This window comes from Tiliqua scincoides, chromosome 4 (assembly GCF_035046505.1).
Source record: "Tiliqua scincoides isolate rTilSci1 chromosome 4, rTilSci1.hap2, whole genome shotgun sequence".
Lineage (NCBI taxonomy): Eukaryota > Metazoa > Chordata > Lepidosauria > Squamata > Scincidae > Tiliqua > Tiliqua scincoides.
This window is the reverse complement of record NC_089824.1, coordinates 139,774,439-139,910,667: the sequence shown is the minus strand read 5'-3', so window position 1 is coordinate 139,910,667 and position 136,229 is coordinate 139,774,439. Positions and strand designations below refer to the sequence as shown.

The window sequence follows — 136,229 nt, the reverse complement described above, 5'->3', positions numbered from 1 at the left end:
TGATTCACAATCTCTTTAATGCTAGGGGAAATCCTTTCTGTGTGTCATTGTCCTTATCCATAACAACATATTTTGAGATATCAGATGTGCAGATACCTTCATGTCTTGTCCACGAGGATGAGTGAAGTGGTTGCCTCAGGCAGCAGATATATCGCTGGCAGGTTCCTTCCCTGCCTCTTGCCACTGAGATGCCAGCCTACTGGCTTGCCCAACAGTGCTGCTGCCTCCCATGACCCATATTCCCTTCCCTGGGACACACTACTTCTCCCTGTCTTTCCTCTAAGAGTGCTCCATAAGAGTGCTACCCACTCATCATCACTGTCCCTGCAGCAGTTCCTTCTCCAAATTGTGGCAGAGGCAAAAACAAGTAGGAAGAAGCCAGGCAGGTTCAAGAGGAGGAAAAAAGAGGCAAGAGTGAACAAGGAAGGAAGAGAAGGCATTTTCCAAAGGGAGAATGGGTAAGAAGGAAGGAAAGGAAAGAGGGAGGGAGGGGAACTGGGCTCTGGAAGGGTGGAGCAGCATTTGGTACTCTGCCTCAGGCACAGAGGTAATGTCAGAGATCAGACAGGACTCAAGTCAATTCACCAGGCCAGGTCAGCCTCTGAGCCCATAGCATCAGTGGCAATTATACCATCAGGGAGACCAGCACCCCAAGGGCCCCAGCCACTGGCACAATCACTGCTCAAGCACCCCAAGACCTTGGATTGTCTCTCTAAATGCCTTTCAGATTCCCATTTATGACCCACAGATGACATGACTTTGTTTAAAACCTAGCATCTGACTTGTAAATCATGAAACACAGCAGGAAGAGGAGGAAAGTCTATGCAGAATGATATAAAAATCAATAGTGGGGAAAAAAACACTCAGCTCTAAACTGAAAATTAGACTGTTATTATAGTAGACTTACATATGAGCCTGCCTGCTGGATCACACTAAAAATTCTTTTAGTGAAGCATCCTGTCTCTTTCAACATCGGTCAGTCAATTGCTTCCACAAAGTTCACAAGCAGAGACCTTAAAACAACTACCTAACCCCTGCTAATTGGGTAAGAGGCACTTTTTCAAGTGGGTGCTCCTTTTTTAGCAGGGGGAGAGTAACTGGCCCACCTCACCCCAGCACTGTCTGTTCTAGTGGCTGTCTGCTGGTATTCCTTTGCATCTTTTTAGATTGTGAGTCCTTTTGGGACAGGGAGCCATTTAGTTATTTGATTTTTCTCTGTAAACCGCTTTGTGAACTTTTAGTTGAAAAGCGGTATATAAATACTGTTAATAATGTTAATAATAATTGTCCATTCCCAACATCTCAGGTTACACTATATCTCAGTGGTTCTCCCACATTTAGCACCAGGACCCACTTTTTAGAATGACAATCTGTCAGAACCCACCAGATGTGATGCCATGACCAGAAGTGACATCATGAAGCAGGAAAATTTTTAACAATCCTAGGCTGCAATCCTACCCACACTTACCCAGGAGTTAATCCCATTGACTATCAATGTTAAAAGAATACAGGTTGAGCCTCATTATTCGCGTGGGTTCCGTTCCAAGCACTCACATGGATGGCAAAAAATGCACTATAGCAAATCAATTTAAAAAACAAAGTTTCTTTGCTCCAGTGATTTAAAAACAGCCTTGATGACCTTTGTGATGTAAGATAAGAGTCATTAAGAAGACAATCCATCAATCACTCCAAGTGCTTCACTTAGCCCCTCCCTTCACCAATGCAAAGTGATCACCTTTCTTTCGCATGCTCAGGGGGAATGGAGGCGTCGCTTGGAGAGAGAAGGATTGATGGATTGTCAGCCAGCTGCCCTCTCTCTCTCTCTCTCTCATTAAGGAGGCTATTGTTAAAGGACTGTTCAGTTTTTTAAACTGATTTTAAAGGAATTCATTTTTCCCCTTATCCAGGGATCAGCACATTCCTTCTTATTTGCAGGGGCAATCTGTGTTGAGTCAAATCCGTGTATAAAAAAATCTGTGAATAAATAGGCTGGACCTGTATACAGAGTAGCTTGTATAGTACAGGTCTGTAACATTTCCCCAAATGCAATCACATAACAAGGTAGTATCAAGTCTAATATATTAAAAATAAAATATTGAAATGAATGGGGACCCACCTGAAATTGACTCATGACCCATCTAGGGGGTCCTGACCCACAGTTTGAGAAACACTGCTATATCAGAATATGGAATTTCCGTTGATGTCTATAATGTCCATTGATGCTCCATGAATTTCTAACACATGTTTAAAATAATCTAAGCTAGAAGCCATCACCTCTACTGTATCAATTAGTTGTATAATTTAAGTATGTGTTGCATGAAATATCATTTCCATTTGTCCTGTCAGAATGCTTATGAACTATGTTGGGTGGCTCCAAGCTCTTGTATTATGAGAGAAGGAGAAAAATCTCTCTACTCTGTCTCCATCCTTTATAGTTTTAGTAACCTCTACCACATCACCTACTCCCCCCCCCAACTTCAATTTATCACCAGCAGATACAACAAAAAGCAAAACTTGTTGTACACATGCCTTCAGAATACAACTGGCAGCCCAATCCTATGCATGTCTACTCAGAAGTAAGTCCAATTAGACTCAATGGGGCTTACTCCCAGGAAAGTGTGGATAGGATTGGGCTGTGAGGTGATAGATGGGTGAGGAAGAAAATAGTACCACAGATTAGCTGAAAATTAACCTTGGCTCAGCTGCTTAAGAAGTCTATTGTAGCAGAGACCCAACTTTAAAAAATTGGCACCTATTATCACTCAATAATTCTGGATTTAACCCATTTTTGTCTGGCCCACAGATGTACACATGGTTCCTGTTGCATATATGCAACAATAATAATGTTGGGCTATTTCTGCCCAACATTCTGCCAACAATGTTGGGCAGAAATAGCTTTAGTAGATAGGGTCCTTGGGCAGAGCCCTAGACAGGCCCCCCATGGAATTCCTCATGAGGTCCTTACAGTGCCTGAGGCACCACCACTGCAATCAGTACTGAAGCTTTAGGGCTGCAGAGGCCCTTGGGTGACCTGGCTATCCTCTCACAGCACTCCTGCCTTTCAGATGTCATTATATATGCAAATCGCCTCCTCCTACGTGCTGGCAGGGATTGTAAATGACTTACTTTGTCAGATGTGGTGAACATGTGAGGTAGTTGTCAAATCTCAGACATGTTTATTCAGAACTATCTACGAGCATGGTCAAAAGAGTTGAATGAATTTCTTTGAATTTTTTTTTTCTGCAAAGTGCTTTGGTTTAAAAAAAGGCAGTAGAGGTGCAACCTGAGTTTTTTATCTGTGGATTTGTCTCAATGCGAATGGTGGGGAATTCAAAGTCACACACACCTTTGCCCCATGCTGTCGCTGGTGTCTCGCTCCATTTGAAGGCAGCCCAAAACATTGCAAAAAAGCTGTGCCTTGCACAGGCACAGAAGTAGCCCTGGAACCATGGAAGAGGCTCTGGAAGATTAAAACTCCTTGGAGCCCCTAAACATAGAAACACACACACACACACACACACACACACACACAGGGTTGTAACAGAGGGGGGTTGCTTTAAAAAACCATGGAGCATTTTCCTCCAGCTTGTTTGGTTTCCCTTTCTCGAAGTTGAAAATGAGATGGAAAACCAGGCACCCTCTGCCGAATTCCCCCCTCCTGCAGCCTGAGATGCTGCAGGCTCTCCCTGCTCCAGCCTACACAAGCAAAACAGCCCAGCAAGCAAGTCTTCCCAGCAATCCCAAGCATGAGATTTAGGCTACAACCCTATCCACACTTTCCTGGGAGTAAGCCCCATTGACTAGAATGGGACTTACTTCTGAGTAGGCAGGCATAGGACTGGGCTCTAAGGCTACAATCCTCTCCATGCTTTCCTTGGGAGTAAGTCCCTTTTACTACAATGGGGCTTGCTTCTAAGTAGAATGCATAGGACTGGACTCTTAAAAGCTCAGCATCCCGCCTTTGAGGAAGGAGGCGATTGAGAACCACCGCTGCCTTACTTTTCTTCCATCCCCAAGTGTCAGGCTGTAGCGCTGTTTGTTGAACTCTACACATTTTGCGTAACACCATGCAATTTGTGTAAAATCACGTGTTTCTGGTTGATTTCACACAACACGGATTTTCCAGTGGCGGAAGTTCAGGGAACAAAACCCCTGCGCATAAAAAGGTTCCACCTGTACAAACATTTTTTAAATAACAAATAACTCCTCCCCCATGGCTCCTGTCTTACTTTTCTGTCTATTTTTGACACAAAAAGAAGGCTCCCCCACATGAAAAACTTATTATTAAACTTTCCTACTGCTTATATGAAAATAGCAGGCTCTTGGGCAACTGCCAAAACCAGGCTGTATATCATCTTGGTACCAAAGTGTCTGGCAATTTGCTTTAACAGAACAACAAACAAACCAAGATTTAGTCAGACCAGATTTTTTCCACTGCCTGTGGAATCTTTTCATTTTTGTATAGCACCTCCCTTTCAAAAATCATTTTAGAAAATGCCTGTGGTATCTTTTCATTTCTGTATAACACCTCCCTTCCAAAAATCACTTTAGAAAAACCTTCATTAGGATGTCTGATGCATCTTCAGATTAACTGATGCCCTAAAAAAAAAACATCTCTAGTAATTTCTAATGCAATAATAATCCTTTTCTTTTTCCAACTCATTCTCTTTGTTGAATCATTCCTTTTGCTGCATTTGTTTATGCCATGTTTCCAAATATGCTTTACACTTTCAATAAAAATGCCATTTGAAAAAATATCCATATTTCCAGCATGTAGAACCCAAACAATATAGCACAGAACCTGAAGGTGTAACCAGCTTCATCAATTTTACCCTGAAATAGCAAAAAGTGTGTGGAGCAGAATCTACTTTGAGTTTATTAATCTGAGTCATCAATGAGACTTGAATGACACTATGCCAAAAAAGTTTGTGAATTACAGTTTAACAAGCTACTACTAAAGCACTCCACTAATGAAAGAAGCCTCCTTCTCTTGAAGTCCGGGAAACAGAATTTTAGCTATTTTATACTAAGAGTTTAAACAGTAATTGTGACTGTTTGATGCCATATAATTTTCAATTCAGTGGCTCCATCACTTCAAGCAATGGAATCCTTTGTTTAGAAATTTAACTATTTATAATTCTCTCTGCTTCTCCCACACACTTTTGCATTCATACGGAGCCAAACACTTGACAGTAAAAACCGCCTGCCAGGCTATGTTCATTCTAGAACAGAAAGCACAGCTCTGTGCCTAGGCACTACTCTCCCCTTCAGCCTCAAGTACAAAACTTGTGAGTTCCAACTTACGGTAAGGTGACTCCCGGGTCTCTGCATGTTCACCTCTTGGAGATGGCACAAGGAAGCAATACAACTCACAACTCACAACTGCTATCTGCAGCTGTTGCTACAGGTGCTTTATAAAAAGTGTCATCTTCATAATGTGTAAGGTGGAGCAATGATTGAGGGGTTGACCTGACTGATGTCAATACTGCATAATTTATTCAGTAACGTTGCATTATTTTCTGCCTCAGGCAGACATTTTAATGAAGGAAAACGTCTATGACAACAAAGGAAACAGAGAAGGAAGGGGATGGATCCTTTCTACAGCTAAAGCAATCAGAGCTTTCCATCAATATTCATGGTAACAAGACTTCAAAGACTTAAATAAACCCTAATATGAAAACAAAAGGTGAAATGCTAATTTATTTTAGATTGGCAGCAGTATAAACCGAGAGCTGGAATTGCCAATACCTGTACTCTCACGCAGGCTCGATTTAGGTACAAGGACCCAAGTGACTGCCTGAGGTAATTGTCTTGAGGGGCACCAGCCATTTCATTTCATTTCATTTCATATCTTTACTATTAAAACACTTCTATAAGATTACAGGAAGCAAATTTATTTTTATTTGTTTGTATACGTCTTGAATAAATACACATTTATAGATCCATCCATGCGAGTTATCTGATTCACATGACAGGAATAAATCATGCATGCAAATTGTGCATCCATAATCACCATTTAATTCTCAGGGGCTACTCTGTTATCTGATTTAGTGATCTGGTGTTTTACAACATAAACCAATAATCTCTCTCTCTCTCTCTCTCTCTCTCTCTCACACACACACACACACACACACACGCACACACGCGCGCGCGCGCGCACACACACTTTGAAAACATGTTTGCTTTGAATAATACTTGGGCAAATTTTTATTAAATTGCAAGGAACCAGATAAAATTGCTGTGGATGGGGACAGAGTTGGCTTGTGGATCAGGGGTGCCCAAACCCCAGCCCTGGGGCCACTTGCGGCCCTCAAGGTCTCTCAATGTGGCCCTCAGGGAGCCCCCAGTCTCCAATGAACCTCTGGCCCTCCAGAGATTTGTTGGAGCCCACACTGGCCTGACGGAACTGCTCTCAGCATGAGGACAACTGTTTGATGTCTCACGTGAGCTGTGAATGAGGTTTCCCTCCACTGCTTGTTGTTTCATATCTGTGATGCAGTAGCAGCAGCAAAGGAAAGGCTAGCCTTGCTTTGTGCAAGGCCTTATATAGACCTTGAGCTATTGCAAGACCTTCATTCATTCATATGTTCCATCTTTAATATATTCATTTAGGTAAACTTATGTACATTTATTCAAATTTTAAATGTAAATTAGTTCTTTTTTTCCCTGGCCCCCGACACAGTGTCAGAAAGATGATGCGGCCCTCCTGCCAAAAACTTTGGACACCCCTGTTGTGCATTGTTGGATTACTGTCTACTCCGATGGTGTTCTGATTAACACAACCATTTTGCACATGGGAGTATATGTTACAGTTACCAAGGGTTGATATCAGGGGTGATTCTACAGGGAGAGCCTGGTGGGACATGTCCATGCAAGGACCCATTACTGTGCTCTGAGGCACTAAGGGCCCACTTTTGCCTCTGCTCCCTATCACTGCCTGGCAATTCAGAGCCCTTTGGGATACTTACAGGCAACTGTGAAGGACTGATAGCAGCACCAGACCATCTTCTTCCTCCCTTAGCACTATTGAACAGTTCTCAGATGTCCTGTCCCTCGATAATGCATTAGGGGCTGAGGCATCTGGGGACTCTTCAATTGCACCTTATAAGAAAGAGGATGAACCACTGCTTCTGCCCTTCCTTACTGGCTCTTGGTAAGCCTTCCCATTGTGCTTTCCATGAGGTAGTGGGGAGCACCAGCAGCATGAGACCTTCTTCATCCTCAAGCACCATTTCACAAATACTGTTGCTTCCCATCATCATGTGATAAACCAGCTGGAGCCCAGAACCCAAAGGGAAGCTCACTGGGAGGCCATGGGGAGTAGGTAGCAACAGTGAATGCTAATCCTCCTGTGTGCCATGACCTGAAACTAAAGGAATGGTGGTGAAGCTGGCCTTTCATTTGTCCACTGCCTAGTTTTCAAACACCTGAAAGGGGGTGCTGATGAACATAATGCTTTGCTAATTGTGGCAGGGCACCACGGAGAGGTGAATCAGGATTTTTATCTCAGGGCCCACCGAATCTGGAGCTGGCTGATGATTTAGGCCCAGTGAAATAATTTTGTCAAACTCTAACGTATGTCCCATTTGTGACTCACCATATCTTCACCAAACCCCTTCTGAAGCTTTTCTATGATGAAAACATGACAGGTCTGTCGTGTAATATGCAGCATGCAGTCTGTGGAACCTGCTCTGCACTGGGTGGTTACCCCTCATCAACAACCTATGGACATTCTTACTGTCACCTGGGTCTGGTGACACATTGTCACTGAGGTCGATCCTCAGCCAACATTGTGCTAAGCAGTGTGAAAGGAGATAGCAGCAGCAACAACTAACAACAACAACAACCAACAACAACAGTATTTATATATTGCTTTTCAACAAGAAGTTCACAAAGTGGTTTACAGAGAAAAATCAAAGTGGCTCTGCCCAAGGTTATCTTGCATCTCTTTCAAGTGAGGTAATTTTCCCCAACTGTACAGAGTATGTCTTGAACAGCAAATGGCCAAATATTTTGTTTTGTGCTTTTGCATAAATAAGAAGTGGTAGTGTGTGTAGCTTTTAAAATAAAAGGAAAGTGAGAAAAATTAATTGAGGGTAAACTGTTCAATGAGGTTTACTCCCAGGTGTTTCAATGGGGTTTACTTCAACGGGTATAGCAGGGCTTTTCAAACTAGGGCATCGCGACGCCCCAGCCTGTGAGCCTTGGCCTCTGGCCCCTTAAGGGGCGGGGGCAGCCTGGAGGCAGGGAGGTGGCAGTGGTGCGATCCCCAGGATCGCACCGCCCAGGGGGGCTGCAGGGGCTTGGGTGCACTCACCCAAGCCTCCTGCAGCCTCCCCAGGCTGCACGGAGCCCGGCGCAACCTGCAGCGGGGCTCCCCGCAGCAGTGAAAGTAAATGCGGAGCGATTGCGCTCCACTTCCATGATCGCTCCACATTTACTTTTACTACTTCGGGGAGCCCTGCTGCAGGTCGCGCTGGGCTCCACGCAGCCTGGGGAGGCTGCAGGAGGCTTGGGTAAGTGCAATCCTGGGGATCATGCCGCGGCCTTCCCCCAGCCCCTGCTGCCTTCCCCCTGCCCACACAAGTACTTAGTGGCTCTCAAACTCTCCCAGACTCTCCCAGAGATTTTGAGAACCACTGGGGTATAGGATTGCAGCCAATCCTAACCAACCTTCCAGCAACAGTGGAGATGCAGAGCAGTTCCAAGATAAAGGAGAAAAACATTCCTTACCTTGAGGAGGCTTCCATGATAGCCCACCACCTCCACCACAGGATGCAATATGCACCCCTTTGGCACAGCTGCAACGTTGGATAGGATTGGGCCCTTAATCATATATTTTTAAAGGGTTTTATTTTTAATATATTGAAATGGAAAGCTTCAGGATAATATTGCATCATTTGTTTTCTTTATTTGAATGAATGTATGATCTAATACTTTATATCTGCATTGTCTTTTTTAATCTTCATAATTTTAAAAAATGTTACAGACCGCTGCGTAACAAGACAGAACAACCAAAATTTGATGTAAGTTTAGTCTGCACTGCAGATGTATAATTAAAGTGTCTGTCCCACTCCCTTCAAAGTGAGTGTCAAAGTAGAAAAGTGTATTTATCAGTATAATTAATGTGGAATAAAAACAATGGAGATGAAACCAAAGAAAGTTAACCATGACTAACAGCACAATCCTATATGTGAGTTCAATGGGACTTACTCCCAGGCAAGTATGTATAGGATTACAGGCTAGGTTCCATTGAAATTAATGGGATTTAAGTTAGTCATAGTTTACTTCTCCATTAATTTCAGTGGGGCTTTGTTATGACTAACTTTCTTTGGATTCAACATATGGATTAAGAATGTTAATGAGAATATCCCCCTAAGAGTCTTCTGCAATCTGTTCCTTGTGTGGTAAAGTTCTGTAATTGTTCAATTTTAATAGCTGGATAGGAGTTAGTCATTGTGGAAGTGGCAGGATAATGCATAGGAAGCTCATTCCTTGCATTCCATTTGAAGGAAATGGGTGCACTGTCATGAGTCACTCCCACATCTAAAACATATGCAATGACAAAATGGCAACATGCTCTCAGAAAGAGAGTACAGTAACCACAATCCACAACAGAATGAGATGTGTTTAAAACCATTGGTTTTAATGAGCTTAAGTATGCCTAATTCTGAGTTGGAGTGTGGCTACTCTGTGAAGCACAAGTATTTCTAGAAACAGTTTTGCAATTAATGGGCCTTCACTCCACGCTCTGGCTGTCAAACTGTTTAAAAGTATGATGATGGTCGGGGTAAACCCAGACAGACAGGAGGAAGGGACAGCCTTGGAGGGTCAGGGATAAAACCTAGTGGGTTAAAGACAGAGCCTGGCAGCTGGGGTCAGTTTCATGACACTTTTGTCAGACTAAATTTTACTGATGTTTTTATACCTCAATATTGGTTAGCTTTCAGAAAGGATGCAGTTTAACAAGTCAAACTAGTCAACTGTATTGCCAGGGGCCATGGTGCTCAGGGCAGCAATGTTGTGATGTTACTTCCAGGTTCTCCCAGAGTAGGAGGAGAAGGTAGCTTCCTCCTCTTCATGTTCAGAAAGCAGAGAGCCTCGAGCTTCCAAAGGAGGAGGAAGGGGCATGGCAGCCAGATCGAGAAGGTGCTGCACTAAGTATGAAGACAGTTCTGACTCAGGAAACCGCTGGAGTGCATGCACACTCATACATCACGGCACCCCTTTCCAGCCTGGCACCTGGGTTGGACTGTCCCTTGCCCCCCACTTGCTACACCACTGAAACCAGTGAAATCATGGCGGCTTGATAACCCTAGCTACTTATATACTTTCACACTGTCTTGCTTTCTCTGAGGCCTGAGAGTCTCTTCACATCTTTTTATCATAGACCACCATTTAACTAGTTGTGGAAGTGGAAAAATATTGATAATATGAAGTGTGCAGAATACGTCACTGAGTAGGAAAACCAAAATGGTGTGCTGGTTTATGGCTTTTTTCATCTACTGCTAATAGCCAGGCAATTGATTGCTAAGCAGGAAGGAGTCTGAGAAGAAGAATTTAATGACTATCTGGATGATCATGAAATAATTCTAAACAAATGACTGAAAAAAGCAACAACTGTGGTTTAAGGGAGTGGCCAAGAAACACTTGTATAGCTAGAGAATGCAGAGACCAAGTTCTGCAGGCAAAAATAGGAATTTCTCATAAAGGATGACTGCAAAGAAAATAGATCAGGATCCAAGTTAGAATAAGAGAGGCTTTATCAAAAACAGAAACCAGTTTTTGACTTTTTGTTTAAAAATGAGAATGAAAATGTCATAAGAACATAAGAACATAAGAACAGCCCCACTGGATCAGGCCATAGGTCCATCTACTCCAGCTTCCTATATCTCACAGCGGCCCACCAAATGCCCCAGGGAGCACACCAGATAACAAGAGACCTGTATCCTGGTGCCCTCCCTTGCATCTGGCATTCTGACATAGCCCATTTCTAAAATCAGGAGGTTGCGCATACACATCATGGCTTGTAACCCGTAATGGATTTTTCCTCCAGAAATTTCTCCAGTTCCCTTTTAAAGGCATCCAGGCCAGATGCCGTCACCACATCCTGTGGCAAGGAGTTCCACAGACCAACCACACGCTGAGTAAAGAAATATTTTCTTTGGTCTGCCCTAACTCTCCCAACACTCAATTTTAGTGGATGTCCCCTGTTTCTGGTGTTATGTGAGAGCGTAAAGAGCATCTCACTATCCACTTTATCCCTCCCATGCATAATTTTGTATGTCTCAATCATGTCCCCCCTCAGACGTCTCTTTTCTATGCTGAAGAGGACCAAATGCCGTAGCCTTTCCTCATAAGGAAGGTGCCCTAGCCCAGCAATCATCTTAGTTAGGTAGTTCAGAATACTGTTGTGAGACTGCTTTTTGGAACTTGTCTCCACACCACATGAACCTCCCCCCCCCCATTCTGCTGCTTCCACCTTTTTGCCACAAGTGCACAAGGACGAGGGAGGACAAAGTGGATGGAGATAAGCCAAGGTGCACCTATGCCCCTACTCCCTTCCCTTCTGTTGGGCTGATCTCAACATATGGCCTTTGTCTTCAGAGCTGGTCCTGTTTCAAATGAACAGGAGGAGTGGAAATTCCTCCTCCCCCCTTCTTCCTTAAGCACCACTGAAGGGAGAAGAGGGTTGCCAGTAGTGGAGGAGCACACTGTCTGGAACACAGTCCAAAGATGATGGAAGGCAGATGTGATGTGGGGGACTTGTCGGTTCCCCATAAACCACCCCACAAACTTGCAGCTCAATGCTATATTTTCAGGTTGATTTATGGAAAGTCTGGCCCTGCTTCACATCTCACTATTATGTAAACAGTCCCACAGTGGCAATGCAGGCATTTAAAACCCTATACAGCTTTAGGTGCCTGAAGGATCAACTGCCTCTCTGTCAGCCCACTCATATATCAAGATCTTCTTTGGAGGACATTGTCCAGGTGCAAGCCCATTCAGAGGTCAGACAGGTGGCCATGAGAGAGAGGGCCTTTTTTGGTGATGCTGCCTAGCATTGCCAAGTTGTTTTGCTTCTTTCCTTGTTTTTTTTTTTTCCTTAGACAGACTGGTGGCAAAGGTTAATCTCAGGACATTTTAGAGTTGCCACTTCTTTCTCAGTGGACTCCATCTTTTACCTTTGCAGTACTGCCCTTTAGTACTGGGCTCTACCTTTTTATCACTAGATCTTGTCCAGTACTTGACCCCCTCCCCATTTTTTAACTGCTAGCAGTCTTGTGATATCACTAGACCCTGCCTCAGAAATCTCAAGGTTTTGGATGCATCTGACCCAGCAGCACTAATGGGACCTCTTTTTGACATCAGGTAACATTAGTAATTTTAATATATTTAATTTACAATTTGTGGTTTTTAGTTGCTGCTTTACATGCTATAAATTATTTGTTTTTTTGTTTTAATTCATACGTATTTTAATTGATTGTGTTAAGCTAAATTCTGATGTTTTATTTTGGATTATTGTACTATTTACTGGAAACTGCCCTGGTTTCCAAGGTCAAAAGGCAGAGTATAAACCTCTTAAATAAGTAGATTCATTTCAATTGTAGCTCTAAGGACTCGAAACAGTCTTCAGGGGGCAGTCTTTCTGGAAGACCTATATGGCTCATTCATTTCTGCAAGCCTTCTGCAGCTGAAGGAACAACTACAGTTTTTGCTATTTGGCCTGCTGTTTTCTTACTGTTTTTACAGTGCAATTCTATTAATGACTACTTAGAAGTAAGCCCCTTTGATTTCAATGGGACTTATGGCCCAATCCTTTTGGCACTGTATACCGCTGGAACTAGCTTTCTGGAAGGGTACAGTGATTTCTGGCTGCGGCAAAAGGTGACACACTGGCACATGAGGGCTGGCTGCCATCACAAGTGGCAAGCATCCAACTCGGCACAACAGCAGACTCTGGACACCTGCCAGACCCGGTAAGAACAGGTAGGGAGTGGTAGGAAGGAAGAGGTGGGTGGAACAGGGCAGCAATAGGGACAGGGAGGAGTGCAGATTAGGATTAGGACTGGAAGGGGGCAGATTTAGTGGTTGTGGTGTCCACAGAATCCAAATCCCCTTCCTAGGCTCGACCTGCTTTCACAGGACAATGTGGATTTGCTGGCACATGTCTGAGTTAACCCACCAGGCTGGCAAGGGCTTTTCCCAGGGCAGGAGAACAAATGTTCCCTTAACCTGAGGAGGCCTTAAGAGGCTGAAACATCTTTTGGGAATACCAGGAAGGAAGAAGATAAGCTGAACAGGATGTAAACAAACTTTCTTTTGGGGTCTAATTTCCATTGTGTATAGGCCAGATTCCATTGCACTGCAGAATTTTATGCTGAATATGCATGGCAAAAAATAGAGGGCATTTTATCAGATGGCTAAGGAGATGTTTTGAGGCAATTTCGGAATGTGACGTTTGTTAAAATAATGAGCACTGAGACTGATGACGTTGGTGTAATAATGGTGTGATTTTCAAGAACGCTGACGAAGGCTGGTCTTTGTATTCGTATTCTGTCTTAGAACAAACTACTTTGCTGGCTGATCCCAAGTGCAGGACATCTGTCAGCTTTAGCTAGTCCTCTTGTTAACTCCTCCAAATCACAGACAAACAAATTAGGTATAAAATATATGAGATACCATTTCCCTCCTCTTCTTTCCTTACTACAATATAATTATTTCTGGGAGTGCTTTATTTGGCAAACTTTGTTGTTCTATGCCTGTGCTATGAGACACTTTGCAAACGCAGGAAGTGGGAAATGTCACATGTAAATTTTTAAAAACCTTAAAATTCTTAAAAATAAAATTGGTTTTTCCTATCATTTGAATGGTTTTCCTTCACATACTTATTGGATTGGGGTTGCCAACCCTTAAGGATTGGCTTAGAATCTCCCAGAATCAGCACTGATTTTCAGATAACTACTAAAGGCAATCCTGGAGATTTTAACTGGGTCTCCTTAACTCAGTGATTTTCAACCTTTTTTGTCTCATGGCACAAGGTACTAAAATGGTCAAGGCACACCAGCGGTTTTTTGACATTGACAAGGCTTACTATGCTGTTGGTGGGGGGCTCACACCCCCCAATAGCCCTACTAGTAAATGACCTTTCCCCAAACTCCCAGGGGACACCTGCAGACTATTCGCGACACACTAGTGTGCCATGGCACAGTGGTTGAAAATGGCTGCCTTAACTTATGGCATAATTCTATGCATGTTTACCCAGAAGTCCCATTGTGATTAGTGGGGCTAACTCCCAGGGAAGTGTGGATAGGATTGCAGCCTTAGGTCGCAATCCAAACCTGTGCTGGAGCAGGCAAGCCAGGAGGCTTGCGCTGCATCCAACGCAGGTTTGTTGGGTGCAGCGACTCAGCCACAGGCAAGGGGAAGCTCTTCCCCTTACCCCTGGGTAAGGGCTGCACACCCCTATGGGTTTCCTTGGACCTGTGCCACCTCTGTAGGTGGCGCAAGTCTGAGGAGAGTGGAGCGGCTAGAAGCTGCTCCGTTCTCTCTGGGGATGGGGGTTGGAATCCGGCATAACCGCCAGGTTCCAGCCCCACCCCCGGCTCCCCGCACACCCGTCCCCGGGGCCGCCCATCACCTGCCCTCCCCCGCCCAGAAACACCCCCTCCCGCACCCTCCCCATTTCCCCCATGCCTACCTTTGCTGCTTGCGTTGGTGTGAGAGCGCTGACACAAGCGGCGGCGCGGGAGCCGCCACGGAGGCTTCTGCCTGCCTCCTCACATCGGCGCATCTGAATGCGCCAATGCGGCTCCCACCCACGGAGGCACAAATGTGCTTTACGGCATGTTTGCGACCCTCCAGGGCCTCCTATGCTAGTATAACTGCTGGTTAGGATTGCGCCCTAAATGACATTACATCATGTTGGGCAAAAAAAAATCTTCAGGGTTGGCAATTCTAAGTGGGGTGCCAAGAGGAATTATGGTTCTATAATAGTTTTAAAAAGCCTAGTCTGGATCTGATCCTATGGCATGTCACCTACCCAAATGCACAAGGACTATGTATCAGTGATGTGGTTGACCATGTGGCAGTCAAATGAGTTTGCTCAGGAAGTTCAGAGAGATTATGCCTCTTCATCTATCACCTCCTTCTATGGCCTTAACACAGTGGTTCTCATACTTGTGGCAAGGGGTCCCTTGGAAGGAATGGGACACGTCAAGGGGAGCAGAAAGTTTCAGGAAAGAATATGATCCTGAAGCAAGTGTAACTCTCCTCCCACTACCATCCCTGAATGAGTGAAATGCTCCCAAGAGATGATGCTTCCTAATTCACATAGGATTTGTGAATGTGTCTGTGTCACTGCATCCCTGGTCCCCCACCATTTTACCCCAATTTGTGAATAAGAATTGCTGGGAAAAGTTGTTTCATTGTGGTGTTTCACTGGATATTTCGTTGTGTGTGATTTTAGGAGTCATTCATAGATGTCGAGTTCTATTCGTTTTCTATTACCAGTATTGGATTAGTAATGCAGTCCACAGGTCTTCACATACAGCTACAGGATGCTACACACAATTGTGCAGGAGGATTTCACATGTTCATCTGTGGAGCAGATGATTGTTACTAACACAAGGTTAGTACATTCAGAGGAAGGGGAGCCCATGTTCAAAAAGTATATGGATTTATCAGCATCTATCTGCTGTATATTTAGTGAACAACTCATCAGGCACTGAACAAACTCTGGATCGCTTATTTTATTGGTCATGCCAAATGAATCAGATACTGCCTATTCTTCCTGCAAAGCTGGAAAAATGAATGGCATTTGGGAACATTCTGGCACAACCATTACTTTAATGCTTTGCCAAAGACTTTGCCAAACACTCTGTGAAAGGTTGGATTATATTCCACATAGATGAGACAGTACAGATACATACATGTGAGGTATAACTAACAAAGGTTTCATTTTGTCTATTCATTTGTGGCAGTGATGGAGAGAACATTAAGACGGCTCACTGTTCAGGTAAAATTCAGCTGCTTCAGCTAATTTGCTCTGTGAAGTACCACCTCCTCTTGTTTTCTAGAAACTTCACAGTGTTCATTTGCTTCTCAAGCAACAGCAAAGACAAGAGGGCTTGTGTTTCACTCTTAGGTGGACTGGAAATTGGAAATGGCTGCTGCCCTTCGTAGAAGTCATTTTCCTGAGTAACCTGGCAAGGAGAATCCTGGCAGGCTTTCCACCTCAGAGCTTCTTTGGATGGCAGCATCATCCCTGCCATCATTTCACTTCACAGTGATGTGTGCCAAGAAATGAAGGTGACAGCAGGGGGGCTTGCTCCAGTTGCTTGCAATTGTCTGGACAGTGGCAAACCTGGGCCCACTGCTGCTATGCGCCCAATCATTCCACCTGAAGTGAGCTCACCATTGCCAGGCCAGGCCATTACCCAACTGCCTGATCTGTTTGCCTGCCCTTTTGCACAGGGCCTTTCCAAGATCAGGAATGTGAGTGGTAGTGCTTTGTGAACATGCTGCTCAACCAGCAGGAGTAGTTAGCAGGCTCATTTTGATAGCAGTGCTGGTGGTGGTGTATGCATACATTCGTACGCAGGTGTGTATGTAGGAGAGAGAGAGAGAGAGAGAGAGAGAGAGAGAGAGCTGTGTAGGTCTCAACCTTCCCCTGCGTGTATAAATGTTGTGAAGAAGTTTCACCGCATCAGTTGCTAGGCTAGTATAACTCAATCATCTGTAATCAGTAGAAAATAAATACAACAGAATCTTTTGCACAATTTGTAAAGCAAATGAGGGTGGAAGAAGTCAAGAGTCTCCAAAATAATGCAGACATGTGCTCTGCAAAATGAATATTTGTACCATCCTGTCATGAGAGGACTTTGTTTCCTCTATGTACGTGATAGGTGTAGCTAGAAACGCCTATTGGATAGATTAAAAAAAAAAAACTTACTGATGCTATTCTGTGGTTGTGTTTAAAGAAATAATTAGAAGTCTGGCATCAATTTCATATGATAACTACTGCTTTCTTAGCACAGCTTTTCTAAGCCTGTGAGACCAGTTTGCACAAAATCTCCCAGCCAGGTTATTAGGCTACAAGCATTACATCATCAGGACAAACTGTTAATGGCTAATCAGGAACCTTGAGGGCGTACCACAGCTTCCTGGTACGCACTCCGAACAAGCTTTACAAATTATGCAACATACTGCAAAAATTGCTTTTCAGATTAACATCTTGATCCTAAGCATGTTTTCTGGAAGTAAGTTCCACTGATTTCAGTGCAACTTACTTCCAAGTAAATGCCTTTAGGAGTGAAGCCTAAAATTAGAACCCAGTTCTGTGCAGCTTTATTTAAAACGCCAGTGACAAGAATGCTGACCCTGATTGAGTACTCACCCAACTCCATAATGTGTCATTTAAGCTGCTTTGTATCCTGACATCATTATGCTATGAGTTTCGTTACGCATTAAAGGACAGAGAGGAGAACTCGACATGAGGCTACCATTTTCAGTAGCAGCCCTGTGTTTATTGGCATGCTTCATCCTACATTCAGGGCCAAACTACACATTATAAACAATCACATGTAGGAAAATATCAAACACCAACAACTTTGCTGAAAAGCAATGATGGAAGAAGGAGATTTTCAGTGATGAAATGGTGCTGGGGAGGGAAATTATTTTATTTATTTATTACAGTATTTATAGTCCTCCTTTTTCAAGGACACATAGAGTCACATAGCAGCAAGGTGGTTTACATAGGCAGGCTGACTATCTCAAAAGTTTTTACATAGAATGAGAGATATGCATAGAACCCTCAATTTCCAAAATGTTTCCCTTCCTGGTGCATTGGCCTGGTTGCACAGCTCTTGCACTTTCCAAGCTTCCACAGGCAGCTGCAAAACACACCTCAGGCTAGTTCATAGGATGTTACCCATTTCTTGCCACTTCACATTCCTTCATCTCTAGCCAGCTGCTTCCAGTCTCCCATTCAAGATTATATTGCAAGCTGATCCTGCTTAACTTTTTCAGGTGAGGCAAAGGGTAAACCTCCAGACCACCTCTCCTCCCTCACCCCACAGCTACATTCCCCTGCCATTGATTCCAGATGCATATTTTCAAGAATAAGCACAAGACTGGTACTGTACGCTAGACAGTCACAGCTGAAGCATTTGCAATGGAAAAGCAGTAGCCAAAAAAGAATTTAACACCTGCCATCATTTACTGGTTTTCCATTCAAAATCTCCATCCTGAAGCTATTTGTCAACACACAAACAAGTAGGCTATCAGATGACTCTAAAGTGACTCTAACAAACATGATGTTAAATGCATGTTTGCTTCCCTGTTTTATTTTGTTTTGTTTACCCTGCAAGCATTTTTTTAAAAATTTCATCAGATGCAAGAAGCTTTAGTGGCACTGCTGCATTCAGTATCGATATTAGGTTCCTTGCTGACTCCCTAATCACCATTCTGCTATCAGTTAAATCAACATTTAGATTTAACCACAGAGGCTATGGAAACGAGTATATACTCTAAAGATTTTGCAGAGGCAAAGCAGTGAAGATGTAATTGTTTGGTCAAATGGCAGGTTACACAGAAAGAGGTTGATTAAGTATAAGAATACAGAAGAGGCATACTTCACAAGAGTCCCAGAAGGTTGTTCACTCAAGCAAGACCCCGTAACTAGATATGTAATTGAAATCACTTCTACTTTCTTTTATGATATGCAGTGACTTGGAATGTATAGTTTGATCTGTAAGCCTTTAAGGGCCCAATCCTATCCAACTTTCCAGCACTGGTGCAACCACAATGCAACCTTGAGGTAAGGGAACAAATGTTCCCATACCTTGAGAAAGCCTTCGAGACTGCCTCCCCACCACAGCATGCAGTGCATGCCCCATGGGTATGGCTGCACTGGCACTGGAAAATTAGATAGGATTGGATCCTAAGATGGCAGCGTAAGTTTTGCAGTTTTAGTACAAAACTGCAACACAGAACTAGAGAGAGCCAGCCATTGGTCTGCAAAAAATCTGGGGGGGGGGGGTCTTTGAATATACGTACATAAAATGTATCTAATGAAATGCAGGACAATGGCAGGTCAAACTGACTTTTTTTAATCATTTCAAACGTTATGCATTGTGGATTGCTTGACTTCATTCTGGTGCAGTTTGGTCTAATTTGTTTACAATGAAATGCTTACAATTTGTTCCTTCCCTACTCCTGAATTACTTTTGTTTTCCATAGGTTCTTGACAGGTTGACTGCACCCCAAAACCTGAGATTTCCAGGGAGATGGCACAAACTGAAAATCCCTGGAAAAATGGGGGGGGGGGGAGGGAGGAATCTGGTTCTGGATCAGGGTCTGGGAGTGGCTTGAGATTAACCTTTGCTGCTGCTTCACCTAAGAAAAAATAAATAACTCCTGAGAAACAGGCTTATTTTGGGAAAACTGGTAGTCTTACATTCTGCATCCCTTAGGATCAGCACTAGGTACAGCAGAATACCCTGAGACACAAACCTCCTATAAGGTCCACTTTGCCCGCATATGTCCAAACAGCCCTGCTTTTCCTCCCATCCCAACTTGCCTACTTGGCCCAAACTTTCCCACCCACCAACATATTGGTCCAAGCAGCAAACAGGCACAAAGGCAGGTGAGAATCTGCCTGTAGGCTAGCAGAGAGAATAGGAAGGAGGAAATGCCAGCAAAAGTTTTGCATTCTTGCTTATCCTCCTCCCTCTTTTCCCCACCACCCAATGGGCTAGAAAATGTTTCTCCCAGCTGGCAGGAGAAACATTATCAATCCAGTCACTAGTGGGGAAAAGAAGAAGACCGCTGGCATAGCTGGGGGGGACGCACTAAGTTTTGCAGGGAGCCTCCCTGCAGCATGCAAGCGGCTCCTCCACTACCCTTTGGAGCCATGTGGGGGGGGGGGAACGGAGGTGAATGGCTCCCAAGGGGAGGGGGAGGAGCCGCTTACACACTGCAGGGAGGCTCCCTACAAAACTTAGTGTGCTGCCGCCCTCTAGCTAGGCCAGTGAGGAAGACACAATTGTGTGGCCTTTACCCTATCCTTCCTACTGGCCAATAGGGTGGGACTGGCCAACAGCAAATCTTTCCAGGTTCATGGATCCCCAGCATGTGTCCCAACAGGCCCAACCACTGGAGCCAGCTGTGAGAAACATACTATAAACGTATACCTTTTGGAACCAGACACAAAATATAGTCATGTGGCACCTTGGAACACTTTGCTTTAGCACAGAGGTTACCAGGTTAAGAATGTGTATGGGAGAGGCACTCTAAACTGTGGTTATGTTCTGGGATCCAGAATTATAATTTGCCACCCAAACTAATCTTTTCTCACCCAAACTGATCTCCCAAACTGAGAGTTGTATTCTGCAATACAATGGGCACCGTCTTCCGCTCGCAGCTGCTTGGGAGAAGGGGACTTTCATCCTCTTCCCCCGGGTAGACGGAGTAGCACTCCAATGGGGCCACTTGATTCCCTGCCAACGAAAAAGTTGGCGGTGAATCAAGAGTGTTCCTGTCCAGCATGGGCTTGGAATCTGCATTGAGTCAAATTCATGGAAGTAATTCATTGAGTAATATCTGCGGGGGGAGGGGGGCAGGAACAGATCCTCCGCGAATACTTAGGGTCCACTGAATGTTCATACAGAAGTTTGTTTTGTATTATAAACAAATCTCAGATCTCCATTACTAAAGGGCCTCAGATTCCATATTTGGAAGTGATTATGAAAATTGCATGGAATGCATTAATTTGCACCAAATTATTTTTATAACACAATTTACTCTTGTTTTCAAGATTAGATTGTTTCTTTTTAAATCAGTGATTTGAGTAAAAAGTATTGACAGCAAAGGGACACAACTGGAAACCAGGTTGAAGAAGGAATGTGATGAGAATGGAAGTCCCACCAGATTTTTGCCATTGTGACAAAATGTTTTCAGGGTTTTCAGGTTCTTCTTCTTTCTTCTTCTTTTAATGAAATATCAGATTCCCTGTATCCTGGGAAAACTCCGAGGAAGGCTAGGGGGTCAGGATTGTAATACACAGCAAAAACAGTAATGTAAAAACACAGTAAACTATAATTATTATTATAATTATTTGAAATTTGAAATTTCGTTGTACTTTGTACAATGACAATAAAGTATTCATCTAATTATCTATTTATTACACAATTTAATTAAAAAAAATCTAGCAAATATTCCAGCCATTTCACGTCATCAAATCAAAGGGATTTTTTCCAAAGAAAAAATTAAAAAGAAGTTAAGTAGGATTGAGAGCTTAGTTCTATCCCCCGCCATGCTGTAGTTGCACAAAAAGATGCACGCTGTATGTTAAGGTGGGAAGGAATCTGATGGCAAACAAGAGGTAAGTTAGGAAAAAAAAAACATTTCTACTTATGCCGCATAAGCCTACAAGTTGCTTATTGGTGTCATCAGACAAAAGCCAACCTTTTTTTGTTACATACATCCAAGAAGAGAAAAAGAGTGGGGAGGTTATGAGAAGAGGGGATAAAATCTGGCATGCACAAGTGCCCCCAGATCCACTCCCTCCCACTCCCTACTGGCCATTTCTGCCCCAGCATGCCCATTACCCCCTCTATGCTCATGAACCGCCCCCTTCACCAGCTTACCTGTGGTCACTGGCCACAGCAGTGTGCCTCTGATGCTCATGCTGCTTTGTGGTGGTGACTTGTAAATGGCTGGCGATGGCATGCGCTCATGTCAGCACCACCTGTCATCGGCAGCTGTTTTACAACAGCAGGACAGTGTCCCACTGCCATAAATCAGATGTTAGGATTGGGTGGTGAAAAACTTGCACATTTTCATAAAAAAGAAAGTAACCCATTACAAGGTCTCAATTCACAAGACGCATACCCATGCACTATTGTTGGACAGAGTTTTGCTCCAAATCCTATTCTTGTCTGGATACAGTGGTGGGAAAAGAGGCAAGACATTTTCAGTGGAACTCTGGTTAAGGAGTTCCCTACCCCAAAGATCAAATCAGGCCAGTTCTACTTTGACTTTTAAGAAAATCATGAGCACAGTTTTATTTCAGCAGGCTGGTGAGTTAGGGTGGTGACACCATACATGGCTTTTATCTCAAAAGAATGTGTTTTGGTTTACTGTTGTTGTAGTTGCTGTTTTAAATATTATCATTCATACAATGACTTTAGTGATTTGGTTTAGATTTGCAGTAATGAATTTTGTATATATTTTGGACCATTTGCATCATACATAAAAATTCAAAGAGATATTTTGCAATCATAAAATGTGGACTTTTGTCCCCCTGCCAGTGAACCTGCAAGGGGGGCGGTAGTTTTGTGAACAACGTGTTTACGGAGCAAGCCCAGTAAGTATGAGAAGTCCATCAGAAAACTGAGGATCAATGTCCAACTTGTGCAGGAAGCCTAGGTGAGTGAATCATTGGGTCTGATGAGCTCCTCAGAAACTTGAATGGTCCTAGGATTAGAAAAAGGAGACAGTGCAGTTAAGTTATACTGCGATTACTCCATCACCACCAGCCATCTAAATTTTATGTACAATGAGAACATTTATTTTGCAATGAAGTATTAGTAATGAATAGTATCATAATTTGACAAGATGGGCTGTACACTGCTGGTTTCATATATTCAACATACAAGACTGAAGGGAAGCAACCTCTGCTGTTTGCCATCAGCCAGAGGACTGAGGGCCACCGGAAGATTGCACCCACTGCCTCCCTGAACAACATCCTGGCAAGGGGAAGGCCTGACTCATTCATTGCTCAGAGAAGGAACTGCTGCAGGCAGCTTCCTTCCTTCCTCCTTGACACAAAAAATGCTCTGCTTCACTTACTTCATTTATTGATGTCTCTGTGGATCCTCCTTAACAAGACATAAATTCTAAATCAGTCAATCAGTTCTGGCAAGGTTGTTCATCAAATCTTGAATCTTCAAATTTCAAGAATTGGGCAGCCCAATCCTGAGCTGCCCATTGTGTGTAACAGGGCCGCTGCAAGCGGCTCCTCGGGGGAAGGAAACTTTTGTCTCCTCCCCCCCTCCCCGGGTAAGGCAAGTAGCCTCTCAATGGGGCTACTTGATTCTGTGGCAACCTTGGGGTGCTGTAGAATCAAGAGCCTGCATGTTGGGCAATGGCCCAACACTGAGGCTCTGGATGCAGAGGAGTGGAGCTCCTCCAGTCCTGCCTCCCTCCCGCCCCGCTCCCTTCCTCTGACACACCTTCTCTCTGTCCTCTACTCACCCTCCCCCCACCCCAGAATGCCTCCTCCTCACCTCCCCCATGCCCCCACCTACCTCTTCGCCACCCAGCGGTTCAGGTGGTTGCAGAACAGCGGAGCAGTGGTGGTCCGCCAGTGCTAGTTCAGAGCTGGCCGGCCCTGAGCTAGTACCAGCACTTGACTGGTGCTGAGGGCTGCAGGTGTGCCTTATGGCACATTTCTGACACTCAGCACCGGCAGAGGACCAGCGGTAAGAGCTCAGGATTGGGCTCTAAATCTGATACATTTTCTGTCCAGTCCTAATGGGCTCCTGTGCCACCAGAACTTGCATTCTGGCGGCACAGTGTGCTTTATGGCTATGGGAAAATGTAAGATGCTACACAGTGCAGCCCGACTGCCGCCACAAGCAGTGAATGGCTGGACCCACATGCCAGCAGCTTCTCAGTGAGCCCAGTGGCAGGTAAGTCAGTGCTGGAGTGAGCAGAATGGGGAGTGGGAGGAATGGAGAAGGCTGTGGCAGATAGGGAGCAGACTGAGCCCAGAAAGGGGGTAATATCGGCGGCAGCAGCACTGCCAATATCCTATCCCCCTTCCTGGCCTCAGTTCCCTGACCTGGTTCCTCCAGGACTTGCACCTGCAAACTAACCCTTACCTCAAGGAGGCATTTACATCTTTGAAACTCCCAGTGGGGTTCAGTACACACCCTGTTGGTGGTGCTGCATCAGCACGCGGGGAGTTAGGTAGAATTGGGCTGCCCGGTGGCTTTACACAAAAACAGTGAGCTGTCAGGCTTTTATTATTAATTTGGAATAATTTTATTTATTTATTTATTTATTTTACAAAAAATATAAACCCTGATGCTTTTTTCACATGTAGCAAGAGAGATTTTTCTTTCCACATGTAGGAAGAAACTTGTTCAGAGCACCAAATTGGGATCTCATGTTTAGATGCTGCAGTTTGTGGGCTTGGTTGTCAACACTTGAGGAGTCCATCAGGATCTGCTATTAATCCCCACCTGTGCTATTAATCCCTTGCTCTGTGTTCAAAAAGCAAGTGAAGCCTCCCTGAAATAGGGTAGTTGCAGATGTTCTTTCATGTCAGAGGTAATGCAAGTTCTTGAATGTAATTTGATGACACGCGAACAAAAAACAAAAGGCTCTGCATCAGGAGAGAGAGAGAGAGAGAGAGAGAGAGAGAGAGAGAGAGAGACTTGATCTGCTTGAAATAAAGCTATTCCAAATGTATAACCTATATTTAGTGGGAATTAAATGAAAATAGCATAAAGGGTGTTGTGCCAGATACAGTCTGACAGAGTTTGATGAAGTATGCGGTTTTCTAAGCTGAACGGAAAATCAAAAACTACTGCGGCACCCCCACAGCAGTAAAAATTTCAGATTTGACTACTGAATATTACCACTGCCACCAGTCCTGAGGCTCAGGGCTGTCCAGTCAAGGGAAGCCCCTCATGGGTATGGGCCCTCAATCCAGGTTTATTTTGGCTGACCCTCGCCAAACTCCTTCCTTCAACTCCATACTAACTCAATGAGAACTCATGGAATATATAATATAGACAACCCTACATTTGAAAGTTATGCAGGTCACGAGATCCTGATCTTAGAAAATGGTAAGACATCATAATTAAGACGTCAATGAGATTCTAGCCTGATCTATGAGGCAGGGAATGGGGAAGGAGGAAATGAGACATACTCACTTTGACAATGATCACAGTTTGTGCTCACAAGAAGTTATCTGTCTGTAGGTTCTCTCTGTTTTACATCTGCCTGCAGATAAAGAATACTCAGATGTAAACAAACAAACAAACAAACAACATTTGTGATGAAACAATTTCCTGTTTAGAAAATGTGGCCATTAAGAAAAAGTGATCTGCCATTTCAAAGATCACATCACTTCTGCACCTTTTGCACCCTCTTCCCAGTGTTCTTTAAAATAATCACTTCTTTAATTTCTGTCCTACTCACACCTAATATCCTAATAACCTAGCTTGAGAATTTTCATTGTGTGGTTCCTCCTGGAGAGTTTGGAAAATGTAAAAGCAGATACTCCCCCAACTTTCACTGTGCCATTGTAGGTTGAAGAAGCAGCCTCCAACATGTGAGAAGAATAAAGATATTTATTTTTTGCTGACTAGAATATTAACAGCCCAATCCTGAGCTGCCCGGCATGCAGGGCTGTCGCTGCACTGAAAATGGCTGCCGCAGCATTCAACACTGGGCAGCCCACTGTGGCTCTTTGGGGGAAGGGGTCTTTCATCCTCTTCCCCAGATAAGAGAAGTAGCCCTGCAATGGGGCTTCTCAATTCTGCAGTAACTCTTGAGCTGATGTAGAATCAAGGAGTCCCATGTTCGGCCACACAGCTCCGCTGGCCCCGCTCCTTCCACCCGCCCCACTCCCTCCCCTGCCATACTTCCTCCCTGCCCTCCCCCCACCTTCCCCTGCCCAGGAACACCTACACCTGCCTTCTCTTATGCCCCTACTCACCTCTTTGTGCTTGGCGGTTTGGGTGAGCCACCAGGCAGTGGAATGTGGGTCCGGGGCTGGGGCTGGCCCAGCAAGGGTTTGCGCTGGGCTAGCTTCAGCACTTGGCCCATGGTAAAGCTCTCAAGCACGCCTTACGGCACGTTTGCAACAACATATGCCAACAGTAAGCTGGTGCACGCAGCACTGGATCAGGCCCTAAGTGCCCAATCCTGTGCAACTTTCCAGCAGATGCAGCTGTAATGCAACCCCAAGGTAAGGGAACAAATGTTCACCACAGGATGCAGCTCACTCCCCATTGACACAGTGGCATCAGTGCTGGAAATTTGGATAGGATTGGTCCTAAATGTGTCTACTCCCAGTATACTTAGGAGAAATAGGATAGCTTTCTATAGAACACCAGCAGAGTAGAAAAGAGAGAAAAACAAACAGGAAAAGAAGATAATAGTTCCAAGAGCAAATATAAAGGAGCTGAAAATGAGATATTGGCCACGTATTTACTTTCAGCAAAGAATAAAAGCAAAAAAGATGATTAGAACTTTTTAGCCTTATCAGGAATCTGCTCAATATGGATGCATAAGAAAATGGTCATATTGACATTTGAAGTTTTATAATGAGCAACATTTGGACAGGCTCCAAGTTGGTTTGAGGGAACCTTTAGCAGCTTCCTTGTCACATCTTTCAACAGATAAGTCACACCGACCTCTGCGATAGGAAATAATGTTAATAATGGCTGCAGAGCATATCATACAATAATGACGCATATCAGAGGCTGTTAGGTGGAGGTGTTTGGTGGGTTGTAGAGGAATGTATGCCAATCCTACCGCCTACATGGGAATGAAAGAAAAGAATTAGGTATATTGCAGTGATGGCACATATGAGTGCAGTAAGATTCCTTTATTACAGCTCATTGAAAACAACAGGCTTAAATGCACTTAACTTTGTATTTATTGTAGCCATTACACTTTCACAAGTGATGTGTCAATTCTAAGGCCTTGTTCAGATATTCATCTACCCAGGGCCTATGAGAGGAATTTTAGCAGGGGGTACAAAGTTTCTTCTGGGCCCCATCCCAAAGGGGAAGAGGGCAATGGGGGCAGGCAGAACAGGGAGCAAAATAGGGCGCTGACAGCCACAATAGTCAGGTCTACTAGGCTTCTTGATGAAGAGCCCAGGTCTACCTGACCATGTGGCATTGGCAGCTAGATGAAGTAGTATGGAAAACCAAACAAACTCCTAAGTCTCTCTAAAATCTTTGAAATGTAGAAAATGGATTGCAGAAAATTAGCATCATCGTATTTAGGCTCACACTAGAATGGATCAAAATGAACTTCTGCAGCAGCTGTAGACCCACAGCTGGGTCCCTGAGCTTCTATACACTCCTTCATGGTTATGGGATCCACAAGCCAAAGAGCTACTTTAGCAGGCCAGTTTCCTCCCAGATTTGACACTGTGTCAAGGAGGGTCATGGATGCTTTCCTGGGCCTGGTGTGTGTGGCTTGCAGCAGCAGTTAACACTGCATGCATGTGGTTGTGCCCCAGCAGTATGTGCTGGCAGCAAGTTCAGGTGAGATAGGAAAAAGCCAGACCCCAAGAACTTTCTGGGAACCCTTCTTGGGCTCCTGGGCCCGCTTTCTGACCCTGGGCCCGGGTACAAATTACCCCCCTCTCCTAGGCCCTGCATTTACCTATAGCCCCATACCCTTGGTTGACATACAGACTCACTCCCATGATCAACATTTGACGATAGTGACATACCTTAAACCTGGGTAGGTAGGCAGAAGGGCTAATGTATGCAGTATCAGAAGAGAAGCCCCTCCATGGGGAAGCAGACACTTGAACAGGGCTTAAATATAAATTAAATACAGAAGGCAGAGATTTTTAAAATCCACAAATATTTATTTAACTCCAACTTTCCCCTTTAAATAGAGAGAGCCAGGATGGCTTACACATGAATAAAATACAATAGAAAAACATCAACAGCCCCTACCAACAATTGCACCAAATCAATTTACACAAGATCAGGGATGGCCAAATGTAACAAAAAGCTCTAAGATGCTACTGGAAAGCCAAAAGAAATGGAGACAGTCTTGCCTCAAGAGGGAGGGAGGAGCACAACTGTGGGCCACCATAGAGAAGGCCCTGTCTTGCATTGCTGCCAGCCAAACCTCAAACAGTGGCAGCCATCTCAAGAAGCCCCCCACCCCACCCCAGCTGATCTCAACAGATGGGCCATTTCATATAACCTCACCCAGAGTCAGTTGATAATCCAATATCCAAGTTGCAGATCTCTGAACCCAGAGCACCTCTGTTTTATCTGGATTTAATTTCAACTTGTTTGCCTGCAGAAAGAGATCCATGAAATCCACAGCTTCCATGGAATAGATGGAATGGTGAGTTAGAGCTGGGTGTCATCCACATATTGGTGACACACAGTGCCTGATTTAGGCATAACCTAAACAAGCTTCAGCTTAGGGCCTCACAATCTGAAGGGCCTCAAAGAAATTTCATAATTTTGGGCATGGGTTTTTAAAATGGTTTGTGTGCTGAATATATCTTTTTTAAATGGTTTGTGCAAGCAAAGTTTGTTTGTAATTTTTTAAATCAGGGGCCTCCAATTTTTTTTATTTTTATTTTTACAAGGGGCCTCCAAGCTTTAATGTAGTTTAGGACCTCACCAAGTCTAAATTGGTGACATCCAACTCCACTGGTGTCTCCATGGTGACATCCAACACCAAACCTCCTGATTATCTCTCATAGCAATTTCATGTAGACAACATGGGGAAAGAATGGAAACCTGTGGCACACCACAGACTGATGACCAAGGTGTGGAACAGGAGCCCACCCCAGTCTGGAATCTGGAATCTACCCACCAGAAATAACCAACCTACTCCAAATTTTTGATACATATTGCCTCTGTTTTAATCATAGAACTGTGCATAACTTTATTTTTTTTCCCCATGGTATATGGATGATATCAATGAAACTGAATTTGAAACTTGTAAGGTGTAGACTCTATAAAGAATTTAAATATAACAAAATTTCCTGCAAAAAGGAAAACCAAAGATCAACAAGTGCTTTCAGAAATGTAGCTCAGGCTGTGGAAGTAGAACAGGCCTGACTCCTCTGGAGGAGGAGAATTGCGACATACCTGATGAGATCTTCTTGAAAACTGTAATGAAATGGAAAGAAATGCAACCAAGCTAAGAGAGCAACTCCTTAGGGAATGTTCTGGGCTTACGGGAAGGCAGGTGTGGTTTGGTATGTAGGAGGGAAATGCCAGCCTTTCAGTTAGTGGTAATTACGTAGATACAGCTTGAATGAGTGTCATTAATAAAAAACACATACATGTATAGAAGAAAATTGTTTATTACGTGCTGGTAGTCCTGTAAACAATGAACTCTTCTTTATTCTCTGTACATATAACTGCATTTGTTCGTGTTTGTCTCTTGTTATCCTGGTCTTTCCCAGCCCCCTTTCCTCTCCATCAAAATTTTAATCATAGGTAGGGTTACCAGGTACAAAGGGGGCAGAGTGCCTATACCTTTAACCATTGTACAGAAAAGGGAGTTTTGGCAGGTGCAGCTTTTTAAACCCTTCATGTTGAGCTGTACCTGCCAAAATTCCCTCTTCTATACAATGGTTAAAAGTATAGGCACTCTGCCCCGCTTTGTTTCTGGTAATCCTAATGACAGGGCTTTTTTGGTAGGGACGCATGTGGGAAAATGCACGTATGCTACAAATTTAACAATTTATTAAACAAACAAACAAACAAAAATTGATAATTACAGGGTGTTGCCTGATATAGGGTAGTTGTGCTAAATTTCAATGGTTCATTGCAATCAAAGGAAAGTTTATTGGAGTCCAAATGCATTTAAAGTAGTTAAACACCGTAGCGAAGCATGGATATCATGCTAGCGTCAAATAATGGTTGAGTTGTATCTATTGATTTGGATTAGAATGATAAGAAAGAAAAATAACACACTTGGCCTTTAAGGCAAGAAATGTGAAGTTAAACTCTACATTAGGTTTTTCCAAACATTTTCATTGCTGTAATAATATATTAAGAACTCTATGACCCTCTGAAGAGTTATGAGGCTGAAGCAGGAGATTCAGTCATCAATGTTTGAAAAGAGGGGCATTGTCGATGTCACATCATATGCATTTTAGGCCAACCTGATCTTGGGTGTCAGGATTTACACCCGTCATAATCGCTGCCAATTCTACAATTCTCTGCCTCGGGAGTGTAATGACAGCCCAATTTGCAATCATTAACCTTATTCACTAATATGGTTGTTGCTGAATCACACATTCCTTGCACGTGCTTCTGTTCCTCTTAAGTGCTCGGTAGCAGTTTTGGTGATAGTAATAGTACCAGTAGTATTATACAACATGGGAAAAGACCAAGTAGGAGCAGAAAAAACAGAGTCAGTGCCTGCTGAAACTGAATTCAGTGGTGATGCAACTGGAGAGACAGCCTTTCCAGTGGTGGTGTCTAAGGGCCCAATCCTATTCAAATTTCCAGCACCAGTGCAGCTGCAATGCGGCCCCAAGGTAAGGGAACAAATGTTCCCATACCTTGAGGAAGCCTCTGTGACTGCCCTCCTCATCACAGGATGCAGCATATGCCCCATTGGTACAGCTGCACCAGCCTGGATAGGATTGGGCACTAAGTGCTGGAGCACCCTTTTGGGATATACATACCAGGCACCTTCATTGTTATCTCTCAGGCACTAGGCAAAGTTCATTCTGTTCTAATGGGGTTTCGTGACCTTTGTTAAACTTTTGAAATTTTAATTTGCCCTGATGGATTTTATAGCAGTTCTTTATTATTCTGGTTTTCTCTGCTTTGTAGTTTTTATTAATTGCTGCTGACTCTAGGTATTGTTACTGTTTCTATGTATTTATATTGCGTGTTTTTATAATGTGAACCACACCAAAACTTTGGTGATAAAGGTGGGGTACAAACCTTTGAATGAATGAATGAATGAATGAATGAATGAATGAATGAACAACCATTTTTTTCCACCATGTGGTGATATTCCCCCTCCTCCCTGCCACTCAAGCACATGATAACATACAGTATATTATCCAATCGTGGAAATTCTATTCCATCTTAATCTTTCACTTTGCCATAGCTGTACACATTGTATAATTCTTTGATTAAGAGCTGATTAAGAGTAAATCTTCGCTCACAATAGGAGAGGAAACTGAGTACTTTCCACATGCGCTGCCTCCGACGCATTCTCGGCATTACCTAGCAGGACAAAGTTCCAAACAACACAGTCCTGGAACGTGCTGGAATCCCTAGCATGTATGCACTGCTGAAACAGAGACGCCTGCGTTGGCTCGGTCATGTCGTGAGAATGGATGATGGCCGGATCCCTAAGGATCTCCTCTATGGAGAACTCCTGCAAGGAAAGTGCCCTACAGGTAGACTACAGCTGCGATACAAGGACATCTGCAAGAGGGATATGAAGGCCTTAGGAATGGACCTCAACAATTGGGAAACCCTGGCCTCTGAGTGGCCAGCTTGGAGGCAGGCTGTGCAGCATGGCCTTTCCCAGTTTGAAGAGACACTTGGCCAACAGTCTGAGGCAAAGAGGCAAAGAAGGAAGGCCCATAGCCAGGGAGACAGACCAGGGACAGACTGCACTTGCTCCCAGTGTGGAAGGGATTGTCATTCCCAAATTGGCCTTTTCAGCCACACTAGACGTTGTTCCAGAACCACCATTCAGAGCACGATACCATAGTCTTTTGAGACTGAAGGTTGCCAACAATAAGAGTAAATAGTCACCCTTAGGTGGTAAGTCTTCTCATGGGGCTGTAGTATTTTGTTTTGCATTCAGGGAGGTTCTGCTTCGAAAGTGCTTCCTTGTGAAAACGATGCCCTACAAAAAAAACTAATCATCCTAGTTTCTAGTTTTCCACAAGTAAGTGCTGAAGATGCCTAAGTGCTTCTCTGTATTTCAGTCCCATACTGGTATTGTACCAATTGAACTATAATGGTTTACCTCCAAAGTATCCTGGAAATTTCAGTTTGGTGTGAATGCTGAAACTACATTTCACCAAACCTACATTTTCCAGGTTCTCCAAGAAAATAATAAATAATAATAATAATACATGTATTTATATACTGCCTTTCTTGGTCGTCAGATTTTTCCTCAGACTTTATTCAAGGCGGTTTACATGGGCAGGGTGTTCTAAATCCCCGTATGGATTTTTACAATCAAAGAGAGGTTCTATCTTTCAAGAACTACAACATTTCAGATGGATCTTTTTGTTCTGGTCTCACATTCTGGTGTCCGATTTCCTCCCATGCAAGCTGACAAGCAGCTCCTTCATCTCTCACATGGAGGGCAGCCAAGACGCTTCTTCGCTCACACCAAAGAGCAGATGGAATAACTCGGCTCAGCTTGTCAGCTGCTTCAAGGTCTCACCATTCACGGTGCCAGTGGCCTTGAACTGGCGACCTGCAGATGTTATCTTCAGGCAAACAGAGGCTCTACCCTCTAGACCAGACCTCCTGAAAAGGTAGTGACTCTTTAATTAGTATAAATTAGGGATACAGATGTGCCCTATTCTTCAACGTAGATTAGCTATCTAAACTTGAATTTGTCAAAAGTATGAAATGTATGGAACTCCACAATGTAATTAGAGGGGAGAGTACCTTTGTAGTTTTGTTTTTAAAAACAAGAGTTGAAATTAGAAACTTGGCAACTAGACACTCAGAATCTAGCTATGGTTATTCAGTTCAAGCTCAAAAAGAACATTCTATACAGGGTCTGAGGTGCTTTCTTCATTGCTAGCTCACATATTTCAGGTCTGAGAACTAGCATTAGAACAGCTTCCAGGGCTGAGCCCTTGATCAAATTAAGTCTTAGTTAACATGCTTCAGAAGTTCTCCGACTTGCAAAACTATGAAACAGAAGTACAGTTCATGTATTGCTTCTAATATGATGTTCTGCCAAGGCTGTTTCCTCAGAAGTTCTGGGAAGTGCCTATCTCACATGCCAATCTGCACAGACAGACAACTAACCGAGCAGGATGCCAGGTCTGAATTGATTTCCTCGATATGCAGACAGGTTATCCTTCAGATCAGGAAAATGATGTCTCTGGAAAATCAGGAGCCAGAAGAATCTTAGCTGTGAAAGCCATTTCCCATAGCTCAGCTCTGGGAATTAAATTTGAATGCTCACTGCTCAAAATCGACTCTTCTGTCTGGAATGCGTAGCGTTGTCATGAAGTGCACATTTCACACACTGTAAGTTAGCGCTTTCAAATCAGTGCCTTCCGACATGCAAATGAGTCAATCCCACAAGCGAACAGTACCACCTAGGAGTGAATAGTTGATTCAGCTCTTAGTCTGAAAATTATGCCATCTGTATGTTTGTGGAGCCATTTGAACTGCTGCAGCTTAAAAGTAACATGAAAATTAAGCAAGCTCCTTGAGATTCAACACACCTCTTTCTTACATGGTGGCATAGAATCTAATAGCCCATGATATTGAATAACACAGAAAACAGAGAAAACTCATCCTGTGGTCTCCCAAAACATGAATTTCATGGGCTTTGGGGATACTCTTCAAAAAAAGAAAATTAAACATGATGTAATTATGATTGGTTTTTCTTTTAGCATATAAAATTTTTGTGTATTTATATAATTTAAAATTTAAAACTACAGAGGCATAAATGCATTCTATATTATTGTCTTCTCCCTTATAATCCTACCCATTCTCTTAGGTCATCAGAGAGAGCCCTTTTAACTGTACCGCCATTAAAAGAGGCGAGGGAGATAATAATAATAATAATAATAATAATAATAATACCCATCTAGGTAGTTTATTGGCCAGACCTGTATCATGTGTCTACAGATCTTTATCTGGATCACCAGCAGAGATAGAGAAGGGAGTGCAAAGTTCCTATCTGTGCATCGAAGTGTGCAACAAATGTGCATTCCACTGGCATAGTTCACCCTTAGGATTAGGACACTAGTTAGCTACAGCAATGAAACATCTAGTTAATCTAGAACATTTCATTAGGAGTATAATGGGGTGGGGTGGAGCACACTCTGGAATATCTCCTACAGCAAGTGCAGTGATGGGCAGCCCAAACTTGAGCTGCCCAGTATGCGGGGTTGTAGCGGTGCCGAAAATGGCTGCCGCTACATCCAGCATGCTCCAGGCAGCCACAGCTGCCTTCTTGGGAGAAGGGGGCTTTCATTCCCTTCCCCTGGCAAAGGTAAGTAGCCGTGGAATGGGGCTACTTGATTTTACAGCAATCCAAGGGTCAGGATAGAATTAAAAGCCTCCATGTTGGGTGGGCAGCCCAACACAGAGGCTCAGGATGTGGTGGAGCAAAGCTCCACTGGTCCCACCTCCCTACCTCCCTGCTCCCTCTGCCCAGCACGCCTCCTGCCCATCCTCTCCCTGCCCTATTCTGCCTCCCCTGCCCCGGAATGCCTTTTCCCTGCCTCCCCTCACTCCCCCACCTACCTCTCCACTGCCCAGCAGTCAGTGCGACCACTGAGTGGCGAAGCTCTGGTGCTCCACCAGCACTAGCACAGCACTAGCCAGTGCTGGGCTAGCACTGGTGCTCCATCAGCGCTGAGAGCTGCACGTTTGTGACAGTGCTTGGTGGCGGTGAGTCAGCACACACTGCATTGGATTGGGCCCATCATCGGCAAAAGTACTCAAGTGTTGCATTAGAAACTGTTTTCAGGCATAGCAGGGGGCAAGCTGAGAAATTAAACATCTGTCTGTCCTGCCCCAATATGCAGATGGATGAAGTATGCAGAATGAATCAGATGGAGATCATTGCCCTTACTTGGGGGAAGAGGACAAGAGGAGTCCCCTTCCTCTGAGGTGGTGTTTGGCAGCCCTGATGGTTCTGCTGGATGCGGGGTTCGCCATTTTCGTCCCACTGCAACTGGTGGAGCCATTGGGGATAGAATTGGGCTGTGAATCTTTCTTGTTAGAAACTAAGCATCAAATCCATGGCTGGGATCCAAACAGCTAATTAGGATCATGCAAGGACAGCTGCGTTGTACTAGCCCCGTGGAAGGTTTGACTTTTCTCTCTTTAGAAGAAAAGAAGATGAAAAATGACTGTCAAGGACAGAGCAATGATTAAAAATCATTGCCAGAGCACCAGAGCAGTTAAAATTCTCAAGATTCGTTTATCATTGTTGGTCCATTGAACCAGTGAAGAGCAAATCCAAGTAAAGAGGAAATACAGACAAGTAAAACCAACGATTCTTGGGGTACAGGTGTGTCTGTCCAGGTAGGAGGCAACACCCACCATTGATTTTCTGTCAGGGATAATTAGAGATGGTTTGAATTCTGTTAATAAATCATATTGAGGTTTATTGAACGAAGAACCTGCCCTGTACAGAGACTAATAATCATTTCCTTACTATTTACAGAATGCATTGTTTTCAGGTTTTCTTTCCTTTGGTGTAAGTTTCTGGTGACTTTGACAAACAAATTCAATAGATACAGAATTTCGCAGCATGAAGATGATGAGGATAGCTATGCCTGATCACTATCAGGTATGATACGAGAGCTGTCTCTCATCTCCCCTGCCCCCCAAAGGGGGGATCAACTCTACTTTAGTATGTATCATGTTAGGCCTTTTTGAACTGACTCCATCCATTTTCATCTTTGAATGAACACATTACTACAATGCGAGCCAGTGGACAAACGCTTACCTTGAGACCTGTGTTCAAGTCCCAGCTTAGCTAAAATGAGTTGGATTTGCCCTGAGCTAACCTCTTATTGCTCAGTCTCAGTTCTCCAGCTCCAAATATAGAAATGTCTGGTGAGTTCAAATAAAAAGCTGATTGTGATACACTTTGCATAGTTAAAGGCATTATGGAAATTGTTACAACTATTTAACATGTATATTGGGCCAACAACATGCCAGGCTCCGCAGAGAGGAAGAGAAGAGATGCTGTCCCTGCCCAGAGGGTTACTGACGACTTCAATAATAAGGGAAATATTCCTCAATTGTTGCCCATGGTTATTCACTAAACGCAAATAATATTTTGCCTAAAAGTTGTTTGCAAAGGCTCGATTGAGAGCTTTAAACATGAGAGAGTGTTGAGGACTTAGGCTGTGATAATGCACTGCTTCAATTTGTCTCTGGATTAAGAAGTTGTTAAGGATTTAGCACCTGCTACCTGTAGCAACGAATGCTACATGGATCTCATTAATTATGTGCTTCAGTTTGGTATGCCAATTCACACTTAGCATTTAGCAGGTGCTGAAAGGAAAACCTTTCTATGCAATTATTGTGACACCTGTCCCATATGACATCTACTAGCTCTACACCATAATCCACAATATCATCAGTTGCCCTGTACGATGGCTACATGAAGGTGGATCAGAATGCATGAGAGAGCCACAGGAGCTGCTATGATTGATGGATTGAGTGATTGATTGATTGACACTTTTCTCATTCTCAGATTTCTCTTTGGATATACTCAAGGTGGTTTCCATAGGCAGACTGTCCTAGACCTAATAAGGGTCTATACCAGTGTTTCTCAAACTTTGGGTCGGGACCCACTAGGTGGGTCACGAGCCAATTTCAGGTGGGTCCCTATTCATTTCAATATTTTATTTTTAATATATTAGGCTTGATGCTACCATAGTATGTGACTGCATTTGGAGAACTGTTACAGACCTGTACATTGAACAGGCTACTCTGTATATGCTTTTAACAATGATAGTAAATGAACTTACTCCTGGGTAAATGTGGATAGGATTGCAGCCTAGGATTGTAAAAAATTTCCCTGCTTGATGATGTCACTTTCGGTCCTGACATAACTTCTGGTGGGTCCTGACAGATTCTCATTCTAAACAAGTGGGTCTAAAAAGTGTGAGAACCACTGGTCTATACAATATTTTTTTATATTTAGAACCCCTCCATCTCCAGATGTTTCCTTCCGGGTGCAGTCATATTTCTTAGCTGCAGAACACATGCGTCGAACCTCTGCAGATGGCTACACAAATCAGTCCAAGCCAAGGATCTTCTAGTTGTACTCTTCTAGTTGTACTGTCACAGACATTCTCAACATTTGAGTCCATTCTCCTGGCATGCAACAGCGACTCCTCTCTCTCACCGAGGGCCATATCAGCTTTATCAGTGACTTCTAGTTGTCTCCCTTCCAAGCATGAAATTGAGCTGTTCCTGCTTAGCTTCAGGAAGTTTTTCATGCCTGAACAGGATTTAAATTCTGAATCACTATTTGGGGGCCTGCTATTTATTCTTCTAAAATATTTATTAATATTTTACATAGATCCCAGTGGAATCATTCCATGATTATTGCCTCAAAAACCTCAAGGTAGTATAGTACCTGAGCAGCTCCGTGGCGGAGCACATGTCTTGCATGCAGAAAGTCTTGTCTTCAACCCCTGGTATCCAAGTAGGACTGGAAGAAGATTCCTTTCTGAAACCCTGGAGCATGACTGACAATCAATTGAGACAATACTGACCTAAATGCAGGAATGACCTAAGACAACATGCCACCAAAACTCACAAAACTCAACATGCCACCAAAACTCAAATTCTACAGCCCACCCTCACAAATGCACACCACCATTAGTGTACAACCCCACTGCCCAGCATGCATGCAGCATTCCCTCCCACTTCCCCCCAGCAGACCTCATAATCTTGCTCTCACTCTGGCACTGCCACTTTTTGTAAAGTGGTTCAGCTGGAAAAATACTAGGGGCAGAACCTGTAGGCTTTACACCAGTCACTTTACAAGTAGCAGTGGCAGAGGTAGAGCAGGAGGACAGAAGCAACCTTATCTCATCTCGCCCCCTACCCCAGTTCAGAGAACACATAAGAAAGGATGGGATGGTGTCATGGTACAGAAGTCGGACTTGGACCTGGAAGATCCGGGTTCAGATCCCTGCCCAGCCATGAAGCTTCCTGGCTGAGCTTGGGCCAGTCACTATCTGTCAGCCTCACCTACCTTGCAGAGTTGTTGCGAGGACAGAAGGAGGGGAAGAACCATGTATACCACCTTGAGCTCCTTGGAGGAAGGACAGTATAAAAATGTGAAAAATAAATGGATAAACTGGCCCAGGGAGGCAGTGCATAGGGGTACATCAACCACTATCAGCTCACCACCCTTCCCAGTTCATCATGTGAGGCAGGTGTTTCAACCAGCCTCATGGCTGAGTCAAGCATGGCTAGAGAATGGCCTTACTAACAGCTCAATTCTATTCAGAATTGGGCTGCCAGTCAAAGCGAGTTACAACAAGACTCTTGCTGTCTTGAACTGGATGCTGATGGTGCACAGAGTGCTCCAGCACTGGCCATTTTGCGGCAGGCTGCTACAAAGATGTGGCAGGCTGCTACCTCATAGGGTTAAACAGGCCACCTCAGTTGTCCTATCCAAGGGACGGCTCTGTTTTATGAGTAGCTCATCTGACCATCACTTCATGAAAACAAATGTAAAGGAGATAGGACTTCCATACAGAGTTGCAAAATGTCTTGTACATATCGTTCCTTACTGCAGGTTAAGTTCCTACAGAAGATAATGATAATCCTTCATTGCAGAATATCACAGTTGCACCGCCGAGACCAAGCTTCAACAAGATTGTTGCATCATGTGCCTTCAGACCATGCCTTGGTTATGATTGGGTACTGGAGTGCACACCTGAAAGGGTGGAAAGTGACCTGAGGAGAAGCAGGTACTGTACCATGTAATAAGAACTGACTTGCTGAATCAGGTGAAAAACCGTGTAGACCAGTATCCAGTTTCCAAGAGAAGTCATATAGATGCCTCTGGAATCACACAAGTAGGGCATAAAAGATTATGGTGCTCCTTTGTTGTTTGATCTCAGCAACTGATTCTTGGAGGCATACTGCCTCAGAACACATCTGAATTAAAGGACAACATAGCTAATGTCACAGTGATTGCCATAACATGGCACAATTGGATTAGTATGATGGCAAATGGCCACCAAAAGACCACTCCATCTACTGAAAGCAGAGTTATTTGCATTCCATTGAAGGAAGCTACCTGTAAAGGTTGGACAGATCTCATGATTTCTTCATCAATCGCACCTGCATGCTGTCAATGTGAGTAAAGGTTTGGGGAATCCCCCATAGCTAGATTGTGGACATCAGAAAACAGTGGAACACTCTCTGCAATTACAGCCATTCTAAGGTACAGATTTGTACCCTGATCTTAGTTGAATCATATGCAATAGATCTCAGTTCAGATACTGGGTTCTTACTGACATCGTTCAGAACATTTTGATCTGGTAACCTTATAATGCCTGCATAAAGATCACACCCTCCTGTTTCAGCTGTTTGCCCTGATTAAAATTCACAGACCATGTGGACAGTTATGTTCAGTACTGGTGATGGGAAGTTACACAAAAGAGGCCTTTGAACAGGGTTACCACCCAACCATAATTTCGCTGACCTCACCAGAATAGTAGGATGCCAAGTCTGAAAAAATTAACACTGAGTCAGATTGCTCTTGCTGGGCATGCATGTGCAGCCGTATACACCTGTATTCTGAGAAACCACCTGGGATAGTGGCTGCGTATGTGGTATGGTGCACTCAGGTGCACTTTGAAGGCCATACAGTGTATTGTGAATCCAAACAGACACATACACACTGTGTAGCCACATAGGTTATTCACCTCTGAATAACAGGATAATGAAGGTGTTTGGCCCTATTTTGAAAGATGCTGTTGATAAACTTTTGTCTCCAACTTGTTGTACAGGTGCTACCTGGGGCTCCCAGTCAGTCCAGATCAAAGTCAAAGCCTGCCTCTGTCAGTCGAGTGAACACGTGCTATCTAACCTCAGACGACCTCCAAGACAGTGCAGGACCTATATGGGTATTGCCATCCAAGGGGCTTTAACTGAGAATGAGGTGCAGGACACAAGATTCCACAAGATTCCTGGATGGAGTTCCGGCAAATTTTGGAAATGGTTTTGGAATATTAACTCTCCCCATGTTAAAATACCTTGGTCATTAAAAGCAAAGCCAAATGGCATTATGAGTTTGGACTTCACCAGCATCAGCCTTCCCTGACAATGGTTTGCCTCTTCCTTGCTCTTTGCCACACTTTCCCAAACTTACCAGGTTATGAAGAGGGATAGAGGAGGAATTAGCAACAGACAAAGGGCCCAATCCTATCCAATTTTCCATTGCCGGTGCAGCTGTGCCAATGGGGCGTGCACCGCATCCTGTGGTGGGGAGGCAGTCACAGAGGTCTCCTCGAGGTATGGGAACATTTGTTCCCTTACCTTGGGGCTGCACTGCGGTTGCACTGATGCTGGAAAGTTGGATAGGATTGGGTCTAAAGCTGGCAAAAGAATCAACGCTTGCAGGTGCAAACTGAAAGTTGCTTCCAGTCACTTTCCCAGGGCATTCTGGGGCCTGCAGAAGAGTGTGTTGCAGTGGAGTGTGCTGTGGGCCCAGTGCAACCCAGAAGCAGTCTCCAGAGACTCCCAGTAATGCTTTGCAGTACAACAATATCCCATTGTGACCCACCATAGAGTGTCAGTGGAGTGGGTTGCAGGCCCAGTGTGACCCAAAAGTGTATCCGGAGACTCCCAGTAATACTTTGGGGTGTAACAGAAAGCATCCAGTCGCATCCCACCACATATCAGGTCATGACCCACAGATTGGGAAATGCTGCTGTAAATGAATTTCTCTCAAAAGTTCATTCTAAATGGGCTAAAAATTAAAAACAAAAACCAGACCATTGGTCCATCTAACTCAGGATTGACTACAGTGACAAGATGCTCCTCACCAGGATTTTCAGACAGGAATCTACAGAGACCGGGAATTAATCCTTGAATTTCTTGCAAATAAAGCATGTACTTTTCCACTGAGTTATGGTCCATCCCAGAAACTTCATGCTGCCTAACCTTTTTCATATTTATTTGAAAGGCCCTGCAAAATCACGCCCAAAGTGCACCCAATTTCTAGTATGACACTTTGAATGTATCTTCTGCTGAGTAAACAACTCAATGCAGATACTCTACAAAGCATAGCATTGGTAAACAATTTAAAGTAACTATTTGCTATGCTAGTTTGTGTGTGTATGTGTGTGTGTGTGTGTGAGCGTGAGTGAGTGAGATCAGCACAACTTGTCCTGAAGGAGACATCTTGTTTCTATTAAGAAATCTGTACTCTACATTACCCACAGCTTGAATTATGGTTTAATTCATTACTTAGGGATTTTTATGAAAACATTATTTAAATTGCACCCTTGTTAATGATCTTATCACATTCTTGTCAGATCAACAAGCCTAATTCTCCTGCATTTACAATGCTTTTCATTTGCCTCTCCTTGGCTCCAGGAAGCATTAGTATTAATTTGTATATATTTCGTGCCTAGAGTTTCTTGGGAAGAACCCTAGGGGCAATGCCTGTCGTTCATTTGTGGGTAGGGACACTATGGTCTTTCACACGTATGCAGTAAACTGTCATTCTGTGTTGATGGCGCAACCTGACATTCCCAACACAAAAGCATTACAAGGCAAGATTTCAGGAAAGGCAGGCTCAAAGGGCACTAACAGTGTGGTTGAAGACAACTCTTAAATAAATACATCAAACGATTGTTGAAACTGCATATAAATTATTTGAGCAGTACTGTCCATCTATAACACTTTGTAACACTTTCAGGAATGTATTATAATTAATTAACAGTACTGTAATTAATTAATGTACTGTATTGTTCTTCAACTAAGGGCACAATCCTAACCAGGTCTACTCAGAAGTAAGTCCTATTTTTTTCAGTGGGGCTTACTCTTAGGAAAGTGTGGTTAGGATTGTAGCCCAAGTCAAGAACTATGGCTTTCAGGACTTTCTGCTAAAATTGATGGAGCAAACAACTTCACTGAATACAGGGAGCTGCCTTCCACTGCATTAGGCCACTGGTCCATCCAACTCAGGTTGTGTATCACAGTGAACAGAAACAGCTCCAATTCAGACAAAGAAGGATCTTTTTCCCAGCCCTTCCTGGAACTGAGTACAGGATCTTTTGCATGCAGAGAAGGTGATCTACCACTAGCACTGGCTACCTGTTTGCTTCCAAGCCACATTCAAGCTGCTAATTTTGACCATTAAAGTTCAGGGACAGAGGGTTACAGGCAGAAGTTCCCAGGTTTAGTTCCTAGTATCTCCAGGTAGGGCTGGAAAAGATCTGAAGACCTGCTGCTTGATAAATTAAAGATTGATGCTAATTGATAAATTAAAGATCAATAAGTCACCGGGCCCTGATGACATCCACCCTAGAGTTATTAAGGAATTGAAGAATGAAGTTGCTGATCTCTTTACTAAAATATGCAACTTGTCCCTCAAAATGGCCACAGTGCCAGAGGATTGGAGGATAGCAAATGTCAAGCCAATCTTTAAAAAAGGAAAGAGGGGGGCCCAGGGAAACTATAGGCCAGTCAGCCTAACATCTATACCAGGTAAGAAGGTGGAATGCCTCATCAAAGATAGAATCTCAAAACACATAGACGAACAGGCCTTGCTGAGGGAGAATCAGCATGGCTTCTGTAAGGGTAAGTCTTGCCTCACAAACCTTTTAGAATTCTTTGAAAAGGTCAACAGGTATGTGGATGCGGGAGAACCCATAGACATTATATATCTGGACTTTCAGAAGGCGTTCGACATGGTCCCTCACCAAAGGCTACTGAAAAAATTCCACAGTCAGGGAATTAGAGGGCAGGTCCTCTCCTGGACTGAGACCTGGTTGAAGACCAGGAAACAGAGTGGGTGTCAATGGGCAATTTTCACAATGGAGAGAGGTAAAAAGCAGTGTGCCCCAAAGATCTGTCCTGGGACCAGTGCTCTTCAGCCTCTTCATAAATGACCTGGAGACAGGGTGTTCTGCCAGATTCCCAATCCAAGCCTCACTTAGGGAACTTACGCCCACTCTAAGCTAATTAGCTCCCCTTTTGCTCCCCAACAATGGCCCCAGTTCTCTATGGCAGTACTGCTAAACTCCACCACCAGGGTAGCATCAGATCAGATCCGTCCCTGCACTCCTTCTACAACCCACAAACGCTTCCCACCTCAGGTGCTCCTTATATCCCTGAGGGCCCTATTGCCTTCAAGTGGCTGCAGCTGTGAAGCACACCCTCTGCTGAAAGCCCAGGCCTTACCCATAAAGGGGCCACTGCTGACACCACATTTACCTCCTCTCCAGATCTTCCACGATTCCAATACACAGGGTTGAGCAGTGAGGTGGCAATGCTTGCAGACGACACCAAACTTTCTGAGTGGTGAAGACCAGAAGTGATTGTGAGGAGCTCCAGAAGGATCTCTCCAAAATGGCAGAATGGGCAGCAAAATGGCAGATGCGTTTCAGTGTAAGTAAGTGTAAAGTCATGCACATTGGGGCAAAAAATCAAAACTTCACATATAGGCTGTCTGTGACAGATCAGGAGAGAGCTCTTGGGGTGGTGGTGGACAAGTTGATGAAAGTGTCGACTCAATGTGTAGCGGCAGTGAAGAAGGCCAATTCTATGCTTGGGATCATTAGAAAAGGTATTGAGAACAAAACAGCTAATATTATAATGCCGTTGTACAAATCTATGGTAAGGCCACACCTGGAGTATTGTGTCCAGTTCTGGTCGCCGCATTTCAAAAAGGATATAGTGGAAATGGAAAAGGTGCAAAAGAGAGCGACTAAGATGATTACGGGGCTGGGGCACCTTCCTTATGAGGAAAGGCTATGGCGTTTGGGCCTCTTCAGCCTAGAAAAGAGACACCTGAGGGGGGACATGATTGAGACATACAAAATTATGCAGGGGATGGACAGAGTGGATAGGGAGATGCTCTTTACACTCTCACATAACACCAGAACCAGGGGACATCCACTAAAATTGAGTGTTGGGAGAGTTAGGACAGACAAAAGAAAATATTTCTTTACTCAGCGTGTGGTTGGTCTGTGGAACTCCTTGCCACAGGATGTGGTGATGTCATCTGGCCTGGATGCCTTTAAAAGGGGATTGGACAAGTTTCTGGAGGAAAAATCCATTACGGGGTACAAGCCATGATGTGTATGCGCAACCTCCTGATTTTAGAAATGGGCTATGTTAGAATGCCAGATGCAAGGGAGGGCACCAGGATGCAGGTCTCTTGTTTTCAGGTGTGCTCCCTGGGGCATTTGGTGGGGCCACTGTGAGATACAGGAAGCTGGACTAGATGGGCCTATGGCCTGATCCAGTGGGGCTGTTCTTACATTCTTATACTGATCATCAGTGTCAGCAAAACAGAGCGAAGGGGGCTAAGTAGTTTGAGGGCCCAATCCTATCCAACTTTCCAGTGATTATGCAGCCATGCCAATGGAGTGTGCACTGCATTCTGCAGTGGGGAGGCAGTCATGAAGGTCTCCTCAAGGAAAGAAAACATTTATCCCTTATCTCGGGACTGCACTGTAGCTACATTGGTTGTGGAAAGTTGAATAGGACTGCACCCTAATTCAGTAGAAGTCATCCACCTGTGTAGGACGCTCTCCCTTACAATCCACCCTAAGAGTTAAGTTCAGCCTGGAAGGCCTTCTTCTAGGTCTTCTACCAAGGTTTCTTTATTGCTGTCCTGGAACTGTGGAAGGTTCTCCCTTGGCAAGTGCACCAGTCACCTTCTTTCTCACATTTTTCTTCTTTGGCTAAAGACCTTTCCATTACATGAAGATTTTGATTTAATCAGTTTCAATTAACTGAATTTTGGGTGAACTGATTGATACCAATGTATTTTATGTTGCTGCTATTACTTTTAGTATTTAGTTAAACTTCTATAGCTTATAAAAACAGTTTTATAGACTAGTAGTGAAATGTCCATCAGGATGATGGGCAAGAAAGCAGTGGAAGAATAATAAGTGTCTTTGCCTCTCCTACAGTCAGCCAGTATTGCTTCCACTCCCACCACAACACAAGGAAGTAGTGGTGAGTGGGTCAGGCTTGAAGAATATCTGCCTGTGTTCATCTGACAGAGGACTTTTTTAAACACTGTTAACATCAGTAATATTTTATGCCCTCAGGTCTACACAAGAATTATTAATTGCTCTAATTCACAGTAGCAAAGTGGCATAGATTATTCAGATTTTCATGTTTGTGGTGATTATAAATACTTAACTATTTGCTGGAAGAAAATAACCGAAAATATGCAAAGGATTATTGGCTGCAGAATTAATGCTTCTTTTTTACAGTTTTTGCCAAAATACAAAAGCGTACCAGGCTTGATGACATTCAGTGGTTTCATGCCACCATTTACAAACGGAAGAAGCTCCTTTTTCCAAGTACATCACCAAATTAGTTCCTTATCGTGGTGGCTCTTAAGCCAACTAACATGCTGTTTATTATGAGTCATTGTTTCCTTGGGTTGGGCCTTTGGTGCCCTACATATTATTTACAACAAACTCATGTCACAAGTGTGTGATTGATGAGTGGATCATTTTCCTTTTTTGGTCAGGGTTCATAAGCCTCCAAGGATCACACCTAGCCAGTGCTACAGAGAATTTAAAACAATTAGCGCTGACATGCTTTAAAAAAATAAAATAAAAAACAAAAAACTATGGAACAATACCAGTCCTGTCATGTGGTAGAGTTACAGGAAGGAAATCTATCTAAAGGCAGATTTGGGGCAGCAAATAGCCATTTATTTAGCTGATGAGGTTTTTTTGGATCATTTTCATTTTTTGTTTTAACAACAAACAGCCCAATCCTGAGCTGCCTGGAGCACAAGGCTCCCACGGTACTGAAAATGGCTGCCGTGGCATCCAACACATCCAGGCAGTAGGCGGTGTCTCCTCAAGAAAAGGAGAGTTTTGTCCCCTTCCCCTGGTGCGGAATGTAGCCTTTGATTCTGCAGCAACCCTTGGGCTGGTGCAGAATCAAAGAGCTCCATGTCGCTCCATGCGGTCTGACATGGAGCTCAGGATCCCACCCTCCACCCTGCCCCACTCCCTCCTCTGCTCCGCCTCCTCCTTGCCCTCTACCCATCCTCAGCCTACCTCCCCCAACCCTGGAATGCCTCCTCCCCACCTCCCACCACCTACCCCTCCACCGCCTGGCAGTTCAGGCAACTGCTGAGTGGCGGAGCACTGGCTATTCCCCAGCAATAGCTCAGTGCCTGCTGGTGCTGGGCTAGCTCTGGTGCTCGGCTGGTGCTAAGGCCCACAAACGTGCCTTACGGAACATTTGAGACAGTGCGCACCGGCAATGAGCCGGTGCACACTGCATAGTATTGGACCCTAAAGCTAGTATCCTATGTAGGGTTTAGGGCGCACAGGTTGAGTCTTGGTATCCACGAGGGTTCCGTTCCCAGAACCCATGTGGATGCCAAAAATCGTGTTAAAGGAAATCTATTTAAAAAACCATGCCCCTTTGCTCAGTGATTTAAAAACAGCCTTGCTGACCTTTGTAATGCAGGACAGAGGCATCAGCAGACAATCAATCATTTCCTCTCCAAGCATTTAGAAAGGCTTCACTCTGAGGCAGTGATCCTCCCTTCACCAGGAGCACAGAGCTGGGGAAATAATGCAAAGAGGAGGTGATAATCACTTGCATTCTTTCACATGCTGGGGGGGAAGGGAGGGGTCATTGCCTCAGATTGAAGCTGTTCTAAGCACCTGGAGAGAGAATGATTGATGGATTGTTTGCTGGCTTACCTTTCCCGCATTAACAAGGCTATTGTTAAACAACATTTTCCCTTTAATTTAAAGGGCCCTTCTTATTGCATTGAGATAAAACCATGGTGAAAAATCCATGGATAATTAGGTTATACCTGTAGCATGTAAAGTTGCCGACACCGATCGTCTTACATATGTCCAACTCTACACAGAAGAGGAATGTACACACAGCTAGAGAAACTCCCTTCCCTCTAGCTGAGACCAAAAGTTTACTCCACTCTCCTCCCTCACACAACATTATGAGGTTCAGTTTTGGCTACTGTGATAGCTCTTGAACAGCTCCTGGATATCAGTAGTGTGTTATGGATTATACTCTTAGCAGCAATATTTGCAGCATGTGCACCATTCCCATTTGCTTCAAAGGGGTTTGATCTCATTGGTAGGATAGCTAGTAACAATACACATATTTGCTCTTTTCAGGTAAGGATGTAATATGAAGTTTCTGCTTACTTGTTTGTAAGTTCTTCCAGTTCATTAATGGAAAAAAAGCTTTATTGAAGAAAACAGCCAGCTACAACCATGCAGAAAAGGTTATATCAGTCCAACATATTACAATGACCTCCTAAAAAAAGTGCAGACAGGGCAAGATACTTCGCAAGAGAACATACACAAAAGTTACAGTAATGGATACTTTGCATATCCAAGTAACTTCCCTTAACCAGCCTATGAATAGCTTCCATAAACTCCTTCAAACAGCACACTTTAAATATCATGAAGGCAAACTATGCGGAACCTTTTTGTGACTATGGGTAGGCAGGGCAGCTTCAGTATTAATAACAATACTTTGCTCTCATTAAATGTCTTTGATTGAATGACTTCATGTTCTTTATAAGGTGAGCAACAGTTAATATCCCCATTTTAGAGAGGCACATACTGAGGCATATGGAAGAAAGCAAATTGCCTACAGACACGCACAATTGGAGCTAGCAACTTTAGAAGTAGCAACTTTAGGAGTCCTGACTCCAAGTCTCTAATTAGCCCCATTAGACAACATTTGTTTTCATAATAAAGAAACTCATTGAAAACATAATTAAAGATAAAATTATTAAGCACGTAGAATGAGCCTTGCTGAAGGACAATCAGCATGGTTTCTTTCTGCAAAAGTAAGTCATGCCTAATTATCTTTCTAGAGTTCTCTGAGAAAGTCAGCTGAACTGTGGATAAAGGCACTTCAGTCCACATTGTGTACTTGGACTTTCAAAAAGCATTTGACTAACAACTCAATCCTAACTAAATCCCAGTGTGGTGATGCAGAAGCACTGGTGCAGCTTTGCATCTCACTAGGGATTTTTGGCTGCATGAGGTCTCCTTGGAGTAAGGCAGGGCTTTTCAAACTGGGGCGTCGCGATGCCCCAGCCTGTGGGCCCTGGCCTCTGCCCCCTTAAGGGGCGGGGGCAGCCTGGAGGCAGGGAGGAGGCAGGATCGCGCCGCTCAGGGGGCTGCAGGGGCTTGAGAGCACTTACCACGTGGCAAGGGGATAAATGTTCCCTTACTCCAGTGGTTTTCAAACTCTCCAGGAGAGTCTGAGCCACTGTAAGTTCTTGCGGGGGCGGGGGGGGGGGGGAGGTGGAAGGCAGCAGTGCAATCCCCAGGATCGCACCGCTCAGGGGGCTGCAGGGGCTTGGGAGCACTTACCCAAGCCTCCTGCAGCCTCCCCAGGGTGCGGGGAGCCTGGTGCGAACCTTTGTTAGGGCTCCCCGCAGCAGTGAAAGTGAAAGTGGAGCAATCGCGCTCCATTTCCGCTTTAGCGAAGGCGGGCACAATCGCTCTGCTTTTACATCCCCCTGAGCTGCGCGATCCTGGGGATCGCGCTGCTGCCTTCCACCCGCCCCCATTGCCTCCCCCCCACCCCCGCAAGAATTTACAGTGGCTCAGACTCTCCTGGAGAGTTTGAAAACCACTGGAGTAAGGGAACATTTATCCCCTTGCCACAGGGAAAGCCCCAGCAGCCACAATGAGGCAACTTAAACCTGTGCCAGCTCAATCACTGGTGCAAGTCCATGTTGCTCTGTGCAGGCAGCTCAGGTCCAGGAAGGGGCTAAGGATTTGGCCTGTGCCACTGTTGATCCTGTTCCATCACTACCCCATTCCTCCCTTCCCTGCTCAACCCCCTCCACCTCCCTCCAACTCCCTGCACAGGCTTACATGCTCTGGTAGGTATCTGTGAGACCACCACAGCATGCAGACGGCTGCTAAGGCCCCCTTGCTGTGGGCTTGCAGCAATGACTCCAGAGAAGTATGCCTTTCTCTCCTGCTTGTGAGCTTCCCAGAGGCAGCTGGTGGTCCACTGAGGGAAATAGGGTATATTAGATAGGTCACTGGCATGATGCAGCAGGGTTTTCTTATGTCCTTGTGTTATGACTATTTTGGTATATGGAGACAGTTCATGGACACAAGGCTTGTCCTTTAAACAGTCTGAGAGCTCCATGGTGCTGGCGTTCACCTCCAATGAACTGCAGGCATCTGCACATGCCCAATCTCGTCTGATCTTGGAAGCTAAGCAGGGTCAGGCCTGGTTAATGCTTGGATGGGAGACCGCCTGGGAATACCGGGTGCTGTAGGCTTATACCATAGACTTTCGAGACTGAAGGTTGCCAACCAACCAACCAACCATCATATGTATTGTATGTATTGGCAACCTTCAGTCTCAAAAGACTATGGTATCGCGCTCTGAATACAGAGAAGCACTTAGGCATCTTCAGCACTTACTTGTGGAAAACTAGAAACTAGGATGATTAGATTTTTTTGTAGGGCATCGTTTTCACAAGGAAGCACTTTCGAAGCAGAACCTCCCTGAATGCAAAACAAAATACTACAGCCCCATGAGAAGACTTACCACCTAAGGGTGACTATTTACTCTTATTGTTGGCAACCTTCAGTCTCGAAAGACTATGGTATCGTGCTCTGAATGGTGGTTCTGGAACAGCGTCTAGTGTGGCTGAAAAGGCCAATCCGGGACTGACAATCCCTTCCACACCGGGAGCAAGTGCAGTTTGTCCCTGGTCTGTCTCCCTGGCTATGGGCCTTCCTTCTTTGCCTCTTAGCCTCAGACTGTTGGCAAAGTGTCTCTTCAAACTGGGAAAGGCCATGCTGCACAGCCTGCCTCCAAGCGGGCCACTCAGAGGCCAGGGTTTCCCACTTGTTGAGGTCCATCCCTAAGGCCTTCAGATCCCTTTTGCAGATGTCCTTGTATCGCAGCTGTGGTCTACCTGTAGGGCGCTTTCCTTGCACGAGTTCTCCATAGAGGAGATCCTTTGGGATCCAGCCATCATCCATTCTCACGACATGACCGAGCCAACGCAGGCGTCTCTGTTTCAGCAGTCTGAAACAGACTGAAACCAACCATCAATGCCATCATATTCAGTAGGTTTGCCAATACAAAGCTAAATAGTGGATTTAAAAAACCATTATTTTTATCTCCATTTGGCATAGTAGTTTCCAAATGTTGGATTGTAACCTGAAAGAGCTTTGTAGCTGGCTTACCAAGTAAACTGCAATGGGTGTTAGTGAGCATTCCATGTGTTTTGACCAAAACCAAAGTGAAATTTTTGCTGATGGATTTCTGTTGTTGGACATCTGGGAAATTGTGTCTGAACTCACTCTGAAGTACATTATATTTTTCCCCAGAAAATATGATGGGGAGTACTTTTAACAAAGAAGCATTGGATTTGGGTGCCAGTCTTTGATACTTAAACCACTTATTGCTGCCAACCCCAGCAGTTTACATGAGACTACTCCAGGATAAGTGTTTTGAAATTGTTGCTATAAATGGTGGTTTTATGTCCATTTCTTAGAAGTTTTAATATCTATGTGACAACTGCTTTATGTATTCAGAAGATGTAATTCTTCCATCAAGAACCAGATCCCTTGATATTTTAAATTAAACACTTAACATGTATTTAGTGCTTATCATGTCCAAAGGTGATAAGCATCATAAATATAATTCATAGTCGTTCACCTCTGGCTGTCTAGTAGCTAAAAATTATCTCCATTTTAGGACGCAGACAATGAGACGTTGTAAGGCAATTAAAAAAAAATAGATCTCATGTCCCTATTTCCCCGAATCCATGCTCAGGTTTTTCAACTTCACCAGACTTTTAAATCCACCCAAAAGCAAGCTGAAAATAAAACAGGCAATAATCCAAGTGCAGCAATAGATCAGAGGAAAAGGCACCACTTATTTGCTATCTGAAATTACTGACTCGTTTATTTATTCTCTCTGAACAGATTTCTAGATTACCCAGCAACTTTAATTACAGGCAACAGAACCCAAGGCTCCATGTAGTCTTCTGAGACCCTAGACAGAGCAATTGTACCCCTTGTTTTATAGATTCAGGTGGGAGGATGTAATCTCACACTTTATGTATCCAACTAAAAACATTTCTATAATTACTAGTAAATTCAGCCTCAGTCTACAAGACACAGTTTCCTAAGTGACAGCCCATTCCAACAGCAATTTGAGAGCACAAGTGGAGAACTGAATTTCTACAGCCCAATGTCCAATGCCTGACTTTACATGCTCTGGTGCTGACCTTTAGGGTCGTGTCATCATTCTCAGAGTTGACTGAAGGATATTGTAGAGCGGCTGGGGATAAGAATAGGCCCTCAGTTTGGCTGTACTTGTCGTAAGAGGCGACTGAACAGCCACCGGGTAGATGGGACTCGTCAGCCTGGGAAGGCAGCACTTCTGAGAGAAGGAAAACTCTGATCCCAAACCTCCGCTGCCTTGTGGCTACATCAGTTATGGAAAAGGCTTCAGGAGTGAACCTCGAGGCAAAATCCAGAGCCGGAGTCCCTGAGGCAGTTCATGGCTGAACAGTCACGTTCTGGCAACTCCTGCGACATCGCTGGAACCAACCGTATTGGCCTCTGCCTTTCCATTGGACCATTTCAGCGACATGGAGAGGGGGGGATTTGCTGCATGGGTAACAGTCTATCCTCCATATCTACTTTACCCAGGCTTCGTGCACTGGAGAGGACACTCTGTTCCAGAACACTATTCAGAGTGCGATACCATAGTCTTCCGAGACTGAAGGATGCCAACAAGAATTGTAGAGCGGCATTTCTCAAACTGTGCTCCTAGGTGCCCTAGTGGCCATAATCTGCCTCCTGTCTGGTTTGCTCTTCTGTCCCTCCTGCCTCTACTGGTCATGGCTGTCCTTCCACACACTCCTCGTGTGACTCTTCACCGATATTCAGTGTTGGGCTCAGTGCTGAACCATTCCACCAGTGCTCCGGCAGTCCCCAAGTCTCCACATATGTGCCAGTGGGACTCCCTGAGACTCCTTTGAGGAATGTAAAGGGCTCTGGAGACTGAAAACGTTGAGAACTTTCTTGGTTGCCACTGCCTCAACTTAGGCTTCTTCAATCAGTCCCAAGCAGCTGCCAGAGTCCTCTACAAATAAAGGACTTCTGGGGAACAAGACACCTTGAAACAAAAAAGTATTGCATATTAAGCACTTTTGGGAGAGCTGTTATGCTTTTCTTCTGAAAGAAGTAGTGGGTTTTTGTGGTAGCCAGCTCGTTTTATGAGGAACCAGGGCGTAATCCGTCCTAACATGTGGGCACTTCCTAGAAAAAGACGCCTGAGAAGCCTGAACATGGATCAATTTGATAGAGGGCAGGTGAGCTTTGTAGGATTTGAGCTATAATATTGAGAGACGAGTGATGTTTCTCTACTGGGTAGAAAACAAGAACTGTACTAAGAATCTAAGTGCACACTCCACGCAGAGTGCATGGGTTGTGGGTGCCTTTTGAAGGACTCTGGTGGGGAGGCTCTGCCTCACCTGCCTCCCAACCCACTGGTCTTGCAGAATTTTCAAGGCTGGAAGGGGAGATATAAATTGACCATTATCATAACCATATTGCAGGAGGGGGGCGTTGAGAGGTGTTATCTTTGTATAGGGTGTTATCTTTGTATAGGAAGGGTTGGGTCTACAGCAGAACGACCAGAGATGCAGCCCTGTCCACATTTAACTAGGAGTAAGAGCTATTGAAATCAAAGACATTTAGGCTACAATCCTATCCACACTTTCCTGGGAGTAAGCCCCATTGACCATAATGGGACTTACTTCTGAGTAGGCATGCAGAGGATTGGGCTCTCAGGCTACACTCTTATCCACACTTTCCTGGGAGTAAGCCCCATTGAACTCAGTGGGGCTTACTTCTGAGTAGACATGCATAGCATTGTGATCTTACAGCCCAATCCTGTGCATGTCTACTCAAGAGGTAAGCCCCATTCTAGTCAATGGGGCTTACTCCCAGGAAAGTGTGGGTGGAACTGCAGCCTCACAGCCCACTCCTATGCATGTCTACTCAGAAGTAAGCCCCATTATAGTCAGTGGGGCTTACTCGCTAGTGAGTGTGGGCAGGACTGCAGCCCGAGTAAGCATGAACTGCGCGCTGCCACTCCCGCTCAGGAGCGCCTGGCAGAGAAGGAGAAGAATGGGCACGTGCAGGGCAGAAGCGTTCGAAAAGCTTCGGGGTTCCCTGCTACGTAAGAGCGGACCCGGCTCCTGATTGGCTATTGGAAATTCTCCTCTGTAGAGCGGGGGGGGGAGAGTTCTTTTTGCGCACGCGTCCATCGTAGCGCAGGACCGACGGGTGCCCCGGAAGAGGAAGGAAAGTGACCCCGGAAGAAGAAGGGGAGCCGGGCGAGGGGCGGCATGGCAGGCGAGCCAGCGAGACCGAGGAGGCGGCAGAAGGAGCGGCGCGATGGGGAGGAGGCTGCTGCTGCGGGCGGGGAGGGCGAGGGAGGCGCCCCCGAGCAGGGCCAGGCCGTGTTCCCGCCGACCTTCAGCGTCTCGGAGATCAAGAACAAGCAGCGGCGCCATTTCATGTTCCTGCGCTGGAAGCAGCAGCAGAGGAAGGTGGGGGGCTGTGGCTGCTCTCAGCCCAGGCAGCGCGGGAGGGGGGGCCGTGGGGGGACTCTGGTGCGGGAGGGCAGGGAGGACTGTTCAAGTGCGGGCCACTGAGAGTGTGTTGAGCCTGCGGAATTCCCTGCCACTGGATGGCATCTCGCCTGGGCGCCTTTAAGAGGGGATTGGACAGGTTTCTGGAGGAAAAACCCATCATAGTTGACATACAGGAGGCACGTGCAGCCTCCTGGCTTTAGAAGGGGCTGCCTCAGAGTGCCAGGGGCAGGGTAGGGCACCAGGATGCAGGTCTCTTGTCTCTCTGAGGCGCCACTGTGAGACACAGGAAGTTGCACTGTGGCCTGATCCAGCAGGGCTCTTATGTTCTCATGTCCAGGGAACTGTCGGGTGTCGGACAAGGAGGTCTGTGTCAGATTTGGATTGAGAAGATCTGGGTTCAGATCCCCGTCCGATCGTAGAACCGACTGGGCCTTATGGTTTGGGCTATTCGGTATCCTCCACTTAACCTATAGAGTGGCTACAAAAAGAAAATAGAACAACCTCGAAATCTGCTGCTTTACATTGCTTGGAAGAGAAGGTGATACAACTGTGATTGTTTAACACAGTGGTTCTCAAACTGTGTAGCACAGGGACCCACTTTAGAATGACATTCTGTGGGGACCCGCCACAAGTGACGTCACTAACGCGGAAGTGACGTCATGGCCAAAAGTGACATCATCAAGCAGGAAAACTTTTAACACCGCCCCTACCACAAAATTAAAGTTTATAATTAGTTTTTAAAAATCATTTGAAACAGTGTTTCTCAACCTGAGGTACAGGCGTTAAAAATTAAAAAATAAAATTAAAAGTGGGGGTGGATCAGAAATAAGATTGCCAGACAGCTGACTTGATAGCCCCTTCGAATTCTCACAGTAAGGGGCTCAATGGAATTGATATTCACTGTTGTTGATGTTGGTGACTTTGCTATGAACCATATATTGAAAGAATGGAAAAAATCTGCTTCTTGAAATCAATACATGCATTCTTCCTATTTCTGTTATGTTGTACTGCACTTGTATATACTGTGCAGAAAAATGTGTATTCCTTTCTCAGTATCCCTCTTCAGCATAATGTTTTGTTGCTTCCCTCTAGGAGAAACTAGCCATTAAGAAAAAGCGGAAAAAGGAACGAGAAGCACTTGGAGACAAGGTGAAGGGCAAAGATTAGAGACTGAGTGGGTGAAGAGGCTGTATTCCACCATTCTCAGCCAGACTTGGGATGGTGTATGATAAGACTTTAAAAACAAATACAGGTGGCCTGTGTACAGGTGGCGTGGATTTGATTATCTGCAGGTTCCAAACCCACAGATGGGTCTATGCTCCCTTTGCCTTTGGAGGACCTTCTGAGGACTCTGGAAGAGCAAAATTCATGACCTCTGGTTTTCTGCTGAAAAATGGACTTATGGCCTTCTGAAGGCCTCAGAAGGCCTTCTGATGCAGCCAGAGCATAGCTCTGGTCAGGTTCAGAGGGTTTGGGGACCTGAAATTTGCAGATTCAGTCACCCATGGATTTTGGTATCCACAGGGGTTCCAGGATTGGAACCCCCATGGATACTGAGGACTGCCCTGTACAATAAACAACAAAAATAACAACGGCAACAACAAAACCAACTAAAACAACCAAGAAATGCATTAAAATCAAAGTACAGAAAACCTCTGAAAGGCAAGACAAAAAAGCCAGGCCTTCAGTTGGTGGTAGAAAATACTTATACTATATATTTTGCTTTCAGTTCAGTCCAGAAGAGCAGATGGAGTTGCCTCTCTAAAACTTAAACAATCTTAACAATCTCTTATATCTGTTGTCACTTAAATCTCAAACAACTCTCATATTCATTATCACAGTCCTTCCTAGCCACCAGAGAAATTCCTCCCAATCCAGAGGTGCCCACAAGTTGTCACTATGTCCATTGGAGGGTTTCTTCATCAGAGTGCATACTCTTGCTGTTGCTCTCACTCTCCTGCTGCCTTTCCTCAACTCTCACTCTTGTCTGAGCAGCCTCCTAAGGGTCAAATGACAAAGCCCACTAGTAAGATGACAACGAACTACTGGGAGACTGAGTGCTATCTGTAAATATAATATGTGGTGACAGTTATAGTTGTAGTTAGGACATATTACTTAGAAAATCAATGGTTCAGATCTGATCTCTGCCATGAACTCATTAGATGTTCTTAAATAAGCCACTGTTAGGTTTTTGCTACCATATTTGCAATTCAGGGATGGTAATGCTAGTTTGTCTTATATGAATGTTGTCATGGGTACAGAAGTAATGTACGCCCAGAACGTCTGAAAAATAGTATGTAAATATCTGTTTTGTTGTGCAACTACATTTTTATGCATTGTAGTTGTGGTGTTAAACCTTAAGGGATTGTTGAGATAAAGGTTTAAAGTCCGGCTATGATGGTTTTTTGTTTGCAGATGAGTATATGCAGAATTATGAATCTCTGTTTGGAAGCTAGTAAAATTCAGTAGTTATCAAAATGTTAATTAACTCTGAACTCACATTATTATTGTCTCATCAGAGTTGAATGCAGTGTAGTACAGTGTTACTAAAAAAGTTTAGCATGTTTAACTTTTGAGTATTGAAGGTTCTAGTGCAGTGATTTTCAACCTTTTTCATGTAATGGCACACTGACAAGGTTCTAAAATTGTCAAGGCACACCATCAATTTTTGGACAATTGACAAGGCACACCATGCTGTTGGTGGGGAGCTCACATCCCCCAATGGCTGTACTAATAAATGACCCTCCCACAAACTCCTGTAGCACACCTGCCTACCATTTGTAGCACATCAGTTGAAAATGGCTACTCAAGTATGTTTGAGTACACTACTCAAAACACTGAGAACAACCACATCCACATCTTTGCAACCCTTTTAACTTGAATTGTTGCTGGTAAAAATAAACAGCCTAACCATTCCATGTATCAACTCTTTGTTTCTTTCAGGCACCACCAAAGGCAGTACCAAAGACAATCGAAAATCAGCGTGTGTATGATGAAACCACAGTAGATCCAAATGATGAAGAGGTAGCTCTATTTGAAAAATTTTATAGTTCCTTTTAAAATGTACTTATGCTGAATAAAATTATTCTCTTGAAGGTTTTATTGCCATATTCGTTTGATAAACTAATTTTAGTCATGGAAAAACATCCGAGTTCTCTGTTGTGCAGGTCCACTGATCAGAAATGTTCATAGTGGTGAACCTACTGTGGTGGTTGTAAAATAGATTAAGGATGTAATCCTGACTGCACCAAGTCGGCTGGTCTGGTGCAGGGGACGCGTGCCAGCCCACGGAGATGGAATCTGTGCTCAGCCAACGCAAGGGTCTGGGGAGGGCGGGGAGGAGGCAGGAGGGAGGCGTTCCAGGGTGGGGGAGGGTGCTCCAGGGAGCGGGAGGGCAGGGAGCAGGACGCTGAACTGGGACCCGGCAGTTATGCCGGATCCCAAACCTGTTCCCTTTGCAGTACGAAGCAGCTGCAAGTCACTCCTCTCAGACTTATACCATCTCCAGAGGTGGCACAAGTCTGAGGAGACCCATTGGGCCTGTGTTGGCTTACCTGGGGGTAAGGGGAAGAGTTTTCCCTTGCCTCCGGCTGAGTCACTTCAGAGCCCAATCTTGTGCAGGATACAGTGCAGGCATCCTGGCCTGCCTGTTCCAGTGCAAGATTGCATTGCGCTGCACAAGAGACTTTAACTTGAGAAAAAAACCTGAATTATTTTTTTCAGAGAAACATTCAGTATACAAGGAAACATCAGAAGGCTGTTTAAAGTACCTGTCATTTTTTTAAAAAATTTTGTTTTATTGGTCTGATGTAGGCTGTTTAGTATATAAAATTTATTGTTCCAAATCTTTATGGTATTCATGTACCATACCTAGTATACTCATGTACCATACCTACATGAGTACCATATTCTTGTACTATACCTAGTAAAAAGCCAGTGGGTCTTGGTTCACAAAAGTGAACAGGGTTGAGCAGTGAGGTGGCAAAGCTTGCAGACGACAGCAAACTTTCCGAGTGGTGAAGACCAGAAGTGATTGTGAGGAGCTCCAGAAGGATCTCTCCAGACTGGCAGAATGGGCAGCAAAATGGCAGATGCGCTTCAATGTCAGTAAGTGTAAGGTCATGCACATTGGGGCAAAAAATCAAAACTTTAGATATAGGCTGATGGGTTCTGAGCTGTCTGTGACAGATCAGGAGAGAGATCTTGGGGTGGTGGTGGACAGGTCGATGAAAGTGTCGACCCAATGTGCAGCAGCAGTGAAGAAGGCCAATTCCATGCTTGGGATCATTAGGAAAGGTATTGAGAACAAAACGGCTAATATTATAATGCCATTGTACAAATCGATGGTAAGGCTACACCTGGAGTATTGTGTCCAGTTCTGGTCGCCGCATCTCAAAAAAGACATGGTGGAAATTGAAAAGGTGCCAAAGAGAGCGACTAAGATGATTACGAGGCTGGGGCACCTTCCTTATGAGGAAAGGCTACAGCGTTTGGGCCTCTTCAGCCTAGAAAAGAGGCGCCTAAGGGGGGGGGACACATGATTGAGACATACAAAATTATGCAGGGGATGGACAGAGTGGATAGAGAGATGCTCTTTACACTCTCCCATAACACCAGAACCAGGGGACATCTGCTAAAATTGAGTGTTGGGAGAGTTAGAACAGACAAAAGAAAATATTTCTTTACTCAGCATGTGGTTGGTCTGTGGAACTCCTTGCCGCAGGATGTGGTGATGTCATCTGGCCTGGATGCCTTTAAAAGGGGATTGGACAAGTTTCTGGAGGAAAAATCCATTATGGGTTACAAGCCATGATGTGCATGTACAACCCCCTGATTTTAGAAATGGACTATGTAAGAATGCCAGATGCAAGGGAGGGCACCAGGATGCAGATCTCTTGTTATCAGGTGTGCTCCCTGGGGCATTTGGTGGGGCCGCTGTGAGATACAGGAAGCTGGACTAGATGGCCTATGGCCTGATCCAGTGGGGCTGTTCTTATGTTCTTATATGTTCTTAAGTGCTGTCTCCCAAATGTATAGTTTTGGTTTATCTCAAAAAACAAATACTTTATTGTGGTTTCTTTTTCATCATTGTATGTTTCTAGGTTGCTTTGGATGAAGCTACAGATGAATTTGCATCCTACTTTAACCGGCAAACAGTTCCAAAGATTCTTATCACAACATCTGACAGGCCTCGTGGGGTAAAAACATGTTCTTTGGTGATAAAAGCGTATTTTAACTTTTAATTCTTACACGTATGTTTTTCGGTGGGGAAGCAGCCTAGATTAGATTATTTATGGGATGCATTGTTTTTAACCTCTTGTGATTACAACTGGAATTAGGTCCTAGTTAAAATAAATGTATACACAGAATAATCTGATAGCAGCCAATCATTATCATAGTGAATTAATGATTCACTAATGATTAATGATTGGCTTCATGTAGTTAATTCAGTGTGACCACTAAAGTGCATAAATTTAAAGCGCATACCCAGGAATGGACCAGTATAATTTCTTGAGCTATCAAACAGGAATGTGGCCTTGACAGAAAAATGTAGTACAGGCAGCCCTCATTATCTGCAGGGGTTCTGTTCCTGGAAGCCCAGTGGATAAGGAAAACTGTAGGTATTTGAAATCCATGGTTTCCACCCCCCACCCCCCAAACTGAATTCTGGTTGGGTCCAGAGCTTTTCTGAAGCCTGAAGAGGCCACACACGCCTGCTGCATTCTCTGTGAAAACCTTTGCAGTCTTTTTCAAAAACAGAAGTTGCTTTTAAATGGCTCTGGGTGGCTTTGTGAGACTCTCAGAAGCCACGGGCAGGTGCGCCTCTTCAGAAGAGGGCTGTGGGCAGGCTTCAGAAGAGCCTCCAGAAATGAGGGGAGTTGTGCTCCCCCACTTCCAGAGGCTCCAATTCTGCCTCCACTGTGGTTTCAGGGACCCGCAGATGAAGAAATCTGTGGTTACCAAACTCCTCAATAACACAGGCCGCCTGTACTGTAGTTTTTATTAACGTTCACGCTGGTGCTCTGGGAAGCAAAATGTGTTGAGGGGGTGGAGCAGGAGCAGGGGAGTTGCCCCGATAGTGCTGCAGCAATCGTGGTGCTGTGGGAACCCAGGGACATCACCACGTATTTCGTGCATCTGGTTTGTGCAAAATGAGCTCTGATAGCAGATCGGTGCTCATTGCAGCCGCAAGGAGGGTCGTGGAGGCAGCTGCAAGCCTCCAGGACCTCCTGCAAGATGCCCCTGGGGATGTGGGGACGCCTGGGTTCCCATAGTGCTGCGATCGCTGTGGCGCTATTGAGGATCCATTCCTGGGCCACTCCCCTTAAGGGGGAATAACCCAGGTTTTGTTCCCAATACAGTGGGCCACGACCCACAACTTTGGGAACCACTGATCTAGAAGAAATGGCCTTGAATCTCTTGTTTCTCTTACTCTTTTCTCCTGTACTGACATTTTGCTGGGATACAAAGCAATTTTTTTTTTTTTGAATGGCTTTGTCAGATTAGAAGGTGCATTTGTTTTTTTACTTGTTGCTATCAGCCCAGTACAACTGTTTGGCAAACTTCATGGCTGTCTTCCTGCAAAAGGCTTTGTGCTTCTGGTTCTTCAGTACAGCCTGGAGGCTCTAGTAGCCTTTCATCTTACCCACTGTGTAGATTGTTTAAATGTTCAAAATGTCTGTATAGCCTGGGAATAATGAAGTATGCAGGCCCAATTCTTAAGTTGTAATGCAGTATGTTTGGGCCTAACTTTCTAAATAATGTAATGGTTGTACAGTAATAGTATCAGTAGAATCAATTTTTCATATGTTAAAACTATACAGTATTCTAGTACAATCCATTATTCACACTTTCTATTCAGTGCAGGTAAAGTCTGTGTACATGGATTGTTGATTTGTAAAAATGAACCCTTGTACACTCATCCACGTGGAAATATGTACCCAAGTGCTGTATGATGTGTGAGCAGCCCTTCTGATAGACTGGTTGGGAGAACTTTATTACCAAAAATTGAACAGTTAATACTAACTGATCCAATTACGGAGTACTAACAGTGTGAACTAGCTGCTAGTATCTTATTTCCAGAATATCCTGCCTAAGTTTTTGTATAAACTTTTTTAGAGAACTGTGAGGTTCTGTGAACAACTATCAACATGCATTCCAAACTCGCATGTTTATTATCGAAGAGGATTGGCTCTGAAGAAAATTATTCCACAGTGCATCTCAAGAGACTTCACAGATCTGATTGTTGTCAATGAAGATCGTAAAATACCAAGTATCCTTCACAGATGAGAGAACCTGTTTATGGAGTAATCTTTAAAATCTGATCCCACAATTATAGATATTGCAAATATAACACTATCAGATTGCATGGGAAGGCATCACTTCAGTAATTTAAGAATGTGTGTTGTATTTCCACTATACTCTGGTTTCATGTGAAGGTCAGTATAGCAAGAATTAGGTTCTAAATACTATTGCCTTTAATATTCTGTGAAACATTTAAGTTTCTAGAGGCATTTTGTACAGTATGCTTTTATATTGCACATAGAATTGTCTCCTTTAACTCTGATGGAGTAGATGGACTTGTGTTAAGTCACTTGCCTGATGGCCCAACTGCTCATTTTAGAATGAGTAGTGTTCGTCTGCGCAAAGAAATAAAGGTGAGTTTATTTTATTGCACCTAGTCCTCTGGTATTTACAAAGTTATTACATTTAAAATTGAAGGCAATGTTTTGTCACTTATTCTAGAGAAAAGGGAAAACTCCCACAGAACATCAGCCTGAAATAATCCTGAACAACTTTTCAACACGTTTAGGCCATTCCATTGGTCGCATGTTTGCCTCTCTCTTCCCTCATGATCCTCAGTTTGTTGGTAGACAAGTAGCTACATTTCACAATCAGCGTGACTATATCTTTTTCAGATTTCATAGGTGAGTATTTTAATATTTCTTTTAGAGGTTTAGAATTGACCTTATAGAACATGTGTGTTCATGTTGTCTATTATCTTTAAGGTACCTCTTCAAAAATGAGAAGAGAGTGGCAATTCAAGAACTGGGCCCCCGTTTTACCCTGAAATTAAGGTCTCTTCAGAAGGGAACTTTTGATTCTAAATTTGGAGAATATGAATGGATTCATAAGGTATTGTATTTCAATCTTCTAGCACTGCAGAGTAAAAAAAAAACCTGTTTATATTGTGTAAATATACCACTTATCTTTACATATACAGAAATCTTACTAAATTTCAGAATAGTAGAATTCCTTAAAATATTAAGCTTCTGTACTGCAAAATCCACATACATGAATGATGTGTCACCATCTTGCATTAGTTGAGTTGAAGCAGCACTTGCATAAATGTGGGTGATGGAAAGTGGAAAAAAATACTGTCATGCAGACTATTGACTTGTATTTCTTAAAAAAGCATCTCTTGACATGGTAGCCTGCTATTGAAACGAATGATAGTTTCAAAAAGCAGAAGTCTGCTTGACGTAAGCCCCAAATCCCTTTGGGTACAGCATACCCTATATACCTAAAGTAGAATTTGGGATCATGACCAGTGTATTCTTCCTTGTATGCTCTCATGTACCCAGTGTATGAGATCAGAGCTCACTTGTTACATAGTCCAGATTCAGGTTGATTTGAGCTCATTGTGCCAACTAAGCTGCACCACACAATGTTGCTTTACAACCACCCGTCATTCTGGATAAACATTCTTTACATACTAAGATCCTAAATGGAAATTAATTCTAGGTGTATAGTAATCAGTTTTTGTTAAAAGATGACCCAGTGGCTGAACCTAGTTATAAGATTGGTCTCATTAAAATAGTTTTGATAGCACATTATGTAGCAAATGCTTTCTTTTTCTTTCAGCGCCGTGAAATGGACACAAGTAGAAGGAAGTTCCACCTCTGACAGCGCCAGATTGAAAATGCAGAGTGGTGGTTTGATCTTCTACTGAGTTCGAATTCAGAGCCTGGGCTGGTATTGTCTCAGACTTGATCTGTATGGAAAGACTCTAAACAAACAACTATTTCCAGCAGGTTTCTGAATTAACAGTTTAACTGGTGCCTCTTAGCTGCAGTTTCTTATTGAAACATGCTCCTATTTATGTGACAGATCCTCCATTAAAGACAAACGACATCAGCTGATGCTGTGAGCATCATACACAAGAGCTTATGTTTTCTGCTGTACAGTTGTAATCATGTAACAGTCTTCCTCTATGACAACTTCCTTTTAAGTGGATTTTTTTCACTTGGGATGAGAATATTTGTATATGTTTTTAATAGCACAGACTGTAAATGAGTTGCTCATAGTAGTCTATTTTATAAAAATTCTCAAGCTTTAATGCTTTCTAAGGGTAGTTTTTTCATTTCTCATTACACAGGCCAACACACATTTAGCTTCCTTAAACATTACACCAATCCCTGGGTATATTTGGGGTGCCAGTTCCAAAAATGGCATCTGTTTTGCCCTATCACATCTAGTTTTGGAGATATAGTATAGCCTCATTAGTGAATGGTTCAAGCAGCTTGCTCATGAGGAAGCCTACACCACGGCTTCCTCATGAGAAACCATTCACCTAGTGGGTCCTGACCCGCAGTTTGAGAAACACTGGTCTAGTTGCTACTTCATGTTCAGGGCATTTTTCAGGCTAAGCTTGTGTACCTTCCTGTTGAGCTCCATAGAGCTGGGCAACTCTGAAATTTGGCAGTGACATCTTCATCAAATGCCAGAAGGCAGTGTTGTGACTTGTGATGCCATGTGGCTGTGAAAGGTGTCTATGTGCTGGCATAGACCTCTTTAGAGGGGAATGCAGGTTCAGGAGACAGGATTTTAATGGCTCGATAAAGATATCTGGTTTTCTAGACTAGCTATTCTCAATCTTTTTGGCTCCCCTTAGGAACTCCTAAGGTTCCATCCCCCCCTCAAGCAAGGGTACAACATGAACAAAAACAAAATCATTTTCACTCTATGCCACCCTTCAGATCTGCTAGTCTCCATATTGCTCCCATTGAGAATGGCTGCTCTAGAACCTTACTAGAAAATTAGTTGAGTTGAAACAAAGCTTTGTACTAGCATTCAAAATTAATTCTTTATTGTATGAATATAAAATTGATTCCCTCATGAGACAGAAGTTACTGCAACTAGCATAGTTTGTTTACAGAGGTAGATTGTAAAAGGTTTGACAAGAGTAGCAGTATTACTAATTCTAAATTGGCACGTTAAGGCAAAGTTTCTGTACAGGCTCCAAGCCACTCTGCTTCACTTCCATATTCATGATACAAAACAGCTATGAAAAGTTGTTAGAAGATCTGAAAGAAAAGAATAAAAAGTATGAATAAGTATCATCCTCCTGACAATGAAACAATGGCTAAAAATTGATTCCAGAACATTAGTCCAAATGTGCTTTTGCAATCTAAAAACTAAACTGAAACAGCAATGCTAGAAATCTTTGCTTACCAAAAAATCTAAAATATAAAAGAAACACACTCCTATTAGCAAAGTTTCCAAAAGAGGTTCTTGGAGTGAAGTTTCAGCAGCATTCAGTACTTGATAATGCTCTACATAGTTTAGAGCGAAACATCAGGTTACTATCTAGATCTCATGAGCATGGCCTTGAAACCCACAAAATGAATTTTTCATTAGATGACAACTGGCCACAGAAGCCTTGGGGCCCAACTCTATGCAAGTGTGCGCTGGTGTAAGACACATTTGCGATCCTCAGCGACAGTGCTAGCTCAGCGCCAGCTGGCCAATGAAGCACTGGTGCTCTGGCAGTCGTGTGGACCTCCGGATGATGGAGAGGTGGGAGAGGGCAGGATGGAAGGACGGTGGGACCGGTGAAGCGAAGCTGGCGGCCTGACAGAGGCTCTTGATTCTACGCTGACTCTGGGTCAGCACAAAATTGAGTAGCCCCATTGCAGGGCTACTCACCTGGTGAGTAAGTCCCCTTCTGAGGAGCTGCTGGCGCTGCCCGGTGAGCACACAGGATACAGTGGCAGCCATTTTTGGTGCCGCTGCAGCCCTGGGCGCCAGGCAGCTCAGGACTGGCCTGTTAGTTTCTACATTTCAGTAGTGTGCTGGTATAAGAAACAACCAGTCCTCATTCCACAGCTTTGTAACTGAGAACACATCAAGACTTTATTCTAAGACCATAAGGTACATGGATATTTGACAATGAGATTCTTCAGACACTGTTGATCAGTGTTTCTCAACATTTGTCCACCTATTCAAAGTACCACTGGAAGTAAATGGCAAATGACATCATTCGTTTCCGGGCCCAATTCAAGGTGCTGGTTTTGACCTTTAAAGCCTATACTGCTCTGGGCCAGGGTATCTTAGAGATTGCCTACTCCCGTACAATCCGGCTCGTCCTCTTAGGTCATCAGAGAAGGACTTTTTGCAAGTGCCGCCGCCTAGGGAGGTACATGGGGCGACAGCAAGAAATAGGGCCTTCTCAGTAGTGGCACCAACGCTATGAAACTCCCTTCCCCTTGACTTAAGAATGGCTCCCTCTCTTGAGACTTTTCGGCAAGGCCTGAAGACACTTCTGTTTAAACAAGCCTTCTGAGTTCTTGGCCTCTTTAACATCTTTTAATATTTTTTACAGGCCTCATTCTTTTATGATTTGTTGCTGCTCTATGCTCTTTTTACCTGGCTATTTTTTAATCTGACTGCTGTTTTTATGATATGTGTTAATATGTTTTTATCTGTTTTAAATTATGTTTTTAATCTGTTGTAAGCCGCCTTGAGTCCCTTTGGGGAGAAAGGCGGGATAAAAATAAAATTATTATTATTATTTCTTGGTTGGGAGGCCAGATGCAACACAGCGAACACTAGTAAAAGACTCAAAGTGGACATGAGGGCTTTTTCGAGGGTAGAAAACCATGCTCTGAAGCTCTGCCAGCTAAACTGAGCCTCCCATCACTGTTTGTGTTATGTTCCTGGTCTTTCTGCCAGGCAGCAGGTGTCCATGGGTCCCACAAATACCACTGCTGGTACCTGTACCACTGGTTGAGAAACATTGCTCTAGATCACAGGTAGCAAATTCTTTTCATACAGTGGGCTGAACAGCATTTATGGCACCTGTTGAGGGCTGTAAGTGACATCATTAAGCAGATGGCCAGAAATACACACTTTATTCTCAAGTAGGAGCTCATTAGCTGCTAATGGCAGAGGAGAAAATATGCAAATCTTGATCATATTTTTAAGATATAGAAAAGCCCAATTATACAGCTCCTTCTGCGGAGGCGTCACTTCACAGCTCAGCATCTAGGAGATGCTCTGCAAAGTAATGCCTTGGCATAAGCAGTGCTGCTGAAACAGTGGTCCGCAGGGTAACTTGACTTTCCTAGCATCTCCCTCTCACCCTTCTTGGTCTGCCTCTTCCCCTATAGCATTCCTTGCCTTCTGAGGCCTCCTTTCATCTCTCCAACAGCCTTGGCAAAAGTTGTGCTGCTGAAAGGGTGATGCTGGGAGAGCCCAATTATGTGAGCTGGATGCAGCCCACAGGCGTTATGTCTGACATCCCTGCCCTAGACCAAGGCCACAGCAAACTTTAAAGTTAGCTAATGAGACTTTTGCAATGCAATTCAATGTTAGTCTCATTTTTATTATGGAAATACAAATACAACCCACTGAGTTTGAATAGAGGGTCATGCTGTTTTTGAAAGTTCTTTTCATGAATGGAAGAAGCTTCCACAATGCACAAAAATAAGACTACAACCGCATGTTCTCTAAACATTCAAAATTAATTGGATATTGAGTTGTAATTCTTTGTATGCTTATCTGGCACAAAGCCCCATCCTACACAATGGGATTTACTTGCAAAGGAAGTATGCATAGAATCTGACATTTAGTGGAAACCACATTGAAGTCATTTTGTATGTGACTACTGCATACTAGGTCCCCAACATATGTACTGGTTCTATTCCAAAGTTCTGTCCAGAAGTCAGAACATACACAGATTAAAACATCACACCTGCACAAAAGCACCATAGCAGATGCTCACTAACTCAGGCACCCAGTGTACATGAGGCAAACCTAACTTGTATTTTAAAAAAAAAAACTTACCCCTGAAAGGCACCATACACTTCACGGAGTTAGAGAAATGAACAGACTTTTTGTGGTCTAAATGGATTTGTACTTGAAGAAACTCCTGTTAGTAGGGGATCATGATGCGCATTTTGCAGGCAAAACTGCTTTAAGTCAGCTGCAGCCTGAGATACCTAAAATAAAAATTCACATTCAGTGAACATTGTTAATTGACTAGGTAAAATCCTTAATCCTTTTTTTTAAACATCATGTTCTGTTACCCTGCACCTGCCCAATCTCGTCTGATCTCGGAAGCTAAGCAGGGTCAGGCCAGTACTTGGATGGGAGACCACCTGGGAGTACCGGGTGCTGTAGGCTTATACCATAGCCTTTCGAGACTGAAGGTTGCCAACCATGTTCTTTGGGACAGACTGCAGCCCACAAGCAACTTTATCTCTGGGATTGAGGACACCTTTGTTCCCGTCTTCCAAATAAGTCCAAACCACAGCTGTGCTATTCATGTTATATATGTTAAGACCAGTGGTGGGTCTAAACCACTATTGTCTATTCTTGCTGTCAGCTGCTCTCTGAAACTTCAGACAGAGGTCTTTCCCAGCCCTGGTACTGGAAACAAGAGATGCTGTGAATTGAGTCTTTGCACTGACCTTTGCGCATTGAGTTCTTCATGACACTGACATGAAAGATTCATAAGAAAAATTCAGATTATGCTATCAATGTGATATACAAGTACTGAAAACTGTATGTTTCTTCTAAACATTTCAGATTACTCTGAGAAGTGATGATCCTGGTATACAATACAGACGGGACCTTGGTATCCACTGATTTGGAATCCACTCATTTGGATTCATCACTGATACTGAGGTCCACCTTTAGATGCCTTGTAACAAGGAAAAAAAAGCACCAAAATCCAGTTTCCCACCTTCATGCTGTTAAATTTCACTGCACTAGATTCAAATATTCACACCAGTGAGTGGCTGAATGCATTCTATATAATGCATTCTGGGACAACAGTGAAGGAGCAAGAAAACTGGAAGTGGGTCTTTAAAGCTATTTTTCCACTGATTTTTTTAAACCACTGGGAGTTCCAGAACAGAATGAATTTGAAGAATCCTGCTTCCATAAACAGATTGCTTAAATAGAGCATTAAAGTATTAAAGAATGATTAAAAGATTTTAAAAAATTGTAAGGAAAATCAGTTTGTGAACATTTGGTTGAAAAGTGGTATAACTAATAACCTGCATCAACATAGTAACATACTAAGTAACACTGAACATGGCATCCTCAAAGCTGCCTGCCTAATGGTATTGTAAAGTTTTGTGGCTGCATTTCCAAAATGTTTACCTGGGACTGAGTCCTTATTTCCAAATGAACATGCATAAGATTGCACCTCATGTACATGAAAGGCTTTAGAACAGTGATTTTCAACCACTGTGCAGTGGCACAGTGGTGTGCCATGGATGGTCTGCAAGTGTGCCCTGGGACTTTGAGGAGGGTTGTTTATTAGTAGGGCGATTTGAGCCCCCAATCAGCAGTATGGTGTGCCTTGTCAATGGTCAAAGAAACTGATGGTGTGGCTTAACGATTTTAGCACCTCATCAGTGTGCTGTGAGATGAAAAAAGTTGACAACAGTTGCTTCATAAGCTTACACCTTGCAACTACTATGATGGTCTGTTCTTGTGAGCTAGCTGAAGTGGACTACGAAGGCTGTGAGCGTGTGTGCCAGATGCAAGGGGGGGCACCAGAATACAGATGTCTTGTGTGCTCCTGGAGGCATCTGGTGGGCCACTGTGAGATACAGGAGGCCGACAAGACGGGCTTTGGGCCTGATCCAGCCGGGTGTGAAGGTCAAAGCGCCTTTTCCCAACAGCGCTCAGTGGTGCTTTTCTTTCGCTGCCCTCCTTAGCCTTGCACCAAGGAGCACTTCCCCATTCTGCAGCCAGGGAGGATTCCCCAGCCCAGCTGCTAGCTGTCTGTCCAGTACTCCCTCCCTCCCAAGCACAAAGGAGCCTGCATCGTGTCCTCCAGCCTGGAGAGACCAGCAGCCCCCACCCCCTTCCAAGCAAGAGAACGGGATGAGCCACACCAGAAGGAAGGGCAATAACGGGACCAGACCTGGGTGGGGGCCAGGCACCCAGGGGAGCCGCAGCTCCTCTAGGCGCTGCCTAATGGGGCTGGGGAGGCAACACCCAACTGCTCTAGGCTGACCCCCGACTTCAGGGGCCTGAGAGCAGGCTGCAGTGATGCCATGGCGAAGAGCGCTCTGCACATGCCCAGGGGCGCTCTGCAGCACTCCTTCTCCTGTGCGGCCGGGCACTTGAAAACAAGCTCTGGGGCTCCGTGATTGCAGCCCGGGGAGGAACCCTGGAGGCGCGGTAATGGCGGCCCGGCCCCAGCCCAGCCCAGCCCAGCCCCGGGGCCCACCTTCACGCGGCTCACGCTGGCCTCCAGGCGCAGCTGCTGCACCACCTTCTTCATCGCCACCACGTTGGAAGAGCCGGACATGGTCCCCTGTCCCTGCTTCTGGCGTCGGAGGAGCAAACGAACCGCAGGCGGGAGACGGGACGGCGCAGGGAGGCTTCGGGGAACTTTCCACCAAGTTTCCGGGCTTTCGCAAACTCTCCCCTCCGCAGACTCTCCGCGCTAGACTCACACGCAGGGCCCACTTCTGGGCTGCACTGGGGCCTGCTGGCTCATCCCTCCAGACAGAATGACAGTGTATGAAGCCTTTCATGTTCCCATCACATAAGGTCAGGGTCACCAGATGTCCTTTTTTTCCAGATCACGTCCTCTTTCTTTAACTGCCTGGCCTGTAAAAGAACTGACAACCCAATTCTATGCTTGCTTCCTTGCTTACTCAGAAGTAAGTCCCATTAGAGTCAATGGTGCTTACTCCCAGGTAAGTGTGTATAGGACTGCAGCCTTAAATGTCCTCCTTTTCCCTGCAGGTAGTGCATAGCCTAATTGCAATTAATACATGATTTGTAATATAGTTTAAATTTAAAACTATAAGTATAAGGGCACAATCCTAACCAGGTCTGCACAGAAGTCAGTCCTATTTTGTTCAGTGGGGCTTACTCACAGGAAAGTGTGTTTAGGATTGCAGTCATAGGGCGAAATCCTAACCAGGTCTACTCAGAAGTCAGTCCTATTTTGTTCAGTGGGGCTTACTCTCAGAAAAGTGTGGTTAGGATTGCAGCCATAGGGCCCAATCCTATCCAGTTTTCCAGCACCAGTGCAGCCACAATGCAACCCCCAGGTAAGGGAACACATGTTCCCATAGCTTAAGGAGGCTTCTGTGACTGCTGCCCCACCACAAGATGCAGTGCATGTCCCATTGGCACAGTTGCACTGGCACTGGAAAACTGGATAGGCTATGGCCCATATTGTTTAAACTAACCACATGAAATGATCCATTTTGGCTTTTATTTTGTCATGTCCTACATTTTTGGGGAATGTCTTACATTTTGGGGTGCCTAGTGGTTTGGGAGGTGGACTTAGACCTGGAAGATCCAGGTTCAAATCCCCCCTCAACCACGAAGCTTCCTGAGTGACCTTGGGCCAGTCACATTCTCTCAACCTCACCTACATCACAGGGTTGTTGTGAGGACAAAAGGAGGGGAGCAGCTGTGTACACAGCCCTGAGCTCTTTGGAGGAAGGGTGGTATAAAAGTGTGAAAAATAAATAAGTGTAGCCAACCTTTCAGTCTCAGCAGGTGCAGCTTGTCATCTGTAAGACAATGAGCTGCACCTACTGAAATTTCCTCTTCTAATCTACACAATTGTTAAACAGCCCAGGAGCCCTAAAATTGAGAAGTTGGCCACCCCTGACATAAGGAGATGTGAGGCCATGTGCCTTGACCAATGATGATAAAGGAAAATACTCTGACAGTTCAACTCCATGCATGCCAACTCAGAAGTAACCTCTACTGAGTTCAAGGGGACTTGCAACTCAGTCCTATGCATGTCTTCTCAGAAATAAGTCTCATTTACATCATTGGGACTTACTCTCAGGTAGGTGTGTATAGGATTGCAGTCTTTATTCCCAAGTAATTGCAAATAGGATTCTTTACCCCCACTTTGCGTAGCTACCTATGTCTCCCCTCAATAACAAAAACTAGCTTTTAAGCCATTTCTGCCCAAGTTGCATAATATGCCACAGGGATCAAATGTGTACACCTGTGGGCTGGGCAGAAATGGGTTTTAAGCATATTATTTTCTAAGTCAGATCTTGTTTCATGTGGAAAATGTAGTGTTTGTATGAATTTAAAACGCTGAACCTATTTCATGCACTTCAAATGCATGGAGCTCATGGCTTCAGCATGCAGGATTTGGGGCCCAATCCTATTCCCAATCATACCAGCACTGGTGTAGCCACAATGCAGCCCTCAGGTAAAGGAACACATGTTCCCACCCCTTGAGGAGGCCTCAGTGACTGCCCCTCCACTGCAGGATGCAGCGCATGCCCCATTGGCACAGCTGCACCAGCACTGGAAAATTGGATAAGATTGGTCCCTGGACTGGAAAGTCACCTGAGGGAACAATGACACTTTTGCTGCAACCTGTGGGGTGGTTTTTTTTTTGCTATGGTTGCTGAGGGCCAAGCCAACCTCAGCCCCAACTCCAGCCTGTGATAATTAGAGTGGGCTACATAGCAAGACTGTCATAAGCCTTTCTTACTCACAGCCCAATCCCATGCATGTATACTCAGAAGTATGCCTTACCGAGTTCAATGGGACTTAACTCCCAGGTGAGTGTGTATAGGATTGCAGCCTCAGGGCCCAATCCTATCCAACTTTCCAGCACTGGTGCAGCCAAAACACAGCCCTGAGGTAAGGGAACAACTGTTCCCTATCTTGAGGAGGCCTCTGTGACTGTCTCCCCAGCACAGAATGCAATGCACACCCCATTGGCACAGCTGCACCTGCCCTTGAAAATTGCATAGAATTGGGCCCTCAGTCAGCCATGGACCAGTCCCTCTGCAATACAAAGATAATGGATTTTATTGATGAGGCTATTTTAAAACTTTTTGTTTTTAAACAATTTATTTTTCACCAAAGACAGTACTTGATTTCTGAGTGGACACACTCAGTGGACACACTGCACTCTCCAACCATAGTGATAATTTGATCTTGAAGTAGACAGGCCCAATCCTATGCCTGTCTACTCAGAAGTCAGTCTCCTTATAGTCAGTGGGGCTTACTCCCAGGTAAGCGTGGATAAGTTTGCAGCCTATCCCACACTTTCCTGGGAGTAAGCCCCATTGACTATAATGGGACTTACTTCTGAGAAGACAGGTATAGGAGTGGGCTCTCACTCAGTGGTATTCTGGGGGTAGCTTTTACTTTACACATAGTGTGAAAAGGAAGCAAGCCCTTTAGTAGGCAGACAATGGAGGTATTACTCTAGTCTGGTCCTTCCTCTATGCTCCACAGCCTGCGCAACGGGCCCTGCAATTGTTCGAGGGAGGGGGAAGCCCGGCCTGAGGGCGCGCTGGGAGGGTAGGACTGGGGAAGATGGCGCTGGCTTCAAGAGAAAGTGGGTGGGGTCGGTTCTTCTGTCTCAGGGCCGCATCCCCCAGAGTGAGACCTGTGTAAAGTTTGTGGCAGAGCCTCTGGTTGCCTAGGAAACGCCTGCCTGAATGACGTACAGTTTAGGAAATCCCCTAACCAGTTTCCCTGCCTCCACCCCTTAATTTTTGGGAGATGGTTGGAATTCACACTTGACCTATTGGGCTATGGCTGTCCCCCCTTTGGCTGCTAAGGCTGCAATCCTAGCCACACTTACTGGGGAGGAAGCTCCATTCACTATAATGGGACTTACTTCTGAGTAGACATGCATACAGGGTGACCAGATGTTGTAATTGCAAAAAGAGGACAATGCAACCCAAAATGTAGGACATCCAAGAAAAATGTAGGACATGGCAAAATAAAAGCTAAAAACACTGTATGTTAAGAACATAAGAACAACCCCACTGGATCAGGCCATAGGCCCATCTAGTCCAGCTTCCTGTATCTCACAGCGGCCCACCAAATGCCCCAGGGAGCACACCGGATAGCAAGAGACCTCATCCTGGTGCCCTCCCTTGCATCTGACATAGCCCATTTCTAAAATCAGGAGGTTGCACATACACATCATGGCTTGTACCCCATAATGGATTTTTCCTCCAGAAACTTGTCCAATCCCCTTTTAAAGGCATGCAGGCCAGATGCCATCACCACATCCTGCGGCAAGGAGTTCCACAGACCAACCACACGCTGAGTAAAGAAATATTTTCTTTTGTCTGTTCTAACTCTCCCAACACTCAATTTTAGCGGATGTCCCCTGGTTCTGGTGTTATGTGAGAGTGTAAAGAGCATCTCTCTATCCACTCTGTCCATCCCCTGCATAATTTTGTATGTCTCTATCATGTCCCCCCTCAGACGCCTCTTTTCTAGGCTGAAGAGGCCCAAGCACCGTAGTAGCCTTTCCTCATAAGGAAGGTGCCCCAGCCCCGTAATAATCTTAGTCGCTCTCTTTTGCACCTTTTCCGTTTCCACTATGTCTTTTTTGAGATGCGGCGACCAGAACTGGACACAATACTCCAGGTGTGGCCTTACCATCGATTTGTACAATTTCATGTGGTTAAACACTAATTCAATTTAAAACTACATTACATGGAATTTATTCCATATGATTTATTGATTACAAGAAAGCTATTCGCTGCCTGCAGGGGCTGCTCACAGGGAAAAGGAGGACATTTAAGTTTTTTTTTCCAGAAGAGGTTAAGGACTCTTTTGAGTTAAGGGTAATATGGGTAGTCAGTAAAATTCCTCCATGCAGGCTGACTGTTCGCAATCTGCCTCACGTAGTAAATAAATGAAGCTAGAAATGCAGCCAGGATGCACAAAAGGATAAACGTTGCAGTAGTCAACCTGGATGATGAAGGATCCGCACCCCTGCCATCTGCATGGTCCTTTGGTGGAGGCACCTGCTGTAAGTTGGGCACAGCCTGGCCTATAACTGGAGGGGCCACTCCCAGGGAAAAGGAAGACATTAAGTTCTTTTCCAGGGCAAGAGGCTAAAAAAGAGAGCATGTCTTGGAAAAAGAGGACGTCTGGTCACCCTGCATGCATAGGATTGGGCTCTAAACTCTGTTTTGATTATTTTCTCTCTCACAGAGTTATTAGAGCTCCAAAGATCAGGGTGACCAGATGTCATATGCGCAAGAGGACAAGGTACCCCAAAACGTAGGCCATTCAAGAAATATGCAGGACATGACAAAATTAAAAATTAAAAACACTTGTATATTGATTTTAATACTTGTATATTGATTAAACACTATATTATTTATTATTACATTTAAAACTATATTGCATATCATTTTTTACATATAACTTATTAATTATAAGAAGGCTACGTGCTGCCTACTCACAGGGAAAAGAAGAATATTTAAGTTCTTTTCCAGGACATGGGGCTACAGGGACATGTCCCTGGAAAAAGGTTGTCTGGTCACCCTGCCAGGGATTTAATTTCTGTTTCCTCAGCTTGGTTTGGCTCCATCTGTTTCATTGACAGTATGTAGAAGAAGGTGCTCAGTTTCCCATTTATATGCACTCCTTAGTCATTATTGGTAGTACCATTTTTTTCTTGCCTTGCTCCTATGCTTTTAACTGAAGCCTGACATGCAAAATATTAAGCTTTCTCATCACTCTGTATCCACTCCAGCAAAATTGTTGCTTAAATAATTAGGGGTTGAGTTGTTGTTAAAGGCACAAGAACAGTCCATTTGAAACAGTGGCAGCTCTGCCTCTTGTTATCATGGGGCAAGATCTTTTTTTTTTTTCCTTCTCAACCTCAAATTATGCTAGCTGCAACACTGATACAGTGTTCCAAATAAGTAGGGGGAGGCAGGGGACATGAAAAAGGAATATAAAATTGCAGGGTTAAGAAATTAGTAAGTGGTGCTGGTTATACTGTTGCAATAGTGCATATCCCCAGTTTAGTTTGTGCATTTATTTCTTTTTTAGAAAAAGAGCCCAACAATGAAGGCATAAGGGCAGGACAATCTTCAGGAAGAGGAACAGCATGCATTGTCCATCTGGACCAAAATATTTACAACCCTTAAAAAATTTACAACGTGTCTTTTGGCCGAAGTAGTCAAGGTAGAAGAAAGGTTTGTACATCTTTAATGCCATGTAGACTTTCACATGAGATAGAATGGGATTGGAAGGAAAACTTCAAAAGTTAACAAAACTACCAAGATCTATTGCCCACAGATACAGTATTGTTCCTGCTACACACTGTCTGTGATGGGAACCAGAATTGGGCACTTGGAGCACATGCCCTGAGCACCATGTGAATGCCATCTTGTATGATACTGGCACTTGGTCTGCTGTGCATGACTTCTTCCCCTTCTAAAAGGATTTTAATAATCACATGTATCAGGAAAATCATATGTACATTTGTACATGCAGCTTACTGGCTCACAAATTTAAGAACATAAGAACAGCCCCACTGGATCAGGCCATAGGCCCATCTAGTCCAGCTTCCTGTATCTCACAGCGGCCCACCAAATGCCCCAGGGAGCACACCAGATAACAAGAGACCTCATCCTGGTGCCCTCCCCTACATCTGGCATTCTGACTTAACCCATTCCTAAAATCAGGAGGTTGCGCATACACATCATGGCTTGTACCCCATAATGGATTTTTCCTCCAGAAACTTGTCCAATCCCCTTTTAAAGGCATCTAGGCTAGACGCCAGCACCACATCCTGTGGCAAGAAGTTCCAGCATTTGCATGCTGTTGGGCGTGTCCTGAGAGTTGGCTTCAGTCTCTCTCATGCAAAGACCCAGGATCTTAAAATAAAATATATTGACAATATGATTTACAAACCACCTGTTAGTATCATTGGAGCGTACTTAGATAGAATATGCTTACAGTTGGATATGATTCACTCTTGTCCAGTACTATATCCATTTAGATATAGATTCAATTTCAGTGAATGCCAGGTAAATAGAATATGGGAATATCTGCATTCACACACATGTACATGGGTTCTTGGCCAGTGCCTTATATCAGTTTAAACTGCACTATCCAAGTAATAGCAAAAAATTATATGGAGATTATCTCCATATAGGCATGTGAAGCAGCTTTTTGATTACTAAAACAAATCTCGGTTACATGGCCGTGATTATGCAATTCACTGGGTTACTTAGGTGATATTTGCTTGTATAAAGGAAGTGTTTACATCAAAGGGTGGATCAACTCTGTTAGCCAACATTTGGATCTTTCCAGTTTGTTTTCAGGTTGGCTAGAAACAGTCTTTTGCTGCTCTGTAAATGTATCTGTTCTAAATCCAATGTGAGTAGGATGTATGAACTGAATGGAATACAATCTCTGAGATACCTGTAAGGTTAATTCTCACTATGTTAAATAATCTTGGCTATAAAAGATATGATTAAAAAAAACCTATCCAGAGTTCATCGTGGGCCAGGACAGACATCAAGGAATATGTCATCCAGTCAGATCAGACCTGCCACATCAGAGGTGAGAAATCATTAATCTTAAAAAAGTGTATATAAGAGGTTTTAAATACAATGTACACTATTTTGCAACATTTTAATGTAGATTAATGAGGTAAGACTAACCCATCTAAAGCATTTTTATATCAAGAGACATCTCTCTACTTGCATATCTACATATCTTATAATCTCCAGTGGGGCTGGTTCTGAATAATAGCTAAAGACTGTTTGGAAATGTTACTATTTATTCATGTTACAGACAATGCTGACACTAGACAAGATTTTCCCTTTGTTGCTAACAGCAGCTTATCTCCACCAGGGACAGCAACAATGGAACATAAATTTGAACCTTGTTCTCTTGATTGTCACAGTTTGCACTTTAAGCATAGGGCTACAGTATTTTACTCTGAGGTTGTTCAGCTGATATAGTTGCAACAGCTGCTAGCTGTTCACATGAGTGGTTCCAGTGTTCCCATGACTAATAGAACTGAAATGCTATTAGCAACATAAGGCTTTTTTAATGTCACAAGCAAAGAAGGAGCATCAGACTATATAAAGATTGTGGTTTCTGAGAAGCAGTGGGAGTAACTCGTTTACTGCTGTCATGTCACTGATTCAATACTGGTAGTTTGATAACTGTATAAGCATGGAATTGGAGTGAGGGAGGGTTACTGTGTAGCTGTATTGTTTGTTCTGTTTTCCTAATTTTAGTCATTCCTCCAGTTCCATAGAAGTCAGCAGAGTGGTAAAAGTGATATGTAGATAATAAGTAGTTTCTGGTGTAAACAGCAGCAGTGCTATCATTACTACCTTTCCTCATATCCATTACATGTGGACTAGATATTGCACAATTGTCTCTAAATGATTGCTAAAATCTTGTGTGGTTTAAGAACACATTAATTGATCATCTAGAGTAGACCAGCAGTGCCCAAAGTTGTGACTGCTGTGGTCACAATGCGGTCCCCATCTGGACTACAACTTTCTATTCCACTCCTGCACGGCTTGTTGGCCTGGAAGACCTGGGCACCAGGATCATCTATTGCCTGATGTCCCAGAAGGCTGCACTACAGGACATCTGGGCAGACGTGACTGCCCGGAGCATCCTGGTACCTAGGTCTTTAGGGCAACAAGCCATGCGGGAGCAGTACCAAAAGGTCTGCTCACCACACCAGAAGGATTCTGCTGAACTTTGGATCTGGTTCTCAGGCCATGGTTCAGCCAGCCCTGATGTAGATCAGTAGTTCCCAAAGTGCTCCTTAGGAGAAGGGAAGCACTTAAGTCTTTGCGTGAGTGGGGGGGGGGGAATGGCAGCAACATGATCTCCAGATCACGCTGCTTCTGGGGAAAGGGGGGAGGGTTTCTGACTTACCTGAGACCAGCAGTGGCCTCCAGGGGGTGCAGGGAGCCCCACAGAGACCTCCACACAGCTCACCAAGCCTTGAAATGAATAAAAAAATGTGATTGGAAGCCACTTCTGATTTCCAATCACGAAACGTTCTAGCATGATGCAGTGGAGCGCTTTCTGCTTTCTGTGCTGGGGAGGCAGCCATGGAGCCTCCTCAAGGTAAGGGAACATTTGTTCCCTTCAGGGCTCCATTGCAACTGCATTGGTGCTGAAAGTTGGTTAGGGTTGGACTGTGAGAGGAAAAAGGCTTGCCTTGCTGCAGGGATTGTAGAACTAGTTACCTAAGACACAGCAACCTCCCAATTGAGAGCCAGGGTGGTATAGTGGTTTGGGAGGTGAACAGACCTCAAAGATCCACGTTCAAATCTCCCTCAGCCATGAAGTTTTCTTGGTGACCTTGGGCCAGTCACTTTGTCTCAGCTTCACCTACCTCACAGGGTTGTTGTGAGAACAGAAGGAAGGGAGCAGCTCTGTACACCGCACTGAGCTCTTTGGGGGAAGGGCAGTATAAAAATGTGAAAAATAAAATAAATAAAAATTCCAGGATGGGTCAAAAGGTAGAAAAGAATTTGATAAGTGGACCCCAAGAGGGGTAGGCAGGAGCCCCAGCCAGGTTCAGGGATGGAAGCAAGGCAAGGGAACTGAGATTTCTTTCCCTGGGAAGGTTTCTTGAAAGGCCGTACAGAGACTGTGCAGATGGAAGAGAGAAAGGCACAGGGAGGGGGGAAGGAAAGCTGAAAACAAAAAGAGTGGTCTGATCTTTCCTGGATGCTAGCTGGCACAGCAGTTCTTGGGTCATGGAGGGAGTGGAGGTGCTTGATGTAGTGCCAACAGCTTATATTCATTTGATGGAGGAAAAAGATTGCAGCAACAAGGGGTCTATGCCCAGATTTTTTATTTGGGGAAATTTCCCATAGAGTTAAATTGGGGCTATTGTGGGCAAAGCTAATCTCAGGCCATTCTTTTCTGCTTTGATTGCCCATCCCTGATGGCCACTGAGATGGTCATCTATTGTGTAGCATCCTGTGAACAGTGTGGTGGTAGTGGTGGTGGGGGAACACTTCTTGATGACTCAGAAGACCTGTGCCTTGATTCGCTTAAGGCTCTTGATTGAGTCTCTGATGAAGTTGGTGAAGAAAACTGGGGCTGATTTGTGGACTTTTGTGACCTCAGATGCTCTTGTTTACCTCAGTGCCAGGAAGCTCCCAGGATGTGGCATTGTTTGCAGATCTGAATAGGGTGATCAAGCATATTGTGGCTTGTCTTGGAATTTTCCAAGGCAAGTCTTCTCCCAAGCCAGCAGGAGGTTGCACCAACAAGTCACGTTTTGGTTTTTTACCCCAAGGCATGTGGGACTTGATGCTTCCCTTGCCATCAACCCATGCAAAACAAAACAACCCTTGCACAACAGGTCTCCCCATGAGAGTTGCCTGTGTCATGCTCTCTTAGCATGCTCACCCAGCACCATGTACGCAAGTATTTAAGTATAATAGGCAACACTCGTTCTTATCTTTAATGATCTGGCAGGAGAAGGAGCACCTTCTCCTATACAGGGGGCCCCCCATATCTGTGGATCTTGTAACTGTGGATTCAGTTATCTGTGGATCAGGTTCTGCCCTCCTCCCCATGCATTTCCCCTCCAGAGGCAAGGGGAGCTTGAGCTCTGCAGAGGCCAGGGACAGACTGAACTCTGAAGTAGAAAAAATGCAGCTTCCGGTTTCATGGAGAAACCAGAAGTGATGTCTTTAATGCCTTATATAAGGCATTAAAAAAGTTGCTTCCAGTTTTTCACTGAAACCAGAAGTTGCATTTTTTTCAATTACTCAGCTCAGTCTGAGCTCGGCAGAGACCAGGGATGGAGGTCCCCAGCTTCTGCTGAGCAGACTCCCCTATGGAAGGGGGCAGCTCCCCGGACTGCAGGAACGGGCGTTTGCCCATATCTATGGTTTCAACTAGGATACCATAGGATAGCAACTGTTACCCTGCACATGCCCAGTCTTGTCTGATCTCGGAAGCTAAGCAGGGTCAGGCCTGGTTAGTACTTGGATGGGAGACCGCTTGGGAATACTGGGTGCTGTAGGCTTATACCATAGTCTTTCGAGACTGAAGGTTGCCAACCAAAAGGTTTCAACTATCCGTGAGGGGTTCTGGAAGAGAACCCCCACGGATAAGGAGGAATGCTAGTATATGTTTCCTGACTTCCTTGCTAGCACTTGTCACCAAATATAGAAGAGTCTAGGGCAGCCCAGTCCTAACCTGCACTGGAACAGGCAGGCTGGCTGGTCTGCATTGTATCCAGTGAAGGACTTGATGTGGCTCCAGTGCAACTTGGAGTAAGGAGATTTATGCCCTAGCCACCTCAGATTTGTGCTATCTAACTTGCTGGCTCAAATCCGAACAGCCTGGTGTAAGGCTGGATGGCTCAGGAGGGGAATTAGGATCTAGCCTAAGTGCCGGAGGCTGGTTCCACCCCCTCCTGGGCCTGGTCCACCCACTGGTCAGCCCGCCACCTACCTACTTCCTCCCCAAAATGCCCCCCAAATGCCCTCCCCTGCGCCTTCCCAGGCTGGTGCAATTTCACCATTCCAGAGCAGTGCAGAGGCTGAATTTATCCTCTGCAGTCTGGCACACATCTTTGTGCTGGCCCCACCGACTCCCAAGTCGTTGCAGATATGCCTTATGGATGCGCTGGTCCAAAGAGTACTCTGGATTGTGCTCTAACTGTTTAGGCAAGAAGTTAAAATCTTTGTTTTGGCAAGATGTGATCTTTAATTCTCTTAAGATACTTTAGATTCTACATCTTATTGCTTGGGTTGTTGAAAAAACTGTATTTTATTACACTCTTGATCTTTTTATGAATGTACCACACTTTCATAAACGTTTACTGAAAAGTGGATTATCATTTCTTTAACTAAATAAGTATCTAGCAACATCTAGTAGACTAGTGTTTCTCAAACAGTGGGTCGGGACCCACTAGGTGAGTCACGAGCCAATTTCATATGGGTCCCCATTCATTTCAATATTTTATTTTTAATATATTAGACTTGATGCTACTATGGTATGTGACAGAATTTGGGGAAATGTCACAGATCTGTACTTTTAACAAGCTGCTATGAAGATGCTTTTAACAATAATAGCAGCCTAGGATTGTTAAAAATTTTCCTGCTTGATGATGTCTCTTCCGGTCATGACATCACTTCCTGTGGGTCCTGACAGATTCTCATTCTAAAAAGTGGGTCTTGTTGCGAAAGGAGTGAGAACCACTGTCCTAGACAGTTAGTTCTCTCTTCTTCCACCTGTCCTCATAGCTTCGTCTCCTCTTCTCTTTTTCTCCATTAGTATCCCCAAATTACACCTTCTTTTTTTCCACCTTGCATCAACCCTGCCCTGGGCATTTGACAACTCCTTTCTCACGTTAAGAGCATAAGAGGTATCTTCATATGCTTTGAAACTGAAACTAAGGACAATATGCTACTATGGTAGGGAGATCAAGGTATGTTGTGGCAGGCAGAAGCTGCATTCCATGACACTATCTTTTATTCCCATTGTAGTTGCATTTAGAAATTTTGCCACTCCCCTATTTTAATTGTATAGAAAATTTCAGCACTATGAACAATTGTTTTGATAGTCATCAGTCATTAATTTAGAATACACCTATGCAGTTGGGATAAATTGTAAAACTTGTTGTCAGGTTCAGCTGTTCATCATAATCACTCCAGCAGACCATGCATTAGCTTATACAGTACTGTGTAATCTAAAGCTCTGCAATAATAGTTTGGCCAGAGCACCACTGTTATATTCTTATATTTTATATCAGTAAACTTTAAACTTTATGTTGAAAGCATTTCTATTTCATGCAATTGCCCTATGATATGTTTAGATTCCGTTAAATAATGTTCCTTATTCAGGTTATATGAGTTTAAATGTTTTTGTTATAACTCAGTAGTATATGCCCCCTTTACTTATCCTAATGAACAAAGGTATTTTCTGTGTTGATATTAATAAGAGTTTTATTATTTGCTCCCTTGTAGTCAGTTCAGCAGGTATTAAGTCAACTGAATAAAAAAAGTATCTCACTGCAAGAGCAGTCAGCTTCCCTGAACTCACCCCATGCTATAATAATATTAAAGACCACTATATCTGTTACTATAGTATTTTAGAGTTTCTGTAATCTCAGCAAGAACAGCAAATGCAGTGTTTCAAAACCACCATTAGTTGACTCCACTCCCATAGAAGGTTGATTATTTTGTTGTTATTTTTGTTTTATGACAGCCCAATCCTAAAGTGTGTGGGCGTATGGTCTGCTCTGTATCCAGTGCAGGTTAGGTGGTGGCAGGAGGTCTCCTAGGGGTAAGGGGATATTTTTCCCCTTACCCCATGTCGAGCCCCAGCTTCTCAGATCTGCGCTTTACAGCAGGTTGTGACACTCTGAGCTGGCACAGGGATGGCTGCACCGGCTCATGGGGATGTTAGGATTGTGCTGTGAGAGTGCTAATTGCTTATAGTATTTCTAATTAGTTTTCTCTCAATGCATTTAGTTGTTAGAGCTTCATGTATTTTATGTCCCGGAAGAAGTGTGGAACTTCAAGTTGAATACAATTTCTGTGGATGTTTCTAGCAAATTCTTTTCAGCTGGATTTATAAGGTGAGTTATACTGAAATAATAACTAGTAAACCTGTCTTAGAACATTGTGTTGCAGTGACCTAAGTAGATGCTTAATTTTAATGCACATTTGCTTTGGCTATTCTCTCCTCATGTAAAACTTTCTAAGGACCAAACTACATGTTTGGCAGTCCCATGATTCTTCCTCACAACATTAAAAAAGAATATAGCTATGAAAGAATATTACAAGTGGAGGACTGGTTGAGAGGGGGGCCAAGAGGGTAGTAAATCATTCCCTTTCTTGTTTTTTGTGTGCTCTTTTTGCGTGCTCGAAATCAGTGCTAATCAAGAGATGGAGAATTTCCAGGAAACAATAGTATATTTAAGAATTGTACAGGAATTCCACCAATAATAATTTTCAGTCAATAACGTTGACTATATTAAATATTCTGTTTTCAGAAGCACATTTTATAATATTGATAACTATACATAGCGTGTACGTTTGGAGTTTGCAATCTAACTGCAAACTAAGCAACTGTATCACACCGGTCATTGAGGAAAAGAGGAGAGCTCTAGCAGCATACAAAGCCTGTCCCAGTGAGCGTAACCTGCAGGTCCTCCGAGCTGCTCGCAGCAAAGTCCAGCAGACTGCCAGGAGATGTGCTAACCATTACTGGTTCCAACTCTGTTCCCAGATACAGATAGCAGCTGACACGGGCAACATCAAGGGGATGTATGACGGTATCAAGCTGGCCCTAGGTCCAACACAGAAGAAAACTGCCTTTCTGAAGTCTGCCACAGGCGAGGTCATCCAGGACCGGGCGCAGCAGATGGAACGCTGGGTGCAGCACTACTCTGAGCTGTATTCCTGAGAAAATGCAGTAACCGAGGAAGCACTGAACAACATCAAGTGCCTGCCTGTGTTGGAGGAGCTTGACAGTGAACCAACCCTAGCAGAACTTCACTCTCTGGCCCTGGACTCTCTTGCCTCTGGTAAGGCACCTGGAATAGACAGCATCCCTGCTGAAGTCCTAAAGTGCTGCAAAAAGATCATCGCCACTGAGCTGCATGAAATCCTCTGCCTCTGCTGGAGAGAAGGTGTAGTACCACAGGACATGAGGGATGCAAACAACATCACGCTGTACATGAACAAAGGCGACAGGGGTGACTGCAATAACTACTGCGGCATCTGTCTCCTTAGCTCTGTAGGAAAGCTGTTTGTCCAAGTTGCACTGAAGAGACTCCAGGTACTTGCAGAGAGCATCTATCCAGAATTGCAGTGCTGATTCCGAGCCAACAGGTCCACCACCGATATGGTATTCTCCCTTAGACAGCTGCAGGAGAAATGCAGAGAACGACGACAGCCACTCTTTATAGCCTTCATAGATCTCATGAAGGCTTTCGACCTGGTTAGCAGGGATGGCCTCTTCAAGATTCTCCCCAAGATCGGATGTCCACCCAGGCTCCTCAGCATCATCAGGTCTTTCCACAAGGACATGAAGGGCACTGTAGTCTTTGATGGCTCCACATCAGACCCTTTTGACATCCAAAGTGGAGTGAAGCAGGGCTGTGTTCTTTCACCGACCTTGTTTGGTATTTTCTTCACTGTCCTTTGGAACTGCAACAGAAGGCATCTATCTCCAGACCAGATCAGATGGAAAGCTCTTCAACCTCTCCAGACTGAGAGCAAAGTCCAAATTCCAGCTTAATTGTCTGCATGACTTCCTCTTTGCTGACGATGCAGCTGTCACTACCCACTCTGCCAAAGAACTCCAGCGGCTCATGAACTGTTTTAGCAAGGCCTGCCAAGACTTTGGACTGACAATCAGCCTGAAGAAAACACAGGTCATGGTTCAGGATGTGGACTTGCCTCCCTGCATTACAATCTCTGTGCACGAACTGGAGGTTGTCCATGACTTTGTGTACCTTGGCTCAACGATCTCCGACACTCTTTCTCTTGATACCAAGCTAAACAGATGCATTGGCAAAGCAGATACCGCGTTTTCCAGACTTGCAAAGAGAGTCTGGTCCAACAAGAAGCTGGAGGAACATACCAAGATCCAAGTCTACAGAGCTTGCATCTTGAGTACACTTCTGTACTGCAGCGAGTCATGGACTCTTCGCTCACAACAGGAGAGGAAACTGAACGCTTTCCACATGCGCTGCCTCCAACGCATCCTTGGTATCACCTGGCAGGACAAAGTTCCAAACAACACAGTCCTGGAACGAGCTAGAAACCCCACCGTGTAGACACTGCTGAAACAGAGACGCCTGTGTTAGCTTGGTCATGTCATGAGAATGGGCGATGGTCGGATCCCAAAGGATCTCCTCTATGGAGAACTTGTGCAGGGAAAGCGCCCTACGGGTAGACCACAGTTGCGCTACAAGGATATCTGCAAGAGGGATCTGAAAGCCTTAGGAATGAACCTCAACAGATGGGAAACCTTGGCCTCTGAGTGTTCTGCTTGGAGGCAGGCTGTGCAGCATGGCCTTTCCCAGTTTGAAGAGACACTTGGCCAACAGACTGAGGCTAAGAGGCAAAGAAGGAAGGCCCATAGCCAGGGAGACAGACCAGGGATGCACTACACTTGCTCCCAGCGTGGAAGGGATTGTCACTCCCAAATCGACCTTTTCAACCACAGTAGATGCTGTGCCAGAACCACCATTCAGAGCACGATACCATAGTCTTTCGAGACTGAAAGTTGCCAACAACAGTGTGTACGTACCTACATACAAACTTACTGTTATATGTGCACCTGGGCACTGAGGATTGTACCTCATAGACTGGACCACATATAGATTTGAGAGATTACATAGCATGTTTTGCATGAGATGCACAAGCACATGCTCATCCCTTTCTTTTGGCAGTTACAATTTTTTTATTTCTCTACATTTTTATACCTCCATTCCTCCCAGAAGCTCAGGGTGGTATACATAGTTCCTTCTCTTCTTTCGTCCTCTCAACAATCCTGTGAGGTAGGTTAGGCAGAGAGATATTGACTTGCCCAAAGTCACCCAGGAAGCTTCATGACAGGGTGGGGATTTGACCCTGGGTTTTCCAGATCTAAGAGTTCAATCCTAACTGGCTCTAGTGCTGGCACTGCATGTTGCAAACGTGCCATAAGGCACGGTCATGGCACCCAGGAAGGAAGAGCCTCTGGCGCTGGGCCTCAGCACCAGCACAGGTGGATAGCCGACCTGTGCTCTTCCAGCATCAGTTAGCAGTAAGATTTCTTGAGGCAGGAAGAGGTGGGGACTGGGCGGAACAGGGCAGAGGGAGTGTAGAATTGAGCCTGGGAGTGGGGTGGAGATGGCGGCAGCTGTGCTGCAGAATCCTAACCTCCCTCCAGGCCCAGGCAGCCCAACACTCAAAAGCAGGCACAGATCCGAGGAGACCCACTGGTACTGCAGCTGCATTACCTGGGATAAGGGAACAAATGCTCCCTTACCCCGAGGACATTTCCAGTGCTAGCCTGGTGCCCATAGGATCCAGAGGTAGCCATTTTGGTGCCACTGGATCACTGGGTGCCACTAGGTTTAAGATCGGGCTGTAAGTCTTCCAGTTACAGGTGAAAAGTTGAATAAAAAGCATCATACGGACCTTCACGCATTTGTCATTTGAAATTCCATCTGAACCCCCTGATCTGAGAATGTAAGCAATAATAATATACATTTTAAGAAATCATTAATAAAGAGGAAAAAAAGAAAGGAGAAAGAAAGAAACAGGAGAATCATAAAATGTCCTGTTATGTGTAGTTTGTTCCTAAGGGACTGTACAGACAATATAATGTTCATGTAATAATTGTGGAGGAATGGAATATCACCAAGGGTGCAATCCAGAAGTACCCATGGGCAGGCGCAAGTCCCTTGCGCCGGCCCAGGAGGGTGTTAAATGTGCCATAAAGCACGTTTGCATCTCCTCGGGAGTAAGCTGCATAGGTACATGAAGGTGCACTGGCACACAGAGGCTGAATCTAGCTTCTGTGGCAGCTTACTCTGTGAACCTTGCTTCATTCCAGCTGGGCTCTGGGGTGGGAGGGAGGGAGGTGTTCCTGGGTAGGGGGAGGGCGGGTGGTGGGCAGTGGGCAGCCCTGGGAGTGAGCGGGTGGGGAGCAGGAGGTGGGGCTGGGATCTGGCAGTTATGCCAGATCTCAACTCCTGTTCCCAGGGAGATTGAAGTGGCTTCAAGCCACTCTGCTCTCCTCAGACTTGTGCCACCTCAGGAGGTGGCGCAAGTCCGAGGAGACCCATAGGGGCCAGCATGCTTTACCCAGAGGCAAGGGGTAAAGTTTCCTCTTGCCTCTGGCTGAGCCACTTTGGGCCCCTATCCTGTGTTGGATACAGCGCAAGCCTCTTGACTTACCTGTTCCACTGCAGGGTAGGATTGCGCCCCAACTGTCATGGCTTCTTCCAAAAATTCTAGGAACTGTAGTTTGCTGAAGTGCTGGATATTTTCTGCGAGAAAACCCTAACCTTCCTGTAGTCCAGTATTTCCCAAACTGTGGGTCAGAAGCCACCAGTGGGTTGTGAGTCGATTTTTAAAACATTGAAAAAAAATCCTTGCAAGCACCCTTGTTCAGTTTGCAAAAGAAATAGTTGATATGAGGTAATCTTCACATCCCCAAATCAAAATGTCACATCTTCCAATATTCTCTAGTAATTGGTGTGCCATAGATCATGTGTGAACCCAGTTTTAGCCTTTTGTCCAGGCTGGAAGTCCCTCACTGCACATCTTGCATCTTGTTCAGCCTTCTGAGTACCTTGGAATGATTGTAAAGATTTGGGGGAACAGTCCTTGAACTTCATTTCTTGGAAGAGCCTAGCAAACGTCTGCACACAAATACTAGATGTAAGGTCTCATGCAGTCTCAGGAGTGCAGGACCCTGATCATTAATAATTAAATAATTTATTGTTATAAATAATTATAAATAATATTTTCATTATTAACAATAAATAATAAATAAAATACTGTCCCTTTATGCATCTCATTTTTATCTAGTGCATTGTGATAGATTGTCAGTCACATAACTGCAATCCCCAGGTTGCTCTGAGAGTAGGGAATGACTATTAAACCATTTTAGTATTGTGTAGGTATGTGCAATGGTACAATATTTTTTGTTTGTTTTGGTCTTGCATAGGATGTTAGTCATCACTATATTTGGCAGATTTCCAGTTCTCTGTTTTAAGTGACTATACATGGCATGCCTGTTTAGGCGATATGTAGGATGCAGTGAATATGCCTAGCTCCACCACAATTTTCACTTAGACAGCAAAATATAGCCAGCCAAAAAGAGCTATACATTATGCGTAGTTTTAGATTTTTTTTCTTCTTTTTGTCTTCTCAATGAAAAGTGAATATATAGATGGGGCCTTGGTATCTTTGAGGGATCAATTCTTGGACACCGGGCAGATACCAAAAACTGCAGATAACAAAATCTGCTGTTTTGGCCCCTGTTCACCTCCAGAACGCTTTCTGAAGGCCACAGAGGCACATGCACCTGCTGCCTCTGTGGGCACAAACCACCTCTTCCTTAAAAGGCATAAAATTGGAAAGTAGCGAGGGAAATCCAAAGTAACAATTTTTTTTGTCCATTAGGGCCATTCTGAAGCCCCAGAGGCCACGGGCGGATGCGCATGGCCTGTGCGGGCTTCAGAAAGCCCTCCTTAGGCAACCAAAGTTTAACTCCAGGCACCTTCGAAGAGTACAGGTTGGACCAAGTCTAACTCAGTGCAGTTCAAGGGGACTTGAGCATAAAGATATAAAATCTGTAGATAAATAGGCCCTACCTGTATTACCTACTATTCTACTTAGTAGGTATAATACTGTTATGGCAATGTGATACAACATTATGGTGTTTCATTGTGATCTTGCATGCTGCTAAAACTGCCATTGGAATGTACAAGAATTTTGATTCAGCTCTGTTAATCTGAGCATGGTTGCATTCCCCTCATATCCATATATAAGGGCCCAGTCTTATCCAACCTTTCAGTGCTGATGCAGCCATGTCAGCAGGACACATACTGCATTCAGTGGTATGCGGACAGTCACAGAGGCCTCCTTAATGTAAGAGAATGCTTGTTCCCTTACCTCAGAGCTGCATTGTGACTGCATCGGCCCTGAAAGTTGGATAAGATCGTTCCCTAAGCTGACTTTCTACATGTACCTCCTAAACCAAATACAGTATGCCTACTATCATGTTAATGCAGTCATGTAATCTGGCATTCCAGGGTCCCACCTCATATGACACTGAGAACATTGAGACAGCAACTTGAAGAGTACCTAGGTGAAGATGCAGTTATGGATAAGTATATTTTTCTGAAATGCATAGGGAAGAAACTTGCAGTGGTAAGTTCTCTTTGTGTTTCCTACTGATTTTCATAAGTGAGTTGCCAAAAATAACTTTCAAATATTCAATAACTCATATTATTCAATAACAATTAATATTTCAAATATAACAATAACTTTCAAATATTCTCAAAAAAATTTCTTTTCTTTTTTTCTGAATTGTAGACCCTACTTTTCATGCTTATTACAAGTTATATTTTAAACTATTGGGTACAGTTAAGAAGCAGCTTGAGATGTAGCACAGTGAGCTAATGTTTAGGGGAATAACTATATTACAGTACATAAATGGGATCTATCATGCTTAATTTGGATCATGGTCTACATTTCTAGAATTTTGTCAAGTTTTAAAACAATTTGTCCTGGCTTTGTTTTAAATAGAAAGCTTAAGGAGGTTCTTGCTCCAGCTTACATTGACCAGAATGGTTCTTTCTTTACAAATGTTTCCCTTTCACTTTTTTCACTGTTATGGTCCTAGTAGCCCTTATGACTTAGCCATCAGAACTGCTAGGACTGCAGCAGTTAGTGGGAGTCAATGCCATGCTATATCAATTTGTTCTGTGCCCATGAGGAAGGTAATGCTGCCAAAATGCAATTGTTTTGATCAGAAAGAAAAAAAAAGTCATCTGCACCCTTTGGAGTTTGTTGTTCTGTTTTTTTCTTTTGCTGATGTGCATATCAGCCCCTCCATCTTTTCCTTGTTTCCTAACCAGGACTAGAAAGAGAAGTTGCAGTGAGGAAAAGTGAGTGATTTCTTCAAGGATCTGCTGCACTCCTTTCAAACAAATTCCATGTGGGCGATGCCCACACATTTAAGAAGTTTGCATCGCTGTTGATACACTGCTTGCAAGGTCTTTGCTATTTGGTTGTCACAGTCCCCATGACAACCAGTTCAGCTCCCACAGCCATCCCTTTCTTCCTCTTATCCAACTGTATTTGTCCTTACTGCAAACATGTCACTTCTCCCTTCCTGCATTATCCTCTGTCCATTATTCATATCCATTTTTCAGCTAGATTTGTTGGATGAAAAGCACTGTAGTCTTAATTACTCTGCCACCGATGTGCAGTTGCTTTCTTGTAATAATTTTTAAAACGACACAGAAGTTAGTTGCACAGACATTTTTATTACCACACTAGTCTCCTGCAGACAGTAGCTCCCTGTAAACCATGGTGTGAATGTGCACTCCCTTTCTCTCCCTCCTCCTGATACAAAATCCCCTTCCCTTCCCTTTGTTAGCTTTAAACACAATTTAGCATTATATCTGCTCTGACATTTACTATGGCTAATGCTAATGAAATTCCATCTTAAACAAGATTTGCATATTTCTAAACTCTGATTAATGTTGGAACTCTAGTTACCATTAACTATGGTTAGCGTTGATGCAGGAGTAATAGTAAATCATGGCTAAAGTTAACCAAATCATAAAAGAGAAAATTCATGGCAGAGAGGTGAAAAGGAATGATGGTGGTAGAATGAATGATGCAAAGACTTTCCCAGTTTGCAAGCCATGGTTTACAGGGAGCTCATGTTACATCTGTATTATGCCAATATGAAAATATAGTTAGTCTTTTTGTGAATTAAAAACAGTGTTATACAAAACGTATGCAAACACTTTTCATTTTACTTTACTGAGAACACTGAAATTGATTTATGGGGTTTTAGAGGTCCTAGTTATTCTATGTATTTATATCTCTATGATCAAACACTTTCCTGAGTTTTCCAATTCTGATTTTGCACAACAATGCTTAACCTTTTCCAAAAGATGCTTCATTTTCATAAAGAGGGGTATTTGAATTCTGCAAAAACATGTTCCTTTTTGTTTAGGGAAATCAACAACCTTATTGTGTGGCTATTGAAATAAGCAACATATTTTTCTTTTTCTGCTTTACTTAAAGATAAAAATGGCAACTGCTGTCAAAAAATTGGTAGCAGTTGCATCTTTTGTATTGTTATGTATGTACTATACTCCCTGAGAAATAAGTAGTTCAGAGGTAGCACTTCTTGAAACTGAACTCAAGAGACTTTGTGTATGTATGACCTCTAGCTGGATCAGGGTGAATTTGGTCAACTTGGGTTTGTTACTTGAACCATCAGCAATGCTCTCTCTGTTTTGTTTTGTGCAGTTAAATGGTCTCACTTGATTGCATCACTGTCAAGGGTTCTTTTTATTTTTCGTTTGAATTAGTTTTCTTATCTGAGGCTGGCGGAACATCACTTCTGCAAGAGTTATTGCATTTCTCCTGGTGGAACGGATTGGGCTATGAGGGTGTTATTTTGACAGGTTTTATTAGATCCAATTTTTTAATAGAAAAATCAAATGGTATACAAAGTTTAATAAATCAATCATAGATTAAGAATGAAGGCCTGCGCGCTAGATCAGGCTCAGTTGTCCCGCCCCCCAAGGCCAGCCAGCCAATCAGCTGGCAGCAAAGCCCTGCTGCCGGCTGATAGGGGGGTTTAGCCTGGCAATCAGCGCTAGCGTGCCCATGCGGGCACGCTAGCTGCCTTTCTATTAAAAGGCAACACTTTTTAAATCTGCTGTTGCAGTTAGTCAAATTGTAGTATTTTAAGCAATTTCTGCCCAACGTTGCATATATGCAACAAGGATCATATGTGTATATCTGTGGGCGGGGCAGAAATGGGTTAATGTTATTATTTTTATATTGGGTGGTATTCTAAGCTAATGGTCCAATCCTTTGGTCTTTTGCAACAGCAGAACAAGCATTCTGCTGTGTTCCACTGTCACAAAAGGCCCTGCACTAGCAGGAACATGCTGCTGTCATGCATGATTGCAGAAAGGGCCAGCTGCATAGCACGCATGCCAGATTCAGCTGGAACAGGCTTCAGTTCAGGTGCTTGTAAGTTTTCAGTGGGGTTGGGCCATGGGTGGGGTAGGGGAATAACAGCGAGTTTGGCAGCCCAATCCAGGCCAGCTGACCTGCCCAGTATCCTACATGGGGTTGGGGCTGGTTGTGGCTCAGCCCAGGCCAGGGGAATTGATTCCCCTTATCCCGGGTAATGTGGCCAATTGGGCTACTTAGATCTGTGCCACCTAAAGAGGTGGCACAGATCCAAGCAGCCTGGCGCTGTGCTGGGTCATCCAGGAGTGGGGTTAGGAATCACCCATGTCCTGGGCCCAAGATACCCCCAGTCCTGCTGCCCGTCCTTCCCCTCACCCCAGAACATTTAATATTTTATCCAATATTGTTTTGATAGACCCCATAGGTTTATTTTTTTGAGGAAGGTGGGATGTAAAGTTATAAAATAAAATTGTTGCAGTGACTTTGGGAAGCAAACTGGATTTTAGGCCAGATTGCTTGATATAGATGCAAGAGGCAGCGAAAAGTCAGAGAGGCAAAAATGAAGAGACAGCAGGCAGGTTGAAGGTTGAGAGTGCAGAGAGAGAGGCTTGTTGTTCCAGCCTCTTGGTCTGTCTTTTATTGAGTTTTGAAACAATACAGCGCAAGCTGAGGTTACTTTCAGTTACTTGATAACGCATTCCAAGGCTTATGAGCTATGAACAAGGGGTGCTTCTTTCAAAGTGCTATATCAGCTATTTTCACACTTTGGCTCTGAGAACAAAACTCCCCTCCGGTGTGCCATGGGGGGGGGGGCAGGCTTGCCTGCTTTGCTATATTACCAAAGCCAAAGTGTGCCTCTGCATAAAACCCCACAAAAATAATAAAAGCAGTGGTAGATACCTAAAAGTTTTTGTAAGGAAAAAGGTCTTGACTCTCCAGAAGTATAGCACAGAGTTGTATTCTGTGTGTGTTTTTGTATCCCCCAAAGCTTGAATATGTTATTTTTAAAAAAATACTTTTTATATTCACTTTACTAAGATAGCATGATGATATACAGTTTAAACATTATAGTGCAATCCCATTTCAGTTTCTTTTTGATAATGTCACTTCTGTTTTTATATTACAAGGTAAAAGCAAAGCAAGAGACTGAACTGAAGCTAAAATCATTTGCTCCACCATATGTATGTATACCATTACATCAGTTTTAAGAGAAAACTTAAAGTTACTAATTTCTTGTTGTTTCTTTCAAAGTAATGTCTGTATGTTTTCAGGCATTTCATCCAGAACTATATTTGTTACCTGGAGTAGAAAGTACTTATTCATCTTCATTGTCAACTCCAGAGAGACACCACAGTAAGACAGAATATGTGCTAGCCTACTCATCTAAGCAGAGTCCACATAGTTTAGCTGCTCCAACTAATGAATCTGGTCAAAATCCAGGAGTTTGGGGAAGTTCTTTGAAAAATCATCTCAGTCAGACTCAGGAGAAAGGTAAGTTGAATGAAATGAAATTGAAATGGAGAGGAATATGTTTTGCATAACAATCAGAGCCTTGAGCAAGAAAAAACTGAAGAGACTCAAGAAGAATATAGTTCACAAAGAAGGAAAGGTGAACTGTCTATAATATTACTGACAAGTTTTCCAGTAGCTGTCATACACTGGGTGATTGGCCTCATTTGTGGAGTCATAAATCAAGTTTAGCTCAACTCACTAGGAATAATAGGCTTATCTTTTGTCTCCAATGTTTTGGATGATTTCCAAAAATTCTCTTCTAATTAAGGAAGATCAGGCAGTTTATATTTTATTTGAAATCACGAGGAGTTCATATTACGAAAGGGGGAAAAACATGTTCATCATCATCATCATCTCCTTAGATGTTGGTTGCAGCTAGTCATGTCATAAGTGCGCAAATCTTTCCTTCTAGCCCTTTCATGAAAGGAAGAAAACAAGGCTACCACCTTGTGACCGCTAATGTGACCTTTGTTTCACTGTTCATGTTGATGATGCCAGCAGGGTTCCCCACCTTCTAATCTGACTTTTGCACTTTTTCACTTTAACAGTTTGTGAAAGCTGTATTGGTCACATTGTTGTCTCCTTTTTATTCAATCTTGCATCTCTGGACAGGATCCTTTCAGCATCAAAGTAGCTGGGAGAGGTAGGAGTTCTGACCCATGTTCTCAAAAAGGATAAAGAAAGTCTCACATATTTCTTGCTGTGGTGGAATGCATAAAGATAAAGGAGACTAGCCACAGTTAGGAGTTGATCATCCCAATCCTATGTAATTCTGCGCGCAGGTATGCATTGGTGCCAGTGTGGCTTCCACTGTATCCCGCAGGGGAGTTTCAGCATGTTGAGTCCTCCTCAGTCCATCTGTTCCCTTGCAATGGGGTAAGTCACAGCAGCCGCCATGGGTCAATCTGGACCTATAACTGGCACAAGTCTTTGTTGACCCGTGAAGGTGATTGAGTCTGGAAAGAGGGTTAGGTTTTGGTTGTCTGCAGCTGAACCTGCCATCTTCCCAGGCCTGATCTGCCCCATCTCCTTCCCATTCTGCCCACCCTGCCTCCTTTCCAGCTCCTGCCTGATCTTATCTGCAGCAGTGAGCATCCACTGTCTGTTGCCATGCAGACCGGATTGCTTGCCTTTGTGGCGACGACCAGACCATGCGTACTGGCTCAGTCACATTTATGTCATCTGTAAAGTGCTTGTTCCACTGGTGTAAAGAACCCTTAGGATAGGACCATGTGACTATGGATCATACTTTTCAGAAAGTGTCTCTGCATTTGGCTGGACCTTGATATCCGGTATCAAGATATGATATTTGGCTGGACTTTGTGGCGATATCCTGGGCATGTAATATAAAGCAACCTGGGAAGTGAGATCTATAGATAGCATCTCCAACAAGCTTTCAGACTTTTTCAGGTCCTATAGAAACAGTGTTTAGAAAACCAGAATCTCCCTTAGATAATATTACCATGAAGTTTTCCAGTAGCTGTCGTATGCTGGATAATTGGCCACATCAGTGTAGCCATAAATTGCAGGTGAGTTGACTGCTCTAGTTAAATTAGTTGCGAACATTACAGTAATGAAAGAAACTGTCATTTTAAGGAACTATGAAAGGTATACATTTTTGCACAAAAATTGGAAGTGCACTCTGATCACTGATTTTGAGCAATTTTGAGCATTGGGGAAGCCTGCGGAGGGGGCTGTGAGCCTCCCAAACCCTCCTGAAGGCCAGCACAACCCCTCAGATAAGGAAGAAACCCTGTTGCTCCTGGCAGTGTTGCAATCGCTGCAGCGCTGTTGGGCATTCATTTCTGGGCCACTCCCCTTGAGGGGAATGGTCCACTTACGATCCACCACTGGTGACCCACCAGTTTGAGAACCTCTGATCTATGGCAATGTGTTTTTAAATTTTGCCTAAATATCTCAAAATTGAATTATTTCTTAGGGTCAAATCCTATCCAATTTTCCAGTGCCAGTGCAGCTGTGCCAATGGGGAGTGCACTGCATCCTGTGGTGGGCGGGCAGTCACAGAGGCCTCCTCAAGGTATGGGACATTTGTTCCCTTACCTCAGGGCTGCATTGTGGCTGCACTGGTGCTGGAAAGTTGGATAGGATTGGGCCCTCAATTTTTATCTGGAATGTGGCAGATAAAAGATTAATTTTGTATTTAATAAAAGTTCCACCTGATACCAAAATCCATAAATTATATGGTTATACATGGTTATTCATCATAATCTATGGGATGCTAACATGTTCAAAATATGTAAGCCTATATATCTATATATATGATTGTGCACATTTTTTGTTTGCAGGAGAAAACAGCTGTGACACAGAACAAAGGGAATCCGTTACCTCTTCCTATATACTGCAAGATATAAGTTCTGCAAAACAGAGCTTTGTAAAAAATTCAACATCAGTGAAAATTCCTCAGAGAAAGTCTTTTAGCCAAGCTCAGGAAAGGCATAATAATACCAGGTGTGAGAAATACAAAGAGACTGTTGTATTTCCACATGTGAATCAGATCAGTGCACAAGAGGAAATCGAGATTCAAGTAAATCACATCTCACACAAGGCAGAAGGTACGCTTTATTCACTTCCTATTAAAAGTGCATTGTTGCATTTAATAATAATAATAATAATAATAATAATAATAATAATAATAATAATAATAATACAGGTATTTCTATACCGCCTTTCTTGGTCCTCAGATTTCTCCTCGGACTTTATTCAAGGCGGTTTACATAGGCAGGCCAATTTAAATCCCCGTAGTGATTTTTACAATTTGAAAGGTTCTATCTTTCAAGAAACCACAACATTCAGATGTTTCTTTCTTGATCTGGTCGCACATTCTGGCCTCCATCCTCCATCTGCATTTGTAGTTGAAATTAGTGTTGTACAAAAATATACCTTTAACTGGTTCAGGGTGCAATCTTGACCTGCATGCGGGCCAATGCAAGTCCCTTGTGCTGGCCCAGGAGTGTTGCAAAAGTGCCGTAAAGCACTTTTGCACCACTGTGAGGGGAGATAGGCCAACGCACCAATGTGTGCTGGCCTCCCTGTGCCAATGCAGGCCCTGGGGAAATGGTGAGTTGTGTCACCCAAGCTAGGTTGATGCAGGGGTCAGGGGGCATGAGGAGGGCAGGGAGGAGGCAAGAGGGAAGCATTTTGGTGCTGGGGGAGGGTGGGCGGGCGGTCAGGAAGCCGAAGGCGGGTCCAGGATCTGGCAGTTATACCCCTGTTCCCAGGTGGCCTGGAGCATTCCTCATCAGGTGGCACAGATCTGGGTAGACCCATTGGGGCTGCAGTGACTCTCCCTGGGGTAAGGGGAAAAGTTTTTCCTTGCCTTGGAACAAGCCACAAACTGCCTGAAACTTGTGCTGAATGCACTGCAGGCCCACTTCTGGTGCAAGTTCAGATTGCGCCCTCAGTTTACACCTGTCAGAAAAAAATTGTCATTCCTAAGACCCAGTGATAGATCATCAAAACCTAATGCTGTTTTTTTGGGTATAAGGAAACAGCATAAATATATTGACTTGCACCAGAACATTTGATTTAGTTTGTATTAAAATCCTTTGTCCAAAACACTCTAATCCTGTTCATATAAACGTCCACGTGTTGCAGGGAGGGTAGGCAAGATGCCAATAAGCTCCAATAACATGTCCGTTATGCCCTACCTCCACACATAAAGTGTTTGTCAGTGCAGACAAATGCACAGCCATGTGGGGCAGGGCTTAGTGGGTGCTTTACTGTGATTTAGCCGGTATGCTCTTTTGCTCACTGAATTGTGTGGATATTGTCCTAGCAATGTTTGTATGAACAGGGCTTTTGTGAACCCTGGAAATGAGCTATGCTGGAAGATTCTTTTGTGACTTTCAGTAACCATGAGGTTAAAAATATATATATGACCAATGTGCCTGCATTAGAGCTAAGCAAAAGGTAGGAATGGTGAGCGCTGGCCTTGATGAGGGTGAAAAGGATTGAAGAGAAGTGGACATTACAGACTACAGCACTGAAAGGTAGTACACTTCAACCATCAGCAGGTTGAGGGCTTATTATGTTTTTGCTTGCACCCCATTTCCAGCTCTCTGTGTTGCAGGGCTGAATGTTTTTTATTCAGTTATATTGGATGCCTTTCCCAATTGTGATAGCTTTTTCCTCCTCAAGACCTCCTCTTATTGGTGTTCATGTGAGCCTACTGATGTCCGGTAAGTGTGTGTAGAATTGCAGCCCTATTCATGCACAAAAGCTGGCAAGTTCAGAAGAGATATAGTTATTTTGAGCTCCTTCACTTTCCCCAATCTGTTTATACTTTCTTTAGTGTTTCTAGAAGGCAAACAGTTTTCACCTAATTTTAAGTTTGGTGGGCTATTTCCAAACCTTTGCTTTGGATGGTGAATGGTAAAAATAAAAAGGAGTGTCTGTCTCAGATACAGACAGTTTTTTTATTTTTACCCCAAACAACCAAAACCAATTATATTACTTTTTTTTAACCTTTGTTTTATGTAGAAGAAACGACTATCATGTTGGATGCAAATACAGAACATGGACATAATTTAAAAGGTACTGGAATGGGAAGACATAACACAGCCAATTCTGGGATTCCAGAATCTTTGGAAGACAGAGACACTGAATATTTACACAATAAGTGGAGGTAATGAATTACAGGTGTTATTATGCTGACAATATTAGCTGCCATTCATTAAAATCACATTTAGGATTCCTAACATGTTAAATAATGGGAAAAGCAAAGGGTTTAATTAGTTCTTAGACAAATGTAATTAAACATGTGAATTTGTCATTTCATTTGTTGTATGCAAGGTTTGCGCTTCCTCAGAACACTTGCTTCTAATCCAATTTGTCACAAGCTAACTTCCCCCACCCAGATTTTAACACCCCCCACTTTTCAGATTCCTAGCTGAGACAAGGAAACTTGCCATTCCAGCACACTATTTGTTAGGCCCACAAATATTTTAAATGCATCTAATTAATGTAGTTTGTGTCTAAAGTAATTGTTATGGTGTACTTTGATTTCATCTTTAGCCAACAACATTCTGGAATTACAAAGTCTGTTGCTGACACTGGCAGCATGCTTGATAACCAGGTATGTTTCCAAAGATCCATTGAATACATGTGTTAATCAAAAGAGGTTATCCAGTAGCTTAGGGTACCTTTCATTTTTCTGATTAAAAGTTATGACAATAACATATAACTGTTAGTGCAAGTTGGCTTCCAACAATTGTCTTTACTCATTCCTAGCCATGTACTAGCTGATTATGACATTAATCTCTTTGTATGCAGTGTGTTGGTAAAGTTCAGTATACCTGAAGCTCACATGAACTGAGTGTGTGTCTGTAACATGCAATATGCAGGAATTCTGTGGCACACACAGACATTCCTTGACAAATAGATAGTTCTGAAAAGACTTCCCTGTAGGCAGAAAATTTGTAAATTACAGAGGATGATGATGATTGGATCCTTGTTAGCCTTTTATTTAAGCTAATACAACCAGCGTTTTCTATTCCTTGAATTCTAAAAATAACATTGAATATTAACACACTTTTTATTGGGTTGTAGACTGACAAGAATAATTTAAATGATCTTGAACATCCAAGCCAGTATCTCTCCCCTCCTACTCCTCCTCTTCTGGCTCTGTCTGTAAATAGAGCTCAGGTTCCCAACAGACTATTTCCAACAGAGGGTAAGTCTTTCGAAGAGATTGTGTGAGGTTCCATTTTTATTCAGAGATGGAACATGCAAAGTTCACAACATTATTAGAAAGATTTTACTTGTAATTAAAAATTACACAGGCCCAAATCCTAACCAACTTTCCAGCACTGGCATAGTGGTACCAGTGGGACGTGTGCTGCACCCTGAAGTTGGGTGGCACTCATGGAGGCCTCCTCAAAATAAGGGAATGCTTGTTCCCTTATCTCAGAGCTGCATTGTCCTTATGTTGGCGCTGGAAAGTGGGTTAGGATTGCGCCCATAGTCTTACAGCAGTTAAGATACAGAGCTTTAGTGACCTCACCTGTCAAAGGTGGAGGCATGGTTTGCTTGAAGTGACTCAGGGCTCAGTCCTATGTAGTGCGTGCCAGTGGAGCACTGGTGCTAGCCCAGCACTGGTCAGCGCTCGGTTAGCGCTGGTGGAGCACTGGAGCTTTGCTGCTTGCCAGTCGCGTGGACCTCTGGACAGCAAAGAGGTAGGTGGGGGCATGGGAGGAGGCAGGGCGGGGGTGCAGGGAGGGGGAGAGGGCAGGGAGGAGGCGTGCCAGAGGAGGGAGCAGGGTGGAAGAGAGGCGGAACCAGTGGAACTTTGCTTCACCCTGAACCTCTGTGTCAGGCTGCCTGTCCGACATGGAGGCTCTTAATTCTACGCTGACCCTTGGGTTGCCATAGAATTGAGTAGCCCCATTGCAGGGCCTTACCCCCTGAGGAGGCAGTGGCGGCTACCTGGGGTGTGCTGCATACAGCAGCAGCCGTTTTTGGCACTGCCGTACCCTGTGCACCAGGCAGCTCAGGACTGGGCTGTCAGTGCCTGTCTTTCCTTTAACTGAGTATCCGTGATGACAGAAAAAAAAATTGTTCACTTTGTTTGCAGGAACAAAATTAATTTAGACATCTGCTAAGCATTATGTTATTTATAGTATATGTAAACAATAGGTATAATCCTCTTTCAACTTGTCTTACATAACTTCCATTAATTTTGGCAGGGACTATCCACTTCCAATAGGCAGAGTCTGATAACATTAATCTCATGAATTATATACATAATTTAAAGCACTTTTTCATATCCCATTCACTTTCTCAACACAGGCTGTCATTTAGTTTTTTCGCTTAAAAATGTGAAGAAATATAATAATGGTGTGAGGTTTACTATTCTTTCCCTGTAGTTTACTGCATTAACTGTGCAAATAGTTGTGATATCAATGTAGACTGTGTGCATGGATCCCAGGTGTGTTCAGATGCTTCGAATAAATGCATCCAAGAACTCCCCTTTCCTCTGAAACATGCGGATATTTCATAATAGTTTAATACGTGGCATTTATTACATACACTTAATTTTACTTCTATTTTCTGAACCACCAAAGAGCTAGTCAACCATAGAACTAAAAATGTTTCATTCTCAGCTTCTTTTTTACTTGGTGGCACTGCAGACAGAGAGATTTTTGGCAGGCCCCTCCAGTTCCCATGTTTAGTAACAAATCTACTAACTGTGAGCTTTCTCTTCACCAGGAAGTGAGTTGAATAGACAGCTGCAACACGCCAAAGCAGAACGAAAGCACCTGGAAAAAACTAGAGAGGAAATAGTTAAAAAAGTGAAAGCCTTGCTTGAGCAGAACAAAGTCAGGAGATGTCAGGGTATGTTTTAGACTGAGATGTCTGAAGTTAAAATAGTATTTCCAACCTACAAGCATAAAAATGACAAACTCATTTTTTGAAATGTATTTTTCCCTTTCAGGCCATCTGCAAGAAATACAAGAGACAAAATCTTCTTTCCTCAAGCCATTTTTATTGTTGTAAACATTAGATGGAAAGCTTTTGCACTGGGCTTTCCAATTGTACCTGCCCAAAATACTACACTTTGCCTTGGGCCAGTCAAAAAACTGTTAAGCAATACATCCAACTTTGTTTCCATAAAAATATACCAGTTTTATGTTTGGATGAGGAGAAATATTTATTAAGAGCAGTGCAAAATAACTTGCATGACTGAAAAGAAAACACAAGGATGCATTTTATCTTGGAATTTGTTGTTTGTAAAAAAATCACAAAGAGAATTTCTTAATGAACTTGAACAGTTGATTCCACTGATAATTCCTCTGGAAATAGGTCTGTTTTATCATCAAGGAAATATTCCATATTTTTATTTTCCAACCTGCCAGTGCTGGAACATTTTGGTTGCTTCCACATACCGTATTTGTAAAACAGATTTTTGAGGCCGCTGAGAAATTTGCCAGTAACTCCGTGTCTGTCAGATCAACAAGGTCTGTTAAGGTCTATCAGATATGGTCTATCTCTGACCAATTTAAAGTCTTCTGTTTTGCCCTTAAGTTTGTGCCCCCTCCCTTACCATGTATTGGACCTTTGTTCAGGGGCATCTCACAACGTCCTGATGGAAGCTATATCCTCTTTGTTGTCAATTTCCATATGCTACAGTTCAACTAATCTTTTTTGAATGTGAAAGCCATATGCAGTTTGATGAGCATGGTGACAAGCATGGTTTGACAAGGATATTTACGAACTGTCTTTGACACAACATCTTTGGTTTTTAAAGGGCAAAGAACTATTGGTCTTATTGCCTGTAGCGTAGCAATCAGTTATATTACCCTTAGTGTAGTGTTCTCTTGCCCCCCACAGCCCGTAATGCCTGGAAGAAGAAATACTTTGAAACTAAGAAAATCACAGCTTCCTTGGAGGAAGTTTGTAACAAACTGCAGGAAGATTTAGAGCTTCAGCACCAGAAACTATTGATGCAGTTAGAAGCTAGAGATATCAGGAAACAACGAAATAATGTAACACAGATTGCCAATTCAAAGGTATTGTTGCTTGTCCAACTTCCATGTCCATGATTTAAGATCCTTCATACCATGTAATCAGATAAATATATGAAATATTCTTCAAATTGTATAGTAACAAGCACAGGAGAGAAGTCCTGCACTAATCTGGCATGAATCCTGTTTCTAAACCAACATTTCTCAAACTGTGGGTTGGGGCTCACTAGGTGGGTCACAAACCAATTTCAGGTTGGTCGTGTAGCACCTAGTTCAGCTTCCATTGAAAATACAGAGCTAAAAGTACAGGGTACAGGGTGGGCTCTTGGAGCGAGAAAGGCATGGTGCTTTGCCCTGCATAGGTGGGAAGATGGGATCAGTAGCGTAGCTAAGGGGGTGCAGGGGGTAGCAGTCGCACCGGGCAACAAGGTTTAGGGGGGCAACAAGCTGAGCTTGACACTAGTGGCCAAAATTGTGAAAATCTTGGTATGTAAGAATAATACCATCATGTTATATATCATTGGAAAGGTAATTTAATGCAGAATTAAATGAAATAAACCATATTAGAATATCTGTATTCTACCAAAAGTTTTGGCCGATTAACCAGAAAACAAAAACACAACTGTCTTAAGGAATAAAGAGTGGATTTCTTTAACTCAAAACTGACCTATGAGACTGATTGTTCTGAGATCCAGTGAGATGCTCCCATTTCCATGTATCATAATACGGCTACTCCTGCTAATTGGTAAAGAGGCATTTTTTCAAGTGGCGCACCTCTTACATTTAGCAGGGAGAGAATAACCGTCCCTCTTCACCCCAGCACAGTGTCTCTAACCAAGGGACACACTTTTTAGTTATTAACTTAATTAAATTTGATTTTGTCATGGGGGGGCTACAAAATCTTCTTTGATCCCAGGTAGCAGATAGATGCCTTACAGCCCAATCCTGATCTGCCCAAAGCTGCGGGACCCGGTGGCTCCACAAAGGGCTCCCGCTGGATCCAGAGCCTCCAATGCTACCGTGGGAGGCTCCTCAGGAGAAGGGGGCATTCATCCCCTTCCCCTGAGTAAGGGAAGCAGTCCCGCAATGGGACTACTCACTTTACAGGCGACTGTTTGGTCGCCGCTAAAGTGAAGGCGCTCGTGTAGGATGAGCAGCCCTACCTGAGTGCCCTGGACCCTGCAGAGCTCTGCTCTGCGGACCCGCCTCTCCCCCGCCCCTGGGAACGCCCCAACCATGCCTCCCCCCTCCCCAGAACGCCTCTCCCCTGCCCCCGGGAACGCCCCCATTCCCCATTCCGCAGCCTGGCAGTCGCAGGCACTGCTGAGCTGCGGAACATGGGCGCCTGACGGGTGGTGGCTCAGCACCGGCCGGAGCTGAGCCACCTCCAGCGGGAGCCTGGCGGTAGGCCCCGCAAACATGCCTTACAGCACATTTGCGACTGTGGTCCGCACTGCAGAGGTGCGGCGCGGACTAAAGGATTGGGCTCTTAGTTATATCACTGACTAGGTGGAAGTGGCAGATCAAATGGGTGGTAAACTGCTGGGGGGAGGAGGCAGGTTTCCCCCCAATTTGCACTTTTCAGAAAGCCTGGGCATGATGTCACTTTTGGTTGTGACATCATTTCCTGGGCATCATTTTCAGCTCCACACTGGGCTACACGTTTATTAGCTACGCCACTGGGGGATGCTGGAAAGTGGGGTGTGGTTGGAGAAGGATCCAAGACTGTGTTGAGCTTTGACTTCCAAGCTGGAATGTTTCAATTCCAAGCTATGCAAAATAACAGCACAAGCGTGTTATGTAATGGAACCTTTTGCTGATCATGGCTTAGGTTTGAAGCCTAAATTGATGATCCCACTTCCTGCCATGACATCACTTCCAGGTTAATGACATCACTTCTTAACAGATTGTCATTCTAAAAAGTGGGTCCCAGTGCTAAAAGGTTTGAGAACCACTGTTCTAAACTGCTAACCTTTTGAGAGAAATTGTTTACACAGTACAGTATATCCAAAAGATTCAGCTCTCAGTGTAAGCAAACTCATGTGGGAAATTAGTACCAGACTGCTGTTCTTTTGCATTCTTTTTACAGTATATAAGTCAAAGAAGATTATGGATATATCTTTCAGGCTGTGATCCTAAACGTACATTTAAGTGCACAATTTCAGGATTAGAGGTTTCAGGATTACAGTCATAATAATTGCTTTAATATCATATGTTAAAAGGCATTAAAATAACCAGTGAGGAGAATAACAGCAATAAAATGAAGTCCAAAGCCACAATCCTATGCATGCTTACTGGAGCACTCCATTTATTTAGAGTGGAAATGGCAGGTATAAATCATTTAAGTAAAATAAATAAATAGGAATAAGCCTCACTGAAATAGTGGGATCAATTTTTGATATCACCTTTATATATCTTAGATATAATTTAGCCTCAATGTAATACTGGACTGGCTTTTGATATACAGTGAATATAGGCTGCACGTATGTCATGTTCCAGTTTTTGAATATATAATGCAATTGTTATAATTCTCTTCTAGTATCACAGTGTTTACATGTGTTAAAGAGAAACTGGCATGCTTTTGTCATAAAGACAAAAAGCTTTACAGACAAGAATGTTAGAGACTGTTCTGCAGGCCATTTTTTCATTTTGGATTGTCACATGTTGATTCAACCTTGATTCAAGTATGCATATATTGTTTTGCTAAGATTCCTTTTCCACTGGCTCTATGATGAGACCCGTGAGAATAAAGCTTAAATTAATTAAATCTTTCCTTTATGAATCATGCCCTCCAGATATTGAGAGATAGCTCTGCAAATTACTCTGAGAACCAAAGAAACTGCTTTGTGGCTCTGCACACAGCTTTCTCATCTAGCCAAGTTTTACCTGTCACAATTTTCAAGTTATCCTCCTTTTAAACTATTAATTTATAGAACCCACCTGTAAGTTGTTCATGCTTCTTTTGTGTGTGTGTGTTCACCATCTGTTTATAGCAAATATTAAACAGCTTTTTGTAATCTCTATGAAATCTTACAATTGGTAATAGGGGTTGGGGAAGAAAAAAACCCTGTCCATGCTCCCTACATGTCACAATCACTGCTGCTGCTGCTGACCAGTGATAAAGAGCTGGAAAGCTGGCTGGGATGGACGGGTTATTTTCCAAGTCCTGGATGGGAGAACTCCCCCAGCAACAGCCAAAAGCCAGTTGAGTTCTGTGTCTATAAACAGGAACTTTGGAATTTTCTAGAACTTTAGCTGGGGAGTTGGCTTCCTGCCTCTCCATGTCTGACCAAAGTAGCAGTATTGTCAAGAACTTTCTCATTGAGTTCCTCATGCAGCTTTTTCATTCTCCAGGAGGTTTTTTCTCTTGCCATTTTAGTTAACTGTTCTTGCTCTTATTTCCCTTCTGACATTTGCAGCACACCTATGGTGGTGTGAACTTTGTTTTAAAAGTGTTGAAACTGTGACGAGTGCCCAAGTTGAATGATTGTGACTAATTTCTATATGGATTGAGGTCATCAGTAGATGTTACAGTCTTTGCCTTGATCTGCCTTGTGGGGCCCACTTGGACTTGTGTTAGCACAGGTTTCTGGCTGTTATCTGGCACAGGTTTGAGTAGAGCCATTCAGGTGGCGGAAGCCTAGTCCCAGGCAAGGCAACAAATATTCCCTTTCCTGGAGGAGATCTCTGGGGCTACTCACCCCTCGCAGGAAACAGTGTGCGCTTCAGTGGCATATCTGCATTGGTGGAGGTGAGGTTGATAGGATTGGGTTGTTAATAAATCTCTGTTGTTGGAATGAAACAGCAGTTAGTGAAACTTTTAAAAATACATTTTCACTCTGTGGTTGATTAAATCTGTGGATGTAGAATCTGAGGATAAGGCAGGCCCATTGTATTATAACCTGGAGAACTGGGATCCCTGGAAGTGAGGGGTTTTCTGGGGAAGACTATCACCATGGAAGAGAGTTTCCTTCCTGAAAGGTGCATGTTAGGCAACAGTCAACTAAAGGCTATGATGGGGAACATAAGGGGAGATCTGTAAGTCAGTTGGTACTATGCTTTTCCCCTCATCATCACACATCTACCTTTGCTGTAGTTTAAAAAATGTGTGGGTGCTTTCTTCTAAGTGTATTTACTCAAAGAAAAGTGTCTCCATTTTTTAAAACCTGTCATGCAATTTAAGTCACATTATTCAAACAAAAGGCATACTTTCAGGATACTTTGTCCAAAACTGTCCATGTGTGTGGATACTTACAGAATGGTAAATAGGTAACAGGTAAGTCCTGTTATAGCCTTTGCCCTTTGTTATACTATGAATATCATTCTATATTGCTGAGGCTTGATTTCAGGGCACAGTACACCACCTGACCTACTATTTGCTTTTGAAGGATGAAGACAGATCCTATCCAATTTTTCAGCGCTGGTGCAGTTGTGTCAGTGGGGTGTGTGCTGCATCCTGTGATGGATGGGCAGTCACTGTGGCCTTTTCAAGGTATGGGTACATGTATTCCCGTACCATAGGGCTGCATTGTGGCTACACCAAAGCTGGAAAGTTGGATAGGAATGGGCCCAGAGTGGGTTGTCTGATAAGCTGCTGCTAAGGAAATCAGCAATGCAAATTAAAGCAAGATCCTAAGCAGTTAGCATAGAGAATAATTCTTGATGTTACAGTATATATTGTAATTCTGATCTGAATGGAAGCCTTCTTTCTTACAGAATAATACAATAATTCGCATCGCAGGTATGCAGCATGAAATTGACCACCTGAGAAGAAAGCTAGATAATGCAAAAATGAAACTTATCATAGAAATTAAGGTAATATACTAACTTCTTTGTTTCTTTTTGCAGGCAAAACTTATAAAAATTCACACATACACATCTTCAGAATGCCCTTTAGGAGCCCATGGCGCTATTGTACTTTTCTGTATTTGGTTTTAAAGTTTTTGAACTAAATGTGTAGCTAAGAGCATGCTCCAGAATCACTGACAATACACAAGCATTCTATAGCAGACATCTGAGATGCCTCAGAACATCTGCCATATGCAACTGGAAGTGACTTTTGAAGCCTCCTGAACCAGGGCTAGAGATGAATTATATTAGGCGGTACAAAGATTTTTGGGGCCCCCTCCCAAGGGGGAGGGGAGAGGTAAAACAGTGGGGGGAGAATGGTGACCGGGATTGGCAGAACAGGGGCAGGGAGAAGGCAAAACCGAACAGGGGATGGTGGCAACAGCCAGAAAAGTCTTTGGAGCCCAAGTCTGCCAGGCTTTCCAATGCAAAGCCCAAGTCACCTACCCATGCAGCATCAGTAGCTAGATATGGTAATACAGAAAACCACACACATTCTTAAGTCTCTCTAAAATCTTTTAAACATAGAAAATCATTGTGGAAAAATAGCATCATTGTATTGAGGCTCACACTAGAATGGAAAGGGTCCTATGTGGACCAACCAATACAGCAGCTATAGTCCTGCAGCTGTGTCCCTGCCCCTGAGCTCCTCTACACTCCTTCATGGCAAGCTGATCTACACACCAAAGAGCTCCTGTAGCAGGCCAGTTTCCTCCCAGATTTGACACTGTGTTAAAGAGTGTCATGTATGCATTTCTTGGCCCCGTGCACATGGCGTGTGGCAGCCCCCAGCATCCCATGTGGAAAGTGAATCCATGTGAGACTGGAAAATGTATGGTCCCAGGAAATTTCTAGGCCCCCTCCTTTGGCTCCTGGGTCCCCTTTTTAACCCTGGACCTGAGTGCAAATTACCCCCTTTACCCCCCTCTCATGCACCTTACTCCGAGCTGTGGGTTTGGTATCCACAGATGCATACATCCACTGATAAGCCTGCAGATAAGGAGGGCCCACTGTATATGTAACTGCAGTTGTACATTAATCCCTTATTATCATTGCCGCCCCATACCCTCTTTCTGTTATTTCTCTGCTGTCAAAATTTATATTGTAAATTCCTTGGGAACAGGAACTTTTCTTTATATAATTCTGTAAACACACTATAAATGATCATTGGTGCTGCTGATGGTGCTAATAATAATAAAAAGAAAATTGGGCAAGTTTTCATGATGAGCAAAATTGCAGGAATAATCTAGATTTGACTTTAAACACATTGTTAATCCTGCTGTATGTGTGTTTGTTTCCAATACATAAATAGCAGCCTTAGGAGCCCCCATCCTGTGATAACCCCTTGCCATGGTCCCAACCCTCCCTAGCTACTGTTTGACTCAGGAGGGAGCTGCTATTGAGGCCAGTAGGAGCTTTCCTCCTGGGGCAAATAGCAGCTTTGGGAGTTTGTTTTTCATTGGAACTGTGATGTGGGACAGAAAAGGTTAACTCCTCCATTATGGTGCTGATCTGGATTACCCCCTCCCCCATGGCTGCTATTTAAAACAGAAGCACAGTGTCACTCTTGACATTGCATATAATTTGACCCATAGCTTCAATACAATCTGTGATGTTTCTTCAACCAATTTCCCACTGTCATTAGGGGAAATAGTTTAATATGTCCTTTAGGGTTTTCTGTTACTAGTGACATTAATCACTCCCTTCCCCTCCAAAACACATCACACTAGAACTAGTCAGATCTGAAAGTTGGAGGGCCAAGTCTCTGTTTATTAACTGCACAGAGCGTAAATCTATAAAAATAAGCCAAGGGTTGCAATTTCATTTGTCCTTACACAATACTGTGTTCTTTTGTAGATGAGAAAACAAGCAACTTCTGATTTACGAGCATTGAAGGCAGAATTGGCACACAAGAAGGTTCAGACTTCTTTAAAATTCCAGTCTGTAAAGCAAGTACCTTAGCTGACCCCAGTTAATTTTTTGCTGTATATTTGTATGGCTACCCACAGAAAATATGTCTTCCTATCGTATGTCTTTAAATATAGTATAAGTTTCATATATGTTGGAACATATATGTTGTTAAGCAGGAATTAATTGCAAAACCAATCTATAAAAATTCTACTACTGATGTAACATGGCATCATCACTTCAATGCAGCAACTGCAATCCATATGTAGGAGCAAAAGTCAGCTGTGAGGGGGGAAAGCATACATCCAGAAACAGGCTTGTATGAATGCTCCCATAGTGTGCTGGAGAACACTGAAGCACTTGCAGTGCCTTTGGAGATAATGGGAAAGTGCCTGGACTGACACTGTTTAAGAACATAAGAACATAAGAACAGCCCCACTGGATCAGGCCATAGGCCCATCTAGTCCAGCTTCCTGTATCTCACTGCGGCCCACCAAATGCCCCAAGGAGCACACCAGATAACAGGAGACCTGCATCCTGGTGCCCTTCCTTGAATCTAATGTAGCCCATTTCTCAAATCAGGAGGGTGCACATATACATCATGGCTTGTAACCCGTAATGAATTTTTCCTCCAGAAACTTGTCCAATCCCCTTTTAAAGGCGTCCAGGCCAGATGCCGTCACCACATCCTGTGGCAAGGAGTTCCACAGACCAACCATATGTTGAGTAAAGAAATATTTTCTCTTGTCTGTTCTAACTCTCCCAACACTCAATTTTAGTGGATATCCCCTGGTTCTGGTGTTATGTGAGAGTGTAAAGAGCATCTCCATATCCACTCGGTCCATCCCCCTGCATAATTTTGTATGTCTCAATCATGTCCCCCCTCAGGCGTCTCTTTTCTAGGCTGAAGAGGCCCAAATGCCGTAGCCTTTCCTCATAAGGAAGGTGCCCCAACCCAGCAATCATCTTAGTTGCTCTCTTTTGCACCTTTTCCATTTCCACTATGTCTTTTTTGAGATGCGGCGACCAGAACTGGACACAATACTCCAGGTGTGGCCTTACCATAGATTTGTACAACGGCATTATAATACTAGCCGTTTTGTTCTCAATACCTTTCCTAATGATCCCAAGCATAGAATTGGCCTTCTTCACTGCCACCGCACATTGGGTCGACACTTTCATCGACCTGTCCACCACCACCTGTAGTGACATTGCAGAAGATATTACCAAGGAGATAGGGTGTGGTGTCCACAGTGCCCCTTGCTCTAAGTGAATGCAGGATTAAGGCCCAGGTGGTAGCTGGAGGTGTGCTGCACAGCTGCAGCCACTAGAGGCTAAAGGAGATCCCTCAGGATATAAGGAGCACCTGAGACAGAAAGGATTGTGGGTTGTAGGAGTGAATGTGGAGAGGAGAGACTAACTAACTGACCGACTTGACTTACTGACTTTGGATTCTGACTTGGCACCTTTGACTGATTGGACTGACTGACTGACAAACTGACCTTGGACTGTGACTTGGCTTACTGACTTTGGACTCTGACTTTTGCGTGCTGTACTGATGAGTCAACCCAGGAAAACTAATCAGCCTTAAGTGGGCACAAGGCCCAGTGGGGAGGAGCTGTAACAAGACACCACCCCAAGATCTCTCTCCTGATCTGTCACAGACAGCTCAGAACCCATCAGCCTATATGTGAAGTTTTGATTTTTTGCCCCAATGTGCATGACCTTACACTTACTGACATTGAAGCGCATCTGCCATTTTGTTGCCCATTCTGGAGTTTCTCTCCTCCAGCTGCACGTGATTATCATGCTGTCAAAGGTTTCACTCTGACAATGCATTTTGCCATTTACTCAGGTCAGGCTCTGTGTGCAAAAGTGCCTGAGCACAATTTTCTTCAGTGGTTGTGATATTCTTGAATTACGGAAAACAGCACTTACAGGAAGCCTCAAGGTAGATGACCAAGAACAATTAGTAAATGTCCTAACTTCATGTACTTATTTTGGACATAAGGAGTATTGTTTTGCAGATCAAAATTTGTAATTACAAATAATTGTAATTCTAAACACACGTAACAGTCCAATCCTATCTCCCCCTCAGCCCATATCATGCAAAGCCACCAACGGAGCATGCTATGGTGGGAGGTGGCGGCGATCAGATGGCTTGGAAGAAGCAAGTAAAAATATTTTATACTTACATCTCCATAAGCTGGCCAGTGGGTCTCCTTGGACCCATGCCAGCTGTTTTGCTGGCATAAGATTGAGGAGAGTCAGGTGCCTGGTCTGGGCCAAGAAAGGGGGATAGGATAGTGTGTGCTGCTGCTGCTTCTGATCCGTCCCCTCTCACTTCCCTCTCACTAACCCAGTCCTTCCCTGAATTGCCCATAACACCTTACCACCATCACCTTACCTGATCCAGTGCAGTCTGGGTGGACCACTGGATGTGCGTGAAGCCTTGAGCCAAAAGCAGCACACTTTTTACACTGCCATAACTGGACTTAACAATAACAGATTGCGGGGTTGGGAACTCGAGTCAGTGACTCAGAGTCAAGTCATGAAAATGTGTGATTTTTTGCTGACTCAGTGACTCATGAGTCACATGCGTAGAAGACTGAAAAAGACTCGAGTCAGGACCCTTGACTTGGCACTCGTCCCCACACGTGCTGACTTGAGTCTGCCTGTGTCTGGGGGTGCTTGCTTAATGTTTTCACAGCATGGAAAACCTCATGGGGCCATAATTCTGACCAGTGAGCAGTAGGGAGTTCCAGCCTAGAGGCAGGAAAGGGTTAATGTGAGCAGGAGCAGGGAGGTAGGAATGGGCTCTCTTTTTCCATTTCTGATAGGAAGGAACAGATGATCATTGAACAAAGGATTGCCATTCTTATATTTCCATTGGCCGAGGGAGGGTAGGAGGAGGAGCCAGCATGGCTGGTGGGGAGGGGAAAGCCTCACTGAATGACTGGCTAAAGTGGGACTACTTCTGAGTAGGGCCGCAAAGGATTGGGACGTCCTGGTAAGCCTCCCAGTTGCTGCGTGTGGTCCTCCTCCCTCTTGCCACTTCTGTCCCTGCTCTCACGCAGTCTCTTCCACCCTCTCCTATCCTGTAGCTATGCCACCAGGGACAGCAAAAAATAAGGCAACTTGTTGTTGGTTATTTAAAGCACCCTCAGGCCCAAATTATATGTGCCTGGACCTGCTGTAGTTATTCTTTAGTCTTTAAATAGCAACTGTGCCCGGGAGCACAATGTGCACTATGACATGGCAGGGGTATGGTAACCTTGATCCCCAGCTGTTATATGGCTCCAAAGACAATGTGTGCTTGTCTTCTCTGAATGGGAGGCAGTGAATTTTTGATGGAAGTATGATGAAAACTGGTAACAATAGCTCTTTATCCTGGGTTCTGAAAGCCACATTTCATCTTCCTTTCCACCTGTATTCTGGTGCAAGGAAATACACATCTTCTGATTCAGAAGTTTTCAAACTTCAGGCTCTCATTGATATAGATAGTACAGAGTTTATCATTAGTTGCTAGGTTTTAAAAAAAGTATACCTTGCCCTTTATCCAAAAAGCTCAGGGTAGCGTATGTGGTTTTCATCCCCCATGATGTCAGTTAGTCTGAGTATGACTGGCCCAGCAGGCTTCAGACTGCGTGGGGATTTTAATGTGGGTCTCCTCAGTCCTAATCCATCACTCTAACCATTACACCATATTGTCTTTCATGGCAGAGTTTAGGAAGCTCACTTGCTGGTGTAGTTTTTGCTTATGGATATCAGAGGCCGTGGTTGTTCGGGAGCTTTGTGTGTATGACACATGCAAGAATCAGATCATAGTATTCTATCACTACAAGTTTTCTGTAGTTTCTCTTGTAAACAAGCATTAAGCATATACTGGACAGTATTAAGTATAAATTGAAAAAAACCATGCCCTTCACAAGACCAAGAGGTTTCTAACTATGATAGCTAATGAATCAGCTTAAAATAAACAGTGCAAATTCAGATCTCAGACATATTCTTGTCTTCAGAGAATAAGTTTCCAAAATGTAAATAATACTTCATCTGTGGTAAACCTTGGCAAGTCCTTCCTGCAAGTTCTTCCAGCCTGAAAGACAAATAGTAAATCTCACAAGCTAAGGATACTAGATGTTATTGTGCTACAGCTGGAAAGCTGACAAGGCCATACTAATTACTTCAGGCAACAGAAGATGTGAAACATAAAAGGATATTAAAATTTTGCTACACCCTCAAGAAGAGGAACTCTTCTTTGTATATGCCAAACAATCTCTGTTATATAAAATTATTTAAATCCTTTTAGCAAGAAAGGATAGAGGATCAGTTTGTTCACTTCATGATTTATTTCATATACCAAATGCAGACAGTTGCTATCTGTATGTTCACCACTCTTGTCAGCTCTTGGGTGTGTGTGTCATCCCCCACAACAAATTTAAAACATTACAGGTTGACCATTCATGCCCAGTAAAACACTTAAATTAAGGACTAGTTTAAATTGATATCTTGATTATAGCAGTCTTGATCATTTGCATGGAGATGGTAGCCACCAGGGTTGGGAACTTGAGTCAGTGGCACAGACTAGAGTGACATGATTTTTCTGACTCAGTGACTTGTGAGTCATGCACGTGGAAGACTCTGAAAAGACTCGCATCAGGACCCCCCCCCGACTTAGCATTTGTTCCCATACATGCTGACTTGAGTCTGCCTGTGTCTGCGTGTGCTTGCTTACTGTTTTCGCGGTATGAAAACTTCGTGGGGCCAGCATTCCGACTGGGCAAGCAGCAGGGAGTTCCAGCCATGAGGCAGGGAAAGGTTAATGCTTCCTTTCCCAGCCAAGTGGGAGGGGGAGACTGGAGCGGGCTTTTTGCCATCTCTGATAGGAAGGAAGAAACCGATTATCATTGGACAAAGGATGGGCATTCTCATATTGTCTTTGGCTGAGGGAGGGCAGGAGGAGGAGCCAAGGGCACCTTACAATTGGCTGCAGAAGCCCAGGGAGGAGAAGAAAGGAGGAGGGGAAAGGGAGGAAGGTTCGTAGCTTCAATCACGCTTTCCATGGCTGGCTGCTGTAAACTGGGCTCCGTTGTTACTTGGGAGGGGGAAGCCCCATTGAATGACTGGCTGAAGTGGGACTACTTCTGCATAGAGCTGCCAAGGATTGGGTAGTCCTGGTAAGCCTTGCAGCTACTGCATGTGACCCTCTTCCCTCTTGCCACTTCTGTCCTCGCTCTCTTGCCGTCCCTCCTACCCTTCCTGCCCTCTTTGCAGATGGGAGGGGACATCAGTCGAATGTTTAAAGTTAACTCACACACACACACACACACACACACCTGGCAGAGCCCCATTTTTTCAGTGGAGCCACAGTAGGCTTTCAAAGGGGACGGGGCGACTCAACTCAAGTCCTACCAAATCACTAAAGGGTGACTCAGCGACTTGGAAAGTGCCCCTGTTATGACTCGTTTTCGAGTCAAGTCATGGGGGGGCAGTGACTCAGTGACTCAAGTCAAGCCATGCTGAATGTTCACATCCCTGGTAGACACCCTGTGGCAGGATGTGGGAGTTAACAATAATTGTACTTTTTGCCTTTCCCCCTTTAAACTAGGGAGAGCTATACTATGTCACTGTCAAGGGGGATAACTCAAAAGACTAAATTACAAAAGAAACTCAGAATGTAAAAGGCTCACAAAATTAGTGACAGAAAGGATGAATTAAATAATGTTTAATAATATAAGCAACCAAAAATAAAGCCTTTCCCTTGTTCAAAAATGGAATATGCAGATGTTACTCAAAATACTATGTGGCAATTGTTACAGCAGTCGATCCAATAGCTGGAGGGAGGTGGGGAAGGAAATCACATTTTCCAAGATTAAAAAAATTGCAATTAGATAAATGCTACTTGGAGGAAAGATTTGGTATCTCTTGCAACAAATAAGCAAGACCTTCAAACAAACAAAAACTACAGTCTGACTATACCCAGATCCTATAAATACATCTTCCCTGAAATTGTACTGAAGGTTTAAATTAGAAAATTTAAAGAAAGTTCTCCAAAGTCTGTTTATTCTTATTAAATCATCGGTTTATACTGTAAACATTTTGACAAAAATATACTGGATTTAGTTTGATTAAAGTTTAAGACAAAAAGTCATTCAGGTTTTAACCAGAAATTTCAGAGAAGAGATCCATCTCAGGATTGCGCTGTAAGGGAGCAACCCTGGGGAGGGGATGGGCTGGCACATGTCTCTTGCGCAGGTCCACCAGTGTTGCGAAAGTGCCATAAAGCAGTTTCATGCCACCCGGAGAGGAGGGAGGATGGCCCAAGCAATGTTGGGCTGGTACAAAGGTGAGCCCGCACCGGCCAAGCTAGGTGCCAGGGTTTGGGGGGGGTGCATGGAGAGAGTGGGGCGGAGGTGTTCCAGGGTGGGTGGTAGTTGGGGGTGAGGCCAAGATCCAGCACTTAATTTATCCCTGTTCTGGGGCAGCCTGGTACAGATCTGAGTAGTCTCATTGGGGCTGCTGTGGCGTTATCCACAGTAAGGGGAAGCAATTCCCCTTGCCCCGGGTTGAGCCTCAACTGGCCCCAACTCTGCCTTGAATGTGGGGCAGGCCTGCCATCCTGCCTGATCCAGGGCAGGTTAGGGTTGGGCTGTAAGAGTTCAAATGGATTCCTTGATGACTGCAGCTTTGATAATTTGAATAAAGATGGATATTAACATTTTTTGTGGAATAGTTTACAAGCTGTGCTTATAAAGTTAATTATTTTGCATGACTACTGACTCTAGTATTTGTTTGTGTTTACCTGAATTTCCTGATGGGTTCACATGGGATAAGCAGTACTCTTGAGTAACAAACAGTTTGACTTTAAACTGAGTTTGGTCTATATGAACAATGAAAGTTGTGCATGGGATTCTTGCTGCCAAATTAATGTATTTCTTGTTTATTACTTGCCTTTTCACTTCCTCACTCACTTATAATGGCTCCCAAAAAGAAATATTAAAAACCAGTACAATAAAACCATAATCAGAACTAATCAGAGAGAATGACCAGCAGCCCCCACTAAAAACCTATGGAACAAGTATGTTTTGGGGACTTTCTTAAAAATGGGAAGACTGGCACATCACAATTTGCCCTGTGGGAAGAAGTTCCAAAGCTAGGAGACCACCACAGAGAAATCCTTATTCCCCATCCTTGCCAATCAGGTCTTAGTCAATGATAGCATAGGTAGTAGAGCTTCCCCTGAAGATCTTGATGAATGGGTTCATATGACAGTATGTGGTTCTTGAGATGTCAAGGGCCCAAATCATTCAGGACTTTAAAAAATAACAACTAGCACCTTGACTTGAACCTAGAAGTTGATACATAGCCAGAGTAGTTCACCTTTGGACCTTTTGGTAGTACCAGTGTATACCTTGCCACAGTCACATGGGATTCCATAAACACTTGGTGTATTCCAGGGGTGTCTTGGATTCTTAACAGATTGCAAAAGCTGTTGGACCTTCCTGGTTGGCTTATAGATTGGTTCCATATCTGCACAACACAATTTTTTTCCAATCTGATCAGTCACTCCTTGGATATAGGGCAGAAATGTAAACCTATATATAGGGTTTATAGTATCCCATGTGACTGTGGCAAGTTATACATTGTTACCACCAAAAGCCTCCAGGTTTAAGAAACATTGAAGATACTGTTGGTTGGGGCAGGTGAATAAATCAGCTGTAACTGAGCACCATATTACTTTTGCCCAGACACAAGTACTGGTTAAAGAACAGCATTACCAGACACAGGTCTATAGAGAGGCTATAAAGATTCATAAGCATCATAGTAACTCATTCATCATAGTAACATGAATCAGCAGGAGGAGATCCTGAGTCTCAGTCATGCTTGGCCCCCTGTTCTTAAAAACACCAGGATTCTAAGGCTTAATGCAGTGGTTACCAGTTTGTGTAAAGGTTCCCCTGTTCCTTTAAGGGGCAGGGGAAGGGGAGAGGCAGGGGAATCAATCCCCAGGATCGTGTCCATATGGGAGGCGAGTGGGGTGCTTTTCACTTATGTTATGAAGGTAAGGCTGCAGGAGATGCGGGGAGCCCTGCGCAGCACTTCCCAAGGCTTGGAACATTCAGAGAAGTTGGTGCAAGGCACTTCCATTTTACAGGAGGTGCTTTGCGCCTGCTATTACAGAGTTTTCCAAGCCTCGGGGAGCTGCCTTCATAAGTGAAAGCACCCCCTCACCTCCATATGGACATGATCCTGGGGATCACCTCGCTGCCCTAGCCCCTCCCCCACAAAGACTTATTGAGAGAGTAAAACTTCCTCAGAGTTTGAGAAACACTGGTTTAATGGAAAGCAGGAAAAACCAGCAGGTGCCTTTAAGAAGTATGGAACTGGATGGCAGTTAGATGGAACAGGTGGTTGATTAGGTAATTGGGGGTATGAAGATAACCATCAGTGAGATGATTAGCTAGGACTTCCAGGGTTAGAAAGTCTCTGGGTCTCTTCTTTTTCTCTCCATTCAGATGGGAGTGGGCTTTTGTAGAAGCCAGATTTTAACCTAAATTTCCCAGGCTTAGGGTCTTGGCAACTTTTGGCTTGGATAATTTTAGTCTTCGCTGTCTGTATTTACATCTTTCCTCCTAGTGTTTTCATTATTTCAGGTGTCATCTCAGTCCTTTGATAATACCCTTCATAGTGAAATGTTAGGGAGAGATGAACTAGTTGAATGTGGTCTTGAAGCCTGTGGAAAGGATTTTTTACTCCATGATAATTCTGACCACAGAAGCCTCAGTTCCCAAATTAAATTTATACCCCCATCTTTCTTCTGTGGAACTCAAAGTCATGTACCATAGGATTGCAGTTATAACTTCCTTATAGTAGGCAGCACAGACAGCACCAAGTAGAATCTATCAGGACAACAGTCCACTTGTAAGAAAGTCATGCAGCGAGAGAAGGGTAAAATAAAGTTCAGTTGCATTTCAAGGTCTTGTGCTTTTAGTTGTTGTTGTACACTCATGAAGTCACATTATTGTACACCTATAAAGAAGCCTGCAGTGGCAGTTAAAATTCATCCATCACACTTATGCAGTCACAGTGGTTTCAAGGCCTTCCACATTGCTTTACTTTGCTCATGTGCTATAGGTCTTCCGGAGTAGTCAAGACAATTCCCATTCCACATACCGATACCCCTTAGACCACGTTCTTTCACATAGGTTGCCTTCAGAGAAATGCTTCTGGGATCATCAAACCATACTTGATGAATAGTCCCTTGTGGGTCCTACACAAGAAAAAAACATAGTAGAAATGCTTCCTGCATTCCTCTTTCCCAACCAATCTTACAGCCTTAGGTTTCATGTTCATAGACTAAGGGCACAATCCTAACCAGGTCTCCTCTGAAGTAAGTCCTGTTTTGTTCAATGGGGCTTACTCTCAGGAAAGTGTGGTTAGGATTGCAGCCAAAGTCCATTACACTTTACAGTCTAAGGTTGTATTGAAATTACACATTGGCCATTAAACCTTACTTTGTTTATGACAATATGTTATTTTTCTACTTTAGCAAATTACTTCAGATTGTATGGCCTAATGGAGTTTATTTATTAAGCACATGATTATCTACATGGTCTCCTTCACACTCACACTTTTATCCTTTCAACAATCCTGTGAGGAAAGACGGGCTGAAAGAGAATGAGTGGCCCAAGGTGACCCAGTGAGCTCCCAGGATAGAGTTTTGCACTTGTATTTGGACAACCTGGTTCAGTCATTGCTTCTCAGCCTCAGTTAACTTTTTGTAAAATCAAAATAATGGAGACCTATCTCATAGTGTTATTTGATCAAAAGCATAATCAAGACTCTAATGCCCTTTCCAAATTTAAATGTTACAGTATATAAAAAAATTAGTCATTGTCCAGGGAAAAGATTAACCTGAGCCTGCATTGTGATGATGCAGAAAAATCCTCTTTTTATGGATTAACATTTTATATATCAATTAAGTACACAGAAAGCCAATAGAAACTGCATGTCAGTTTTGTTCTGTCAATTTGACTTTGGGCTGTTTGCCAGCTGTATGAGCACTGTCTGATGCTCATAACTTTCTTGGTAGCCAAGCAACTGACAAAGTACCACTGGAAAGCAGCTAGCTCTGTAAAGGTAAACTAGATGGGCTGAGACAACTGGCTAGAACTAAAACTGTTTTTTTGTTGTTTTTTTAAAGAGAGAAATAAGATAAGCAAGGGTGTTTTGAGTGTTTTGGAGAAAACTGTTCCCTTTCCTGTCCTCCTTTCCCTTTGTTTTCTCTTGGATAGTTCTTCAGTCACTATTTAGAGCCCAATCCTATGGGCACCTTCCACTGACAGAACTAGGGTTCCATCAGCAGAAAGCTTTCTCAATTGGCGCTGCAGTTGCAGTGATGTTGCATGCGACAGAGCTGCCAGTACAAACTGTTGGTGATTGCATGCACCACCAGAGCACCCAGGGACTGCTGAAGGAGGTATGTTGGTGGCAAGGATGGGCAGTGGGAATAATAGGGCATCTGGGAGGAGGAATCGGGGCATCTTGGGAGAGGAAAAGGGTGGATCCAGTGGAAGTCACACACGCTGGATTTTGTCCCCCATTCTTCAGCTTTCCCTACCAACTAGCTCTCTTTGGACTTACGCAAGTTATAAAGCTGATGAGGAAAGGTCTGAGGAGACACACAGACCATCAGGAAGCCTAAGGAGAGGTAAGTGAAAAATATTTTTCCTTACTTCTTGCAGGCTTCCTGATTGACCCTGCCCTCGCCTCCATGGCATGCCTGCACGTTCCAGTGTAGTGGGGAATAGGATTGGGCAGTTACTCTGATCTCTTTATGTAGGCAAGTGACAGACCACCATGAGGATACCTGAGTTTCATGTTCATGTTCCGTTCCGGAACCCCCTGCGGATGCCTGAATCTGCGGATAAGGGGGATGCCTTCCCCCACCCTCCAGAGGTGTAGAGCTCCTCTAGCCTCCAGTGGGTCTTCTGAGCCCTGCAGAGGCCACACATTTTTTCCATGCTGCCTTTGCAAAGCTCATAATGATTCTTACAAGGGAAAAAAACGCTATTGCTATTTTTTTCTCAGCAAAACTGGGAAGTGACGTTTCTATGCTTTAAAGGGCATTATAAGTCCTGCAGAGGCTGTGGACGGACCCTCTGAAGACCCTCTGGAGGAGAGGGAAGCAGAACTCTCCAGGGCTTCCCTAGCCCTCATAATGCCTTTCAAAAAGCATCACTTCTGGTTTTGCAAAAAACAACAACAACCAGAAGTGACATTTTCCCTTGTAAGAGTCATTCTGGGCCCACAGAGGCTGTGGGCAGATAGACAGTTTCTGCAGGGCTCAGAAGACCCTCCAGGCTGAAGGGAGCACCTCCAAATGGGGCGGTGGGGGAGCTGCAGATTACCGATCTGCAGGTATGTGAAACAGCGGATACATAAGAACATAAGAACAGCCCCACTGGATCAGGCCATAGGCCCATCTAGTCCAGCTTCCTGTGACTCACAGCGGCCCACCAAATGCCCCAGGAAGCACACCAGAAAACAAGAGACCTGTATCCTGGTGCCCTCCCTTGCATCTGGCATTCTGACATAGCCCATTTCTAAAATCAGGAGGTTGCACATACACATCATGGCTTGTAACCCATAATGAATTTTTCCTCCAGAAACTTGTCCAATCCTCTTTTAAAGGCATCCAGGCCAGATGCCGTCACCACATCCTGCGGCAAGGAGTTCCACAGACTGACCACACGCTGAGTAAAGAAATATTTTCTTTTGTCTGTCCTAACTCTCCCAACACTCAATTTTAGTGGATGTCCCCTGGTTCTGGAGTTATGTGAGAGTGTAAAGAGCATCCCTCTATCCACTTTATCCATACAGGATCTCTGGATATGGAGGCCCCCTGTACAAGTGGATATTAGGAGCTGGCTGTAGTGCAAGGAGGGATGAGCACAAAAATGATATATACCAACGCATTTTTGTAAGCTGTTGGTGTTGCTCTATGCCAATAAAATTTCCATACATATAGTGCGTTTTTGTAGCTATCTTTCTTACAGAATAAATAAAAAATATAAATAAAAAATAGATTGAAAGTAATATTTATAACATACCTTGTATTCAAAATGTGGAACTCCCTGTTCCTCATCCCACTGGATCCCAGAAATGGAATGTATTGCACGAGCCATTATTATTCTATAAGGAATTTGATGTCCTGCTGAAAACCTGCATTGAGCCCCCCGGAAAGGAACATTGGCAAAGTGACAGATGTGACCCTGAAGAAGCACAACATACTATTCAGATAAGTTAAAACTTCATTAAAGGATATATTTTGAAGATAGATTGAGGGACATTGTTAATGTAGGCAAGTAGAATTTTTGGCACTTTAGTCCTATCGAACTTGGATGATTGCAAGTTTCACTAATCTCAGGTAAGGGTATCTAGAACTGCAGCCTGCTACTGAAGAAGTACTGCTGTTTTCTTCAGCATTCAGATGGTGTTTTTTGTACTACTTCAGGAGGAGTTTTTGTAGGCAAGTTGGACAGCTGCAAGTGCAGATACAGCCTTTACAAGGTCTCCATCAAACTGCTACTTGGCAGGGGGAGCACTGCTGTCCAATCATTATAACCACACCCAATCACTATTATAGCCAGGAAGCAGCTTCTAGAGCCTCTAAAAAGTTTGAGAAACATTGATATAGAATCTGTGGCCACAAAAATAAAGGCCACAGACAACAGTGAACAAGAACATAGTAAGAAATCATGTATCTCTTACCTCAGAAAAGTATAGACAGAGGTAATCGTAGCCATACCAAGGAACACCCATCACAAGCTTCTTTGGACTAATACCCAAATGAAGGTAATCATCATATCCTAATTTAATATAAAATTTAACATTAACTTGCATGTTTTCTATTCTTATTTCCATGCCTGCAACTATATTTGAAACATGAGTAAATCAAGGGCCATTAAGGCAGACATTCATGATAAGGGATCTATAAATCTCTTGAAAGATTAGAAGAATCTTGTTTTCTTTTCCATGTGATTAATGTACTAATTTACTCATGAAGACACTCCATGTGAGAAGAGATTTTAATAGCTCTCAAAGCAGCTAACTAATCTTGAAGCTGAGAAAAGTTACATGATTGAGATTTCTACTATTGCAGCTAATCAAAACTGTGTGTTACGACTGTCGAAATGGCTTTTGGGGGGTTTTATATTCTTTTTATTTTAAAGAAATGCATACAAATACAAACATTCATAAATGCATATGGCAAAATATACAGTGAATAAAGACCCTCATTAAATAATTTTGAAAATACATACTTTTATTTTACAGTAAAGAGAGTAGCGCAAAGAGAGTAAAACAAAATATTTATTAAAAATTAATATTCTATGATTGAATTAAAAATACACCTCTTTCTCAACAAATTTGTCTGCCCCTATTCCTTTTATCATCCTTATATCATTCCTTTATCATCACTTATAATGATGCCCTGTGCCAGCTCCTGGGTGTTGCTTGGGACTTGGACTTGGGAGTTGGCTAGACCAGTGCAGAAGCCCATGCTGGCTTGCCAGGAACAGATTCAGCCCCTGCATCAGCCAGAGGCAGTAATTATTGCTGGGTGGTGCAGGGGGTGGAAGAAGGTTGCAGAAGAGCATTCTGGGGGTGGGGAGAAACGTTTTTGAATGTTTTTAAAGCCCTTGAAATGCAAAAAAAAAATTGCACTTCCATAGAAAACCAGAAATGCTGTTTTTCAGACACAGGGTGGCATTTTGCAGTCCTGTGCCCCTGGGCAGCACCATGGCCAGGTCCGCAATTGTAGCCTACTAATCATTTTTGTCGCTCTCTTCTGCACTACATGATTATTTCTACATCACCCTCTAAAGCCAAATCTTTACAGTATCGAAGAGTACCTTAGGAGTATTCAGAAGGGTATATCTGGTAATCTCTCTAATTTCAGCTCAAATCTTTTCCCAGAAGTTCACTATTTTTGGACAATTCCAAAGCATATGTAATACACCTGAAGCTGAGCTCTGAGATTTCCAGCAGACATCTCTCTAAAGACTCTAAAAATGTTTTACGTGAATGAGAGCCTGGTTCTACCAGAGTTGCAATTTGCACAATAACTCTGTTGTGCAATACAACACTCTCTCTTGTGTGATAACTAATCACATACTTAACATTACTATTTCATGAGCATTCTTCATAACCATCTCAAACATGTTTTTATTGTATAAAAACTCCATGCTTATCTCCATGCTTATTTATTTTTCACATTTTAATAGCACCCTTTCTCCAAGGAGCTCAGGGTGGTGTACATAGTTCCTTCTCTCCTTTTATCCTCACAGCAACCCTGTGAAGTATGAGAGGATGAATGATAGTGACTGGCCCAAGATCACCCAGGAAGCTTCATGGCTGAGCGTGGATTGGAACCTGGATCTTCTAGGTCTAAGTCCAACCCCCAAACAAGTTCCATGATTTACCTAACTTCTCTCAATTAAGGAATTTGGGATTACTGGCCATAAGATTTTGTAATTCTGAAGATAGAATTCCAGGCCCTTTGCAAACAGTTCAACCAATGGCTTTAAACAGTCCATAGCTGAAGCTGGTTCTTACCAGTTAAAGTCTGATTGTATGGAGCAGTGCCTGTTACAGTGCATTTTGACCACAATTGACTCGGTTCATCATAAGACATCACAAACAGAAAGTCACAGGAATCAGCAATTCCACTATAGTTGTAACATTTGCTGTCGATGCATTCTGGAGACCAAGGTACATCAAAAGTTACCTGTAAAAGGAAAAAAAAAAATCTCTGAATAGGCATTTTCAATATGAGTTTCAATATGAGTTTCATAATTTCAAAAGCCCAGAAATCTTTGGAAGATAGTGGTACAGAAACCTCAAAAAGAACATCCTTGTTTTAGGACTGTGGATAAAGTTTTACCAGGTGAGTTTGACAGAAGAGATTTTTCTGAGAAATAAGAGATGGTTGATTGCAATGGTTTCAACAACACATATAGTTTTGAAGAATGTAGTTTATTCAAGAAGAACAGACAACAAGAAGTATGGGGGAGGAGTGTTATGGTGATACATACATCTGTGATGAAATTCAAAAAGATGAGAGACTGGATGACAGCGTTTGGGTAAAAATAAAGGGAAGGAAGTGATGGGAAGATAACAGTGGGAGTCTGTTACAGGAGGACTAAGCAGAATGAAGAGCTGGATGATGCCTTCTTGGAGCAAATGGTCAAATTTTCAAAGAGGAGAGATGTGGTAGTAAGGAAGACTTCAACTTGTCCAGGTATCCCCCCCACAAACATGCATGACTCAAAAGACTTGGTTGAAACAGGGCCATGATTTATTCCATTACAAGGCTGCGCAGCGATTGGTGCAATGCAACAGGTCCTGACTATGCTCCACCCCCCTTTAGTGTGGGCACCTAACTAGGAGGAGACAGTTCCTGTCTGAGGCCTCCTTTTGGGCAAACCACCTTGACTCAGAACCTGAGCTCACCCAAGGCTCCCTCAGGTTCTTCATCACCAACCCCTGGAAGCGGGGTCCAGCCAGCTGAATTTTTCTGCCCACCCTAAGCTGGAGAACCATGAAGGTGAGCATCCCAATTCCATTCCGGGGTCAAGCCAGGCTGCCCCCAATCCGGGTAGCCTTGGGGCTCAGCACTGGCCTTAACCCGGCCTGTTGCTTGCCTGAGGGTAGACACCAGTTCCCTATTTCTCCTCCTGTTCCTGCACTACCCTGCCACACAGGGGGGGGGGGCTAGCCTAGCGCTTAGGATCCCCCTGCCCCATCTGAGAGTCCTCGCAGGACCCACTGCAAGTCTGACAGAAAGATATGGTTCCCGACCTCTGAGAGATGCACGCCATCTCCCCTGTAAAGGTGCAGCAGGGAGCTCACTATATCTGGGTGGCGAAGCACCAGGCCGGCAGCTGCCAACACTTCCCTCCCCAGGTGTGCATCTGCCTTCCTTCTGGCTCTATCAACTCCAGCTGGGCTTGTGGTATACCTCCAGACCCGGTGCGGAAGCAGGTTCGACCATATGATGATCAAGCCAGGCATCCAGCTTCTCAGTGTGGTGAGGTCTTCTGCCACCTGCTGCCTTAAGGACAGCCCTGTCCTCAGGCAAAGGTCATTATTGCCAAGGTGTATGAGAAGCACCTGGGGAGGAGGCGCTCCCTGTATACACTCATATACCATGGGCAGTAACTGCCCCCATTTCATCCCTCTTCTGGCGGCCCACTGCACTGAAAGCTGTGCTCCCAGGCCCAGCTGAGATCCAAATTCACTCTTGAGAGCTTGCTTGTGAGCCCAGAAGACAATGGAGTGGCCACAAATCAGTGCCCTCGCTGGCAGGGAAAGGCCCAAACCTAACAATTAAAGCAGGAAAAAATAAAACAATGTAAGTAAACACGAATAATCAGGTGATAACTAAGATGACCCGCCTGCCTTGGGGCGCATGTAGCTCTTAAATGCCCGAGATCTGCACCTACCTATTCTTTTGATCTCCCCACTATCATAACCCATGCCAGCAGCAGCTGTTGCTGCCCCTATTCTAAATGAATGAAGGCCAAACTTGACTGAGTCCTGGCCAAGGCCATCCAAACAATTCCTCACCACAGCCAGGAACTGGAACCTGGTGAGGGGGCTCCAGCCTCATCTGCCCCATTGGGGGACCATCATTGACATCTTGGGATCCACTCACTTTGTGCGCCTCCTGTGCTACGTCGGTCCCATTCCCAACACAACAGTGCTCCTTCCACCTGCGCACAAAGAGTGGCCCGTCGGACACACCTCTTTGAGCCACATACTCTCGCAGCAACGCCACCAGGCAAAGTGGGGAGTTCCATGCCCCATTCAGTTGGACCCACTGTCCATGACCAACCTGGTCTGTCTTGAACCGCCTCAGCCTCACGCCAGCCTGGGTCCAGTGTACATCCGTGACTTGTAGGGCACACTCAGAGGGGGTCCCACCTACTTTGCGCCAAAACCTCACCTGGGCGGAAGGCCCCCCCAAAAAAGGAAAAGGGCGGCAGCCAGCAGTGCTTCAAATGCAGTGGAACAGACTGCACTGAATGACTCACATAGTGAGGCCAGGAGGTCAAACGTAATAGGCTGCCTACTATCCCCTCCCTTAGGGAACTCACGTGACCACACTGTTAACATCCCCTAATGCACAAATCCCCAGTGCAGTCAGACAGCCCGTGCGCCTTGGCCTCAAAAGCCAGGGCCGCCAAGTAGCTGCCAAGTGTATTACTTGCCCTGCCATTTGACCTGAGTCTGACTAAAAACTGCATCACATGCTCCGGGGGGATGGGCCAAACACCTGGGAGGCCAGCAGTAGCCCTGAAGCCCTCAAACTCGCCTACTCTCCTTTTCTAACGTGCCCAGGTGCTTGGGGCCAGGGAGGCATTCACTGCCCTGTTGACTTCTCGCACCCAAGGTTCCACAACCACTGGGGCATGGGGTCCAGCTCTTCCCTCGTGCAGGGTGCCAACTGGCGAAAACGCTCCTCCTGGAAACGAAAGAGAGCATCGGCTATCCCATTAGCCAAGCCCGGCACATGCCTAGCCACAAATAACATGTTAAGATGTAGGCATTGCAGTACAAAGGCGCATACTAAACACATGACTCTTGGGGACCAGGAGGTTTGCTGATTTATAACATGAAGTACTGCCAGATTATCGCACCAGAATTGCACTGTGGGGTCCTTAAACTCCAACCCCCAGAGGTGGACAGCAACCACGATGAGAAAAAGCTCTAAAAAGGTCAAATCAGCTGTAATGTCCGAGTGCCAACTAGAGAGCCATTTGCCAGCGCACCATCTTCCCTGAAAATAAACCCCAAAGCCTGTGCTACCTGCAGCATCTGAGTGAACTTGCAGCTCGGCCTCTAAGAGCTTAGCTGAGCACCAAAATGACACCCCATTGAAGTCCTTTAGGAAGATAGCCCACATGCTCATATCTTCCTGCATTGCTGATGTCACTCTGATCCGGTGATGGGGCTTAGAAGCCCCTCTAAGGGTGTCATACCACCTGCAGAAAACAGCCCTCCCTGGTGCGATGACCCGGCACGCAAACTGTAAGTGGCCCAAGAGCTTCTGCAACTCCCGTAGTTTCATCTTCCTAAGCTTCCTGCACCTCGCCACCTGTTCCTGTACAGAGGCCAGTTTGGCCTTACGGAGCCTGCAGCACTGTTTGACAGTATCAAGCTCTATACCCAGGAATGTGAGGCAGGTGGTTGGGCCCTCTCTTTTGTCATTGGCTAGGGGAACACCCAGCTCCCTGCACAGGGCAATGAATCCCTGTAGCAAAGCCCCACAGTCGCCGGACTGCGCTGGCCCCATCAGGAGATAATCATCAGGGTAATGCGCTGTTGACCTAATCCCAGTACTCTTGTGCAAAGCCCATTCCAGGAAGGGAGCTACCTGTTCAAATGCGAAACAACTTGAACCCTACTCCATCAGTAGACATGGAAAAACAAGGAAGCAGATGAACAATCTGCACCAGCTGGAAAAGCAAGGAGAAAGCAGATGAACACCATGTGGGCGGGGCCTAGGGATGGGGGAAAAACAAGGAAAAACAAGGAAAAACAAGGAGGAAGCAGATGAACACCACGAAAAAGGAGGAGGAAGCAGATGATTTTAAAAAACCCTGTGAGGTAGGTGAGGCTAAGAGAAAGTGACTAGCCCAAGGTCACCTGAGTTTGCTTACTAAGCTTTGTGGCTAAGGGGGGATTTGAACCTGGATCCTCCAGGTCTGAGTCCACCTCCCAAACCATTACACCAGCCTGGCTCTAGGGCTGTAAGTGGCCCAAGAGCTTCTGCAACTCCCGTAGTTTCATCTTCCTAAGCTTCCTGCACCTCGCCACCTGTTCCTGTACAGAGGCCAGTTTGGCCTTACGGAGCCTGCAGCACTGTTTGACAGTATCAAGCTCTATACCCAGGAATGTGAGGCAGGTGGTTGGGCCCTCTCTTTTGTCATTGGCTAGGGGAACACCCAGCTCCCTGCACAGGGCAATGAATCCCTGTAGCAAAGCCCCACAGTCGCCGGACTGCGCTGGCCCCATCAGGAGATAATCAAGAAACACCATGTGGGTGGGAACCCCACATGGGGAAAGCTCCTGGATGGCTACTCTGCCCACGGAGAGAAACCGGGGAGGGGGGCTGCCCAGCCCAGGATAAGCAAAGAGGCAAGAAGGATGAAAGGAGAAGGCAGGAGGGGGAGTGGCTGCTCAGCTGGAATAGAAAATGAATAGAAAGGCCACGTGGGTGCCGCCCAGCACTGGTGGGGAATCTGCAGCAAAGCTCCACAGCAGCTTCCAGAGGAAAGCTGCAACCCACCCCTGGTACCAGATTACCCTCCCCAGCCTTTCTGGCCTGGCAGGCTAGTCCCTTGTCGCCTCAATGCTGTAGCTCCCGCTGCCCCTTCCACTGCTGCTGAGGAACAAAAAGGCTGGGAAAGCATGGGCGCCAGCTTGCCCCCTCCCCCGACCAACAGCTGCTCACCACGTCATGCAGGCAGGGAACTGGACAAGTTTCCCTCCACCTGCATTAACAGCTGGAAAGCTTTACCCAGATATCTGTTGGGAAATGTACACTGCCAAAAGTGAGTAGTCTGAAAAGGTGAAGTCATGGAACCGGCTATGTTAGACCTTATTCTCAACAGTAGGAAGAAACTGCTTTGAAGTAAAGGTGGAGTGGACATTAGGAGCAAGTGACTATATTCTCCTGGGAATCTTGATATTGAGACTGGGGGAAAGCTGAGTGGAGCCAGATGTGCATCCTGATCCTTAGGAAAGCAAACTTTGGAAAGATGAGGATGAATGCATGTATGATGGACCTGAACAACATGTGATGCAGTAAGCTGGATGCAGCCCATCAGTCATGTAAAGTGGCCTGTAAGGAGCTCCGAGAATATTTTAATTTGATACCATCCTGGACTGCAAAAACAGTGGAGATGTTGAGGGTCAGGCAGGCCATCAAACATGACTGAGTGCCTGCATTCAGCTTAGTCAAAAGGTATGCAGGCAGGCTTGATGAAAAATGTGAGCTTACTAAGATGAAAAGTTGTAATGTTGTGCGTTTGTTTTATATATTTATGTCTCATCTTTCTTTTATAGTGGAACTTACAGCAGTGCGCGTGGGGTCCCCAGAAAGTCTTCCATGGAGGCACTGTCTTAGTCCAGATTTATTTAGCTTCAGCAAAGTAGCTGCATCATATACACTTAGTCCACACCCCAGGAACATACATACATACATACATACATATTGTGTTAATGTGGTATTGATGTTTTTTCTTTTCTAAAATTAATTTAGAAAGGTAGACAAATAAGGCTGAGAAATTGGTTTTCAGATATGTTGAATATTCCAATGGTCTTCTTACCATGTAGGTCTTTCTCTAAGTAGAAACCATGACTAGAATATAAACAAAGAAAATATATGCATGTTTGAATAACAGCACAATGATGCCATTTACTTGAGTCTGAAGTGAGAACTTGCAACTGGATTTTAGGATGTTTTTCTGCTGGTTGGCACTTAATGGAGATCTTAATCTACAAAGATTCAGCATCAAAATGTGTGCTTACAATGGTAAGTGTTGTCAATGAGAGTCGTAAATTTAATCTGTTGTGGTGATATATTTTGTGAAATGGAACAAATCAGGATTTTTGTAGCACTAGCCTTTATTTTTACCTGTGATCCTGGAATTTCCTTGTGAAAAACGCCTGTTGTTTCTTTAACCAAAGCTGTTAATGCAAAATATTCATCTGAATCCTTACTAACTTCTTCCTCAATGTTTATATTGATTCCGTCCATGTATTGCTCTTTGGCTAATTTCATTTGTTGGCTTATCCAGGCTGCTCTAACAGCAGACTTTACAATTTTCTTTACAGATGTGTTTCCTGAAGAAGAAACAGTAATCAGTGGTCAGAGTTTTGCATCAGTGTAAGAGAGGGGGGAACATTTAGAAATCACCAATGACTGCTAATCTCTTTGAAAAAGATTTAACTTGTACAGCAGGGAAATGCTAATATTTGAGCTACCTAATGTTTAGGTGATCCTAAACATTTTTGCTCCAAAGCATATCCCACTGAGTTAGTGGAACTCATTTCCTGGGAAGTATGCTTAGGAGTGCAGCCCTGATCAATTATTTCATTGATATCTCAATCTGCCTACCTTTAGTCTCCTCTTGGAATGAAACATAAAAGTTTTTTAAAAATGCTTAGAAATAGAACAAAGTGATCTCTTAGCACAGGAGTGTCAAACATAAGGACCGTGGGCTGAATGTGCTCCCTGGAAGCATTTAATTCAGTCCATTATAATTTGGCTCTCCCAGCTTGATAATTGGGCTCTCTCATATCTTGGAAATATGAACAAGATTTGCACATTTTCTCTTCTGTCATTTGCAACTAATGAGTTTCTATGTGATAACAAAGTGCTTATTTCTGGCCATCATCTGCTCAATGATGTTACTTTCTGTATCTTGATGTCACTTCTGGCTCTCAGTGGGCACCATGAATGCTAACTTTGGACCCTCTGTATTAATTGCGTTTGCCCCCCCCATCTTAGCAGGCCTGAGGGCAGCTATTGTGCAATTAGCAGTCCCAAACAGGGATGCACATTCCCATCCTTATCCCACCAGTTCACTAAGGTCCAGGAGATGCGGATGTGTATTTGCAACCATATTGGTATGAATAAAGAAGTTTCCTTCAACACACAGACCCCCCCCCCCCGCCTCCGGAATGAGATTAGTGTATTTTTCAATACCTGTCAATATTTCCAAAAGGGCAAAAAGTTTGAAAAAGCATTTCTGGGAAGGCTACCTGTAATAATTTTCTAACAATTTCATTTCATTGTTTGTATATTTTTCCCCTTCCTGCCATTTTTATGTCATGTGTGCTACTTGATTTGAATACAACCGTGATTGTCTTTTAATATTAAGTTAATATTAACCCCCCAGATTCCAGTGTGGTAGTTGGGGTCCTGGAGCGCTGTCTGGAGACAGACAGTGGGGATCTGGATGAGGGCTAACAAGCTGAAATTAAATCTGGATAATACAGAGGTTCTCCTGGTTCAGAAATCCTCGATGCAGGTGCTGGAGTATTGGCCTGCACTGAATGGGGTTGCACTCCCCCTGAAGGAGCAGGTCCGCAGCTTGGGGGTCCGCCTGGACTCACAGCTGCTCCTGGATTCTCAGGTGGCAGCTGTGGCCGGGGGGGACTTTGCTCAGCTTCGGCTGGTGCGCCAGCTGCGGCTATACTTGGATCGTGCAGACCTGGCCATGGTGATCCATGCTATAGAGACATCAAGGTTAGATTATTGTAAAACGCTCTATGTGGGGCTGCCCTTGAAGACGGTTCGGAAACTGCAACTAGTGCAGAACGCGGCGGCCCATATGGTTACTGGACGTAGGCGATTTGACTCTGTTGGGCCACTTCTCCAGCGGCTGGCTGCCCATTAGTTTCCGGGCCCAATTCAAGGTACTGGTTTTGACCTTTAAAGCCCTATACTGCTCTGGACCAGGGTATCTTAGAGATCGCTACTCCCATACAATCCGTCCCGTCCCCTTAGGGCATCAGAGAAGGCCTTTTTACGAGTGATGCCACCCAGTGAAGTACGTGGGGCGGTGGCAAGAAATAGGGCCTCTATAGTAGTGGCTCCAACACTGTGGAAATCCCTCCCCCTTGATTTACGAATTACTCCCTTTCTTGAAACTTTCTGGTGAGACCTGAAGACATTTCTTTTCAGACAAGCCTTCTGAGTGCCTGGCCTTTTTAACATCTTTTAACTTTTACAGGCTTGGGATCTTTTTACAAACTGCTGCTGTCTGCTCCTTTTACATCTTTTATCTGATTGCTGTTTTTAAGAATGTTCTTGTTATTAATGTGTTTTTTATCTTGTTTTAATTCATGTTGTTAACTGTGTTTTTAATGATTATTGTAAGCCGCCTTGGGTCCCTTTGGAGTGAAAGGTGAGTTACAAATGAAGTAAATAAATAAATAATGTTGTGGGATGACTGTGTTCAGCTGCTTACTACAGTGGGGTGGATCTTGCCATGAAAAACAATGCAAATGGCAGTACTGGTAAGTGAAAAAGATGTGCTTCATCTTGCAGCCCTTTGAATATTTATTTAATTTATTTTAGAAATTTATATCCCGCCTTACTATCTAATGAAGGACACTCAAGGCGGCTCACAATTAAAAACATATTAAAATAAAATATACAAATACATTAAAAACAATAAAACACAATAAAAACCTGGATCCCAAATTAAAATGCATTCAAAAAGCGCCATGCCCCCTGGTGTCAGCATAAAAGTCCTCCCTAAATAAAAAGGTCTTACGCCCCTGCGGAAAGGACTCTAAAGAGGGAGCTGTTCTCAATTCCAGGGGGAGGGAATTCCACAAATGCGGAGCCACCACCGAGAATGCCCTCTTTCTTGCCACCATTCCCCTCACCTCGCTAGTGCCAGCACAGTTAGAAAGGCTCTCTGAGAGGACAGGTTGGATTGTATGGAAGGCGGTGATCCCTCAAATACTCTGGACCCAAGCCGAATAGGGCTTTAAAAGTCAAAACTAGCACTTTAAATTCAGCCCAGAAATGAACTGGCAGGCAGTGTAGCCGCCGAAGCAGTGGCCCGCCTGAGTCGAACTGACAAGCCCCAGCAACCACATTCTGCACTAGTTGCAGTTTCCGGACCGTCTTCAGAGTCAGCCCAATGTAGAGTGCGTTGCAGTAATCTAATCTGGATGTCACTAGGGCATGGGTCACTGTGGCCAGGTCTGAGCAATCCAGGTATGGTCGCAGCTAGCGAATCAGCCAAATCTGAGCAAAGGCTCCCCTGGCCACTGCCGCTACCTGGGAATCCAGGAGCGGCTGCAGATCCAGGATCACCCCCAAGCTGCAGACCTGCTCCTTCATAGGGAGTACAACCCCATTCAGAACAGGACAATAGTCCAATACCCAAGTTGGACCAGGAGAACCTCTGTCTTATCAGTATTTAATTTCAGCTTGTTCGCCCACATCCAGCTCCCAACAGCCCCCAGGTAGCAGTCTAGCACTTTGACTGCCTCCTCGGAATATTATTATTATTATTATTATTATTATTATTATACATGGCTCTAAGGGCCGTGCTACATGTAACTAATTACAACATCTCTCTCTCTCTCTCTCTCTGTGTGTGTGTGTGTGTGTGTGTAAAAATAGTAAATGCAGGGGCCCTGATTCAGATCATGACCACAGCATCAAGCAAAGAGGGTTATAACTCCTTTTCCCCAGCATGGTCTCCATCCAGATTGCTCGCTTTCCCACTGCAGTGATTTGCCTCAAGAGGAATGTATTCAAATCATGTGTGATATAAAATTGACAGTATTCTCATGTAATCTTAAGGTGGCAGTCCCCTGCACATTTACCAGAAACCCATTTCACGGAACTCAGCGGGACTGACTTCTGAGCAAACATACTTGGGTTTCAGGCTACCTCATGTAAACATTCACATTACCTCTATTTGACCATACCTTTCATGACGACCCTGGATCCTTTTGAATGAGCATGACACATAAGCTCAGGGTCATATTTCCCAAAAGCTGCCACTGTTGTAATTTGTGACCAGTCATAGAACATCCAATTCTTCCCGCCAAGATCAAATACAAAGACCTGCAGAGACACGCGGCCCTTGTTCAACAATACTGATATTCTCTTTTTGCCAGATTAATTAGACCTAAAATAACAAGATCCCTGACAGTTGATCCAGCAACAAGTCACGGCCAAATGCAAAGTTAAGGCAGGTTTTTTTTTTGAATAAAAAGTAAATGTCCCAAAGATGATGATGGAGCAGACGCTCTTTTCAGTTTTGCCCTGCTAGTGCTACATATGCTTGATTATTTTCTGTTCCTGCTTCCTTGTCCTTCTTCCCTGCCTGTCCTCCATTTTAATGTAATATTAATGTGCTTCATGCCCTGCAATGACACCACAAGAGGCAGTCCTGAGCTCCACGTAAACCTTGGAGCCAGGTATACCAACATTGGCTCTTGTTCTCAGGGACGTGCAGTGGGTGGGGAAGCAGGTGAGGCAGAGCCTCCCCACCGGAGCCCTCTGAAAAGTGTCTCCGCCATGTGAAGTGAGGCAGGTAAGGCAAAGCCTCTCCACCAGAGTCCTTTGAAAAGTGCCGCCGCCACATGAGGTGTACAAGCGCTCACAACCCACGCGCAGAGCATGGAGGGAGGGAGTGCAAAGCACAGGGAGCGTGGGTTGTGAGGGCTTGCACACCTCATGTGGCGGCAGTGCTTTTCGAAGGTCTCCAGGTGGGGAGGCTCTGCCTCACCTGCCTCACCTCACATGGTGGTGGCACTTTACAGAGGGCTCCGGTGGGGAGGCGCACTCACTGCACCCAACAGGAGGAACTTTTCCCTAACAACAACATGGAACGCCCACTGCCTGAGGACAGCTCCCCCTGGCGCCCCCTCCTCCCGCACCAGGCAGGCGATACTGCGCAGGCGCACCTCAAAGTCCCTGCTGCCCGAGATGGGGTTGCAGAGCGAAGGGTCCTGGCAGGGGCACGCGCCCGAGCCTACGCGCGGCTGCAGGAGGAGGAGCAGCGCCAGCCAGAAGCGCGCGCCCCCGCCGCCTGGCAACCCTTGCATCACTCCGGGGGCGTCCTTCGCGTCCGCTGCTGGAGCGCCGACGCTTGTGCGCACTGCTGCCTTCCCAGCTTACGGGAACCCGGACGGGCCAATCCCTCTTTTCTGCTGCAGAGAACTGCAGACAGTGGATTGCGTAGTGGGGTTTCCTGGCTGCTTTTGGTCACAGTGCTTGCGTATAAGAGGCTGCTTTCCTCAGGAGCTTCAGGCTGCACTCCTACCACACTGACCTGGGTGTAAGCCCCATTTACTATAATGGGACTTACTTCTGAGTAGACATGCGTAGGAGTGGGTTCTGAGGCTGCAATCCTATCCGCACTTACCTGGGAGAAAGCTCCATTGACTGTAATGGGACTTACTTCTGAGTAGGCATGCATAGGATTGGGCTGCCAGGCTGCAATCCTACCCACACTGACCTGGGAGTAAGCCCCATGGACTATAATGGGACCTACTTCTGAGTAGATGTGCATAGGATTGGGCTCTCAGACACATAGTGTTACCATCAAGGTGCACCTGTATTCAGATATCAACACAACAAGCACACACCAGACATGACCCTCAGAAGAGCCCCATTGGATTAGGCCAAAGGCCCATCCAGTCCAGCTTCCAGTCTCTTACAGTGACCCACCAGAAGCGTCTGGGAGCACACAGGACAAGAGACCTGCACCATGGTGCCCTCCCTCACATTAGCATTCTGAGGCAGCCTTAGCTACCTCTAAAATCAGGAGCTTGCAATACCCATCGTGGTTTGTAACCTGTGATGAACTTTTCCTCCAGAAATCAGTTCAATCCCCTTTTAAAGGCACCCAATCATCACATCCTGTGGCAAGGAGTTCCACAGACTAATGACACACTGGGTAAAGAAATGTTTTCTTTTGTCTGTTCAAACCCTCCCGACACTTAATTTTAGTGGATGTCCCTGGTTCTGGTGTTGTGTGAGAGGGAAGAGGGACATAAAAAGGAAACATATGACTAGAGGGGTCAAATGACCCTGAAATGCAAGAGACCACCTGTGAGAGAAGTCACATCTGTTGTTAGTTATCCCCACTTTGCAATTGGGAACGGGGTGGAACTGAGAGACAGTGAGTTATGACCACCCCCAAGTAATGCAGTCCATTGTTAATATTGTTGGTGGGTGGTGGGGTTGAGCTTGAAAATCTACTGCAAGGCAGGATTATTATAGAGTAGTCCCTACATGAGGGACAGACCAATGATGAGAGTAGTTCAACTGGCAGCCAGTTGTAGTAAGTTAAGAAATTAGGGCTGCAGTCCTATTCATACTTTCCTGGGAGTAAGCCCCATTGAAAACAATGGTGCTTGCAGCAGAGTAGATAGGCATAGGATTGCACTTTAAATCCAGTGGCAGTGCTAATACATTAATGATTAATATACTAAAGGATATATATAATATTGTGTATTATATCAGCATATATTAGCCAGGAGTAGGGGTAGCACACAGGGCTCACAGCAGCCTGGCACTGAATACACCCTGATGTACCTTTTTCTATAGCAATCCTCATTTTGAATGCTATAAAAATGTTGCCATAGAAATGATATTGTAACCATTAGGTCTCCCCTTCTGCCAGTGACTTTAAATCCGAGACTTAGGGCCCAGTCCTACCCAACTTTCCAGGGCTGATGCAACCACAGTGCAGGCCCAAGGTGAGAGAATAAACATTCCCATGCCTTGGGGAGGCCTCTGTGACTGTCCCCCCACTACAGGGTGCAGCACAGGCCCCATTGGTACAGCTGCATCAATGTTGGAAAGTTGGATAGGATTGGACCCTTAGAACCCAATCCTATGCATGTCTATTCAAAAGTCCAATTATAGTCTATAGCAGTGATTGTCAACCTTTTTCAACTCAGGGTACACTGACAAGGCACAAAAATGTTCAAGGCATACCATCAGCATTTTGACAATTGACAAGGCACACCATGGTGTTGGTGGGGGGGGCTCACATCCCCCAATGGTTCTACTAATAAATGACCCCCCCATTCAAACTCCTGTGGCACACCTGCAGACCATTTGTGGCACACCAGTGTGCCATGGCACAATGGTTGAAAATGGCTGGTCTATAGGACTTACTCCCAGGTAAGTGTGGACTGGATTGCAGCCTGATTGGAATGTGCAGCAAAATGCACATCTTCCATGGGAGCAGCGAAGGTAAATGTTGTGAAATTGTCTCAGCACCCCCCCCCCTTTCCAAATCAATGCCAATAGGCAATGGACTAAGATGGGTTTGACTTGCTCTCCCTTGCCATTTATTTCACCCTCCCATGTTCCAACCCACTCTGGAAATACAAGCTGACCTCATCTTATAAGAAGCAGTTCTCTGCTACAGGAGAGAGGAGGTGATGCCAGTCATGCCTCCCCCTCATGTGCACTAGTGCTTCAGCCTACAGACATTGTAAATAAAGGAAAGTTTTCACAGAGGGGAGAGGAGGAGAGAATTTTCGTTCTCAGAAAGGGGATGTTTCCCAGTGAACAACAGTTTGGCTGAAGCCTCCTTTTGCCAGTTTCCAAATAACTGTGCTGCCTGGTCCTCTGGACTTGACATTCATAAATCAACCACCACAAACAGCTCTTGAAGAGCCTGAGCCCAGGCATGCCTACTCAGAAATCTCATTATAGTCAATGGGGTTTACTCCCAGGTGTGGATAGGATTGCAGCCTGAGTGAACAGACAGATAACAAAAGCACGTGTGTCCCACTTTAAATGCGAGCATAAGGTAAATGGAGCCCTCCTCCAATTGGTTTTGTTTTGTTTATTTATGAGGTTTTTTTTTCCATT

The 136,229-nt window shown here is 44.2% G+C and overlaps 4 protein-coding genes across 4 annotated transcripts; 2 read left to right on the top strand and 2 right to left on the bottom strand.

Annotated features, from left to right (window-relative positions):
* Positions 1-53,029: 53,029 nt before the first annotated feature.
* RPF1 (ribosome production factor 1 homolog) lies at positions 53,030-62,668 on the top strand. Its single transcript, XM_066624866.1, has 9 exons — positions 53,030-53,283; positions 54,421-54,477; positions 56,272-56,352; positions 58,431-58,526; positions 60,448-60,601; positions 60,904-60,986; positions 61,075-61,256; positions 61,338-61,464; positions 62,194-62,668. Exons 1-9 carry the CDS (start codon positions 53,080-53,082, stop codon positions 62,233-62,235), a joined length of 1,026 nt encoding a protein of 341 aa, XP_066480963.1. The 5' UTR covers positions 53,030-53,079; the 3' UTR covers positions 62,236-62,668.
* A 721-nt stretch (positions 62,669-63,389) lies between these two features.
* On the bottom strand, positions 63,390-68,996 carry GNG5 (G protein subunit gamma 5). Its single transcript, XM_066624867.1, has 3 exons — positions 68,801-68,996; positions 66,397-66,551; positions 63,390-63,635 (listed from the first exon to the last, which is right to left on the bottom strand). The coding sequence occupies exons 1-2, from the start codon at positions 68,879-68,881 to the stop codon at positions 66,426-66,428; spliced, it is 207 nt and encodes a 68-aa protein (XP_066480964.1). The 5' UTR covers positions 68,882-68,996; the 3' UTR covers positions 63,390-63,635; positions 66,397-66,425.
* Positions 68,997-75,855: 6,859 nt separating this feature from the next.
* On the top strand, positions 75,856-107,896 carry SPATA1 (spermatogenesis associated 1). Its single transcript, XM_066626359.1, is given in 14 exon segments — positions 75,856-75,906; positions 81,825-81,931; positions 88,118-88,235; positions 92,162-92,215; positions 92,306-92,542; positions 92,544-92,643; positions 94,853-95,119; positions 97,047-97,191; positions 97,581-97,641; positions 98,115-98,238; positions 99,774-99,899; positions 100,896-101,074; positions 105,746-105,844; positions 107,735-107,896. Coding segments are annotated over 14 exon segments (1,758 nt in total). The 5' UTR covers positions 75,856-75,870; the 3' UTR covers positions 107,840-107,896.
* An 8,971-nt stretch (positions 107,897-116,867) lies between these two features.
* On the bottom strand, positions 116,868-133,441 carry LOC136648468 (di-N-acetylchitobiase-like). The gene is made up of 7 exons (XM_066624580.1): positions 133,301-133,441; positions 132,317-132,455; positions 128,493-128,701; positions 122,405-122,576; positions 120,560-120,657; positions 119,899-120,060; positions 116,868-117,056 (listed from the first exon to the last, which is right to left on the bottom strand). The coding sequence occupies exons 1-7, from the start codon at positions 133,439-133,441 to the stop codon at positions 116,868-116,870; spliced, it is 1,110 nt and encodes a 369-aa protein (XP_066480677.1).
* Positions 133,442-136,229: the final 2,788 nt, after the last annotated feature.

What these genes read in the sequence shown, in the direction of transcription:
- RPF1 (XM_066624866.1), top strand. Translation starts at nt 53,080, where the DNA reads ATGGCAGGCGAGCCAGCGAGACCGAGGAGGCGGCAGAAGGAGCGGCGC. An exon ending in ATCTTTTTCAGATTTCATAG is followed by an intron (nt 61,257 to 61,337) that starts GTGAGTATTTTA and finishes ATTATCTTTAAG; the next exon opens with GTACCTCTTCAAAAATGAGA. An exon ending in AATATGAATGGATTCATAAG is followed by an intron (nt 61,465 to 62,193) that starts GTATTGTATTTC and finishes TTTTTCTTTCAG; the next exon opens with CGCCGTGAAATGGACACAAG.
- GNG5 (XM_066624867.1), bottom strand. Translation starts at nt 68,881, where the DNA reads ATGTCCGGCTCTTCCAACGTGGTGGCGATGAAGAAGGTGGTGCAGCAG. An exon ending in CCAGCGTGAGCCGCGTGAAG is followed by an intron (nt 66,552 to 68,800) that starts GTGGGCCCCGGG and finishes TTTTTATTTTAG; the next exon opens with GTATCTCAGGCTGCAGCTGA.
- LOC136648468 (XM_066624580.1), bottom strand. Translation starts at nt 133,441, where the DNA reads ATGCAAGGGTTGCCAGGCGGCGGGGGCGCGCGCTTCTGGCTGGCGCTG. An exon ending in ATACAATCAGACTTTAACTG is followed by an intron (nt 120,658 to 122,404) that starts GTAAGAACCAGC and finishes ATATTAAATTAG; the next exon opens with GATATGATGATTACCTTCAT. An exon ending in TCTGTCTATACTTTTCTGAG is followed by an intron (nt 120,061 to 120,559) that starts GTAAGAGATACA and finishes GTGCTTCTTCAG; the next exon opens with GGTCACATCTGTCACTTTGC.